At 46.3% G+C, this 132,384-nt stretch overlaps 2 protein-coding genes across 8 annotated transcripts in view; both read right to left on the bottom strand.

Annotated features, from left to right (window-relative positions):
* LOC144692189 (endophilin-B1-like) overlaps window positions 1–657 on the bottom strand; it is a 34,694-nt gene extending 34,037 nt beyond the window's left edge. For 4 of the 5 annotated variants that reach the window (XM_078560735.1, XM_078560736.1, XM_078560737.1 and 1 more), the window contains exon 1: window positions 516–657. In XM_078560735.1, coding sequence (XP_078416861.1) covers window positions 516–578 — 63 coding nt within the window. In that variant the 5' untranslated portion in view covers window positions 579–657. The remainder of the gene's footprint in view (window positions 1–515) is intronic. The other variant, XM_078560739.1, reaches the window with a different exon arrangement.
* An 84,625-nt stretch (window positions 658–85,282) lies between these two features.
* On the bottom strand, window positions 85,283–129,625 carry LOC144692184 (calcium-activated chloride channel regulator 1-like). 3 transcript variants are annotated; one of them, XM_078560728.1, is made up of 15 exons: window positions 129,393–129,625; window positions 129,045–129,188; window positions 121,806–121,956; window positions 118,045–118,150; window positions 113,939–114,104; window positions 109,652–109,873; window positions 108,409–108,633; window positions 102,469–102,646; window positions 101,772–101,878; window positions 101,464–101,685; window positions 98,551–98,812; window positions 92,108–92,275; window positions 86,761–86,988; window positions 85,421–85,800; window positions 85,283–85,390 (listed from the first exon to the last, which is right to left on the bottom strand). In XM_078560728.1, exons 1-15 carry the CDS (start codon window positions 129,552–129,554, stop codon window positions 85,370–85,372), a joined length of 2,742 nt encoding a protein of 913 aa, XP_078416854.1. In that variant the 5' UTR covers window positions 129,555–129,625; the 3' UTR covers window positions 85,283–85,369. The 3 variants fall into 3 exon arrangements, with proteins under 3 accessions (XP_078416854.1, XP_078416856.1, XP_078416855.1); XM_078560730.1 differs by lacking the exon at window positions 108,409–108,633; XM_078560729.1 differs by lacking the exon at window positions 85,283–85,390 and having other exon boundaries at window positions 85,409–85,800.
* Window positions 129,626–132,384: the final 2,759 nt, after the last annotated feature.

Here is a 132,384-nt window from a genome sequence, read left to right as displayed (position 1 = left end):
GACAACACAGCAGTTTCTGTTTGGTATTTGAAATGTCTCCCGTGTCTGTGCGTGTGTATAGGGTTTTTTTTTCTTCTTTTTGTGTGTGTTTTAAATACAGTTGCCCCGTCTCCTCAGTGAAAGGAACCCTGTGCAGCAGCGATTTAACACATTGAAATCTCCCCAGTAACTGGACTTGGGGCGGGGGAGATTGATCAGGGCCCCACCCCAAGGCAGTTCGGGCTCTGGAGGCCGCCTGGCACCGAGAGGCTGAATGGGGCTTTTTGAACGTTATTATTCCCCCTTTGACAACCTGGGGATAGGGAGGTGGGGGGTATGTTTGGTTTTGGCTCCGGCCCCCCGAGGGCCTGTCAAGCCTCTCACTCCCTCACCCCCTCTCCGGGCCTTGCCTGCTGAGGGAGCCACTGGGCTGTCACCCGAGGCCGCGGTGGTAAAGTCGCGCACACCCCACCTCCTCCTTCCCCGGGCTCTCCGCCCTCGTTCAGTCCGCCTGCAGGACGGGCCGCGCTCTTTACCTGAACGGCGCGGCTGAGGAAAGTGCCCGCTCCGGCCGCCAGTTTCTTCACGTTGAAGTCCATGGCGTCTCGCCCGATATCGGAGGCGGCGGAGCAGCGGCTCGAGCCCTGCTCGGACCCGCCCCTTTTCTTCCTCCCCACCCACTGCACACAACCAATCAGCTCCCCGGGTCCCGCGCCGGAGGAACCAATCATCGCCGGGAACCTTGCACAGGCGCAACCAATCGGCGCCAGGAGACCCGCGCCGGTTCCACCAATCAGAGGCAAAGCGCGTCGATGAGTCCAATCACCGCCCCGGAGTCCCCGCGCCGGTTTCACCAATCAGCGGCAAAGCCCGTCGATGCGTTCAATCACCGCCCGGGTTCGCAGGCGGCCCCGTCCAATCACCGCCCCGGAGTCCCGCGCCGGCGCAACCAATCGGCGTCCGGAGTCCCGCACGCTCCGGGTAAATTGGTTAAAGGTAAAATAATGCGGATGCTGGAAATCTGAGACCAAAGCAAAAAAATGCTGGAAAAACTCAGCAGGTCCGACAGCTTCTGTGGAGAGAGAAACAGAGTTAACGTTTCGAGCCCGTATGGCTCGTCTTCAGATAAATTGGTTCTTGTGAGAGCATTGACTTTCTGTCCCACTTGCTGTAGTCATAATTTCTCATCATGCTTTTATGATAATATCTAACAGGGTAAAAATCGCAGTTTTGTGAGGGAAAGAGCAGGAGTTTAGGACTAATTGGATAGCTCAAAGAGGTGGCATAGGCCAAATTACCTCCTCTTGTGCTGAGATTCCCATGTAAACACTAGCAATGGAAATCCTGCATGTAAACAGCTGCATGTAACAATGTAGTTGGAGGTCCTAGCCAGTAGGTGGCGCTGGGAGCAGGTTCCTGCAGTCCGCCTGACTCAATCGTCATATATTAGATTAAAGATTATATTCATCAGCCAGCTTTATAGATAATATCAGAGAGAATTTAGATCCTGCAATTATCAGACAATGAGATTACTGCTTAGGGACATTAACACTGGAATTCAATTCTCCAGTGGAATCTTCTGCGGTGACCTTCAGGAGTTTCATTCTCTGGTTTGAGATACGGAGGAGAACCTTCAATCTTCACCCAAAAATGCGCAAAGTCTGCCGTATGGCCAGGCCACACTGCCCGCCGAAGCTGGCAGCAGAAGATCTGAACCATATTTGGCTCGGGCCTCTTTCAATTTCCAACAGCAAGTTCCGGGTGCCGACTGGACACCCAGCTGCTATCCTCATTTGTGGGGTGGGAAATCGTCCGGCACACACATTGATCCAGCTGCCAGGTTAGGCGATGAATCCTGGGAGGGCCTCACATATACCTGCAACAGGTTGGAGGTTTTTTTATGGGCCCTCTTGACTTCACAGGAATAAAGGTTGAAATCTGTCCTCAGCTGGTTATAAGCAGCCCTTTAAGGATGCCTGAGGCAGCACAAAATCTGCCCACGTACATGAAAATTTCAATCAGTGGTAGGATCCTGTTTTAAGGAGCCTCCACAGGAAATAGGAGGGATGGCTGCTGTAAGCTCATGGTCCCACCTGAAAATTGCTTCAGGTGAGGTGATGGAGTAGTGGTATTGTTGCTGGACAAGAGATCCAGGAGAATGCTATGGGGACCTAGCTTTGAATCCTACCATGGCAGATGGTGGCATTTGAATTCAATTTCAAAAGTCTAATGATGACCATTGTTGATTGTTGTAAAAACCTATCTAATGCCTTTTAAGGAAGGAAATCTGCTGGTCTGGCTTACATGTGACTCCAGACTCACAGCAATGTGATTGACTCTTAAGTGCCCTCTGAAATGTCCTAGCAAGCCACTCAGTTGTATCAAACTGCTACAAAGTCTCAAAACAGAAATCAAACCAAATGGACCACCCAGCATTGACTCTAGGCACTGGAAACGACAACGGCAAACTCAGCTCTGTCGACCCTGCAAGTCCTTCTTACTAACATCTAGGGACTATTGCTAAAATTAGGAGAACTGTCTCATAGACTAGTTAAGCAACAGCCTGACATAGTCATCCTCACGGAATCATATCTTACAGATAATGCCCCAGTCACCACCATCACCATCCCTGGGAATGTCTTGTCCCACTGGCAGGACAGACACAGCAGAGGTGGCGGCTCAGTGGAATACAGTTGGGAGGGAGTTGCCCTGGGAGTCCTCAATGTCGATCCCATGAAGTCTCATGGCATCAGGTCAAACATGGGCAAGCAAACCTCCTGTTGGTTACCACATACCGCCCTCCCTCAGCTGATGAATCAGTGCTCCTTCATGTTGAACATCACTTGGAGGAAGGACTGAGGGTGGCAAGGGTGCAGAATGTACTCTGGGTGGGGGACATCAATGTCCATCACCAATAATGGCTCGGTAGCACCACTACTGACTGAGCTGGCAGAGTCCTAAAGGGCATAGCTGCTAGACTGGGTCTGTGGCAGGTGGTGAGGGAACCATCAAGAGGGAAAAACATACTTGACCTCATCCTCACTAACCTGCCTGCTGCAGATGCATCTACCCATGACTGTATTGGTAGGAGTGACCACTGCACAGCTGTTGTGGAGATGAAGTCCAGACTTCACATTGAGGATACCCTCCATTGTGTTGTGTGGTGCTAAATGAGATAGATTTTGAACAGATCTAGCAACTCCAGACTGGGTCTGGAGGCTATGTGGGCCATCGCAGCAGCAGAATTGTACTCAACCACAATCTGTAACCTCATGGCCCGGCATATCCCCCACTCTACCATTCCCATCAAGCCAGGGGATGAACCCTGGTTCGATGAAGAGTGTAGGAGGGTGTAGTAATTATTGTTTTGTTAAATGTTGGATTGTATCTTTAAGAATAGTCCTATGATGTATGATCACATCACCTGTGTAAACCAATGTGTTAGCAACATGGGCTACCTCCACAGTCAGTGTAGAGATAGAGATAGAGTTCAATACACACGTGTAGTTGCTGCTGACTGTATTGTAAATAAACCTAATGTTTCCACTTAGAAAGTTGTCTGCAGATCAACTCTGTTACGAATTGGAAACAAGGCCACACTATAACAAATGGGCAATGAGGATAAATCAGGATGAATCAATATAAATCGGAATCAGTGCTGTACCTCACCCAACAATTGTGAATATCAACATCCGTTTAAAATAACAGAAGATATATTCACCCAAAATATCACAATTTGGTAGAATTGATCTCTCTGAGCCAGCCATAGATGATTAGTCTCAGTATATAGAATGCCTCGCGTTTTTCTTTCAAGCGAATGGAATTGTTGGGGAAGAGAAGAGGCGAGCGGTTCTCTTGAGTACCTGTGGGAGAAAACCCTACAGTTTGATTTGAAGTTTGATGGCACCCAGTGCCCCAGATTCGAAGAATTTCGCAGAATTACTGGACCTCGTGAAGGGACATTTTTATCCCAAGCCCTCAGTCACGATGCAAAGATCCCGGTTCAATTCGCGAAATAGAGCCCTGGGTGAGACGATTGCTAGCCACATGGTGAATTTGAAGCAACTAGCGGAACGTTGCGAGTTCAGTGAGACTCTGAACGACATGCTCAGAAATCGTTTAGAGTGTGATGCGAAAGAATACATTAATCAGGGAAGATTGAAGTGAATCTGGATTATAAGAAGGTGTTAGAAACACCACTGGCCATGGAAAGTGCTGTAAGAGATTCAGAAGCAGTACAAGGGATGCAGATTTGCTGCTGTACTACAAATCGGGCAGGAACGGTCAGCCAAAAGTGTCGCGAAAAACCAGATTCCACCACAAAGCGGGAAACAGGCCCCGATAACTGAAAAATAAGAAGAAATAATTTAGCAGCTAAATTGAAGAACAACTTTAATTGATGTGGAAACAATCAGCCATTTAGCAATTGGCAGTTTAAAACAATAGAGTGTTACTTTTGTTTATGAGGTGAAGTCACCAACGTCAGGCAGGCAATAAAGAAAGTACACCAGAGCTTCACCATCCACGGACTGCCAGGGGTAGTCATATCCGATAATGGCCCTACAGTCACGTGTGCTGATTTCCAACAATTTATCAGCTTCAATGGTATCACCCATGTGAAGACCGCGCCATACCATCCGTCATCAAACGGACTGGCAGAAAGGGCAGTTCAAACTTTTAAGGTGGGCATGAAGAATTTAACAGGGGATTCATCGGAGACCAAGCTTGCACGCTTTCTTTTTCACTACAGAACGACCCCTCCAACATGTCAACAGGAGCAACACCTGCAGAACTGTTGATGAGACACCGTCTGAGGACAAGACTGAGCCAAATATTTCCAAATCTGGAGGAGAAAGTGGAGAAGAGTCAAGGAAACCAAAAAACTGCGAATGACTTGCATAGTCGTGAGAGACAATTTACTGTTGGAGAAGCAGTATTTGTAAATCATTTCAGTGGAGGACTGAAGTGTACCTGGTAAAGTAAGTTCAGTGACCAGACCATTATCATACCATGTGGAAGTGGAAGGCCGGATCACCTGTGAGCATGTGACCATTTAAGAAAAAGAGAGATAGCACAACAAGATTTGTACCACCTGTAAACATTACTGAATCAATGTTTCCTGTTGAAGTTGCTCAGCCAAGGACTGACATGTCTGATGTCTCTATCAGAGCGGAAGACACGGAACAGCAAGTGCCCACTGAGGTACCTGATGTTCATGCAGTTCCAGGGAATGTGGTTCCTGAAAAAGAATCTGAAGTCGTGGAGCTGAGACGTTCCACACGGAATCAGGAAACCACCTGAAATAATGAACTTGTAAATTTCATGACCTGTGTAAATCTTGTAATGTCATGAGATAAATATACTTGTAAATACAATATGTACAGCAAAGTTAAAGGGGGAGGAATATAGTAATTATGGTTTCGTTAAATGTTGGACTGTACCTTTAAGAATAGTCCTGTGATGTAAGATCACATGATCTGTGTAAACCAATATGTTAGCAGCGCGGGCTACCTCCACAGCCAGTGTAGAGATAGAGATGGAGTTGAATACACACGTGTAGTTGCTGCTGGCTGTATTGTAAATAAACCGAGGGCGGGATTTTTTGCTGAGTGGGCGGGCGCGTGCCCGACCTGCTCGAGTGTAAAATGACGTGCGATGACGTCGGGTAAGCGTCCTGATGTCACACGCACTTGCACGATATTTCGGTCAGCAGGGGTGTGGTGAGTTGGCAGCATGCCCGATGACAATTAACTGGCCTGTTAAGGCCATTAAAGTCACAACCAAATGCAATTTTTTTGCTGCCCTTCCAACTCTGCGGTCGGCGGGCAGGCGTATCAGCCAGGAGGTCTTTGGATTTTTTGTGAAACCTCATCCATGGGGTGGGTTGAGGCATCCAACAGGAATTAAATATAAAATAAAAATGTTGAAATATCATTTACGACATGTTTTTAACATTTGTAAAATGTTTATTTGCGTTTTTAAAAATCATCAGCTTCCTGAGGAAGGTAGTGCAGGAGTCACCTGTGGTCATCCCCCTCTCTAACAGATATACCACTTTGGATACTATTGGGGGGATGGCCTGTCAGGGGAAAGCAGCAACAGCCAAGTTCACGGCACCGTGGGTGGCTCTGCTGTTCAGTCTGCAGGAGGAAAACAAGTGGCAGGGCTATAGTGATAGGGGATTCAATAGCTAGGGGCACAGACAGACGCTTCTGTGGCCACAAACGTGAATCAAGGATGGTATGTTGCTTCCCTGGTGCCAGGGTCCGGGATGTCACGGAGCGGCTGCAGGACATTCTGGGGAGGGAAGGTAAACAGCCACTGGTCATGGTACACATTGGTACCAACGACATAGGAAAACTAAGGGATGAGGACCTTCAAGCTCAGTACAGGAAGCTAGGAGATAAATTAAAATGCAGGACCTCAAATGTAGTAATCTCAGGATTACTCCCAGTTCCACGTGCTAGCGAGAGCAGGAATAAAAGGAGAGACCAAATGAATACGTGGCTGGAGAAATGGTGTAGCCAGGAGGGATTCAGATTTTTGAGGCACTGGGACTGGTTCTGGGGAAGGTGGGACCCATACAAACCGGACAGGCTGCACCCAGGCAGAGCTGTCCTTGCGGGGGCTTTTGCTAGTTCTGTTGTATTTAAACTAGTCTGGCAGGGGGATGGGATCCCAGGAGTACTATCGGATAGGTCAGATTCAGATCAGAAAAATGGAGGTAGAACATTAGCTAGGGATGTTGTGATAGACATGGAGTTACAGGAGAAGCAAAGTTTACAAAGTGTCCAGCAAGGGAAATTGACGGGGTTAAACTGTTTATACCTCAATGCAAGGAGTATTACAAACAAGGTAGATGAGTTAAGGGCACAGGTAGACACATGGCAGCAGGATGTCATTGCTATAATGGAGACCTGGCTAAAGGAGGGACAAAATTGGCAGCTTAATATCCCTGGTTATAGTCTTCAGACACGATAGAGTAGGAGATAAAAAAGGAGGAGGGGTAGCACTAATGGTTAAAGAATCAATTCCAGTTGTGAGAAGGGATGGTATACTAAATGGGTCAACAAACGAGGCTTTATGAATTGAGCTTAGAAATAAAAAAAGGGCAGTCACACGACTGGGAGTATACTACATACCCCCAAATAGTGAAAGGGAGAAAGAAGAACAAATATGTAGGCAAATCTCTGCTTGTAAGAACAAGAGGGCAATAATAGTAGGAGACTTCAATTATCCTAATATTAACTGGGATTCAAATAATATAAGGGGCACTGAGGGAGAAAAATTCATGCAGTGAGTCCAGGAAAGTTTTTTCAACCAATTAGTGACAAACCCAACAAGAGGAGATGCAGTTCTAGTCCTAGCCTTGGGGAACGAAGAAGGGCAAGTGGGTGAAGTGACAGTTGGTGACCATATCGGGGACAGTGACCAGAATTCAGTTAGATTTAGCATTATCATGGAAAAGGACGGAGATAAGGCAGGAGTAAAAGTCTTGAACTGGGGGAAGGCAAATTTTGCAGAAATGAGAAGGGACTTGGCTGAGGTAGACTGGACAGCACTGCTGGAGGATAAAACAGTGGAAAACCAGTGGGAAGCACTAAAAAGCAAGATCCTAATTGTACAAAGTAGATATGTCCCCTACAAAAATAAGAGTGGTACTGCCAAATCTAGACCCCCCTGGTTGTCTAGAGGGATACAGGGGAAGATCAAACAGAAAAAGAAAGCATACAATAGGCACAAAGAACTAAGCACTGCAGGTAGCCTAGACGAATATAGGAAGTGCAGGGACGAAGTAAAAAAGGAAATAAGGAAATCAAAGAGAGGGCATGAAAAAAGATTAGCAAGTAAAGTTAAAGATAACCCAAAGATGTTTTACCAATACATTAATGCTAAAATGTTAGTTAAGGAAAAAGTGGGACCTATCAGAGATGAAGATGGAAACTTGTGTGTAGATGCAGAGGCTGTGGGAAGGATTTTGAATGAATAGTTTGTCTCCGTGTTTACAAAGGAAAGGGAGGATGTAGATACAGTAGTCCAGGAGGAACACTGTGAGATATTGGATGGGATAGTCATAAAGAGAGAGGAAGTACTTGAAGGGCTGAAATCCTTGAAAGTTGATAAGTAACCAGGGCCAGATGAATTGTTTCCGAGGCTGCTGAAGGAAGTCAGGGAGGAGATAGCAGACGCTCTGAGGATGATTTTCCAATCTTCACTAGATACAGGGGAGGGACTGGAGGACTGGAGAAATGCAAACGTAGTTCCATTGTTTAAAAAGGGATCAAAGGAAATGCCAAACAATTATAGGCCAGTTAGTCTTACATCGGTGGTGAGCAAATTAGTAGAATCAATCCTGAGAGATAGGATTAACTGTCATGTGGAAAGGCATGGACTAGTAGGGATGATCAGCATGGATTTGTTAAAGGAAGGTCTTGCCTCACAAATTTGATTGAATTCTTTGAGGAAGTGACAAGAAGGGCTGATGAAGGTAGTGCAGTGGATGTTGTGTACATGGACTTTAGCAAGGCATTTGACAAGGTCCCACATGGCAGATTGGTCAGGAAAGTAAAAGCCCATGGGATTCAGGGTAATGTGGCAAACTGGATAAAAAGTTGGCTTTGTAACAGGAAACAAAGGGTAATGGTCGATAGATGCTCTTGCGAATGGAAAGTTGTCTCAAGTGGTGTTCCACAGGGCTCGGTGTTGGGACCCTTGCTGTTTGTGTTGTATATGAATGATTTGGACATGAACGTGGGGGGCACGATTGGGAAATTTGCAGATGACACAAAGATTGGCCTAGTAGTGAATAGTGTAGAGGATAGCCATAATCTCCAAAACGATATAGATGGGTTGGTGGAGTGGGTGGTAAAGTGGCAGATGGATTTTAACATAGAGAAGTGTGAGGTCATACATTTAGGGAGGTCAAACAGTTACAGGGATTACACAATAAATGGGAATATACTAAGAGGGGTAGATGAAGTGAGATCTTGGTGTACAAGTACACAGGGCCCTGAAGGCAGCAGTTCAACTAGACAAGGTTGTAAAGAAGGCATATGGAATGCTCTCCTTCATTGGCAGAGGTATAGAATATAAAAGTAAGGATATAATGTTGGAACTGTACAAAACACTGGTGAGGCCACAACTGGAGTATTGTGTGCAGTTCTGGTCACCACATTACAGGAAGGACGTAATAGCTCTGCAGAGAGTGCAGAGGAGGTTTACAAGAATGTTGCCAGGGCTAGAAAAGTGTAGCTACGAGGAGAGATTGGATAGGTTGGGGTTATTTTCCTTAGAACAAAGAAGGCTGAGAGGTGTCTTGATAGAGGTGTACAAAATTATGAGGGGAATAGATAGAGTGGACAGGATAAAATTGTTTCCCTTGGTGGAGAATTCTAGAACCAGGGGACATAGATTCAAGATAAGTGGCAGAAGGTGTAGGGGGGACATGAGGAAGAACTTATTTACGCAGAGGGTAGTGGGTGTCTGGAATTTACAGCCGAAGTTGGTGGTAGAGGCAGAAACTTTAAACTCTTTTAAAAAGTACCTGGATCTACACCTTAAGTGCTGTAAGCTGCAGGGCTATGGGCCGGGTGCAGGAAGGTGGGATTAGAAAGGGCACCTGGGTGTCCTCGGGCTGGCATGGACAAGATGGGCCGAATGGCCTCCTTCTGTGCTGTACCTTTTCTATGGTTCTAAATAGGTGACAAGGCCACACTATAACAGAGAGCAAGCCAGGAGCAGAACCTCCTCTCTAATAGCTCCATTGACCAATTTAATGTCTGGTCTACTTCTGGACATCTCCTAGATTTTTACCAGTAACTTAACTAATCCTATAATGGTGCACACTGTCTGCTGGCGGGTTGTATGGTTCCACTCAAGCTGTACAACCTTCACTGTAATCCAGGCACCTTGGCAGTGAGTATCCACCAGAGCCACCCAGGTAATAAATGTAGACCCCATTCCCCTTTACCCCCAGGCTCCCCCTCCTACAGATTGTGACAACCGGTACCGCATGATATTGCTTTGCAGTCTGAAGTCCCAGGTTCGATGCTGATTGTTAGCCAAATGAAGCACGGTGTCTCTTAATCTGCCTGCCACAGATGCACCTGTCCATGACATTATCGGTAGGAGTGACCACCACACAGCCCTTGTGGAGGCGAAGTCCCGCCTTCACATTGAGGATACCCCCCATCACTACCACCGTGCTAAATTGGATAGACTTCGAACAGATCTAGCAACTCAGGACTAGGCATCCATGAGGCGCTGTGGGCCATCAGCAGCAGCAGAATTGTACTCGAACACTATCCATAACCGCATGGCCCAGCATATCCCCCAACTCTACCATTACCATCAAGCCAGGGGATCAACACAGGACTACTTGCGTGCCAAAAAGCATAGACAGCAAGTGATAGACAGAGCTAAGTGATCCCACAACCAACGGAACAGATCTAAGCTCTGCCATCCTGTCACATCCAGTCGTGATTGGTGGTGGACAAGTAAACAACTCACTGGAGGAGGAGGCTCCCCAAATATCACCACCCTCAATGATGGGAGGCCCAGCACATCAGTGCTAAAGATAAGGCTGAAACATTTGCAACAATCTCCAGCCAGAAGTGCCGAGTGGATGACTCATCTTGGCCTCCTCAGGAGGTCCCCAGCATTACAGATGTTAGTCTTGAGCCAAATTAATTCACTCCACGTGATATCAAGAAACGGCTGCAGGCACTGAATACTGCAAAGATTATTGGCCCTGACAATATTTTGGCAATAGTACTGAAGACTTGTGCACCAGAACTGACCGCGCCCCTAGCCAACCTGTTCCAATACAGCTACAACACTGCCATCTAACTGGCTATGTGGAAAATTGCCCAGGTATGTCCTGGACACAAAAAGCAGGACCCAACCCCGCCAATTACTGCCCCATCAGTCTGCTCTCCATCATCAGTAAAGTAATGGAAGGGGCCATCAACAGTGCTATCAAGCGCCACTTACACAGCAATAACCTGTTCATTGACACCCAGTTTTGGTTCCACTGGGGCCACTCAGCTCCTGATCTCATTACAGCTTTGGTTGAAACATGGACCAAAGAGCTGAACTCTTGAGTTGAGGTGAGAGTGACTGCTCTTGACATCAAGGCCTCATTTGACCGAGTGTGGCATCAAGGAGCCCTAGCAAAACTGGAGTTAATGGGAATTGGGTGGGGGGTGGGGGAGTGGGGGGGGTGGGGGGGGGGGGCGGGGGAGGGGGGTGGTGGCAGGGGAACTCTGCACTGGTTGGAATCATACCTAGCACAAAGGAAGATGGTTGTGGTTGTTGGAGCTCAGTCATCTCAGCTCCTGGACATCACTGCAGGAGTCCCTCAGGGTAGTGTCCTCGGCCCAACCATCTTCAGCTGTTTCATCAATGATCTTCCTTCCATCCTTCCACAAGGTCAGAAGTTAGGATGGTCACTGACTGCACAATGTTCAGCACCATTTGTGAGTCCTCAGTCGAAGCAGTCCATGTCCAAACGCAGCAAGATCTGGATGATATCCAGGCTTGGGCTGACAAGTGGCAAGTAACATTTGTGCTGCCCAAGTGCCAGGCATTGACCATCTCCAACAAGAGGGAATCTAACCATCGCCCCTTGATGTTCAATGGCATTACCATCACTGAATCCCCCACTATCAACATTCTGGGGGTTACCATTGACCAGAAACTGAACTGGACTAGCTATATAAATACTGTGACTACAAGAGCAGGTCAGAGGCTAGGAATCCTGTGACTAGTAACTCACCTCCTGACTCCGCAAAGCCGGTCCACCATCTACAAGGCACAAGTCAGGAGTGTGATGGAATACGGCCCACTTGCCTGGAGCGGTGCATCTCCACAACACTCAAGAAGCTCGACACCCTCGAGGACAAAGCAGCCTATTTGATTGGCACCACATCCACAAATATTCACCCCCTCCACCACCTACACACAGCAGCAGCAGTGTACCATCTACAAGATGCATTGCAGGAATTCACCAAGGCTCCTTAGACAGCACCTTCTAAACCCATGACCACTACCATCTAGAAGGACAAGGGCAGCAGATAGATGGGAACACCACCACCTGGAAGTTCCCCTCCAAGTCACTTACCATCCTGACTTGGAAATATATCACCGTTCCTTCACTGTCACTGGGTCAAAATCCTGGAACTCCCTCCCTAACAGCACTGTGGGTGTACCTACACCACATGGACTGCAGCAGTTCAAGATGGCAGCTCACCACCACCTTCTCAAGAACAACTAGGGATGGGTAATAAATGCTGGCCCAGCCAAGGAATCCCACTTCCCATGAATGAATAAAACAAAAACTAGGCAATAATTGGACTGTTATCGTTGCTTCTTATTGTCAACTGCTCATTGTTTAAGTGAGAAACAGGTGGCTAATGTTTGAAAACCATTCCTGCCTTCTTCTCTGACAGGCATTGTGGGGGTGTGGGTGGGGGTGGTGGTTAGCGTTGGGCTTACTGGTCCTCTCATCTTTAAGGCCCTTTTCCAGTCTTTTGATTTCTCCCCGGCAGCCACCTTTATTAAATTGCTCAATTTCTGAAATCAGGCAGTGATTGTTTCGGGGAGGGTGGGGAGTAAATCTTTACAGTTAACGCAGACTGGCAATGCATGGGTGTGTAGACATGAGGTACTACATCTGCCCCAGTTATAGGCAACTTCTGAATGAGGAAAGCAGGAAAGCAAAGAAGGACACAAGGTAAAGAAAACTCTGACTTGCAAATCTCTCTTCCGGCTGTGGTAAACCACAGCTGTGCAACTAACTGGTGCTGACGAAAGGAAAATCAAACTGCAGTACTCTGCAGGAAAAATGCTGTGTTCACATAGCAAGGGAGGCTCAAATGGTTCCTGTTTGGGTAAACTTTAAAGGAACAGCGGTCCTGCTGTTTTATCCAGTTGCATAACATATCTCAGCCATAGTGTACGAAGTTGGAACAAAGGTTAAAAACAAAGGCCTCTACAGAAAAAGGCCAAAAGATAGTTTGAAAGAAAGGAAGTTCTAAAAACCAGTTTGCTACTGAAGAAAATGAGGGTTGAATAGAGAAGAAACCAGTGAATGTAAATGCGCATGGCGGACTGGTTGCACAAAAACATTGAGCCTTAATCCAATTTGTTGTACGATAGGGCAGTGTTTTTCAAAATACAGCAAGTTTTTTTTGTTGAGAAAACACAATAAAGGCCACATCCAAGGTTAACAAGTAGTAAAACACAAGAGAAGTTCGAATAGAAAGTAGCAACTTGGTCATTTTAAGCTAGGGTTTTAAAAGCTTGAATATTTTAAGAGGGGGAGAAAAGCTAAGTGGAGTTAAGGAATCCCAATTGTAGCAAAGATGGTAAGAACAGGAAGCCTTGTTTTTGACACAGAAGGGTACAGGAGGGAACAGCGTGTAGTACAGTGTATTCAGAATTTAAAAGATAAAGTCGATGAATGTTTGATGGAGTAATGAGCATGGTTGTATGGAAAAGCTGGTCATTCTAAACTACCCTACAGACGTTCTGTAAAACATAGAATGAATCCTTGCTTGCTGCAAAAACTGAAACTCAGACAAAGGATCTCTACATCCTGGTGTTACTAGAAGGTCAATGGAGATGGCCCCTGCTCAGAGTGGTCTAAGCAAAACGCTCAAGGTTACAGGTTGGGTAATTGAGCAAAGCATGAGTCTTTAGGCAAAAAGAGTAATGAGCAAGGACAGTCTTGGAACACTGAGGCCAGCATGCCAGTGCCCTTGTCACAAACTGCGCTCCCGTGAAAAGAATAGGAATTCCTGGCTCTTATCAAATTAATCGGCAAATGGCGATCACAGTTTCTGATGTTTCCAGTCCAAATGAGCATTTGAAAAGAGTTCATATGTAAGAGGTAATCATCAGGTTGGTGACTAGTGTTTTGGTCCTCTAAGTGGGATTGACTTAATCAAAAATAAGGTATAAATACCTATTCCTATCGGAGATGGTGGCGTAGTGGTAATATCGCTAGACTAGTAATCAAGGGGCTTACGTTAATGCTCTGCGGACATTGGTTTGAATTCCATGACGGCAGCTGGCGGAATTTAAATTCAATTAATAAATCTGGAATATAAAGCTAGTCTCAGTGATGGTGATGATGAAACTATCGTCGATTGGTGTGAAAACCCATTTGATTCACTAATGTCCTTTAGGGAAGGAAATCTGCCGTCCTTATCCGGTCTGACCTACATGTGACTCCAGACCCACAGTCATATGGTTCCCTAGAAAGTTACTCGTTTCAGGGACAATTAGGGGTGGGAAACCAAATGCTGGCCTTTCCAATGACACCCACATCCCATGAAAGAATAAAGTAAAAAAAACTAAGAGAGAAGAGAAGAGAGTGAGGTGACCAAAGTTACCCAGAAATGTTTTTATCAGAAAGGACAGAAAGTTAAAAAAGTTGTAAGGGGCCACAGATGCCTAAATAGGCAATCGACTAGTCATAAGTAATTTTAAGATGGTTTATTAAGAAACAACAGTTTAGATATGATGCATTAACTAATTAGACAGTAAAGAAAAGTATACGACTCATGACAGCTTGTGATAACAGCATTCCGCTCTCTAGTCGAAGAGTTAGGTAACTGCTCCTTCAATCTCTCGATTTTTCTCCTCCTCTTCTGATCCATCTTCCATCTGTAGAAGGCAGCTGCCCAACGAGCACTGCCACCTCACCAGCACCTCAGCACTCTACCACTAGTATGATACCAATATATATATACCCTTTTTTGAGGGGGCTGGTAGCTTAGCCAGTGTCAATCATCTATCTAACTATTCTGACCAATGGATACAGGACAGCTACTCAAAACACCAGGGTGGTCACCATCCCCCCTTGTGCGCCACTCAAGGTCAGCTTTTCAGCTTACATCATACTGAGGGCAATATCCTGGCCCCCCTCTAAGCACTTGCATAATAAGGGGGTTCAGAAGACACCATCCTATCAGCTTAGGAATGTCAACATCCTCTTTCCAGAGAGAGAATCAATGCTGTTAAACTAATCCCATAAAATCTAGAAAATACCCGCTTATTAAAGACCCCAATTTCGTACAAAGTCATAAAGACATTTTGAAGCAGTTCTGAAAAAAGCAGAGTGATTATTAAAAATAAAAAACAGAAGACTAAGAAAATGTTAAACGCTTAAACGAAAAGAAGTAAGCCTTGTAAAGCATATCAGTGTTGTTAATTTATAGCTCATGTTTCTGAGCCCAAACAGTGATTTTTTAAAATTCATTCATGAGATGTGGGCTTGATTGGCTGGGCCAGCATTTATTGCACATCCCTAGTTGCCCTTGAGAAGCTGATGGTGAGCTGCCTTCTTGGACAGCTGCAGTCCATGTGGTTTAGGTACACCCACAGTGCTGTTAGGGAGGGAGTTCCAGGATTTTGACCCAGCGACAGAGAAGGAACAGACGATATATTTACAAGTCAGGAAGGTGAGTGACTTGGAGGGGAACTTCCAGATGGCGGTGTCCCCATCTATCTGCTGCCCTTGTCCTTCTAGATGGTAGTGGTCGTGGGTTTGGAAGTTGCTATCTAAGGAGCCTTGGTGAATTCCTGCAGTGCATCTTGTAGATGGTACACACACTGCTGCTACTGTGCGTTGGTGGTGGAGGGAGTGAATGTTTGTGGATGGGATGCCAATCAAGTGGGCTGCTTTGTCCTCGATGGTGTCGAGCTTCTTGAGTGTTGTGGAGCTGGACCGCTCCAGGCAAGTGGGGAGTATTCCATCACACTCCTCACTTGTAGATGGTGGACAGGCTTTGGGGAGTCAGGAGGTGAGTTACTCATCACAGGATTCCTAGCCTCTGACCTGCTCTTGCAGCCACAGTATTTAGATGGCTAGTCGAGTTCAGTTTCTGGTCAGTGATAACCCCCAGGATGTTGATAGTGGGGGATTCAGTGATGGTAATGCCATTGAACATCAAGGGGTGATGGTTAGATTCCCTCTTATTGGATATGGTCAATGCCTGACACTTGTGTGGCACGAATGTTACTTACCACTTGTCAGCCCAAGCCTGGGTATTGTCCAGGTCTTGCTGCATTTGGACTGCTTCAGTACCTGAGGAATCGCAAATGGTGCTGAACATTGTGCAATCATCAGTGACCATCCCACTTCTGACCTTACGCTGGAGGGAAGGCCATTGATAAAGCAGCTGAAGGTGGCTGGGCTGAGGGCGCTACCCTGAGGAACTCCTGCAGTGATATCCTGGAGCTGAGATGCCTGAGCTCGAACAACCACAATGATTTTCCTTTGAGTTAGGTAAGACTCCAACCAATAGAGAGTTTCCCCTGATTCCCATTGATTCCAGTTTTGCTAGGGCCCCTTGATGCCACATTTGATCAAATGCTGCCTTGATGTCATAGGCAGTCACTCTCACCTCACCTCGGGAGTTCAGCTCTTTTGTCCATGTTTGAACCAAGGCTGTAATGAGGTCAGGAGCTGAATGGCCCTGGTGGAACCCAAACTGAGCGTCAGTGAGCAGGTTATTGCTAAGCAAGTGGCGCTTGATAGCACTGTTGATGACCCCTTCCATTACTTTACTGATGATGGAGAGTAGACTAATGGGGCGATAATTGGCTGGGTTGGATTTGTCCTGCTTTGTGCGTACAAGACATACCTGGGCAATTTTCCACATAGCTGGGTAGATGGCAGCGTTGTAGCTATACTGGAACAGCTTGGCTAGTGGCGTGGCAGGTTCTGGAGCACAAGTCTTCAGTACTATTGCCGGAATATTGTCAGGGCCCATAGCCTTTGCAGTATCCAGTGCCTTCAGCTGTTTCTTGATATCAGATGGAGTGAATTGAATTGGCTGAAGACTGGCATCTGTGATGCTGGGGACCTCCTGAGGAGGCTGAGATGGATCATCCACTCAGCACTTCTGGCTGAAGATTGTTGCAAATGTTTCAGCCTTAACTTTTGCACTGATGTGCTGGGCTCCACCATCATTGAGGATGGTGATATTTGTGGAGCCTCCTCCTCCAGTGAGTTGTTTAATTGTCCACCACCACTCATGACAGGATGTGGCAGGACTGCAGAGCTTAGATCTGACCCGTTGGTTGTGGGATCACTTAACTCTGTCTATTACTTGCTGTTTGGCATGCAAGGAGTCCTGTGTTATAGCTTCACCAGGTTGAAACCTCATTTTTGGCTATGCCTGGTGCTGCTCCTGGCATGCCCACCTCCACTTTTCATTGAACTGAGGTTGGTCCTGTGGCTTGATCGTAATGGTAAAGTTGGGGAATATGCCAGGCCATGAGGTTACAGATTGTGTTTGAGTACAATTCTGCTGCTGCTGATAGCCCACAGCATCTAATGGATGCCCAGTCTGGAGTTGCTAGATATGTTTGAAATCTATCCCATTTAACATGGTGGTAGTGCCACACAACATGTGGAGGGTATCCTCAATGTGAAGGCGGGACTTTGTCTCCACAACGACTGTGTGGTGGTCACTCCTACTGATACTGTCACGGACAGATGCATCTGCGGCAGGCAAGTTGGTGAGGATGAGGTCAAGTATGTTCTTCCCCCTTGTTGGCTCCCTCACCACCTGCCACAGTCCCAGACTAGCAGCTATGTCCTTTAGGACTCGGCCAGCTCAGTCAGTAGTGGTGCTACCAAGTCACTCTTGGTGATGGACATTGAAGTTCCCCACCCAGAGAATATTCTGCACCCTTGCCACCCTCAGTGCTTCCTCCAAGTGGTGTTCAACATGGAGGAGTACTGATTCATCAGCTGAGGGAGGGCGGTACATGGCAATCAATAGGAGGTTTCCTTGCCCATGTTTGATGCCATGGGGCCCGAAGTTGATGTTGAGGACTCCCAGGGCAATTCCCTCCCAACTGTGAACCACTGTGCTGCCACCTCTGCTGGGTCTGTCCTGCTGGTGGGACAGAACATACCCAGGGGTGTTGATGGTGGTGTCTGGGACATTACCTGTAAGATATGATTCCGTGAGGATGACTATGTCAGGTTGTTGCTTGACTAGTCTGTGAGACAGGTCTCCCAATTTTGGCACTCGCTCCGGTGTCGACAGGGCTGAGTTTGCCGTTGTCGTTTCCGGTAGCCAGGTGGTCCATCCAGTTTCATTTCTTTTTTGAGACTTTGTAGTGGTTTGATGCAACTGAATAGCTTGCTGGGCCATTTCAGAGGGCACTTAAGAGTCAACCACGTTGCTGTAGGTCTGGAGTCACATGTATGCCCGACCAGGTAAGGACGGCAGATTTCCTTCCCTAAATCGACAACAATCGACAATGGTTTCATGCTTATCGTTAGACTTTTGGATTGAATTGAATTCAAATTCTACTATCTGTCGTGGTGGGATTGGAACCCGGGTCCCCAGAGTAACTCTATTTCTCTCTCCGCAGATGCTGCCAGACCTGCTGAGTTTTTCCAGCGCTTTCTGTTGGACATTGAATGTACTTCTGTAAGGTCACCATTAAACAAACCCAGCAAAGGTTGAGAGATTGTGAAACTCTTAAATTACCGTTATGCCTAAGTTGACCTAGGCCAGATCAATTAATTATATGAAACTAAATGCTCACTGTAATTCTCATTGTTTAACCTTGTGTACGTTTGAGCTGTTTTACAATAAATGGTGTTTGATAAAATCAATTTAATTAATGCATTTTTGTGCCTGGCTTCATCTGTGATGATTGGCAAGTAGGTATAATCTACTCAGTGTTACACTACATTCTGGTTGTCAACGGTTTGGGTATCTGTAACTGTTAATATATTTTGCCCTGGGTTACTTTTGACAGTGCGAGAGCAAGTGAAGTTTTACATCTTACAAAACCTTAGACGTTGCCAACCTAATCCTCCATTGTGAGAATGAAAGTCTGGGTAAAATATTTATCTGCAACACTTTGATTAATATTGATGACGTCTATTTACAGAGTGACTGTTCTTCAACCTTACAATAATATCGATGAAATAAAGGAGTACAAGGAAGTTTGCAGTCAGGAGAGAAAGAAGGGAAACTTGCAGTAAGCGAGAGATCACTTATTTAACCATAAGCATCTCAAACTTTCACACCTACACCTGTGACCATACCCTTGAACTCAGCTTCATGTTAGTTATTCGTCAGGGACATCAACTCATCATATCACATTCACGCAATACGTATTTGTTAACTATAAATATGAACCTATGGTGCAGAACTTTCCGCTCGTTGGGCGGGCGCGTGCCTGACCCGAACAGACGTGAACTGACGTGTGATGTCATCGGGCGAGTGTCCCAATGTCATCGCGCACTTGTGCGATATTTCGCTCGGCAGGCACACGTGGGAGTCGGAGCTGTGCCTGCCATTAATTAAGGGGTCAGTTAAGGCCCTTGACAACCCAGTTGAGGGCGATTTAACATTGCCTGTGCGATTTTTCACTCATCGCACGAGCAGGTGGGCGGGCCACAATTTGCAAAACTTCATCCACAGGCAGGATAAAAAGGGTCAGCAGCATTGCCAGTGTGAGTAGTGAGGAGATTTGGAGATAGTTTGCTGCTGGTTGCTTATTGGTACTTGGCAACTTCATCTCTAATCGGGGCTTCATTCTTAGCATTTCCAGGCTTCATTTCAGGACTCATTGTTGCCTCCAAGGCCCCCAGAGGATTCAGACCGTGTGGATCCTTCCAGGTATCAGACAGCCTTCCCTTACCCTGGGAATAGGGATTGTGGTATCTGCTGGAGGCAGCTCCTCTGAGGAGGAAGAGAGGGGCAGAAGGGAGAGGAGGCCAGGTGTCCCAATGCAGCTTCCAGGGGAGGGACCTGTGGGAGGAGAGGTGCAAGGACAAGGGACGCAGCGCAGGCAGGTAGCCCAAGGCGGAAGAAGCCGCAGAAGACACCACTATCCTGCTGCCAGGGTTTACAGGCGGTGATGCAGGTACCTCAACATGTCCGACGTGCAATGCTGAAGGAGACACTGCCTCTCAAGGGAGACAGTGACCTCCATTTGTCAGATGATTGGATGATTGGGCCTGAGATCAGCTTGAACTGTGTGGATGGATAATGCATGCCAGTGGCTCTGAAGGTCACAGTGGCCCTCAACTTCTATGCCTCCGGCTCTTTCCAGGGCTCAGTGGGGGATCTGTGTGGAGTCTCCCAATCAGCTGTCCAGAGTTGCGTCAATCTGGAGACAGAAGCACTGTTCAGGCGGGTATTGACTTTTCTTCATTTCTGTATGGAGGTTGCGTGAGCCAGAGGCTGTGCAGCGATTGCTGGGTTCCCCCGTGTCCAGGGTGACATCGACAGCACACACATGTGGCCATCAAGGTGGCAGCGGGACAGCCGGGTGCCTTTGTTAATAGGAAGGGATTCCACTCCATGAACGCCCAGATAGTGTGTGACCACAGGATGCAGATTCTGCAAGTCTGTGCAACGTACCCTAGCAGCTCCCATGATGTGTACATCCTCAGACACTCCCAAGTGCCAAGGCTCTTCAGTGCTCCAGCCCGGCTGGATAGATGGCTGCTGGGTGACAAGGGCTATCCCCTCAGAAGGTGGCTCATGACGCCTCTCTGCCATCCAAGAACAGAGGCTGAGCAGCGGTACAATAGGAGCCACAGCTCCACAAGGGCAGTGGTAGAGAGAACCATAGGTCTTCTCAAGATGCGCTTCCGATGTCTGGACCGTTCAGAGGGTGCACTGCAATACCCCCTAGAGGGGTTGTCACTGATAGTGGTTACATGCTGCGCTCTCCACAACCTGGCACTGGCAAGGGGGTACCCACTGGAGGAAGACGATCTTGACGCATCTCCACAGGCCACAGAGGATGAATCCAGTAGTGAGTCAGAAGAGGAGCATGGTGAGGAGAACACTGAGGGTATTAAGGCAGACCTCAGTAACCTCCAGGGAGACAGGGACACCAGGCGTGCCTTGGTTCAATGCTTCTATAGATAGGTTGCCAAATTAGCGCTACCGCCTCATGCCAGAGCTGCCTCCACCATCCTGGATCACAGAAATGACCCTTTCCTTTGCCCCCAAAATACACTCAGTGCCTGTGCAATAAAGTTTCGAGCCACCCATTTCCAGTATTACATACTGGCGTACCCAGCACCTACAAAACAAATGAAGCATACTCAGACCAATAACACAAAAGCAAATGTAATGTAATGTTGGCACTGACAGATTGTGAACAGAACAATATCAGGTATTGATGGTCATGCCATGTCTAGGTGCTCCCCCCTCACTGGCACCGGTGTTGGAGACAGCCTGCTGACTCTGCTGTCTTGTTGGCCTTGATAACCTTGGCGGTTGTCCTTTGGTCAGTGGAGCCTGTGATGGCCCCGCCTGGGAGGGAATGGTCAGTGCCACAGCTGGCATCTCCCCAGTCGTCGCATCCTCATCAGATGCCACGGTCACTGGCAGAGGGGCGGAGGAGCTGCTGCCATCTTCCAGAGCGTCCTGAGAGGGGCCAGCAGAATCGACAAGCAGTTCGTGCGGCAACGTGAGGTTCCTCCCTGCTCGCCAATGATGGACGGGCACCTAGCTGGGATACTGGGTGCCTTATCCATCTCCTATGCTGACGCTGACCACCTGAGGCCAGTACCTGTGTGAGGGCTTGCAGGTTTGAGCCCATTGATTAGCCCCCTCTCAACTGCAGGACTATTGCAGCCTGGCCATCCCGACCTGAGGAACACCTGGCAGGGCACGTTCGGGTCGTGGCCCTCGAGCTGCAAGGCACTCAATCCAAGCAGCCAGGGCTCACCCCCTTGGCCAGCTCTGGCGTCATTGCCAGCTGGCACTCAGACTCTAACACTCCCTGAGCTCTAAGGAGAGGGGGAATGGCCAGCACCAAGCACTTTAACACATTGATCCATACCAACGCGGTACTCACCCTTCCTGAGCGCAGCAGGTCATTAAACCTCTTCCGGCACTGCACCCAGGTGCGTTGCACCACGTTGTAGCTGCTCGCCCGGGCTGCCACCTCCCCCCCTCCATGCCCTCTTTGTGAGGTGCGGTGGCCTCCTCCTCCCATCTCTGGCAGCCACCTTCTCCAGGAGGGCGGTGATGCACTCGTTGGGAAAACAGGGGACCGAGTGCCCAGGCAACTTCATCTCCCGCCTGATCTCTGCCTCCTTGTTTGCAGCCATGTCGCTGCTGCGACTCTGAGGTGGGCAGCCTCCCTGGGGCCCCCTGCGCCGGTTTTGAACCGGCCGCCGGGTCGCCATTGGACCCAGCGGACAACAGGCCCCCGCCCCCGCCTGGCCCTTCTCGAACATTCTGCAGCTGGTGTTCATGCTGGACGGGCCTTAATTGTCCTGCCAGCGTGAAATCGCCGCTGTGGCCTGATTGCGGGCAGCAGTCGGCTTCCCCAGCGCTCCCGCTCGCCCCCATCGAGCCCGCCCGACGAGGGCAAAGATTCTGCCCATGAAGTGTGAACCTGAAATGGACACTTTCCTCTAACATAAAATGGAGTTGAGTGATGAGGTGACCTTTATCTTGTCAGCACATGGAACTGTAAGAGCACTGAGCTAATTTTCATGTCTGGACAAGTCTTGGCAAGTCACTAAAATGCAAAATGGCCCTTCCTGTGATAATGGCTGCATTTCTCTAACTCATTAAAAAGATTGAATTCACGTCACTGCTGCAGCCTCTGCAGCTTAAACTTGAAACCCAAGAAAAATGAGTGTCGTTATGACCAGGTTAGGAGGAGTGAACTGAGTCCTCTCTTTATCCCATTCCTGTGTTGGTTGTAACAGAGTTCGAACTTAAAAAAGTGATATTTCCAATTCAATATATCTTCTTATCTGTGTGTAACTTATTATAAGAAATAAGCCAGCCAAGTACCTTAAGTTAATAAGTAAAGAGTTAGTTTTATTGTTAAAACTCACTCAGGTAAAGTTGCAGAAATTATTAACATAAGGTTTAAAATGTACAAACACGCCCAGCTTACACACTAATGCAAAAACAACACACACAACCCCTCTAATCATACAAAAAAAGAAATGAAATACTGCAGAGTATCAGATCTTAAAACTTGGCCAAGTAAAAATTATAGCCAGAAAATAATTATTCGCAGGTTGTCTGTATGCTTGTTTACAGCTGAAGGGTCACTTTCCACAGTAGCTGCTGGTACTTGAGTTTCTCACTGGAGCTGTCACTCTGCAGTCATGGTTGGTTGATTCTCTTTTCTGATGCAGGCTGTGCTGTTGATTCAGAATCCTCCTTTAAGAACTCTCAGTTTGCAGCAATGAGGTCTCCTGGTTGGTTTTCAAATCACAAACAGCTCCAGTTTTGATGAGAGAGGTTTCAGAGGAAGAGAGAGGGGGTAAGGCTGATGCCCTTTCTATCCCTGTGACAGTCTCTATCTGGGCTGTTAGTTCAAAGCCAGTATATTTTACACCCAGCAGCTGGGTCACGTGACCTCGCTCTGCTTTCAGTCTGGGTTTATCTTAGCCACTGTCTCTGAGAGCTCCATATACTTTGTGCCTTCAAAAAGCAGCTTGTGTGCTTTGCAAATACAACATGGTCGCAGCTGTAGGCCAGTGACCTTTGCTTAGCAAAATTGACCTTTTTAAAACATTCACTATATGTATATATATGTCCAACTGATGACATTATAAAATATGTCCAGCTGATGTAATTATAAAGTAAATTACCATATAACACATCTTCATCACAGAGTGAGAAGCTCTATTTTATCAAGATGGCATGTGGATGAGTGATATTTAGACTCCATTATCTGACAATGGCCTAACCATCATAAATTATTGATGAGGACAATGAGAAGGGATGCTCTGGTCAGGGTTTCTGATAAGGTTTTTAGTAAGGCATATTCTGGTCAGACAGGCAGAACCATCTATGCCAAGGAGGGAAAAGACACTGCCTGAGAACACATCTTAAGCCACATGTAGTCAGAGACTTGAGTTGACCTTGAATTCTCTACCAGAGGAATAGTACCAGGGCTCTGTTATTGCACCTTGACCAGAGTGTAATAAGAGAAATCTGCTACTGTGAACATAAAACAACAGTGAATCCGTCCTAAACCACCAGAGCTTTCCTTCTGTGGACAAGAAGGATTACAGACCTGCATCAAATCTTCACCCTGGAGTATAACAAGTGTAATAAAGAACTCTTCAAGTCATAAAACATAAACCCTTTTATAATCGCAATCCTTTCCAGTGTGTGTGTGTGTGTGAGTGTGTATGAGTGTGTGTGTGTGTGTGTGTGTGAGAGAGCTGGGGCGTGGTTGCTTATACTCAGGTATTGAACAATAATCATTTATCTTTCTTTTAAAACTTACAAAAACCCGCCCCTTGCCGGTTCCTGACAAGTAAAGCACTCAGCAATGAAAACACCTTTTTTTTGTGAACACGCTGTCTTTGGCCAGTGGATGGGTGAAAAGAGAAGTGGAGCCATGCCGATCATTTCTCCCCAACCCGTAACAATTACTATACCATTTAAATGAATCTCACCCACAATTCTTAATGAAAAGTGGCAAATTCTGTTAATGCAATTCAATTCAGTTTGACCCATATTTGATCGAAAGTGACATGTCCCAACTTGGGTAATTTCAGAAAAGGTAATACGAATATGAAACATACGAAATAGGAGCAGAAGTAGGTCATTTGGCCCCTCGAGCCTGCTCCCCTATTCAAAAAGATCATGGCTGATCTGTTTGTGTTTAGAGCTCTACGTTCCCATCTACCCCCGATAACCTTTGATTCCGATGCCTATTATGAATATATCTAGTTCTGCCTTAAACATATTCAATGACCCAGCCTCTACCGCCTTCTGAGGCAAAGAGTTCCAAAGTCGCACAGCCCTCTGAGAGAAAAAATTCTCCTCATATCTGTCCTCATAAGGGGGACCCCTAATTTTAAAACAATGCCCCCTAGTTCTGTACTCAACCACAAGAGGAAATATCCTTTCCACGTCCACCTTGTCAAGGCCGTTCAGGATCTTATATACTTCAATCAAGTCACCCCTCACTCTTCTAAACTCCAGTGGAAACAAGCCCAGTCTGTCCAACCTATCCTCATAAGACAACCCACTCATTCTAGATATTAATCTGATGAACCTCCTCTGAACCGCCTCCAACACATTTACATCCTTCCTTAAATAAGGAGACCAAAACTGTATTCGAGATGCAATCTCACCAACGCTCTGTATAACTGAAGCATGACATCCTTACTTATAGGTTCAATTCCTCTCGTAACAAAGGGTAGCATCTAGTAATGCATATGGATAGTAATGTATCTCTACAACTCTTTCACTCTAGTTCCTACTCAATGTTGTATGCAAAAATCAAGAAAGGAACAATGTATAAAGCGTACACATTAAAAAAAAATCAGAAATATTACAACACATCATGAGACCATCATTCTTTGGAAAAGGCAACTTCCTTTAGTTATGAAATCAAGCTCTGGCATCCACGCATTGCTTCCTGTAACCCTTTGAGGCATGGTTCAGCTGCCATGGAATATATTGGGCAATTGTATTTCCATTGTAAAATGTCGAAATTGTTATTGACAGACACTTGGTTATGCAAAACTTGAAGAATGATCTTAGGTGGCAATGCACTGAAGGCACTTGGAGGAAGAGCTTAGTGTCTCAAAGGAGGACAAGGCTGCCTAATGGTGCTGCACCCAACCTACTTAAAGAGAAATTTGGATATATGCAAGAATGCCAAATTTCAAACGATCACAACAATTTATATAATAGGAGAAAAGCATTCTGATTGGGTGTCAAGACATCTCTGATTGGCCAATACATTGAAAAGAGAAAGCAATGGGTAACTATAGGCTCCTCAAGCCCCCAGGTAATTCAAGAAAAGGTGCAAAGCTTGAACATATTCCTTTTGTTTGCAGAGAACGGGTCCCTGTGTGTGAATGTGCATCACTCCTAGCAAGCGTAAATGAGCCATGTTGATTATTTGATTATCTTAAATTGGTTGTGTACTTACTGTGAACATGTAGCTGCTAGAACACTCAAGGTTGTTCAGCAAGTGCTGTCCAATCATGGAATAACATCTAACTGTAGACGTTTTGTTTTGAGTTTTGCAAGTGCAGGCTGGTTGAATACAGCCTGTACTCTGCCTGTTATGAACAACCGGAGGAAAATGCAGTTTGATTCAATCGGCCAATTGCTACCACCTATGTACCGAGCATCACACCAGCTCTGAAATTCATGCATGATGTTGCTCCATTGTGTGATAGGTTGGATGTCTTTTTAGACTGATTGGAGCATCCTGTTAGTGGAAAATACCACACACATAGGCACTCTATAGTGGCAGCATGAAACAGCTTGCTTAACCTGTTGTTCAAATTTTTGAGATACTTTGCCTTTCCCAACTAACTTGAGGTAGAGCGGGCACTTTTCAGGTCTGAAACTGGCAGTCTCTGGCCCATTTGTGAGTTTAGGTGATGCACTGCGAACAATAACCTGGTCAGGATAGCCATTGTTCAGCAGGATAGTGTTCTATTTCTGCATCAAGCTTTCAATGTGTGCAAATGGCCAGGGCCTTATCTATACGACTGCTGATAAGGCCAGTTTTATAGCATGTGGAGTCATACAAACCCCAATGTTTATATTGACTGGTGAAGTGGAGAACACGTTAGCGGAGTTCTCAGCTATCATGTTGAGGAAAGGGAATGTGTTAGACTGGTCCATCTCAAGAGTGAATGTGACCATGGGATGGAGCATTTTAAGGTGTGTAGGGAAATCCTTACATGTGGCCGCAGGTTCAAAGATTATAAACGTATCACCTATGTAATGGAAATATGCAAGGGGTAGGAGGTTAGGGCTTATTCCATCAAAATGTGTTTCTCATGGAAGCCGATGATAGCTCAGTGTCAAATTTTGTTTTATAATGTAAACCCTAAGTCTCTTTTGACCTCCACGGTTTCTAATTTTTCGCCATTTAGTAAGTACTCCAATTTGTGCTTTTGGTCCAAAGTGGATGCCTCGCATTTGCCTACATTGAAATCCATTCGTCACTGTTTTGACAACAGTTTCACTTTGTCAATTTATCTGTGATGATGACCATCACCTAAGTAGGCCAATAATTTGCCTTCACAAAAAATTAGTATACAGGTACAACAGGTGATTAGGAAGACAAATGGAATGTGGGTGTTTATTGCAAGGGGAATAGACAGTTGCGCAGTGAGATCATATCTGGAGTAATGAGAACAGTTTTGGTCTCCTTATTTGAAAAAATATATAATTGCATTAGAAGCAGTTCAGTGAAGGTTCACTCCACTCATTCCTGGGATGAGAGTCTTAGCTTAAAGGTTGAGCAGGTTGGACCCATATCCATTGGAGTTTAGAAGAATGAGAGGTGACCTTATTGAAACGTATAAGATCCTGAGGGGGGCTTGATAGGGAAGAAACCAGGAGCATGTTTCCACTTGTGGGGGAACCTAGATGTAGGCGACGCAGTTTAAGAATAAGAGATCTCCCTTTTAAGGTGGAGAATTGTTTTCTTCCAGGGTGTTGCTAGTATGTGCAATTCTTTACCCAGAAATCAGTGGAAGCTGAGTCATCGAACTTATTCCTGGCTGAGTTAGACAGATTTTTGATAGATAAGAGAGTCAAGGGTTATGAGGGGAGTTGAGACCACAACCAGCTCAGCCATGGTCTTATTGAATGGCTGGGGGAGTCAAATAAGGGCTGAATGGCCTACTCCTGCTCCTAAGTTTAGCTAAGAGTGCCTTTTGAAGGATTTTATTCAATGCCTTTTCTAAGTTCATATAAATAACATCCATAGACATTCTCCTGTCACACATGAACATATGAATTAAGAGCAGGAGTAGGCTATTCAGATCCTCAAGCCTGCTCTGCTATTTGATAAGATCTGATTGTGGCTTCTACTTTCCTGTCTACCCCCTATACCCTTTGACTCCCTTGTCAGTCAAGAATCTATTTAGCTTAGCTTTAAAAATATTCAATTATCCTGCCTCCACTCTTCTCTGGGGCAGAGAATTCCACAGACTAACAACCGCCTGAGAAAAAAAATATTCTCCTCATCTCTGTCTCAAATAGGAGACCCCTTATTTTTAACTTGCGTCCTCTAGTTCTAGGTTTTCCCGCAAGGGTAAACATCATCTCAGCATCCACCTTGTCAAGTTCCCTCAGGATCCTTTATATATTTCAATAAGATCACCTCTCATTCTTCTAAACTCCAATGGACACAGACCCAGCCTGTCCAACCTTTCCTCACAAGACAACCCCTTCATCTCGGGAATCAGTTGAGTGAACCTCCTCTGCACTGCTTCCAATGCAACTATGTCCTTTCTCAAATAAGGAGACCAAAACTGTACACAGTACTCCAGACGTGGTCTCACCAACACCGTGTACAACCGTAGCAAAACTTCCCTACTTTTTTATTCCATTTCCCTTGCAACAAACAACATTCCATTTGCCATCCTTATCACTTGCTGTACCTGCAAATTAACTTTTCCTGATTCAAGTACCAGGACAACCAGATCCCTCTGTATCACAGTGGAAATGCATGGCAGATGCAGTATAATATGGATAAATGTGAAGTTATCCACTTTGGTAGCAAAAACAGGAAGGCAGATTATTATCTGAATAGCTATAAATTGAGAGAGGGGAATGTGCAATGAGACCTGGTTGTCCTCGTACACCAGTCGCTGAAAGTAAGCATGCAGGTGCAGCAGGCGGTGAAGAAGGCAAATGGTATGTTGGCCTTTATAGCGAGAGGATTCAAGTGCAGGAGTATGGATGTCTTGCTGCAATTATGCAGGGCCTTGGTAAGACCACACCTGGAATATTGTATGCAGTTTTGGTCCCCTTACCTGAGGAAGGATGTTCTTGCTATAGAGGGAGTGCAGCGAAGGTTTACCCACTGATTCCTGGGATGGTGGGACTGACATATGAGGAGAGATTGAGTCGGTTAGGATTATATTTGCTGGAGTTCAGAAGAATGAGGGGGGATCTCATAGAAACATATAAAATTCTAACAGGACTAGACAGGGTAGATGCAGGAAGGAAGTTCCCTATGGTGGGGGGGTCCAGAACCAGGGGTCACAGTCTGAGGTTAAGGGGTAGACCATTTAGGACTGAGATGAGGAGAAATTTCTTCACCCAGAGAGTGGTGAGCCTGTGGAATTCGCTACCACAGAAAGTAGTTGAGGCCAAAACATTGCATATTTTCAAGAAGGAGTTAGATATAGCTCTTGGGGTGAAAGGGATCAAAGGATATGGGGAGAAAGCGGGAGCAGACTATTGAATTGGATGATCAGCCATGATCATATTGAATGGTGGAGCAGGCTCGAAGGGCCGAATGGCCTACTCCTGCTCCTATTTTCTATGTTTCTGTATGTTTCAATGTTCTGCAATCGCTCTCCATTTAAATAAGATGCTGCTTTTCTGTTCTTCCTGTCAAAGTGGACAAATTCACATTTTCCCAAATTATACTCCATCTGTCAAATATTTGCCCAATCACTTAGCTTATCTATATTCCTTTGCAGACTCCTGGTGGCCTCTTCACAACTTACTTTTCTACCTATCTTTGTGTCATCAGCAAATTTAGAACCATACATTCAGCCCCTTCATCCAAATCATGGATGTAAATTGTAAATAGCTAAGAGCCCTGCACTAAACCCTATGGCACTCCACTTGTCACATCTTACCAACCCAAAAATGACACATTTATCCCTACTCTCTGCTTCCTGTTAGCTAATCAATCCTCTGTCCATGCTAATATGTTACCTCTTACACAATAGCTCTTATCTTGTGTAGTAGCCTTTGGTGTGGCAGTTTGTCAAATGCCTTCTGGAAATCTAAGTGTAGCACATCCACAGGTTCCCCTTTATCCACATTGTTTGTTACTTCTTCAAAGAGCTCCAATATTATTAGTCAAACACAATTTCTCTTTCACAAAACCATGTTGACTCAGCCTGATTGCGTTAAGATTTTCTAAGTGCCTAGCTATAACCTCCACAATAATAGATTCCAGCATTTTCCCCTATGACAGATGTTAAGCTAATTGGCCTGTAGTTTCCTACTTTCTGTCTCTCCCCTTTCTTGAATAGAGGAGTTACATTTGGTATTTTCCAATCTGGTGGGACCTTTCCAGAGTCTAGGGAATTCTGGAAAATCAAAACCAATGCATCTACTCAGCAGCCATTTCTTTCAAGACTCTAAGATGAAGTCAATCTGGACCTGGGACCCTGTCAGACTTTAGCTCTAATAATTTTATTAGTACCCTTTCCCTGGTGATTATAATTGTTTTAAGCTCCTCCCTCCCTTTCACCTCCTGATTTACAATTATTTCTGGGATGTTATTTGTATCCTCTACTGTGAAGACAGATGCAAAATACCTGTTCAATTCATCCGCCATTTCCTTGCTTCACATGATTAATTCCCCATTCTCTCTCTCTAGAGACAAATGCTCACTTTGGTTACTCTTTTCCTTTTACAATACCTGCAGAAACTCTTACTATCTGTTTTTAAATTACTAGCTAGCTTTCTCTTATATTCTAATTTCTCCCCCCTTCTTATTTTTTCAGACATTCTTTGCTGGTTTTTATATTCTGTCCAATCTCCTGGCCTGCCACTGATCACAGAATCATAGAGTTGTTGCAGTGCAGAAGGAGGCCATTCAGCCCATCGTGTCTGCGCTGGGTCTCCAAATGAGCAACTCGCCTAGTACCGTTCCCCCACCTTCTCCTCGTAACCTTGCACATTCTTCCTTTTCAGATAAGTCTAATTCCCTTTTGAATTCTTCGATTGAACCTGCCTACACCACACTCTCAGGCATTGCATTCCAGACTTGAACCACTTGCTGCATGGAAATGTTTTTCTCATCACTTATGCTTCTTTTGCCAATTATTTTAAATCTGTTCCCTCTCGTTCTTGATGCTTTTGTGAGTGGGAACTTTTTCTCTCCATAGCTGCAGACCCCTCATGATTTTGAATACCTTAGTCAAAACTCCTCTCAGCCTTCCTTTCTCCAAGGAAAATAATCCTAATTTCTCCAATCTATTGTGAAGTAACTGAAGTTCTTCATCCTTGTGAATCTTTTCTGCACTCTCTCTAATGCCTTCAGATCCTTCTGAAAGTGCGGCACCCAGAACTGGACATAATACATATAAAAGTTCAACATAACCTCCTTGCTCTTGTACTCTATGCCCCTGTTAATAAAGCCCAGGATACTGTATGCTTTATTAGCTGCTCTCTCAGCATGTCCTGGCCACCTTCAATGACTTATGCATATATATGTATATATATACACCCTGGTCCCTCTGCTCCTGCACCTCCTTTAGAGTTGTACCCTTTATTTTATATTGTCTCGCCATGTTCTTCCTATCAAAATGAACCACTTCACATTTCTCTGCATTGAATGTCATCTGCTTGTCCTTTTGAAGTTTTACACTATTCTCCTCACAGTTCACAATGCCTCCAAGTTTTGTATCACCCACAAACTTTGAAATTGTGCCCTGTCTGCCAAGGTCCAGATCATTAATATATATCTGGGAAAAGAAGGGTCCCAATACTTTGCAGAGTTTCTTTGTGGAATTGTAAGCTTTTTATTTCAATTTGATATTATCCTTAACGTTATGGACTTGATTTTCCAGACAGGTTTCTCATTAGAAGCATTGAACTTTATTTACAGGCTGCAGCAGCAGTTACACGCTTCCATCAAGCTCTGCAACTGGAAGAAGGACTCCGACTCTAAGGTTCCACGTGCTTGAGCAGATTTGTTCACACTGTTATGTGATACTATTCAACCCAATAAATCTTAAAGCTACAGTCACTACATTCCTTAAAGCTACAATTAATACACTTAACTTCCTTAGTTTGCCACGATTGATGTAGTCTTTCTTTCTCACTGGAATGTTTAGTACTATTCACAGGCCATAGGGTGCCCCAAATTACTTTATAGCCATTGAAGTACTTTTGTAGTGCAGTTGCTGTTGGAAATGTTGGAAATGTGGTAGCCTATTCGTGTGCAGCCCACAAATAGCAATATGATAATGATCAGATAATCTATTTTTGCGATATTGATTGATTGTTGGTTTCATTTCAATGCCTACAGTAGCTTTTGCAAGAATTTATGCAATTTACAGGACCCCAATTAACATCAGGTAAACCTGCCAACGACATCCCTAAGCAACTCAGTAAATTAAACGTAACTAAAAGTCAATCTAAGATATAATATGCAACAGTTTCCCTGTATCTTCTATTGTGATGCTCATTCTATTTTTCCTTTCCCATTATTCCTCTGCTCCTTTCATTATCACTCCCTGCCTCCGTCTATTAGTTCCCAATGTTGGCATGGCTATATTTTTCTCCCCTAGCCCTGTTTTTTTCTGTGCTCTTATGTCTTGACATTCTCTGCAACACCTGCAGTGCCCCAGGGTGACCAGCAAGTGGCAACATCACCTCACCTTTTACTGCTTTTGCTGCTCAGCCAGTCTTTGTGCGCTGTCTTCCACCTCTGCACCACTGCGGCTCCCGTATCTTGTGTGAACAACAGGATGACACTTCAAACTGGGATGCTGCAAAGTGAACCGCCACCCCAGGAGTGGCTCAGTCTTCACGGATGATAGCATTCCAGCTTGCGAGCAATGAAACGGGCCGTGTACAGCTTGGAAGGATGGTGCTGTCTGTTGGTTTAAAGTAATTGAGAATAATGACTGACGGTTAATAAGACAGTCGCTTGGCAAAGAAAAAAGCACCACAGTCGCCACCTTTCGAACTTCTGAGGCTGCTTTGATTTTTGACAGTAAATAGGGAAGGTACATTTGGATGTTAAGCAGGTAAAACCTCAGGGCAGTTAAGCAGCAAAAGTATGACAAATTTCTCTGACCCCCCCACCCCGCCTTAGGTGATTATAACTAGAGCAGGGGAACCTGCCTGGCCGGAGTAAAGGTTATACAGTACTTACCACACAATAGACCTGTTGGCAAAACTGAAGCCAGCGGGATTAAAGGGACAGTGGCTGAGTGGGCACAGGACCGGCTCAGGGACAGAAAGCAGCGTGTTGGTGACTGGCTCTTCTGTTGATATTAGGGACGTAGCTGGTGGTGTTCCCCAGGGGTCAGTGTTGGGACTGTTTCTGATGTATCTACATTGATGGCTTGGGCTTGGGCTGTACTGGGCATCGTTTCAACGTTTGCAGATGGTGTGGAGCTTGGGAACGTGATGGAGGACGACAAGGACAGTAACAGACTTCAGGAGGACACAGTCAGACCAGTGAAATGGGGAAGGCACCACGGCATGGCTGTGACACAGAGGGAGGCCTTGCTGCCCATCACTGTCCGTGCTAACCACCTGCAAGAGCCAACCCGCCTTCAGGAGCGGCGGAAGCAGAGGCGATCAACGATTTCAAAAGGGAATGGGGTTGGCGCTGGAGGGAAGTCAACTTGTGCACCCACGGGATGGAGCGGGGGGAATGGAGACTGCTTGGATTGCTCTGCAGGGACCCAGCACAGTCTCAATGTGCTAAACGACCTCTTTCTGTGCTACAATGACTCCAGGGGCGGATTTGGCCCAGATTTGCACCAAGTGCGGTAGCGGGCGGGTAAAGCGATGTTTTACCCGTCGGCCGCAATGGCGGCTTCTCACACCGTAGCGTCCCAAACCCGCTGCGTTAATTATGCATTCCTGGGAAACACGCCATTTCCATGGCGGACGGGCTCTCATTCGCCCGCCATCCCATCACCTCGCCACTTCATCACGCCGGGCGTCACATTTAAAATGTAGCTGTGTGCACACCTCTCAGTGCTTCCAGCCCAGGACTGCTGCACAGGAGACAGAATGGCCTTAAAAGGCAATCAGGCTTCAGCCCCATGATTTAGTGACACGCCCCTCGAGAGCCTTTCTGGATGCTGCGGAGGCTCACCATGATGTCTTCTACCCCCACGCTGGCTGGAGGAGGGGCAGTGACATCACCAATCCAGCATGGGAGGAGGTGGTCAGCGCCAATGCCCTGCAAAAGAGGACAGCCACCCAGTGCCACAACAGGACGAATGGTCTCATCCATTCTGCCAGGGTAACTCACTCTTCTCATCACTCTCAACTCACACACTCACAAACCCATCACACTTGCACAGGGATCTCACACCTCAAGGGACAACACCACTAACTCTCTCATACACAGCCTCACATCTCCATCAGGCTCATATCCTCTGGCGCTCACGTCCTCATCCTGTCCTTGGCTCCACTCACCACACAAACATTCCACACAGTGCCATGTATCCTGCTCACACTCTCTCCATCTGTTTCCATGCAGGAGAAGCTGGCACACAACAGCAGGGAGAGGTCCCAGACCGGGTGAGGGGGTGGAGTGGCCCACATTAGGCCCCTCGCTCACTTTGAGGAGTGTGCCATCGCGCCGATGGGTGAGGACGTGGACCGTGCCTGCGGTGACGGTGAGGCCAGCAGCAAACACTCTTGTGAGGATCCCACACCACATCATCCCTCCCTCAATGCTGTCAGTGCTCTCTCTCCTGCTTTTGACTCTGCTGACATGCTTGTTGTACCACAGCGGATGGTCAATGCCGAACTGCTCAAATCCCAGAGGGAAACTTGGAATAGCTACACAACTATTTAGCAATTTGTACTTTATTTCGAGATGTGTGCCTTGAATTCAGTGGTAATACATCCACTGATGCTTAGAGGTTTTTGACAAAACTAAATTAAACATTTATTAATAGAAGAAGAGATTTTGAGCACATACATAGGTCTACAAAACACTACTATAATAACTTCTAAATCTCCTAATTAAAATAACTCCCAGTTACACCTCTGTTAAGGCTACAGTAAAACAAAATAGATTTCAACAGACCCAGGCAAAGCGCACAATACCCTGGACAGTGATATTCACAGTGAATTTTCTTAGCTTCGGTTCCTGTAGACAGCAACTTGATGCATAGAGGCTGGAGGCTTTTCACACTTGTATTAGATCTTAGAATTCCTCTTCCCTCATAACCTCATCTCCTTTATATATGTTTCTCCCTTTTTAATGTAAATTCCATTGTCCCAATATGTCTTTGCAACTTTACTTTTTCCATAATATAAATCAGTAATCTTTGGGAAAAGTAAACAAACTGTTTGGCTTAGCCTCCGTTGTCTAGATGTAACATCTACCATCTCTTTGAAATTCATGACTCTGGTTTATCGAAAAATGCAAATGTTCCTCACACCTCACATTCTAAAACTTCAGCCATGTGTTTAGCATTTCAAAACTTGCTTCCCTTTTGAACACTCAAAAGCTCCAGACCAGCTGTCTCTAATTCAATTAAATCCCACCCCCCCACCACACACATATCCACACACAGAAACTAATCCAACCCCCACTATTAACCACAATAAATCACAATAATATTATGAAAATTATTATATTTTCATGACACATGGACTAATTATCTCTACTTTGGTCCACAGGGAGCACTGCCAAGCAACTGACACCCTCAGCCAGCCAGTCCCTCAGCTCCATTCATGTCCTCACCTCCAGCCAAGAGGACAACTCCTCCATTGAAGAGCTGGAAATAAACAGCCTGGAAGACCCATCACAGTGTTTACCCACACCCTGCACCAACGCAGAGCCACACACCTCGGTGGAACTTAGACCTAGAGCAGGCTTGGGTTCACAATCTGGTGGTCACCACACAGATACATGTCCACAGCAGGAGGAGGCAGGATCACTCAGGACTGCTGGGGAAGAGGCATCTGTGAGGTCTGAGTCAGGTGATGAGCCTCTGGATTCAGCCTTCCAGCTCATCGTGGAGAGTCAGCAGAAGGTGGGGTAATATCACACAGAGCTGTTGGAAGCCCTCAACAGGTTGGCACACGAGTCAGAGGAGTGCGTCCGCCTGCTCTCTGATGAAGTGGTTCCCACATGTGTGCGTATGGAGGTCTCCATGGGTCCATGGAGATCCTGGTCCAGCAGAACGCGGAGATGCGTGCAGACCTGCTCTCCATCACGGGAGCCATGGGCGAGTTCCCGCAATGGCCACACGAGAGGGAAACGGGGGCACCTCGATGCCCCTCCAGTGCTCCTTCCCCTCAAGGAGTCAGGCCAGGAGGAGGAGTGGGAGCTGGACACCCCTGGGTCATCCACTCAGGAATCTCAGAGGTTGTCCCCCCACTTTGAGTCCCCTTTGCCTGTGACCACCTCAATCTCACCCTCTGTCACCGCAGAGGGAGCCAATGAGTGATTCTGGAGGGAAAAGTGTATGTGGGCCAGGGCCTTTCGGAGCCTCTTGCAAGCACTCGCCCACGCACACGGGTCCTTCCGGTATCACACTCCCCTCAGTGTCCTGAGCATTTTGAATGTTACCTGCTGGGGTTCACTTCCAGTTGTCCATCTGAACTGAGCTGCATCTCTGCCCACCCACTGATCACACTCCCACGCAGGACCTGATCTTGCCCACCACGACTCTCGTTTCACTTTTGATTTAGACAGCATGATCGTGATTCAGTTTCTCGTGAGCTCCCCCATCCTTTCCCCTCCCCCAGTCGCCCATTTCCTTTCCTCCATCACTGTTGACCCCTTCCCCCAGCATCACCTTCCACATCCCCTCTGTCAAAGAATAAATCAACAACTGCAGGTTACTTCAGGAAAAAGTACAATTTATTTAGCGCTGAACAGTACAATGGCCATTGGGAGCAGGTCACAATAAACCTGCTCAATGATAAAGCGTTCAACAAGCAATATTTATACAGTGGCTCCAGCATATTCACACAGTGATCCTATTAACTTGAGTGATCTTATTAACTTGAGTGATCTTATTAACTTGCCCTTCCTTATTCTCTTATAATTATATCTATGTTAGCTAATTGATTTTGTTTACCCATACAGTTTCTTGATTGTCCCTTATCTCTTCTAACAATGTACTATTCATTCCACGAGACAACATCTGATCCTTTTTATCTGAGTCATAATCATGTAACATCAAATGTTATCAGTGCATGCAGTTATATCTCACAATAGGTCAGGTAATCGGTAGGTTGACGAAGTAATTACATCAGATGCAAGACAGAAAGTTTACAACGACAGACAGTTTATAAAACATTAAGATAAAAGCAAAAAACTGCGGATGCTGGAAATCCAAAATAAAAACAAAAATACCTGGAAAAACTCAGCAGGTCTGGCAGCATCTGCGGAGAGGAACACAGTTAACGTTTCGAATCTGCATGACTCTTCAACAGAACTAAGGAAAAATAGAAAAGGGGTGAAATATAAGCTGGTTAAAGGGGTGGGGGGGGGTGGGGGCGGTTGGGGGGGGAAGGTGGGACAAGAAGAGCTGGATAGAGGGCCAGTGATAGGTGGAGATAACCAAAAGATGTCACAGACAAAAGGACAAAGAGGTGTTGAAGGTGGTGATACTATCTAAAGGAATGTGCTAATTAAGGGTAGAAAGCAGGACGAGCAAGGTACAGATAGCCCTAGTGGGGGTGGGGTGGGGGGAAGGGATCGAAAAAGGCTAAAAGGTAGAGATAAAACAATGGATGGAAATACATTTAAAAATAATGGAAATAGGTGGGAAAAGAAAAATCTATATAAATTATTGGAAAAAACAAAAGGGAGGGGGAAGAAACGGAAAGGGGGTGGGGATGGAGGAGGGAGCTCAAGGTCTAAAGTTGTTGAATTCAATATTCAGCCCGGAAGGCTGTAAAGTGCCTAGTCGGAAGATGAGGTGCTGTTCCTCCAGATTGCGTTGAGCTTCACTGGAACAATGCAGGAAGCCAAGGACAGACATGTGGGCAAGAGAGCAGGGTGGAGTGTTAAAATGGCAAGCGACAGGGAGGTTTGGGTCTTTCTTGCGGACAGACCGCAGGTGTTCTGCAAAGCAGTCGCCCAGTATGCATTTGGTCTCTCCAATGTAGAGGAGACCGCATTGGGAGCAACGAATGCAGTAGACTAAGTTGGGGGAAATGCAAGTGAAATGCTGCTTCACTTGAAAGGAGTGTTTAGGCCCTTGGAAGGTGAGGAGAGAGGAAGTAAAGGGGCAGGTGTTGCATCTTTTGCGTATGTATGGGGAGGTGCCGTAGGTGGGGGTTGAGGAGTAGGGGGTGATGGAGGAGTGGACCCGGGTGTCCCGGAGGGAATGATCCCTACGGAATGCCGCCGGGGGGGGTGAAGGGAAGATGTGTTTGGTGGTGGCATCATGCTAGAGTTGGCGGAAATGGCAGAGGATGATCCTTTGAATGCGGAGGCTGGTGGGGTGATAAGTGAGGACAAGGACAACTATCATGTTTCTGGGAGGGAGGAGAAGGCGTGAGGGCGGATGCGCGGGAGATGGGCCGGACACGGTTGAGGTCCCTGTTAACCACCGTGGGTGGAAAACCTCGGTTAAGGAAGAAGGAGGACATGTCAGAGGGACTGTTTTTGAAGGTAGCGTCATCAGAACAGATGCGACAGAGGCGAAGGAACTGGGAGAATGGGATGGAGTCCTTACAGGAAGCGGGGTGTGAGGAGCTGTAGTCGAGGTAGCTGTGGGAGTTGGTAGGCTTGTAATGGATATTGGTGGACAATCTATCACCAGAAATTGAGACAGAGAGGTCAAGGAAGGGAAGGGAAGTGTCAGAGATGGACCATGTGAAAATGATGGAGGGGTGGAGATTGGAAGCAAAATTAATAAATTTTTCCAGGTCCCGACGAGAGCATGAAGCAGCACCAAAGTATTCATCGATGTACCGGAGAAAGAGTTGTGGGAGGGGGCCGGAGTAGGACTGGAACAAGGAATGTTCTACATACCCCATAAAGAGACAGGCATAGCTGGGGCCCATGCGGGTACCCATAGCCACACCTTTTATTTGGAGGAAGTGAGAGGAGTTAAAGGAGAAATTGTTCAGTGTGAGAACAAGTTCAGCCAGACGGAGGAGAGTAGTGGTGGATAGGGATTGTTCGGGCCTCTGTTCGAGGAAGAAGTTAAGGGCCCTCAGACCATCCTGGTGAGGGATGGAGGTGTAGAGGGATTGGACATCCATGATGAAGAGGAGGCGGTTGGGGCCAGGGAACTGGAAATTGTTGATGTGACGTAAGGTGTCAGAGGAATCACGGATGTAGGTGGGAAGGGACTGGACAAGGGGAGAGAGAAGGGAGTCAAGATAACGAGAAATGAGTTCCGTGGGGCAGGAACAGGCTGACACGATCGGTCTGCCAGGACAGTTCTGTTTGTGGATTTTGGGTAGGAGGTAGAAGCGGGCTGTCCGAGGTTGGGCGACTATCAGGCTGGAGGCTGTGGGAGGAAGATCTCCAGAGGAGATGAGGTCAGTGACAGTCCTGGAAACAATGGCTTGATGTTCAGTGGTGGGGTCATGGTCCAGGGAGAGGTAGGAGGAAGTGTCTGCGAGTTGACGCTCAGCCTCTGCGAGGTAGAGGTCAGTACGCCAGACAACAACAGCACCACCCTTGTCAGCGGGTTTGATGACAATGTTAGGGTTGGACCTGAGAGAACGGAGTGCAGTAAGTTCAGAGAGAGACAGATCAGAATGGGTGAGAGGAGCAGAGAAATTGAGATGACTAATGTCACGCCGACAGTTCTCAATGAAAAGATCAAGAGAAGGTAAGAATCCAGAGGGAGGGGTCCAGGTGGAGGGAGAATATTGGAGGTGGGTAAAAGGATCCGTTGAACGGGGAGAGGACTCCTGCCCAAAGAAGTGAGCACGGAGACGAAGGTGGCGGAAGAAGAGTTCAGCATTGTGCTAAGCCCGAAATTCATTGAGATGAGGGCGTAAGGGTATGAAACTAAGTCCTTTGCTGAGCACTGAACGTTCAGTGTCGGAGAGGGGAAGGTCAGGGGGTATAGTGAATACACGGCTGGGGCTGGGATTGGAAGATGGGGTGGGGACAGAGAGACAGGCAGGGGTGGAGGGTCTTAGATGGGTGTTGGTGTCGATGAGTTGTTGGAGCTTGCGTTCCTTAGCACTTGAGAGAAAGAGAAAAAGTTTCTTGTTAAGGCGTCGGATAAGACGAAGAATAAAATGAAACTGGGGGCACGCGCAGCTTTGAAAAAGGCTGCGGCAGTGCTGCTGGAGGGAGAGGTCGAGTGTGTTCATATGGCGGCGCATGGCACTGAGTGTGGATCTCAGAATGCGACGGGAACAGCAGTTCGAGGAGTGTTGTATGTCCTGGAGATACCTGTAATCCTGGGTGGATTCGAAACATGAGGGATAGAACTTCAGTTGAAATCCACGTGGGATAAGTCGGAGACGGAGACAGACACCGAGAAAGGAAATATGGCTGTGAAAGCGGGTTTTAGTAAACACCTTGTCAAACACCAGGAGAGAAATGGACAGCAATGAAGATGAACAAGGCAGAAGAGAGATACGGAAATCCTGTCGGAGAGAGGAGCAGTACTTCTTCAAGGTAGGCATTTCTTGAAGAGAAGTGGCAGTCAATTAAACACAGAGATAAAAACAAAAAACTGCGGATGCTGGAAATCCAAAACAAAAACAGAATTATCTGGAAAAACTCAGCAGGTCTGGCAGCATCGGCGGAGAAGAATAAAGTTGACATTTCGAGTCCTCATGATCCTTCAACAGAACTGAGTAAAATTAGGAGAGGGGTGAAATATAAGCTGGTTTAAGGTGGGGGGGTGGGGGGAGAGAAGTGGGGGGGGCGGTGGTGGTTGCATGGATAAGCAAGCAGTGATAGGAGCAGATAATCAAAAGATGTCACAGACAAAAGAACAAAGAGGTGTTGAAAGTGGTGATATTATCTAAACGAATGTGCTAATTAAGAATGGATAGGAGGACACACAAGGTACAGCTCTAGTGGGGGTGGGGTGAAATAAGACTAACAGGGCATAAAAGGTATAAATTTAAAAATAATGGAAATAGTTTACAAAACATGTTGCATCAAATTAGAATACAATCAACAGGGAAGTTTTTAAAAAAAACTAGCTGGCCACCATACTTATGTAATTAATCGTACACAAAGTTAATTTTATTCTGGCTATGCTCCAAGAATACTTTCCTGGTTTTCACACAAAGCTTACAATTTCATTTTAACATCTATCTGCACGCACATAAAGTACAAGTTAAACATATTCAAGTTTGTTAACATTTCATATCTTCCTCCTCCTTGTCCGTGGTGGGTTTCGATAGGCTCCGGGACAACTGGCTATTTTCTTAGCTTACTTCCTTTTACCTCTCTATTTCCTATCCTGTAATATTTTCTTTCTCAGTCTGTGCTTTGTAGCACAATCCCTTTGGTCCCTTCCCAGCAGTGCCATTTCCCTTCTAGACTTGTCCTTCTCCCACATGTCGATCCTCCTTCTAAGCTGGCAGGCTAAAATAATCAGGATTACAATTACCAAGGCCTGAATAATAACCAGGAGATGGGAGAGAATTCTCAGCCATGGATGTACGTTTACGTTCATACCCCAATTCCAAATCTGTGACATAACAGAGTTTAACAGAGTTCTCCTTTAATAGCTCATTAGCCGTGTCTTGATCGGTCCGAATCTTCTGTTCGATGGTTTTCCATTTGTGAATTATGTTGCGTGTTTCTTTTATCAGTTGCTCCCAATCAGCTCCGATCGGAGGGAGTGTAGGCAAAACAGGAGGTGCAAACTCATGTATTGTGGTATTATTGTCCGTGCGCTGTATTGTTGCATCATCTTGTACATTAGTGTCCTTTGGTATAGGCTCCAGGGTGTCAGTTCCGAAGACTACCTGCTCTTTAGGGTTTTTAATTATTACATTATAATCTGGCAAGGTGCAAGGTCCCATATAGCGTAAGTTAGGTTAGTGGTTACAACATAATAGTGGGTTGCGTTGTGTGTTTTTCCGAAATATGAGCCATTAGGGTTGACATATATCAAACAATTATTCCAATGGCTTAAACCGCATGTCCCTTCATTTATGGTGTCGTAGTCTGGACACAACCAGATATCGTCCGCCTGATGACATTGTTCCCGTTGCAATCCTTTCATTGAGTTATTCGTTATCACTGCCCACTTTGGGGCTTCTGGGACTGTCAACCACACCCTTTCCTTTACCCAGCCCACGTTTTTGACCCGATATAGTCGGGATCTTAACGTATCATCTTTGCTTTTAGGTGTGTGTAGAACCATACCCAAGATTATTGTTTCCTTCTTTTTATCACTACTCTTAAGGTAGGGGATGCGGGTGGCTAGGGAGACGTCTTGGACACCAACATTCGCTAGGGGTGACCCTAGCGCCCATTTTCGTAAAGTCTCTTTCCCTATCCAATCAGGCACCTGGCGATTTTTAAGTTGCAACAAGTTTTTATCCACTTGAGCCAGAACCCAAGACCCGTATAAGGTGCATACAGCATCCCTTGTTTCATTCTTTTCCTCACCCTCTTCTCTGTCAATCAAGGCATTTATTGTGTTTGTAACTGGCTTCAGGCGTTTCAAATCTTCCTGGATAAGGACAGTCAGCTGTTCACTAGTCTGGGCTGCTTCTCCCTGGTCATCATATTGTTCCTGAATTATCTGTTTCACGTGAGCCTTTAGTTTGTCAATTTGTAACGTGCCTATGTCTAAAGTATTGACTGTGGCTGTTCCTGCCGCACAACCTATTCCTGTAACTTCCAAGATCCCTCTCCTTTCTTGTCTTTTTTTTCCCATGTCCTCCTTTTGCGTTGTTTCTGAGTAGGGTTTACAGTGGTAGCGCTCACCAATTGCCCCTTTTCAACTTCTAGTTTCAACCCTGTTTGGCTAACTCCCTCTCTTAACAGTTTGGTATGCAGATTTCTCAGCCCATTAGGGCACCATTCTGGCATATTCAGTCTCATCAGATTTACTGTTACTTTCACATGGGTGTATCCTGGTGCAATAATCACTCCTTCCTTCTCTGGGATTATTACTAGCCTTGTGTTTAGTGGTATTACTCCTGACCCATTCTTGAGGCATTCTGGGGCTGCCATAGTAGTTGTTTCTATTGGGGTAGGTGAAGCAGTTAAAGATGCAGCTGGGGCCAAAGTTGTTGACTGGGGCACATAGGGAGGATCAGGGCAACTTTCTCCATTGATTATTTTGATTTTACCATCTGGGCAGCACTCAATCTTTGTTAGATCAGTCTTTCCCCCGACTGCAGGTTGGAGAGTGCAATTCCAACAACTACCATTGTGATTGCTGGTGCATGTAAAATTGCCAAAAGAGTGATGACTCGATGGTACTCTGCACGGTTGATTCTTACATGTACACTCGTTTTTTTATCACCCCCACATTATTCGGCTAGGTTGACCCCTTGTCCCTGCCCATTCTTTACTAACCCCACCACAAACAGACACAAGAGTAGCATGATTACTCACAGTTTCTTACGATTTACTTAACAGCGTTCAAACTCAATTAGCTTTCCTCTGGAGCTGGGACTCGCTTGCAGTGAGAGGCGTGTATCCAAGTAGCTTTTCCTTCACACTTTACCGCTGTTCTGGTTGTCAGTAGCACTTGATAGGGTCCTTCCCATCGGGGTTCAAGGGAATCTTTCCTTTTGTGTATTTTCACAAGGACCCACTCTCCTGGTTCTAGCGTATAGCACTGGAAATCTCCTGGTGCCTTTTGTGATTCTTTTACCTATGCATGAATAGATCTCAATTGTTTGGTTAACGCTTGACAATACCGTATCCATTTATCATCTGCCTCATGTAGATCAAAGGGTTTGGTTAGCCAGGTGGGATTGAATCCTACTCTCATAAGACTTCCCATTATTATTTCATGTGGGCTCAATATCTTCTCTGAGTGTGGTGTAGAACGCATACTCATTAGAGCTATGGGCAAAACTTCTGGCCATTTTAAGCCAGTTTCCTCACAAAGTTTGGCCAATTTATTCTTTAGTGTGCCGTTGTTTCTTTCCACTATTCCAGATGCTTGTGGGTGGTGCGGGCAATGCAGATTTTGTTTAATACCCAAAGCCTTATATATCTCTTGCATAATCTTTCCTTTAAAGTGTGCTCCTCTGTCACTATCTATACTTTCTGGTTGGCCAAATCTGCAGATTATTTCCTTAAGCAGTATTGCCGCTACTGTCATAGCGTCCGCCTTACATGCAGGGAAAGCTTCAATCCATTTAGAGAAGGTATCTTTTATAACTAGCACATACTCATATCCTAATGCCATAGGTAACTGTATAAAATCAATTTGTATATTTATGAAAGGTCCGTCCGGACTTTGTTTAACCACTTGTTGGGTAGGCTCTCCTTTCCCAGGGTTAAATTGTTGATAAATGACACATCTTTTGCAACAGCCAGTTGCTGTTGACGCAAATCCTGGGGCGTACCAGGTTTTCCTGATGGTGTCGATCATCCCCCCCTTTGCACACGTGTGTCACACCGTGAGCAATTATTGTTAAGTAGGGTAGCATTTGCCTGGGCGCTACAGGCCTGCCATCTGTAAAACGCCAGAGGGCATCAGGGCCCTTACTGCAGCCCTGATGGACCCAGGACTAATGTTCTTTAGCTGTTGCAGAATCCTGCAAGGCAATTAGATCTGGTAATTAATCAGGGATGTTGTAGTCTGTCCTATTTCTCCACAGTTAAAGCAGGCACCTCTTCCTGGAGTTGCCTGCATCCCCCCTGTCCTTTCCCTCTATCTCTACCTCTGCCTCTGCCCCTTCCTCTTCCCCCAAAATTGTTTCCCTGCAATTGGCCAAGATGCAGAGCAATCATTCTTTCCTCCAATTGTTCTTTCCTTTATTCTAGGCAGCTTTGGCCGTGTGAGGCAACAGCTACCAGCTCTGAGAGGGGTTTGGTTTGCCACCCCATACAGATGCTCTTGAGCTGATTTTGGATTTTGGGCAAAAGCCCTCCCACAATGGCGGCTGCAACCACCTCTGGGGCCATATCTCCGGGCTTGGTGATCCCAGAGTGAGATTCAAAGATTCTAATCCTTCGCTTTAAAAAATCTGCAGGAGATTCATTCTTTTCCTGCTTACAATTTTGGATTTTGGACCAATCAGCCCCTTTGGGGCAAACTACACTTATTGCATCAATCAGTCATCCCTTAAAGTTGTCCAGGGCTTCAGTGCAACCTGGATCATCTTCGGGCCACTGGGCTGCTTGGAGCAGCCTTTTCTGTACCTCGTTGGGTACTATCACTCTCAACAATTGCAGCATATCCGATCAATTGGGATTATAACACTGCGTAACTGTTAGAAGTTCTTCAGTAAGTTTCTCTGGCTGTTCTCTAATAGGGGGAAAATCCTTAGCTAAATTTCTCAAATCCCCCAGGGTCCATGGGGCATGGACCGTTACCAGTTTCCCACTTGCACCAGGCATCTCCCTAAGAGGAGTTTGCATGTGCATTACTGGTTCCGACTTTGCTCGCTGACCTCTAGTTTTTGCTGGGGAAAAAGTTTCATCGCCCAGGTGAGGGGTTTCAAATGTGTCTTTGGGCTTTTGTTTGGTAGGCCCCCCTTCTGCTCCTTCCTCCTGCGGATAGGGAGGTGACATTGAGGACAACCAGATCTCGTAGGTCAGATCTGATTTGTTAGAGGAACTATCTTCCTCAGTTTTTCCTGATGGGAGTAGAGGATGCAAGGGTGCTGTTGGCATTCTGGCACTAATAGTCTTGTCAGCTTCCTTTACAGTTTTTACTTCTCTCAGGAGCTTATTATGCGAGTCTCGGAGTCCTCTAACTCTGGGGTCTGCCTGTCTTTTACTGGCTTCTTGGTACCAATCATAATAAGCATCCCACTGGTCTAGGAAAACAAAAAGGCATACACAGACCATCTAGGTGGTTTCTATGGATATAAAAAAGGGGTTTCCTTTGAGGAAGAAGTGAATTAAATATTACAAGAAACCTGTCTGCCCAACAACACTGTTAATTGGATTTAGGACAATTTGGAGATATCAAAAGCACAGGAATTGCAAGACCCTTGAGTGAAGAACCACAAGCTGGATACAGACGAAGGGAGAGCTGGAGGATCTTTTTAAGACCATGCATGATGTAATTTTAATGATATTGAGTGAGGTGATCTGCAGGTCGGGAGTATCATACCAAAAGGGGTATCAATCTAAGCTGATATTATTCAGAGATCACATTCAAGTTACAATAGATAAGCTGTTTCACCCCACAGAGATCAGTGATACTAGGGATGGATTTTGGCACTGATAATCAGTTCCATCCCTGGATCTGTATTGCTCCTCTTTTTTAGTTGTTGTGCAATTCATTATTGTATTCTATTTACTGCGTGATTTGAGAAGACATAGATGTAAGAAAGCCAGATGTCTGTATGATTATATGCAATTGCAAAGATAGAGAAGGGGTGTTGTAAAATGGGTAACCGCTTAGATAAATATGTACGTCACTTAGTTAGTTAAGGCAGAGGAGACACTTACAGTCACCCATGGCTGGCGAAAGACATGTGAATGAGCAGCAATATCTCATTTTGGGTAAGATATCCCACCATTACCCGAACATTTAACAAAACTGGTCAAAGAGGCGGAGCTTTCACAAAAACAGTATTATACTCTCCAACAGGAGAATAGTAAAATGAGAGACGAGATCAGGGAGTTAATTTGGTCTCAATATTGAAGCCCCCCTTGGATTTGAATTGTATCACATGCATTAGTAATTGTACAGTCAGTTATGGTGTTATATCTACTTATAATAAATATCATGTAAATTAAAACAAAGGCAAAACAGGTGAAATTGGAAGGGTTATTTAAAGGGGGATTTGGGTTGATGGACTTAAATGTATAGATTCTGTAAAAAATATAAGGTTTGGCTGGGACATGCAATACCTCATCATGGCAGGATCTTCATCAGCAGTAATATCTCATTTAAGGTATAAAAGAGATACAAAATGGGGGAGATGTAGGATCGGAATCCCCTCCGACTGGGAAATTTATGGAACATAATTTCAAACCAATGGGCATGTTTTGACCTCATGATTGGAACTATAAATTCCAAAAAAGATAAGCTGCAGTCAGCAGTACAGGGCTGGGCAGCAAGGGGTTAATTCAGACATTCAGTGAAAACACAGTGGATCATCAAAAGGGTTTTGACATTGACTAACATGATCAAGAAGTCTGATTACCCAATATAATGGCACAAAGGACGTATCATCAATACAATACACTCAAGGAATTATGCAACCACCACAGGCAATAGAACTGGAATAGGGGCATTCAAATTCTCATTATCTTTGGAGTCAGTGTGCTGTTACTGTGCTGTTATTGTGCCGTTACTGTGCCGTTACTGTGCCGTTACTGTGCCGTTACTGTGCCGTTACTGTGCCGTTACTGTGATGTTACTGTGCCACCTCAAACAGCAGGAGAATTGCTCAAACAATGAAAACTGATAATATTCGTCTGGATACAACTTCCATGGAAAACCCTGTATTGTTTCAATCAGCAGGAGCTGAAGACATAAAAACATAAAAAGACATAAAAACAAAAAACTACTGCGGATGCTGGAAATCCAAAACAAAAACAGAGGGTCTCCCCTCTCCTAACTTTACTCAGTTCTGCTGAAGGGTCATGAGGACTCGAAACGTCAACTCTTTTCTTCTCCGCCGACGCTGCCAGACCTGCTGAGTTTTTCCAGGTAATTCTGTTTTTGTTTAGGAGCTGGAGACATCTGTCTGGATTTTGTGTGGAATCAGCTAAGTGGGCATTGGAACAATAGGAAATATGATTTAACATGTCTGAGTTAAATTATTATAAAAAAAGAGCAGATCTGAGCTTTTGTGCTGCAGTCGGAAGAAGGGTCAAGTTTGGTCACCTTGACTCAGGCCGACAGTCAACACCGGACAGACCAGTCGTGTTGGGGATTGTAAAGTTCAGCCAAATTGTAGCGATATTGCTCTGAGGGTTTGTGAAGGTGTGGGGCGAAAACTTGGTGTTTTTTGCCAGTGCCTTGTAACTTGTTTCAGCCATACCTTGGTGATATTAGTCTGAGGGTTTTATTTTCTTAAGGTTTCAGGACAGGGCGTGGTGTTTTGCCTGTGTGTTTGTAAGTTTTAGCCGAGTTGTGGTGACATTGTGTTGGGCACTGGGAATAGATTGTTTTAAATTTTAAGGACATATCATCAATGCCATACACGCAATGAATTACTCAACCACCACAGACAATAGAACTGGAATAGGGGCATTCAAATCCTCATTGAGTACCGGGAATAGGTTATTTAAAATTTTGGGGTTTGTACTGTGGGGTTGTGGGAGAAGCAATAAAGTGATTGTGAATTATCAGAAGAAACTTGTCTCGCTGGTCACTCTGTTCAAGCCATCCACTTGTGAATCTGATGTTATGAGCCTGAGTGTGTGGAGGGCGTCTGAGGGAAAAGGGCAACCCCTACAGGACTTGGAGGCAGACACGGACCCTGGGGGTGGGGAGGAGGTCGGGGAGTTGAATGTGGATGGGGGTGGGGTTTTCGGGAAGGAACGGAACGTACATGTTCACCTGGACATCCCCGAAGGAAAAGGGTTGTGGCTGGTAGATCACGTAGGAGAAGTGGGAGGGGACGGCGGTGGGTCAGCTGTGATGGGGGAAAGGAAGTGGGTAACTAGGGGAGGGGAAAAGATGGGGGAGCAGACAAAAAACCGAATCCAGACCATGCTGTCCAAATCGAAAGTGAAACGACAGTGGTGGTGGGCTGTGATCATTGGGTCAGGGGAGATGCAGATCAACTCAGATGGAGAACTGAAAGTGAACCCCAACAGGCAGCATTGAAAATGCTCAGGATATTGAAATGTGTGTGATATGTGAAGGATCTGTGTGCTTGGGAGAGTGCTTGCACGAGGCTCTGATAGGCCCTGCCACACATACACACTTCTCCCTCCAGAATCACTCTTTGGCCAACTGCTCCCTCTGTGGTGACAGAGGATGAGGTTGAGGGGCTCAAAGGGGACTCAGAGGGAGAGGGCAGCCTCTGAGATTCTTGAGTGGATGACCCAGGGGTGTCCAGCTGCCGGTCCTCCTCCCTTTGGATTCCTGGGGGCCCTGGCCTGACTCCCTGAGGAGAATGAGCACTTGGAGGGACATCGAGGTGCCCCGTTTCCCTCTAGTGCTGCCAATACAGGAACTCACCCATGACTCCTGCGATGGAGTGCGTTACTGCACACATCTCCGCATTCTGCTGGACCAGGGTCTCCATGGTGTCCTCGATCCTTCCCTTAGAGACCTCCACATGCACACATGTGGGCACCACTTCTTCAGAGAGCAGGTGGATGCACTCCTCCAACTCACATGCCACCCTGCTGAGGGCTTCCAACAGCTCTGTGTGATGTTCCTCCGCCTTCTGCTGACTCTCCACGATGAGCTGGAAGGCCACATCCAGAGGCTCATCATCCGACTCGGACCTCACAGATGCCTGACCGCCACCAATCCGTTGTATGCCTGGGAGCTCGGCTGAACCTGCCTCCTCCTGCTGTGGACGTGTGTCCGTGTTGTGATCAACAGATTGTGAAACCGAGCCTGCTCTCGATCTAGGTCCCACCGAGGAGTGTGTCTCTGCGCTGGTGCAGGGTGTGGGTAAGCGCTGTGATGGGTCTTATTTCCAATTCTTTAATGGAAGAGGTGTCCTCTTGGCTGGAGTTGAGGACATGAATGGAGCTGAGGGAGTGGCTGGCTGAGGGTGTCAGACGCTTGGCAGAGCTCCCTGTGAACCAAAGTAGAGGTGATAAGTGCATAGCAACAGAGTCAAAAACAGGAGAGAGAGCCCTCACATTTGCGTTGAGAGAGGGATGATGTGGTGCAGGATCCTCAGGAGGGTGTTCGCCAGCAACCTCACCGTCACCACAGGCACAGTCCACGTCTTCACCAGTTAGCATGATGGCACCCTCCTCAAAGTGAGTGAGGGGCCCAATGTGGGCCACTCCACCCCTGATCTGGGACCTCTCCCTGCTGATGTGAGCAGGCTTCTCCTGCACGGAAACAGATGGAGAGAGTGTGAGCAGGACACATGGCACTGCGTGGATTGTTTGTTTGGTGAGCGGAGCCATGGACAGGATGAGGGTGTGAGCCCAAGAGGATATGAGCCTGATGGAGATGTGAGGGTGTGTGTGTGAGAGTTAGTGGTGTTGACCCTTGAGGTGTGAGATCCCTGTGGATGTGTGATGGTTATGTGAGTGTGTGAGTTGAGAGTGATGAGAAGAATGAGTTCCCCTGGCAGAATGGATGAGACCATTCATCCTGTTGTGGCACTGGATGCCTCTCCTCTTTTGCAGAGCATTGGCGCTGACCACTGCTGCCACTGCCTCCCAAGCCGGGTTAGTGAGGGTTCTGCTGCTCCTGCGGCCAGAGCGGGGGTAGAGGACATCACGGCGAGCCTCCACTGCGTCCGAAAGGTGCTGAAGGGATGCATCATAGAACCTGGGAGCTGCAGCCTTTTTGCCTTTCACAGCCGTGTCTGCTGTGCAGCAGTCGCGGGCTGGAAGCACCGAGAGGTGTGTGTGCAGCTGGACTTTAAATATAGCGCCCGTCGTGCTGAAGCGGCGAGGTGATGGGATGGAGGGTGAATGAGAGCCCGCCCGCCATGGAAACGGCATGTTTCCCTGGAATGCATAATCAATGCGGCCAGTTTGGGACGCTACGGCGTGAGAAGCCGCCATTGCAGCTGACGGGTAATACGTTGTTTTACCCACCCGCTACCGCACTTAGTGCAAATCTGGGGTGATTCCGCACTTTGAAGCTGCAATAAATACGATTGATTTACAAGTGCCGGAGTGTAAAATAGAGAAAGTTAACCTTGGCCGGCTATTATAGAATGATCTTTTAAATAGTAATTACTCTATGTAAAATAGTTTAATGCCAAGTAGAAAATTGTCACATAAAAGGAGAAAAAGCCTGTAATTTACATGTCTTTAATTTACATGTCTTTATTGAATGGATAAACACAGGATTTAGTGTGCATTTGAGTCATTTAAAAAAAATAACAAAATCTTTTACAATGCTTCAAAGCAGAATACTTCTGTATTGTTTAAAAATATGTCTATTCAAACCTTTCACAATTAAATACTTCCTGAAGAATTGTCAAACATTGTTTTGGCTAAAATAATGTAATAGTTTTATACACTAACTCACAGAATATAATATTAGATAGAACTACAAAGGATATATGACACAGGAACAGTCCATGCAACTCAATCAGTCCATGTTGGCATTTATGTTCCACTCGAGCTTTGTCCTGACTTTCCTCATCTAAATCTATTATCGGAAACATCTGTTTGCTTCTTCCTCAAATGCTTGCCTGGCACCCCCTTAAATACATCCATTCTATCCACTTCAACCGCTGTGGTAGTGGCTTCCACATTCTCACCACGCTTTGGTTAAAGAAGTTTCTCCTGAAGTCCCTATTGGATTTCTTGGTGACTATTTTATATTGATGGTGTCTGGTTAGGGATAAATGGAAAGGCTTAGAGGGTTATATGCAGCTTAAAGGGAATGATTTGGCAGCCATTACTGAAACACAGCTGTCAGCTGATCAGGATTGGGAGTTACAAAGGTTATGAAGCTCTCTAAAAAAAGATAGGTAACTGGAAAAGGATGGGGAGAGATAATTTGTTGATAAACAATACTGATTACTAACCCTTTCCTTCTTTTCCGATAACAGTCTAATTCCCTTTGACTGGCTCGATTGACCCTTCCTCCACCACAGTCTCCGACAGTGCATTCCAGACCTTAACCACTCGCTGCATGAGAAACTTTCTCCTCATGTCATTTTTGCTTCTTTTGCCAATTACTTTAAATCTGTGCCCTCTCGTTCTCAATCCTTTCATGATCCTTTCAGGAACTTTGCTCTTATACTCTATGCCCCTATTAAAAAAGCCTAGGATAGTGAATGCTTTATTAACTGCGCTCTCAACCTGTCCTGCCACTTTCAATGACAGATGAATATAGGTCTACTATATAGATATAGTAGACCTATATAGAATATAGATCAACTAGGTCTCTCTGCTCCTACACCCCCTTCAGAATTGTTCCCTTTGTTTTATATTGGGGAGAATTTTCAGCATGTTGGGCGGGTGGTGTGGGAGTAGGCGCGGTCATCAAGACCAACAGGACAGCAGAGTGAGCAGGCTGTCTCCAATGCCAGTGCCAGCGAGGGGGAAGCACCTAGACGTAACTCCTGAAAATGTAAGCATAAGGCACCTTAGGCACACCACAAGCTTATCACTGGTGGTTTTCTGTCGCCCCTGTATTAGTTGTTTATTAGTCGGTGTGCAGTTCAACACCTCTGAATGAACTTCCATTTGTGTTTTGTTGCATGCAATCATTAAATGTTTTAGTTCTGAACAAGCCTCTGGGCGCTTCATCAGTTCTGCAGGTGTAGGGGAACCCATGATGTTCTGAGTGACTTGTTTGTCATTGAGCTTTATTGACAAGCCACATCTGGCAGAGCTGGGGGCGGGGCCCGCTTGCCAAGACGAAAATGACGCGGGATGACATTGGGAGGAACCCCTCACATCATGCCACCCTATTTAAATATTCAGGAAGGCGGGGGCACAGCGTGATCAGCTGTTCACCCGCCGACCTGTCAATGGCCAATTGAGGCCATTGACAGGGTAGATAATCAATTAATGGCCCTGCTCGTCCAACCTTAAGGCTGGCGGACAGGCCAGGAGCCCCAGCGGGCTTCTGATAATACATGAAACCTCATCCACTGGCGGGATGAGATTTCACAGAATCAGAATCACAGAACCACAGTGCAGGAGAGGCCCTTCGGCCCATCGAGTCTGCACCAACACATGAGAAACACCTGACCTACCTACCTAATCCCATTTACCAGCACTTGGCCCATAGCCCTGAATGTTATGACGTGCCAAGTGCTCATCCAGGTACTTTTTAAAGGATGTGAGGCAACCCGCCTCCACCACCCTCCCAGGCAGTGCATTCCAGACCGTCACCACCCTCTGGGTAAAAAAGTTTTTCCTCACATCCCCCCCAAACCTCCTGCCCCTCACCTTGAACTTATGCCCCCTTGTGACTTACCCTTCAACTAAGGGGAACAGCTGCTCCCTATCCACCCTGTCCATGCCCCTCATAATCTTGTATACCTCGATCAGGTTGCCCCTCAGCCTTCTTTGCTCCAAGGAAAACAACCCAAGTCTATCCAACCTCTCTTCATGACTTAAATGTTTCATCCCAGGCAACATCCTGGTGAATCTCCTCTGCACCCCCTCCAGTGCAATCAGATCCTTCCTATAATGTGGCGACCAGAACTGCACACAGTACTCCAGCTGTGGCCTCACCAAGGTTCTATACAACTCCAACATGACTTCCCTACTTTTGTAATCTATGCCTCGATTGATAAAGGCAAGTGTCCCATATGCCTTTTTCACCACCCCACTAACATGCCCCTCTGCCTTCAGAGACCTATGGACACACACGCCAAAGTCTCTTTGTTCCTCAGAACTTCCTAGTGTCATGCCGTTCATTGAATACTTCCTTGTCAAATTACTCCTTCCAAAGTGTATCATCTCACACTTTTTAGGGTTAAATTCCATCTGCCACTTATCTGCCCATTTGACCATCCCGTCTATATCTTCCTGTAGCCCAAGACACTCAACCACCCGGCCAATCTTTGTGTCATCCGCAAACTTACTAATCTTACCCCCTACATAGTCATCTATGTCGTTTATATAAATGACAAATAATAGGGGACCGAGCACAGATCCCTGTGGTACGCCACTGGACACTGGCTTCCAGTCACTAAAGCAGCCTTCCATCATCACCCTCTGCCTCCTACAAGTAAGCCAATTTTGAATCCACCTGATCAAATTACCCTGTATCCCATGTGCATTTGTCTTGTTTATAAGTCTCCCATGTGGGACCTTGTCAAAGGCTTTGCTGAAATCCATATAAACTACATCAACTGCACTACCCCCATCTACACACCTGGTCACCTCCTCAAAAAATTTAATCAAATTTGTTAGGCATGACCTCCTTCTGACAAAGCCATGCTGACTATCCCTGATCAAACCTTGCCTCTCCAAGTGGAGATAGATTCTCTCCTTCAGAACTTTCTCCAATAGTTTCCCTACCATTGACGTGAGACTCACTGGTCTGTAGTTCCCTGGCTTATCTCTACAACCCTTCTTAAATAGCAGAACCACATTAGCTCCAGTCCTCTGGCACCTCCCCTGTGGCCAGAGAGGAATTAAAAATTTGGGTCAGAGCCCCTGCGATCTCCTCCCTTGCCTCCCTCAGCAGTCTGGGACACAAGTAATCTGGACCTGGAGATTTGTCCACTTTTAAACCTGCCAACACCTCCAATACCTTGTCACTCCCTATATCAATTTGCTTAAGAACCTCGCAGTCTCTCTCCCCGAGTTCCATACCTTCATCCTCATTCTTTTGGGTGAAGACGGATGTGAAGTATTCATTCAACACTCTAGCAATGTCCTCTGGCTCCACCCATAGATTGCCCCCTTGGTCCCTTTTGGGCCCTACTCTTTCCCTGGTTATCCTCTTCCCATTGATATATTTGCTGATTTGCTTCCCCTGTGCCTGCTAAAAGCCTCTCTTTTCCTTCTCATCGTAACCTGGTCATCCATGGTTCTATGGGTATGTTGCTCTTTCCTATCACCCTAGAGGGAACATGTTGAGCCTGTACCCTCCCCATTTCCTTTTTGAACACCCCCTACTGCTCCTCTGTAGATTCCCCCACAAGTAACTGTTCCCAGTCTACCTTGGCCAGATCCTGCCTTATTTCACTAAAATGCACTTTCCCCCAATCCAAAACATTGTTTTTCAACTTGTCGATTTCTTTGTCCATAACAAACTTAAGCTGTACCATGTTGTGGTCACTATCGCTAAAATGCTCCCCCACCACCACCTCAGCCACCTGTCCAGCTTCATTCCCCAGAATTAGGTCCAGCAATCTGCCATCCCTTGTTGGACTCTCTGTATATTGACCTAAAAAGTTCTCCTGTGCACATTTCAAGAAATCCACTCCATCCAAGCCCTTAACACTATGTCTACCCCAATTAATGTTGGGAAAGTTGAAATCACCTAATATAATTACCCTATTGTTATTGCTTTTACGTACCTCCACAAATTGTGCACATATTTGCTCCTCAATTTCCCGCTGACTATCTGGGGGTCTATAATAAACACCTAATAGTGTGGCTGCCCCTTTTTTATTCCTAAACTCTACCCACAAAGCTTCACTCGATGCCCTCTCCAAGATATCATCTCTCCTTACTGCAGTAACTGATTCCTTAACTAGTAATGCAATGCTTCCTCCTCTTTTACCCCCTCCCCTGTCTCGCCTGAAGATTCTATGTCCTGGAATGTTGAGCTGCCAATCCTTCCCTTCCCTCAACCACGTTTCAGTGATGGCTACTATATCACAATTCCACGTGTCAGTCCTCACCCTTAACTCATCCGTTTTACCTGTAATACTCCTGGCATTAAAGTAGAGGCCATCCAGCCTTGCCTTACTCCCTTGAAGCTTAATGCAGCTGTACTCCCTCTGACTTGATTGTTTTACTGTATTATGATGTGTCCCTATTCTGCTAACATTCTGTGTCCCCTCCCCCTGCTGAATTAGTTTAAACTCCTCCCAACAGCACTAGAAAACCCGCCCGCAAGGATGTTAGTCGCGCTCTGGTTCAGATGTAGACTGTCCCGCTTGAAAAGGTCCTACCTTCCCCAGAGATGGTCCCAGCGATCCAGGAATCCAAAACCCTCCCTCCTGCACCAACTCTTAAGCCATATATTCATCTGTGCTATTCTCCTATTTCTGAGCTCGCTAGCACGTGGCACTGGGAATAATCCAGAGATTACAACCTGAGAGGTCTTGCTTTTCAGTCTTCTGCCTAACTCCCTGAATTCTTGATGCAAGACCTCATCCCTCTTTCTACCTGTGTCATTGGTACCAACATGTACCATGACCTCTGCCTTATCACCTTCCCCCTTCAGGATGTCCTGCAGCCGTTCAGTGACATCCCGGACCCTGGCACCAGGGAGGCAACATACCATCCTGGAGACACGTTGACTGCCACAGTCACGCCTATCTGTTCCCCTGACTATAGAATCCCCTATTACTATTGCTCTTCCTCCCTTCCTCCCCTCCTGTACAGACAGACTGCTTGTGGTACCAGAAGCTTGGCTCTGTCCGCACTCTCTGGAGGAACCAGCGCCCTCATCAGCCTCCAAAACGGAATAACGATTTGCGAGCGGGACCCCAGTGGACTCCTGAACTATCTGCCTGTTTCTCTTGGACTGCCTGGTGGTCACCCATTCCCTTCCTTCCTCAAGTCCCTTCATCTTCGCTGTGACCACCTCTCTAAACGTGCTATCCACGGTGCTCTCAGACTCGCGGATGCTCCACCGTGTCCCCAGCTGCCGTTCCAGCTCTGAAACCCGAGCTTCCAGGAGCTGCAGCTGGGCCAAATTCCTGCACACATGCTGGTCCCAGACACTGGAAATATCCCCGGCTTCCCACATGGAGCACGAGGAGCACACCACGGCTTTGAGCGCTCCTGCCATGACTTATCCCTTTAAATTAAACCTTTTAAGTCAATTACTCTAGAGCCCTTCTTTCCTGATCCTCGTTACTGTAGAATATACAAACTATAAACCACAAAAAGGCCTTAAACTATAAGCGATTAAAGTAGTAAATACCTTACCCACTACTTACCAGTGATTCCTTTCCCTTGTGGCCTCTACTGCTGCAACACACTCTGAAGATTTAAGAAGTTGGATAGCAAGGAAAAATTGCAAAGAGCACCTCGTCCCCTATGCACCTAATTCCTGCCTTTGCACCAAATTCTGAATACCCACTCTGGCTGTGCCCCACCCAGGATGAGTTCTCTCTCCTGTTCGTGTGCAAGCACGCTGTGTAGTATGCTTCTAGATAGTCCCTTTCTTAAGTAGAGCTGAGTTGACTCACCACTAGTCAAGCTTCAAATAGTAATTTACCCCTATTCAGGCCCTAACCAGGCTTCAGGTGATTGACAGTTAACTGTCGCACAGTCAGCCGAGTCAGCTCCCTTACCAACCTTTGAACTAGACTACTGAACTTACAAAAATTAAAGAGAAAGACTTACCTGTTCAATTCCCGCTTTGCACCAAACTCCGAATACCCACTCTGGCTGTGCCCCACTCAGGATGCGCTCACTCTCCTGTTCCTGTGCAAGCACATTGTAGGTGTCGGTTTTAAAAAACTTCAATAAAGTTTCTGTGATATTTATTAACGTGCCCCATCTCGTGTGACGTTGTCACATGAGGGGGACATGTTAATAATTTTTTTATTTTTCTATTTTTAAACTTTCAAAAACTTTCAGCGCTCCCCCTGAGACAGCGCTTAGCCTCAGGGAGATGTGCGCATGCGTGAAAGAGTGCACTCTGACAGTTAGTGAATCCCTCCCGCCCCCCCGCCCGCACAGGAAGTGCATAGCGCCTCCCGTTGGGTGACACACTGGGTGGCCTTAATTGGCCCGCCCACTTAAAATGGCGGCGGGGCCCGTTTCGACAGCAGAGATTGGCTGCCTGCCTGCCCATCAAGGGCAAAATTCTGCCCATAGTTAACGTTCCTAACCAGGTAGATGTTGCTCTCAGGTATCGAGTATGGAGCCTGCAGCACTGGCATGTGTTGGAGGTCCATCTGTGCTGGCTGAAGGATCATTGGATCAAAGCCTCCTGGGTGTCCCTGCCTTCCTGGAGGTTGCCCGTGTCAGTGTCTATCCCCTCAGCGTTCTCCTGAGCGTGCTCGTCCTCGGACTGACTACTGGACTCATTGTGTGCAGCCAGAGCAGCTGCGTCAATGTCTTCTTCCTCCACTGCGTCCCCCCATTCCAGCGCCAGATTGTGGAGAGTGCAGCATGCAACCACTATCACCGACACACGAACTGCGGGGTATTGGAGTGTGCCCCCTGAACAGTCCAGGCATTGGAAGCGTATCTTGAGAAGATCGATGGTTCTCTCTACCACAGCCCTTGTGGAGGCGTGGCTCCTATTGTACCACTGCTCAGCTTCTGTTCTTGGATGGCGGAGAGGTGTCATGAGACACCTTCTGAGGGGATAGCCCTTGTCACCCAGCAGGCATCCATCCAGCAGGGCTGGAGCACTGAAAAGCCCTGGCACCTGGGAGTGTCTGAGGATGTAGGCGCAGTGGGAGCTGCCTGGGTACCTTGCACAGACTTGCAGAATCTGCATCCTGTGGTCACACACTATCTGCACGTTCATGGAGTGGAATCCCTTCCTGTTGATGAAGGCACCGGGCTCACCTGCTGGCACCTTAATGGCCACATGTGTACAGCTGATTGCACCCTGGACACAGGGGAACCCAGCAATCGCTGTGAAGCCTCTGGCCTGCTCCGCCTGGCTGGCATCGACTGAGCAATAGTGAATAAAAGTCAATGCACATTTGAACAGAGCGTCTGTCACCAGCTTGACACAACTGTGGACAGCTGATTGGGACACTCCGCAAAGATCACCCACTAACCCCTGGAAAGAGCCGGAGGCATAGGAGTTGAGGGCAGCCATGACCTTCAACGCCACTGGCATGGGATGCCCAACCACACAGTTGGAGCTGATCTCAGGGCCTATCATCTGACGGATGGAGGTCACTGTCTCCCTTGAGAGATGGAGCGTCCTATGGCACTGCACCTCTGACATATTGAGGTAGCTGCTTCGCCGCCTGTAAACTCTGGCAGCAGGATAGTGGCATCTTCTGCGGCCCCTAACACCTTGCACTTCCTGTTGCCCCTATGCCCCTTGTGCCTGTGCCTGTCCTCCCAAAGGTAGCTCCCCTGGAGGCTGAATATGGACTTCTGGCCTCCTCCCCCTTCTAGCCCCCTCATCCCCCTCAGAGGAGGTGCTTCCAGTGGAGAGAACAACTCCCATTCCCAGGCTAAGGGAAGGCTGCCTGAAACCTGCAAGGCCCCAAGAATTATGTTTACTCCTGAGTCCTGACCTGAAGCCTGATATTTCTGTACAAGCAGCTCTGAAGAGATTTGAAGTTCTCCAAGTTCTCCCCGTTCACACAAGCAAGTAGCAGTAAGTTTAAGAAGTGAATGACTAACAAATAACATTCACTAGCCCACTCACCCCTTTATCCTGCCCGTAGATGAGGTATTTGAAAATGTGGCCTACCTGCCTGCCCATTGCGCCCATATGATGTCCTGAAAATCGCACAGGCTCTGAAAAATCACAGTGTATTAATGGGTCAAGAGTATTAAGTGGCATCGGAGCTCATAGTGTGCCCGCCCACCGAAATATCGCGATGGCGCGTGGTGACGTCGGGACGCACACCTGAAGTCATCGCATGTCATTTTATGTGTTGGCGTGTTGGGCCGGCCCTCACACACCAATGTAAAAATTCTGCCCATTGTCTCTCCATGTCCCCCCTACCTGTCTGCCCATTTCACCAACTGGTCTCTGTCCTCTTGAAGTTCTGCACTATCCTCCTCACGGATCACAATGCTTCAAAGTTTCATATCATCCGCAAATTTTGAAATCGTTTCCTGTATACCAAGGTCTAAGTCATTAATATATATCAGGAAAAGCAAGGGTCCCAACACTGACCCCTGGGGAACTCCATTCCAAACCTTCCTCCAGCCTGAAAATCATCCATTAACCACTACTCACTGTTTCCTGTCACTTCACTTTGCTACTATCCCTTTTATTCCATAAGCTTTAATTTTGCTCACAAGTCTGTTGTGTGGCACTGTATCAAATGCCTTTTGGAAGTCCATGTGCACCACATCAACAGCATTGCCCTCATCAACCCTCTCTGTTACCTCTTCAAAAAACTACACCAAGTTAGTTAAACACGACATCCATGCTGGCTGTCCTTAATTAACCCACATTTGTCCATGTGACTATTAATTTTGTTTCCGATTATTGATTCTAGAATTTTCCCACCACTGAAGTTAAACGGACTAGCCTACAATTACTGGGCTTCCCTTTACACCTTTTTTTGAACGTGTTTGTAAAATTTACAATTCCCCAATCCTCCCTGGCACCATACCTGAGTCTAATAAAGACTGGAAAATTATTGCCAGGGCCGCCATAATTTTCATTCTCACTTCCCTCGGTGTCCTTAGATGGATCTCATCCGGCCCTGGTGTCTTATCCACTTTAAGTACAGACAGCCAATCCAATATTCCACCTTTATCAATTTTAATCCCTTCTACTGTCTGAATTACACCTTCTTGCACCATGGCCTCGGTGGTACCTTCTTCCTTGTTAAAGACAGATACAAAGTATGCATTTGATACCTCAACCATGCCCCCTGCTCCCACGTAGGCCAAGTGGCCTACTCCTGCTCCTAATTCGTATGTTCATATGTATGTGTAAATCCCCTTTTTGGTCCCTAATTGGCCCTATTCCTATTACCGCCTTTTTACTATTTGTAAGTCTAGAGACGACTTTGGGATTCCCTTTTATGTTGAACGCCAATTTCTTTTCATAAGCCCCCTCTTTACTTGTCTTATTTATTTTCTCACCTCCCATCTGGACCTTCTATATTCAACCTGGTTCTCAATTGTATTTTTTACTTGACACCTATCATAAGCACACTTCTTCTTCTTCATCCCAATCTTTATCTCTTTTGTCGTCCATGCAGATCTGGACTTGTTTGCCCTACCTTTCCCTTTCGAGGGAGTATACCTTAACTGTGCCTGAACCATCTCTTCTTTGAAGGTAGCCCATTGTTCAGTGACCATTTCTCCTGCCAACCTTTGACTCCAATTTATTTGGCCCAGATCCTTTCATACCCCTCATTGAAATTGGCTTTCCCTCAGTTAATTGTTTTTACTTTGGATTATTCTTTGTCCTTTTCCAGAGTCAGCCTAAGCCTTATGATACAATGATCACTGTCCCCCAAATGTTCTCCTACTGACACATGACCTACTTGGCCCACCTTATTCCCAAGAACCAGGTCTAGCAGTGCCTCCTTTCCCATTGGGCTGGAAAGATACTGCTGTAGAAAATTTTCCTGAACACACTCGAAGAACTTGCTGTTCTCTTTCCTTTACACTAACACTATCCAAGTCTATTTTTGGATAATTAAAGTCCCCTATTATAATTACTGTATAATTTTTGCATCTCTCTGTAATTTCCTTGCAAATTTCTTCCTCTACATCCCCACTACTTGGTGGCCTATAGACTACACCGAGCAATGTAATTGCACCTTTTATGTTTCTTAGCTCTAGCCAGATAGATCTGTCCTTGACCCCTCTGGGATGTCCCCTCTCTCCAGCGCGGCAATGCTCTCCTTAGTCAATACCACCACTCCACCCCCTTTTTCCCCTTTCCTATCTTTCCTGAAGATCTTGTATCCGTAATATTTCACACCCAGTCCTGCCCTTCTTTGAACCAGGTCTCTATTATAGCCACAACATCATATTCCCACATGGCAATCTGTGCCTGCAACTCACCAATCTTGTTAACCACACTCCGTGCATTCACTTACATGTGCATCAACACTGGCTTAGCTTTTTTCTTTAAAAACTGACCCGTCATTGGGCTATTAAATGGTTTAATTGGCCTCTGGTTGGCGGGCGGCTGCACCATGCTGTTCCCGTTGTTCCGAGTGCTTCAGGGTGACAGTAAGACATTGGGCTCTCCCTCCAATGCCTCTCGCTGCCATTTTATGAGGCCTCCTGCCTCCCAGTCCATCTCCAGAGGGATGGTAAAATCCAGCCCCGAGATCTCGGTCCAGCTCACTTTGATAAGATGTGACAGAGCCTGATGAAAGCAAATTGCCTATAGTTGCCTTGGTCCAAAGGTGCGAAACACCCTCCCTACATTCAGCTGCCTCTCTTTCCTCCTTTAAGATGCTTCTTAAAACCAAACCCTTTGACCAAGCCCTCGGTCATCTAACATAACATCTTCTGCAGTTCACAGTCAAATTTTGTTTTATGATGTTGTAATGAAGTACCTTTGGGCATTAAAAGTGCTATCTATGTCCATTATATTTCTTTCTTCCAGTGTACACAAATTGGCTGCTACATTTCCTACATTACACCAGAGACTATGCTTCAAAAGTACTTGTTAATACCACAGTCATTTCCAAGTCCTTATCATTAGAAACCTTGTTACAACAACTTGTGATCCCAGCCGAACAGAAATACGTGAGTTTAAAGTTCATAAAGATAGTTCCGGTTGCGTTATATGAGGCTGGACAAAGTGGAGAAGCGAAAAACATTGAGCAGCTAAATAAGAGACTAACACAGTTCCGCACAATTAAGTCCCCGTTGAAGATGAGCAGGAGATTTATTCCCAATTTCTTGGCCCGTATTTGTATCAACTAACATCACCGAAACAAATTACCCTGGTCATTATCACATTGCTGTTTGTGGGACTGAAATGGTACAATGCTTTTCAGGCCTTCAGGACATTCAAAGTGCTTTACAGCTACTTTTGAAGTTTGGTCACTATTGTCATGTAGGAAGCATGGCAGCCAAGTTACAAACTCCCACCAACAGTGATGAACTAAAGACCAGATCATCTGTCTCTTAGTGATGTTTCTTTAAAGGGATAAATATTGACCAAGGTATCAAGCAGAACTCCCCTGCTGTTTTTTGAATTAAAGCCATACAGGCTTAATGGTGCATAAGGGTAGTAGCCTCTTGTTTATCTGTCCATTATATTTCTTTCTTCCAGTGTACACAAATTGGCTGCTACATTTCCTACATTACACCAGAGACTATGCTTCAAAAGTACTTAATGAGTTGTAAGGCGCTTTGGGAAGTGCTGAGGATATGAAAGGCACAATGGAAATGAAAGATTTTTCCTTTCTTTTAACCCTGATTGATCCAAAATAATGATGGATGATAGATAAGAGAGATAATATAGTGAAGCCAAAGAGAATCTTCACTGAAGCATCAGCCAATTAGTTTGGAAAGAAGAGCACATCAATAAGCTGTTAGACGTGGAATATTATGGACGAACGCATGAAGTGCTCTAAAAATCAATAGTCCTTTTATTTTCCTCGCCTAGTATATGATTTGACAACACTGAAGTCAAGAACTGAGATGCAATTGGAATGGAATGCTAAGGGCAGAAAGGAAGCTAGGAGCCAATCAGGCTTGGGAATGGTAAAAACAAAATGGGGTGTTCAAGGAGAATTCAATTTTTTTTAATACCTTGACAGTAGCATTTAACTTTACTATGATGCTCAGTTAATGGGAGGTAGGGTACAAGATCAAGAGAAAGAAATATATTAATTAAGGAGGAAAAGCTTTGCAGCAGCTGGTTCTAGAAAGCAGATAAAACAGCCAATTGAAGAAAGGAGGCGGATTTGGGTTTTTAAAAATATTTTTTGCTTGTATGAGAGCACGACAGATTGATGTTACTTAAAGCAAAGCAACTGGACATTTCCATGAAGATGAAGCTGACCCTTGTTCTGCTATTCACACATTCCGCTTCCTTACCTTGATCCCACTATCAGCACCTTCTTTAGCCCTCGCCACCACCATTAACACTCCCTTTATCTTGTGTCCATGACATCTTTGTCAACCTCTCCTACCTTTCGCTGACCTTCTATCCTGTTTTACCTGTTCCACCATTTCCCCCCCACAAACAGTATAAAATCCATCACATTTCTACTTCTCTATAGCTTTAAAGAGTCACACGGACTCTAAAACATTAACTCTGTTTCCGTCCCCACAGATGCTGTCAGACCTGCTGAGCTTTTCCAGCATTTTCTGTTTTTATTGGACATTTCCCCCTTTACTAAATTTAAATGAAACATACTGCTCCCTTTTGTTTATTTACTTTTTTTCGCTTTGTCTTGTTCACACCACGTTTGGTGACAGCTTACAGACATGTAAGGAGAAATGCAAAGGCAGGCAGCCCAAAGAATTTGCTGTGGAAACCGCTCTGCCCGATTGATGGAGCTCCCGATATCCTCAGACTTGCTAAACTTACTCTATAGTCTAATGACGTAACTGGAGTTGAAACCCATCATTGCACCGTTATCATGTGACATTATCAGGTGACGTTGTTATTGCAAAGGTGGTGCAGAATTCTTCTTCACTAAACAAAGTTTTGTAAACTATTGTACTCCTTAATGAGGGTGAGGTTCATGAGGTGAGATGTTGTCTAGTTTATTCGCTCCGGTAGTTAGCAAACGGCCACCTGCATAAAAGAAATGCTTGCATTTGTATGGCACCTGATGACATTGTTGAAACACCCCAGTCGAGCACTTACCTGGGAAGCTGCGGCCTGGAGCACCAGAGGACCACATGACCCCAGGTATGACGTATGCCAAAAAACAACCAGCGGAGTGATGGAATACACCGGGGTAGGTGGGGGTGGGGTTGGGCAGTGCTGGAAGACATGGGAGAATGTTTGAAGGTACAGGGAAGATATGGGAAGACATGGAGGTGTGGTTGGAACAGACGTCAGGGGTCGAAACACGAGGGGTAAGATCGGAACACACATCGTGGGTGGGGGGGTTTGGAAAACACAGCGTGGGCAGGGACGGGTGGAGCCAGGAATGCTTGAAGCGGGGGAGAGCCAGGAAGCCTTGAAGAGGGGGGTGCGGGGGTATGTTCAGAGGGCTGGGCCAGTAGTATCAATGCTGGAATCTTAGGGGACGAACTCGGAATAAAGGTGGTGGGAGATCACTGTGACTGCGAGGGGGGCACTGGGATGCGGCAGGGTGGGAGGGTGAAGGTCCAGGTGTGGCGGGAGTAGGTTTCGTCTGGGGAGTTGTCGAAGGGGATAAGAACACGGCTTCTGGGAGTGGGCAGGATCAGGATGAGCATGGAGACTGTGATAGTTGTGGGCTCATCTGGGAGGGAAGGCATGTGAAAGGTTCTAGGGTGATTGGTGGGTGGAGGTTCAAGGGTGACCGATGGGAGAGTGAAAGTAACATCGGGGTTTGGTTGATGGCAATGAGGGTGTGGGGATGGGTTACAGGAGGTGGGTAGAAGGTGTTGGAGACAGTTTGGAAGGTGACGTGCAACATCCTGAGGCAAAGGCATATCAGGGTGTTGACACCCTCAATGTCCAACAGAAAAAATGCTAGGTAGGCGGAGGGCTCTTGGGTGGGTGGAACTGAAGGTCAGCTCAACTGGACAACTGAAGGAGAATCCTGATCATCTACCCTGACAAGGCAAAGGCCTCTCTATAGGGTCCAAAGCGCAGTGGAGCAAAGAGACCAGTGTGAGTGGGAAGCTTCTTGCACATGCCTGTAGGAGCCTTGGCAAAGAGCGATACCTCTATATGCAGGCATCAATCAGGGGGACATAGACCCAGCCTTGATCTCCTCCTGGAAGGGAGGGAGTGCACACTGCCAATAACACAGCAGCAAGAAAAACCCAGGAGACCTCCATGAAGTGCAATGATTCATAAATTTACAAAGGTGCAGTAACTATATACAATGATTGTACACCCATGCCACCAGTGTCAATTTAATGTTTCTTAATTTCTCTTACCCTACCACTACATCTAGGTTCTTCTCCGACATCCGCTGCAGGGGTGCAGGCAGTCTCCTGACTGCTATGCCCTGTTGTCTTTCATGACTTTGTCAGGAGTCCTTTGGAGGCTTGAGGCCTGGAGGGCCCTGACCTTCTTTGGGTCTCCTGCTCCGAGGCAGCTAACTCCTCAGCGGCCTCAGAGGCTGGCGCTGATGGGGTAACAGGCAGAGGGGACTCGGAACGCATGGACACCCTTAGGGAGTCCTGGGTGCAAGCCCCAGTGATATCTGCCTGACGCTCCTCCCCACTTTGGATAGCTCCCTGGCTCTTGAGAAGACAGAGCACCTGGAGGGAGGTCAAGGTGCCCTGTCCCCCTCTCGCATTCCCACTGTGTAAGCTCACCCATGGCTATAGTGATGGAGTGCAGGTCTGTGCACATCTCTGGTAGAAATTGGATGTTCTGCTGGACCAGGTTCTCCATGGTGTCCGCTATTCTCCTCATGGAGCCCTCCACGTGCTCGCATTTCGGTGCTACGGCATCAGAGAGGATGCAGACGGACTCCTCTGCCTCACGTGCCACTCTGCTGAGCGTCTCTGACAACTCTACCTGATGTTCCCTTGCACCCTGATGATACTCCAGCATCTTGTCCATGATAGCTATCAGAGGCACATCATCTGACTCAGACTTAGCAGAGGCCTCTTCTCCAGTAGATCTCTGAGTGCTGGGGAGCTTGGTTGTCACTGCCTCCTCCAGCCGTGGACACATGTCTGTGCAGTGACCACCAGAGTGTGAGCCCGAGGCTAAACTAGATCTATGAGCCATCGAGGTGAGTGCCTCTGGGCTGGTGGAGGGTGCAGGTGAATGTTGTGAGGGCTGTAGAGGTGAGAAGCCATCCCCGTCCTCTTTCGAGATCTCCTGCAGGCTCCGGCTGAGTTCAGGTACAGGGGCTGATCTCACCCTTTTCCTCCTGGCACCTGGAATGGAGAGAAGAGAGAATGAGTGACTGCCTAGGCTGCCTCCTACATTGCACCCACAGGTCCTGATTTGCAGAGGTGAAACATGCTTCCTCATTGGATGCTTGGGGGAGGCCTACCTCAGTGTGAAGGGTAACTTCGCCTCAACAAGGACTGTGCAGTGGATACTCATACTAATACTGTCATGGACTGATGCACCTGTAACAGGTCGATTGGTGAGGACGAAACTGTTCCAACCAGTTATGGGAAGGGGACTCAGCACCAGAAGGTGGCCTTATCCTTTCTTTTAATGTTACTCCTAGGGCCAGGGGAAGCAGGGCTCCTAAAGACTAGGATCTCTTTATTCAAGTCAATGCAAACGACTACCCTTGCAGAGAAATTCTAGCCCCTGCCAAGCTTGGGAATGGAGACAGAGAATACCCAAAAATACCGGCACTGGCTGGCGTGCCTGTTTCCCAAGCATGCTCCTTGTGCCGGTCATTTTAATGGAGGCTGATTTGGGTGCCCATTCCCATGAGGTGGGAGGTGTCAGCTGTGGCTCAGTTCATAGCACCCTCGCCTTTGAATCAGAGGGTTGTGTGTTCATGTCCCACTCCCGGAACCCAAGAACTGTGATTGTACTCGAATGAGTTGCAATCTGTGACTGTTGATAACTCGAAAGAGTTTCCCATGAGGTGGGCAGCCAATTAAGCTCATTTATAGCCTGATTAAGAGCATTAACAGAAGGCCATTGGGATGAGGAGCAGTTCAAATGCCTGGAGAAGGGTCCCTAGAGGTCCAATAATCCAGGTAGGACTACAGACCCACCTTGCCTACCTGGGTATGTGTGCAGCCAAAAGACACCCTGCAGAAGGATTCCTTCCCCTCACCCCCAAGTGGCCTGGCTGCTTTTTATTTAAATTTTTGAAATGCCCTCTCGCTTACTTACCCTTTATCACAGCCTGCTGCTCTCTCAAGCTGGAAGACTCCTGATTGGCCCTCCAACTTCTAGAGTCTGCCTGCCACCCTTAATTAAATGGGGAACTTGTCTCCATGTCAATTGAATCAGTGGCACCCTCCCCTTTTGGTAATGATTTGGGGACTTGTGTACTGTCCTGGCTCCTGTTTTCCACTCCCAAAGTGTAAATTCTGCCCCATGATTTAATTAAATACTTTCAGACAAATCCAGCACATTCTGCACAGGATCTGGAATCTAATCCAAAGGTATGTACATTAATAATGACATTAGCAATTTTAAATTATTTCGCAATAAAGACAATTATATATGTCCAATGTCAGCAGTTAATAGTGTTTATTGAGTTGGAACATCTTTTATAGTAAAATGGTTTTTGTTGCCAGAAAATAGATTTTTATTTGGTGACTTGTCTTGTCTTGTCTTTTATCCATTCTTGTTCCCAAGGTTGGCCACATTATGAACAATACTTCTCCACTCGCCCTTACTTGGTCTGACCTACATGTGACCGCAGACCCACAGCAATGTGCTTGACTCTTACATGCCCTCTCAACAGAGCAATTAGGGATGGGCAATAAGTGCTGGCCTAGCCAGCGACGCTCACATCCCATGAATGAATAAAATAAACTGATTTCTATTCTCCGCCGCCCTTACAGCCTGCCCCATAAAGAGGCCAGTCTACCTTCTGATATTATCCATCCATGTCTTCCTTGTGTAGGTTTATCAGGTGTCTTGCCTTGCATTGCCGCTTTTTGCAAACAGTCCCCTCCTGTTCACGTCATGTGTCCAAAATACGTGTTTCCTTGGTATCACTGCGTCAAACAAGTTTCTCTTAACAACAGCTTTGTCAAGCACTCACTCGTTTGTCCGCTTGACTGTCCATGACACACGTAACATCTGTCTGAGTGCTTTCATTTCGAATGCTCTTACTCGAGCCTCGTCACTCTTCTTGATGGTCCAGCTTTCACAGCCATACATCGTCATTGGCTACACAAGGGCTTTCAGAAGATGAATTTTCATTTACATACGCACATATGAACTAGGAGCAGGAGTAGGCCACTCAGCCTTTCAAGTCAGCTCCGCCATTCAATAAGATCATGACTGACCTGATTGTAACCTCCCGCCTATCCCCGATCACCATTCATCCCCTTGTTAATCAAGAATCTATCCAGATCTGCCTTAAAAATATTCAAAGACCCGGTTCCACTGCTGTTTGAGGAAGAGAGTTCCAAACAATCACGACTCTCTGAGAGAAAAAAAATTTTCTCATCTCTGTCTTAAATGAGCAGCCCCTTATTTTTAAACAGTGACCCCGAGTCCTAGATTCTCCCAGAAGGGGAAACATCCTCTCCATATCCACCCTGTCAAGACCCCTCAGGATCTTAAAGGTTTCGATCAAGTCACCTCTTACTCTTCTAAACTCCAGTGGAAACAAGCCTCACCTGTCCAATCTTCCATCATAAGAAAATCTACCCATTCCTGGTGTTAGTCTAGTAAACCTTCACTGAACTGCTTCAAATGTCTTTACATTTTTCCTTAAATAAGGAGACCAATGCTTACACAGTACTCCAGATGTGGTCTCACCAGTGGCCTCTACAACTGAAGCATAACCTCCCTACTTTTATATTCAATTCCCCTCACAATAAACGATAACATTCTATTAGCTTTCCTAATGACTTGCTGTACCTGCATACTAGCCTAAGATGTTGTCTCAAAAGATTTTGCTGCTTTCTTTCTTACAATAGTTATTTCAGAGTTTATTTTTGACTCTGAGCAAAAATGGAGTATCCTAATCCATTGCTGAATGATAACAGCTTTCAGCTTCTCTCTGTCGGCCAAGAGTCTATTAAAGGAACCATAATAGTTGAAATGTCAGTTGAGTTTGCATAGAACTCCTGTAAATCCTCCTGTAAAACGCAAATGTTCTTTCAATCCTTTGAGACTCCTTTGAAATGCAACAGCTACAAATCAATTTCAAACATATCCCCAGATGCTAATTTCAGATCTACCCTGTTTCCTTGTAAGTTATGAACCACCATAAGGCCTCATTGCGAAATGCAAGAAGATAACACCTTTAGGCTTTCATCCCTCAGGTTATACAGTAAATCTGACTCCAACAACCCCACCTTTGATTAATCCTGGACACACATAAACATGGCTTAGCCTTGCCTACACAGAGTATATACATAAGCTCAGAAGTATAAAAATATTCATGTGTCATCACAGTCACACGATATGTGTCCTCTTTCGTGATGGATCTTTGCCTCAATAAAGTGTTCTGTTCTGCCCAACTGATCAGAATTGGGAAAGCAACAAGATTATTGTTTGAACGGATGATATTGTGAAACCTGAAGGACTTGTTACAACTCAAATGAATAAATTCAAAGACTTTGTCAATGACTAATCTAATTACACTTAATAGTCCAAAATCCTGGACTTCTCCCAATGATGTCCTTTTCTATCTTTTAATTAGCTATACCTATGATACTATCAGCTTCAAAGTGACTCAGTGCCTTTCCGCTGGGGTCATGCAGAGACTTTGCAGTGCAGAACTGTGTTGTCAAAACCAAACCAAGATTTGGAAGATATTTCAGTGAATGCATCAATTTTTAAACAATTTATTCTTTCACAGGATATGGGTGTTGCAGGATAGGCCAGGATTTATTGCCCACGAGAAGGTGATGGCGAGCCACCTTTGTCCTGGATGGTGTCAAGCTTCTTGAGTGTTGTAGGAGCTGCACTCATCCAGGCAAGTGGGGAGTATTCCATCACACTCCTGACCTATGCCTTGTAGATGGTGGACAGGCTTTGAGGAGTGAGGAGTTGAGTTACCCACTGCAGAATTTCCAGCCTCTGACCTGCTCTACTAGCCACAGTATTTATATGGCTAGTCCAGTTCAGTTTCTGGTCAATGGTAACCCCCAGAATGCTGATAGTGGAGCACTGAGAAATGGTAGTGCCATTGAAGTTTAGATTCTCTCCTGTTGGAAATGTTATTACCTGGCAGTTGTACGGTGCGGATGTTGCTTGCCCCGCTTATCAGCCCAAGGCTGAATATCGTCCAGGTTTTGCTGCATTTGAACACAGGCTGCCTCAATATCAGAGGAGCCGCGAATGGTGCTGAACATTGTGCAATCGTCAGCGAACATCCCCACATCTGACCTTATGATGGAAGGAAGGTCATTGGTGAAGCAGCTGAAGATGGTTGGGTCTAGAACACTTCCCTGAGGAACTCCTGTCTCAACATCCTGGGATTGGGATGATTGACCTCCAACAGCCATCTTCCTTTGTGCTAGGTATGACTCCAACCAGCGGAGAGTTTTCCCGCTGATTCCCGCTGACTCCAGTTTTGCTCGGACCCCTTGATGCCACATTTGGTTAAATGCTCTCTTGATGTCTAGGGCAGTCACTCTCACCTCACCTTGGGAGTTCAGCTCTTTTATCCATGTTTGGACCAAGGCTGTAATGAATTCAGGAGCTGAGTGGCCCTGGCGGAACCCAAACTGGGTGTCAGTGAGCAGGTTATTGCTGATTGAATGCTGCTTGATAGCACTGTCGATGACTCCTTCCATCATTTTGCTGGTGTTCGAGACTAGACTGATGAGGCATTAATTGGCCGGGTTGGATGTGTCCTGCTCTTTGTAGACAGGGCATACCTGGGCAATTTTCCACATTGTTGGTTAGATACCAGTGTTGTGGTTGTACTGGGCCAACATGTCTAGGGGCTTGGCTAGTTCCAGAACACAAGTCTTCAGTACAATTGTCAAAATGTTGTCAGGGCCCATAGCCTTTGCAATATCCAGTGCCTTCAGCCATTTACTGATACCACATAGAATGAATTGAATTGGCTGAAGACTGGCATCTGTGATGCTGGGGACCTTGTAGGAGGCCCAGAGGGATCATCCCCTTGGCACTTCTGGTTGAAGATTGTTGTGAACGCTTCAGCCTTTTGCACGAATGTGTTGGGCAACCCCATCATTGAGGATGGGGATATTTGCAGAGCCTCCTCCTCCAATGAGTTGTTTAATTGTCCACCAACTTTCACGACTGGATGTGGCAGGACTGCAGAGGTTAGATCTGATCTGTTGGTTGTGGGATTACTTAGCTCTGTCTATCACTTGCTGCTTTCACTGTTTGGAACACAAGTAGTCCTGTGTTGCAGCTTCAGCAGGTATGCCTGGTGCTGCCCCTGACATGCCTTCCTGCACTCTTCATTGAACCAGCGTTGATCCCTGGGCTTGAATGAGGGATAAGTTGGGTCATGAGGCTACGGATTGTCGTTGAGTACAATGTTGCTGCTCTGAAGGCCCATATCGTCTCATGGATGGCGGGTTTTGAATTGCTACATCTGTTTGAAATCTATCCCATTGAGCATGGTGACTGTGCCACACAACACGATAGAGGGCATCCTCAGTGTGAAGGCTAACTTCACCTCAACAAGGACTGTGCAGTGGATACTCATACTAATACTGTCATGGACTGATGCACCTGTAACAGGTCGATTGGTGAGGACGAAACTGTTCCAACCAATTTATGGGAAGGGGACTCAGCACCAGAAGGTGGTCTTATCCTTTTTTTTAATGTTACTCCTAGGGCCAGGGGAAGCAGGGCTCCTAAAGACTAGGATCTCTTTATTCAAGTCAATGCAAACGACTACCCTTGCAGAGAAATTCCAGCCCCTGCCAAGCTTGGGACTGGAGACAGAATACCCAAAAATACCAGCACTGGCTGGCATGCCTGTCTGCCAAGCATGCTCCTTGTGCCGGTCATTTTAATGGAGGCTGATTTGGGTGCCTATTCCCATGAGGTGGGGAGGTGTCAGCTGTGGCTCAGTTCATAGCACCCTCACCTTTGAATCAGAGGGTTGTGGGTTCACGTCCCACTCCTGAAAACCAAGAACTGTGATTGTACTTGAAAGAGTTGCAATCTGTGACTGTTGATAACTCGAAAGAGTTTCCCATGAGGTGGGCAGCCAATTAAGCTCATTTATAGCCTGATTAAGAGCATTAACAGAAGGCCATTGGGATGAGGAGCAGTTCAAATGCCTGGAGAAGGGTCCCTAGAGGTCCAATAATCCAGGTAGGACTACAGGCCCACCTTGCCTACCTGGGTATGGGTGCAGCCAAAAGACACCCTGCAGAAGGATTCCTTCCCCTCACCCCCAAGTGGCCTGGCTGCTTTTTATTTAAATTTTTGAAATGCCCTCTCGCTTACTTACCCTTTATCACAGCCTGCTGCTCTCTCAAGCTGGAAGACTCCTGATTGGCCCTCCAACTTCTAGAGCCTGCCTGAAACCCTTAATTAAATGGGGAACTTGTCTCCATGTCAATTGAATCAGTGGCAGTCTCCCCCTTTGGTAATGATTTGGGGACTTGGATACTGTCCTGGCTCCTGTTTTCCACTCCACAGTGTAAATTCTGCCCCATGATTTAATTAAATACTTTCAGACAAATCGAGCACATTCTGCACAGGATCTGGAATCTAATCTAAAGGTGTGTACATTAGTAATGACATTAGCAATTTTAAATTATTTCACAATAAAGACAATTATATATATCCAATGTCAGCAGTTAATAGTGTTTATTGAGTTGGAACATCTTTTATAGTAAAATGGTTTTTGTTGCCAGAAAATAGATTTTTATTTGGTGACTTGTCTTGTCTTGTCTTTTATCCATTCTTGTCCCCATGGTTGGCCACATTATGAACAATATTTCTCCACTCGCCCTTACTTGGTCTGACCTACATGTGACCGCAGATCCACAGCAATGTGGTTGACTCTTACATGCCCTCTCAACAGGGCAATTAGGGGTGGGCAATAAGTGCTGGCCTAGCCAGCGACGCCCACATCCCATGAATGAATAAAATAAACTGATTTCTATTCTCCGCCACCCTTACAGCCTGCCCCATAAAGAGGCCAGTCTACTTTCTGATATTATCCATCCATGTCTTCCTTGTGTATGTTCATCAGGTGTCTTGCCTTGCATTGCCTCTTTTTGCAAACAGTCCCCACCTGTTTACATCATGTGTCCAAAATACGTGTTTCCTTGGTATCACTGCCTCAAACAAGTTTCTCTTAACAACAGCTTTGTCGAGCACTCACTCGTTTGTCTGCTTGACTGTCCATGACACATGTAATATCTCTCTGAGCGCTTTCATTTCGAATGGTCTTACTCGAGCCTCGTCACTCTTCTTGATGGTCCAACTTTCACAGCCATACATCATCATTGGCCACTCAAGGGCTTTCAGAAGATGAATTTTCATTTACCTACACACATATGAACTAGGAGCAGGAGTAGGCCACTCAGCCTTTCAAGCCAGCTCCGCCATTCAATAAGATCATGACTGACCTGATTGTAACCTCCCGCCTATCCCCGATCACCATTCATCCCTTTGTTAATTAAGAATCTATCCAGATCTGCCTTAAAAATATTCAAAGTGCTGGTTTCCACTGCTGTTTGAGGAAGAGAGTTCCAAACAATCACGACTCTCTGAGAGAAAAAAATTCTCCTCATCTCTGTCTTAAATGAGCAGCCCCTTATTTTTAAACAGTGACCCCTAGTCCTAGATTCTCCCACAAGGGGAAACTTCCTCTCCATATCCACCCTGTCAAGACCCCTCAGGATCTTAAAGGTTTCAATCAAGTCACCTCTTACTCTTCTAAACTCCAGTGGAAACAAGCCTCACCTGTCCAATCTTCCATCATAAGAAAATCTACCCATTCCTGGTGTTAGTCTAGTAAACCTTCACTGAACTGCTTCAAATGTCTTTACATTTTTCCTTAAATAAGGAGACCAATGCTTACACGATACTCCAGATGTGGTCTCACCAGTGCCCTGTACAACTGAAGCATAACCTCCCTACTTTTATATTCAATTCCCCTCACAATAAATGATAACATTCTACTAGCTTTCCTAATGACTTGCTGCACCTGCCTACTAGCCTAAGATGTTGTCTCAAAAGATTTTGCTGCTTTCTTTCTTACAATAGTTATTTCAGAGTTTACGTTTTACTCTGAGCAAAAATGGAGTATCCTAATCCATTGCTGAATGATAACAGCTTTCAGCTTCTCTCTGTCGGCCAAGAGTCTATTAAAGGAACCATAATAGTTGAAATGTCAGTTGAGTTTGCACAGAAGAAATTCTCCACCGTGGTTCCAGCCAGGAATGGGCAACTTTGCAACAGAACATTAGGCTACATTTAGGCGGTGAGGCCTGCCAAATTTCCATTGGGTACTGCCGCTATTTGCCGCTTGCTCGTCTGCTCCATACAAATGGCAGATGGGCAGGTCCTAGGTCCCCAGAGAATTTTTCTCCTGTCTGCCCCATTTACCACCACGTCCCAGTTCCCATGGAGCAGCTGGAGCTAGGCCCTAGGAAGCCGTGGTAAAGGCTGTGAAATACCCCAATGTAGCAGCCTCCCCTCCCTTCAGTCAGGCTCAAACACTTACCTGCTGAGGCCCCTGGTTTTGGCCAAGGCCTTGAGTGGACCAGTTGATCCGAGCTTTGAGGGTTCTTTAAGGTCCCCCACCCCCCACCCCCCCACCTCTTCTGGTGATCTAGTAGCAGCCCCACTGCAGCCCCACTCCACAGGAACATCTGTTCTGAAGTGAAGAATTATGACATGTTAATCTTTTTTTTTTGGAAGAGCCAGCGATTCACGGTACTTGAACACACCAAACTCTTTATTTCAATGAAATTCTGAGATTTTTAGAGTTGAGTTCCACCTGCCCACCCATTTCCTCACCAAATCAAAAATCCATGGGTTGTGTTTTGTTAGGTTTGTGTCAGTACGTGCTCAAGTTTGATAGCAATGTTTCCTATTCTTGGCAAGGTGTTGGAGCTGGATGGAGGGAAAGCAGGGCTGAGGTGAGCTTTGCGCTGGCTATAAGTACCATTAAGGTAGCTTGATACATTGAGAAGCTAATCTGCATGTGGAGCTCCTCACTTAGTCTTGGCCTTAGCAGATTGACAGGGGCGGTGAGTATTGGGCTAAGAGGCTGAAGTGAAGTGCACAGCACTGGCCTGTGGCCATATTTCACCTCCAGGTGCTTAACCATGTCTTACTTGTTTGGATTGCAGGATGTTTGTTAACATGTTTATAATAGAGAAATGGCCATGCTATAACTGGGATGTCCAGGCATGTGAATGTTGTAGGTTCTGGATGTATGGTAGATGAACCACAATTCCTTAAGTTTCCTGAATCTCTGTTACTGGGGTCATTTAATTTATTCAAGGCAGAGTTAGACAGATTTTAGATAGACTAGGGAGTCAAGGGTTATGGGGACACACAGCAAAGTGAAGTTGAGACCACAACCAGATCAACCATGACCTTACTGAATGGCGGAGGAGGCTTGAAGGACTAAATGGTCTACTCCTGCTCATAAGTCCTACGTTCCAATGTACCAAAAGGGCTGTAAATGCAGCTAGATGGATTCAAATTTCCACGGGCATGTTGGCAGAGTCCCACTATAACACTAGTGGGAATCTACCATTACGATTTGGAAAGAAGCTCAGTCTTGACCTAAGCTGGGATATCCCAATTCACCTAGAAAGGGTAAGGACCCCTGCCTTTCCCTTACAAGATCACTGACATAAAGTGGGTGGGATCTCCCTATACTGCAAGTACTTGTTTTTGTAGCCTACAAAAGTTCTGGAATACTTTTGGCATCTACTTTGCCCCCAGGTGAGCCATACCAGCCTCTAGAAAGGGACAAATGGGCCTACTTGGGAAAGAAGAAGAGGGACCAGGCAGGGCCAGGGAAAGAAATCATAGGCCCTAGTACTTCTCCCATTTCTGAGCCCCTTATTCCCTCCACCCATCGTCATCTCTAACCCTCCCCCCTCAATCATGCATGACGTTTTTTACCCCTGTCAAGATTCATCGATCAATTCACCAAACAATCGCAGAAAAGTCCTAGTAAAATGATAACACCCATTGTTGGCATCTGGTTACAAATATCATCCGATATATATGCAGCATGGGTCATTAATATTAAGGGCAGCAACAATAAAATGCAGTGTTAGTTTGTGCACACCCTATATGTGAACCCACCATGACTATTAGACAAACCAGTAAGTACAAATTTTACTTTAACAGCATCATGCAATATTATTAATTTGACCGGACAATATCCCATTAGTTATTTATAAACACTCTGCAGATGTTAACACCTATTTCGGAGACTGCCTCAGCCCTCATTAACATTCTCTGCACAGTGCATCATATGAACACAGTGACAGTAAATTCATATTTGAGGAAAGATTCAATACTTGCAACCCAGATAAACTGTAAAAGATCTTTCCCATTCTGTAAAAGTAGAAAAAGACCTTCTTCTACCTGGCTGCTGATGTTATTCAATATGATTATTTCATACAAGGGGTATAATTGGATTCTATTTTATTAGTAATCTCACAGGGTAGAAAGATCAAATGACTCCTGAGCAACAAAGTGGAATGTACAACATAGGTTTACATTGTCAGTGAGAAGTGTTAGAGCCCTCAGGTGTCTCTGTGTGACACAACTTTTAAGAGGCCAGAGGACAAAGACTGAATGGTTCACAATTGTATCAGTGTCTTCTTGATCAGCAAGTCTGAAGACTCTGCTAATTGCCGCTTCTCACTACAATATATTTTCAATATTTTTTATGTAACACAACTTTATTGTGACATTTCAATACCTCAAAAAGCTCATAAAAAACACCAAGATATCCCACCAAGATAGAGTGGGATAATAGGGAAGTAGACAAAAGAACAAGATTGAAGTCAATGGAAAAGACTCTTGAGAATCATGTGCATTGTAAAGCAGGTGACTGATTCACTATGAGCCCATTACACACTCCTATCCTGGCAATCTCACCCCACAAAGCCTGCTCACAGTAAACTTCCATTAGCAACAAAATAAGCAGAACTCCAGCCATGATTCTATCCTTTGTTCAGAAGCTAATTATGGATGACAAACGCCATCCAGCCCAGTTCATCTCATCCATCCCAGAATGACATACGAACATGTTTATTAGGAGCAGGAGTAAGCCATTCGGCCCCTTGAGCCTGCTCTGCCAATTGATAACATTGCCTATGTTACACCACTGACTATAACTCAAAAATACTTAATTGGCTGTAAAGCAAATTGAGGCATCATGAAAAGTGCTGTAAAGATGTAGGTTTTGCCTTTCTATCACTATACCTGCATGCAGTAGGCAGCCCAATGCTGATTCTCTAAGGATAATTAATCACAGAGCAATTAACTGATGTTAGGAAAGTGGCTACAAAGAAATCACTACATTTGCAAAACAATTCATAAACTATAAATGGCACCTCCCCCTTTTACACTGATGACACTATCCCCAGGATTTGTCAATCAGAAACAAAAATAGCTGGAAAAACTCAGCAGGTCTGACAGCATCTGCGGAGAAGAAGACAGAGTTAACGTTTCGAGTCCGTATGATTCTTCATCAGAACATCTACCAGCAGCTCAAGAACAATGTAGATTGAATTGTTGTTTTGAATTCCTCAGAGAAGCATGAGACATGGCACAAAAATTCAGTGCGGCCTTAACTCAAGAACTGGATTGTGCCCCCCACCCCCGCCATCCCCCAGAAGCTGTTATACAAATTGTGTTGCACACTGTGAATTTGCAGCCTATCTAGGGTGAATAGGTGTAAAGTTATGTAAAACCTTTCTATAAGCGATCTACTAGTGACAAATAGGGACTTCATTCTCAGACTTTGCAAGAGTAATAAAATGGCCGATAATGAGTCAATACCCTGTTTTGCATCAACCCCAGTTTCTTATGTTTGTTTTGATGAGGCCCAAGATTCTCAAGCCACAGGTACGTCAACACAGAATGTCGTCAGAATTGCATTTTATTTAGGACATTATGACAATTTTGACTGCTATTTATTTGCTAGTTTAAATTCAAAAGTGAATTTTGAGAAGTGTGCAGTATTTAATGTTGTGATGCAAAGCCTTAAAAGTGATCACCCTAGCCCCGCCACCCCACCCTAACCCCTCCACCCCACGCAGCACCCCTGCCAATCCACTCAGCCTCCATCCCCGCCATATCCCAAACCCTTTCACCTCACCTCTCACCCCAGATCCCCGCACCCCCATCCCCTCACCCCCTTACCCCCTCACTCCAAACACCCACACACCAAACGTCAACATTCCAGCAACGCCCCCCCACATCCCAAACGCCCCCAGCCCAGCACTCCAGCCCCTTCCCTCCCACCCAACAGCATTCAATTAGCTCTACAATCGTGACAGAGTTCTACCATTTTTCAAGCAGATACCCAACCGAGTGCACTCTCTTGACAATTGCTGCGCTGCTGCTGCTGCTGCTAATCTTCGGGCAGCTCTGTAGTTTTCTGGCGGGCTCTAAAAAAAAAAAAAAAATTGGAACCACGAAGTTGCCTGAAGGTCAAAAGCAGCATCGGCTCCTATTCGCAGCTACTGCCTGTGAAGCTGACTTGAAAGACCGGCTTATAGGAAATCAGAACTGTTAGTTCCGGTATTTCTTTTAAGATGGTCTTTCAGCTCTGAAGCTCAGTCTCTTAGCCTGGACGCCATTCACAACCCTGAGCCCAGGCCACCCCCTTGTTTGGCACTGTTGCCAAACCCCTTCTCCCGGGCGCTGGGTCCAGGCCAAGGAAGTGGTTCGACCCCTGAAGAAAAGGAGAAACAAAAACTTTGTATCGACGCTCGTGGTCAGAGAGCTGATGGAGTTATTACCTTACGGCTGGCGAGATCTTCTAAAAATTCTTTTTTTTTGTTGGTACGTAATTAGAATTGGAGAAAAATGCATTCAGAAGCTAAAATTGTGCGTTTATTTAAAACTGTAGCACAGTAATAGCTCTCAGCATTAACATCAAGGTTTAATTATATTAAATTACATGGGCACGAGTGTAAAATAGCGCGTGATGACATCGGGCGAGCATCCCGGCATCATCGCGCACTAGCGTGACATTTCGGCTGGTGGCCGTGCGCTATAATCGTAAGTGCACCCGCCGACAATTCAGAGGGTTATTGAGCCCAATAATGGCGCAATTAACTGGGATTTTTTGCTGCCCGTCCAATGTTAAGGTTGGCGGGCGGGCGAATTGGCCATTGGCCGGCCTTTGCGTTTTTCAGGAAACCTCATCCAAGGACGGGATGAGGTTTCCATTGTTAAATTTAAGCACAGAATTTTTATAATGACTATGCTCGGGTGACTGCTTGTGTTGCGTGAACATTTTTCTCCAGGTTTAAAGATCTTTATTTGATACTTTTCAAGCCTTCAGCTCCCTAAGGCAGCTCTCAGCCTTCAGGGAGCTTCCTGTGGACGCACTGTCCTCAGCGCTCGCCCTCCTCCCTCCCCCAATCCAGGCAGCGCCGATCGTACTGTTAATTGGCCAGCCAATATGAAATTGCGTTGGGGAATGATTGCAGGCAGTGGTCCGTTCCCTCGCTGCAGCCAGGCTCACTGATCGCTCCGAACCAAAAACCCAGCCCATGGCGTTCACAGTGAACATTGGCCAAGCAGCCCATGCTGATGTAATGCTTCACACCAGCTTCTTTCCACTCTATTTTACTTCATTTCACCCTGTCAACTTATCCTTTTGTTCCTTTCCCGCTCATGTACTTATCTAGCTTCCTCTTAAATGCATCGACGCTATCAGCCTCAACTGTTCCATGTGGTAGCAAGTTCCACACTCTAATCACTCACTGGCTTTAGAGCTTTTTCCTGAATTCCTTTTAGGATTTATACTTGGGTTTGGGCTATCCTATATTTATGGACCTTGTGGTTTTGGACTCCCTCACAAATGAAAGCATATTTTCTACATCTCCCTTGCTGAGCGTTTTCATGATTTTAAATGTTCATTTCAGGCCATCCCATAATCTTCTCTTTTTACAGTTTTAAACAAAAACGAAGGGCAACTGAATGATGAAAAGACAAGAAAAATTAAAGAGTTAGTCATCTTAACTGAAGGGATGATGACTAATGTTTCAATGTGACTTTCCTCAATGCTCAGATCTCAAAATGCAGGTTGGATTGTCAGCACTAAGCCTTTCTAATTGCGACTTACCAGAAATAGCCTCTATTATCTGGGTGTAGCCTTTTTTTATTATGAAAGCATATTTTTTGCTGATACTGGAAGCAAGACGGAGTTAAACAGCAGGTGAATAAACATCTGTCAGTAACTTTAGAGTTCATGAGTCTGGAAGATGCTGTTGAAGGAGCGTTGGTGGGTTCCTGCAGTGCATCTTGCAGGTGGCACACACTTCAGCCTTGATAGGTTGAATAGCCTCCTTCTGTGCTGTATGATTCTATGTCTAGGAGGGACAGGATTAATCAAGAAATCAGCAGGGATACTGCAGTGTGACTGCCCGGCTCTCTGAGAAGCCCTGTTAGTGTAATTTTGCTGTACTGTTTTATTTAAATAAAATTGTATCCGTGGGAAATGTTAACTCTACATATAATGATATAGTTTTAACCCACCATATTTTGAAATACTTAATCAACATGTGGGATATTTCTGGATAGGAAGTAACCTATGAGAGCAAATCAGATAGTGGTATAAATGCCCTGGTGAGAAATGCTTAAGTTGGAGCTGTGGTTAGTGGGAGGTGATGGCATAGTGGTATCATCATGGGGCTAGTGACCCAGGGTAATGCCCTGGTAGACCAAGGTTCAAATCCCACCATGGTAGTTGGAATTGAAATTCAATCAAAAAACTGCAATTAAAAGTCTAATGATGACCATAAAATGATTGCTGTGAAACCCATCTGGCTTACTGATGCCCTATAGCTCACATGGCCCACAGCAATGTGGGTGACTCTGAAATGGCCTAGCATTCTCAGACTTTGCAAGAGTTTAGTTGACTAACTCATTAATTTTTCTTGTCTTTTCATCATTCAATTGCCCTTCATCTTTGTTTAAAAGTGTAAAAAGAGAAGATTGTGGGATGGCCTGAAATGAACATCTAAAATCATGAAAACGCTCAACAAGGGAGATGTAGAAAATATACTTTCATTTGTGAGGGAGTCCAAAACCACAAGGTCCATAAATATAGGATAGCCCAAACCCAAGTATAAATCCTAAAAGGAATTCAGGAAAAAGCTCTAAAGCCAGTGAGTGATTAGAGTGTGGAACTTGCTACCACATGGAACAGTTGAGGCTGATAGCGTCGATGCATTTAAGAGGAAGCTAGATAAGTACATGAGCGGGAAAGGAACAAAAGGATAAGGTGACAGGGTGAAATGAAGTAAATAGAGTGGAAAGAAGCTGGTGTGAAGCATTACAGCAGCCACTCAGTTGTATAAACTGCTGTGCAGCCTACAGGGAATGAAACTGGATGGCGTGAATGTTACTTGCCACTTGTCAACCCAAGCCTGGATATTATGTAGATCTTGCTGCATTTGGACATGGACTGCTTCAGTATCTGAGGGGTCGCGAATGGTGCTGAACATTGTGCAATCATCAGCGAACATCTCCACTTCTGACCTTACGATGGAAGGAAGATCATTGATAAAGTAGCTGAAGATGGTTGGGCCAAGGACACTACCCTGAGGAACTCCTGCAGTGATGTCCTGGAGCTGAGATGGCTGACTTCCAACAGCCACAACCATCTTCCTTTTTGCTAGATATGACTCCAACCAGCGGAGAGTTTTCCCCCTGATTCCCATTGACTCCAGTTTTGTTAGGGCTCCTTGATGCCACACTCAGTCAAATGCTGCCTTGATGTCAAGGGCAGTCACTCTCACCCCACCTCGGGAGATCAGCTCTTTTGTCGATGTTTCAACCAAGGCTGTAATGAGGTCAGGAGCTGAGTGGCCCTGGCAGAACCCATCTGGGTGTCAGTAAGCAGGTTATTGCTAAGCTAGTGCTGCTTGATAGCACTGTTGATGACCCCTTCCATTACTTTACTGATGTTCGAGAGTAGACTGATGGGGAGATAATTGGCTGGGTTGGATTTGTCCTGCTTTTTGTGTACAGGACATCCCTGGGCAATTTTCCACATAGCCGGGTAGAGGCCAGTGTTGTAGCTGTACTGGAACAGCTTGGCTGGGGGTGCGGCAAGTTCTGGAGCACAAATCTTCAGTACTATTGGCGGAATATTGTCAGGGCTCGGAGTCTTTGCAGCATCCAGTGGCTTCAACCATTTCTTGATATCACGTGGAGTGAATCAAATTGGCTGAAGACTGGCATCTGTGATGCTGGGGGCCTCCAGAGGAGGCCGAGATGGATCATCCACTCAGCACTTCTGGCTGAAGATCGTACCTTCAGCCTTATCTTTTGCATTGATGTGCTGGGGTCCTCCATCATTGAGGATGGGGATATTCGTGGAGCCTCCTCCTCCAGTGAGTTGTTTAATTGTCCACCACCATTCACGACTGGATGTGGCAGGACTGCAGAGCTTAGATCTGATCCGTTGGTTGAGGAATCGCTTAGCCCTCTCTATAACTTGCTGCTCATGATGTTTGGCACACAAGTAGCCCTGTGTTATAGCATCACCAGGTTGACACCTCATTTTTAGGTATGCCTGGTGCTGCTCCTGGCATGCCCTCCTGCACTCTTCATTGAACCAGTGTTGATCCCCTGGCTTGGTGGTCATGGTAGAGTTGGGGGATATGCTGGGCCATGAGGTTATAGATAGTTTTCGAGTACGATTCTGCTGCTGCTGATAGCCCACAGCGCCTCATGGATGCCTAGTCCTGAGTTGCTAGATCTGTTCGAAGTCTATCCCATTTAGCACGGTGGTAGTGACACACAACATGATGGGGGGTATCCTCAGTGTGAAGGCGGGACTTCGCCTCCACAAGGGCTGTGTGGTGGTCACTCCTACCGATAATGTCATGGACAGGTGCATCTGTGGCAGGCAGATTAAGAGACACCGTGCTTCATTTGGCTAACAATCAGCATCGAACATGGGACTTCAGACTGCAAAGCAATATCATGGGGTACCGGTTGTCACAATCCGTAGGAGGGGGAGCCTGGGGGTAAAGGGGAATGGGGTCTACATTTGTTACCTGGGTGGCTCTGGTTGATACTCACTGCCAAGGTGCCTGGATTACAGTGAAGGTTGTACAGCTTGAGCGGAACCATACAACCCGCCAGCAGACAGTGTGCACCATTATAGGATTAATTAAGTTACTGGTAAAAATCTAGGAGCTGTCTAGAAGTAGACCAGGAATTAAATTGGTTAAAGGAGCTATTAGAGTGGAGGTCGGCAAGAAGCTGAATCCAAAAATAAATGAGAAGATTCAGGTGCATATAGGTGCGGTATACTGCAGATTTGTACTCAGCAAGAAGAACAAACATTGTAAAGATAACTGCAAAAATACTAAAGCTGTAAAACTAGGAAAGGAAGAATTTGGAATGTGTTGCTGGCTGGCAAGGTGGGTGCTGTCTCTTCACATTTAAAGAGGGATCTGGACTAATTTTTGACTGAGGCAGCGATCACACCATGTAAAGGTGAATGGCTTTATAGAGGAAAAACTGACCAAAATCACGAATGATGTTCTCTGAATATAACAGTGGTGTGCTTTCTCTCTTTATCAGCCTTGACCTCTCTATGATATGAGAGTAGGAAGAGCACTATTTATAATCCCAGGAGGTCTCAAAGTGCTTTACAGCCAATGAAGTACTTTTTGAAGCATAGTCACTGTGGCAATGAAGGATGACACAATCCCCTTCCATCATACCTGCTCCATTTTCCATCTTTGTGTGAGAATCCAGTCTGTTCTACCTGAATACAGTGAATATATCTCCAGCAATGTCTTCTCTCCTTAGTTCAAACTGCACTTTCTGGAATTAACTAAAGTTCTAACTTTCTACCCTCTCTGCTTCTGCTGCCCTTTAGTGAATCAGCTGATAACACCCAACATTACCCCTCTGGCACCACCCACCCCAAACTGTCAGACTGTCTAACCAACACCTAGTAATAGATGAATCACAACTTTCCTCATTAACATCAGGAAGGACAAATCTATCATTTTTGGCCATAGCCATTAATGGAACTCCGTTGCTATGGTTTCCATCCCCATATCTGGCCACTGGCTCAGGCTGAACCAGACCATGGAAAACCTCAGCATCATGTTCAACCCTGAGCTGAGCTTCACATTCTGAATCCTGACTATCTCTAAGATTACCTCGTTCCAACTGGGCAACAATGTCCACCTCTTCCCCTACCTGTGGCCCTCCACACTGACACTCATATTCATGTTATCTCTAACCATAACTATTGCAATGGCCTCCTATTATCCACAAACTCCAACTCATCCACAATGGCTCCACCTTTACCCTGCACTAAGTCTTGTTTACGCATCACCCTCATTCGCACTGCTCTCCGCTGGCTCCTCATGTCCTCTCCCAACCCACACCAACACCAATGAATCCCACCACTGCTCCACATCTATCCCCCTTCCTTTCTTTGCAATACATACCAGCCTCATATCTTCCATTGTAGCTTTGGTCTCAGACCCTGACATTGTGTTTGTGCCCTGTCACTTCATTCAACTGGTGCTGGCAGAGTCACCAGTGGCCTTGGCTCTGCCTTTTAGATCGGCCACTCTACTTCTCTGTTCCTCCTTTAAAAGTCTCCTCAAAAACATATCTTTCTGTTCAGACTTTCAGTCATCCAATCCCTCCATCCACGGTTCAGCCTCCCTTTCCATTTATGACCCTCGATGTATTTTGTTACATTAAAGATGGAATTTAAATGTAAGTTATTGTTGTTGAAGGCGGCAAGTATGAAACTTGAATCGTATAAATTTTTAGTTTTCTGGGTGTGGGATCTATTCCAAATAATGACGATGTCATTGGGAACCTCCGCGTGAACTTCTGATAGATGGTGGCAGCCACTCAAAGAAAACAATATACACCCATTACAAGAAATATTGTTTATTAATGGAGAGCAACAGAGATAACATCAAAAATAGTCAATTATACAAAATCCTTCCTTGTAAGAACGCACAAAATGACCCAAATCCAGAGAAATTAAACGCATAGATCTGTGAGAAGCATAGCTGGAGTGTGTCCGGGGTACCACTGGGGTTTCAACCCATGCAGCTTTCCTAACTCTCCCAAGCCAATGGAAACCACGGAAAATGGTGTAAATATTTGAGAAAACCTATGGATTTTCACCCCACCACCCCCCACCCCCCACCCCGCCCCCACTAACACCCCTCAGCACCAAGCCTTTACTTCTATGAAGTGAAATCTGGTTAAGTGTTTGAATTATTAATCTCATTAACTGCATGCCGCCGATTCCTTCCCACTGCAGGGACATTACTTTGGCACATAAATTCTAGTCTTTTTTCTCTGTACCAGGTAATAAATAATTCCAATGATCAAACACACAAGAATTGTGACAACTATTACACTCCAAACAACCTCTGATACACTATTATTGCCCTTTGCGTGCTTAATCAATGGCACATAGACAGAAGCCTTGGCTACGTTAGACATTTCAGAGGACTGATTGATTTTGTCATATGCACAGAGAGCGAAGTAGATAGTTGTCCCATTTTGCAGTTTTGTATTTTCAGGAACAAATGCAATTGCTTCCCTTGAGCCATATGGTTGTGGATTCAAGCTGGTTAAGTTAACCAGAGCTGCTGTTGAGAAATTGTCCCGTAGCTGTAGAAGGTTGTCACTCATTCTCATCTCATAGCGAGACGCTAAGTAACGAAGAAATAAAATAAATGAAGGAAATTAATGCATTCACAAAAGATCATAAAAAAAGGCAATCTTTGACTTTATAAATAGGTGTTTACTCCACCTCTAATTGCTCCTTTAATAAAGTTTAAAATACGATAGGGACGTAGGAGCAGGATTCAACCCATCGAGCCTGCTCCGCCATTCAAACAGATCATGGCTGATCATCTACCTCTATGCTAATTTTCCCCACTATCACCATATCTATTGATGTCATTAGCCAAAAACCTATTGATTTCTCTCTTGAACATGCTCAACGATTGAGCTTCCACATTCCTCTAGGGTAGAGAATCCCAAAAATTCACCATCCTCTGAGTGAAGAAATGTCTCCTCACCTCAGTCTAGGGACATAGGGCAGAATGTTGTGGGTGTGATGGTGGTGTTGCTGGAGAGCTGCATCTTATTCTACTCAGGGCGGGTCTTCCCTTGGGATCAAGGACCCCGTGTCTTGAGGCTAACACTTTGGTCCATTACTTAGCCTGCATTATAAGAGTCTTTTAAATTAGACAATGCACTCGGTTCCTGCTTCTTCAGTGGATAACAATTTACATTGGTGCTATTTGATGAAGAGCAATGATGTTCCCTCAGTATCCTGACAAACATTTATCCCTCAGCACCACCAAGACTGGTCATTTATTTCACTGCTGTTTTCAGGCTTTGCCACATGCACTGTTACGCCACAACTCATAAATCATAACTTATTCCTCAAAGCAGCACACAAGCAGCCGATGCCATTGGCTTCTTTGCCATATATAAATTCACCATATCGCCAAGGTTTACTTGGTTTCTATTTTCCTGTGGGTAGGTGCTTTTCTTCCGTGTGTGATATCTCCACTCGTCATCAGCATTCATCAATGACCTGTTCAAAACACTCCTACAAACAAAGATTTTTTTATAAGGAAGCCAAATTTAGCAACAATTACCTGCTCCCTGATCGTAATCGTCTCCTGGTGCTGTCCATTCCAGCTCAACTTTATTTTTGACTATTGTTGCTTGGAGGTCCGTGATTTTGCATGGTGGAAAGTCAACAATGGGTGTTCCTGCTGGAACTGAAATTACTCCTCCTGATTTGACCCTGCTGAAGTCCCCTAACTCAGCCTGCAGATCTTCCATGTTGCCTGGAGGCCTTGGTAGATTTGTCTGAATCATGCCTACATGAAAAGGAAGACATGTCACTCTTAGACCCCAACTACACAGACTTAACCAGCAAATATCTTGATCTACAGGACTTGCCTGCAATTTCCCTCATGACAAGTTTCTGGCTTTCGCCAAACAGTGTGCGACCAAGAAGGTGCATTCTTAATGCAGCCAAACAGGTTGAGGATCAGTCTGCAAATCCTTCCATCATATGCCAAAGGCTTGCAGTAAGAGCGGGACCGACTCCTGGTCATACAAACATATGAATTAGGAGCAGGAGTAGACCACTTGGCCCCTTGAGCCTGCTCCATCATTCAATAAGATCATGGCTGATCTGATTGTAACCACAACCCCACATTCTTGCCTATTCCCGATAACCTTTCACCCCTTTGCTTATTAAGAATCTATCTACCCTCTGCCTTAAAAATATTCAAAGACCCTGCTTCCACCACCTTTTGAGGAAGAGAGTTCCAAAGACACACCACCCTTTGAGAGAAAAAAATTCTCCTCATCTCTGTCTTAAATGGGTGACCCCTTATTTTTAAACTAGTTTTAGATTCTCCCACAAGAGGAAACATCTTCTCCACATCCACCCTGTCAAGACCCCTCAGGATCTTATATGTTTCAATCAAGTCGCCTCTTACTCTTCTAAACTCCAGCAGATACAAGCCTAGCTGTCCAGCCTTTCCTCATAAGACAACCCGCCCATTCCGGGTATGAATTTAGTAAACCTTCCCTGAACAGCTTCCAATGCATTTACATCCTTCCTTAAATAAGGTGACCAATATTGTACACAGTACTCCAGATGTGGTCTCAAAAATGCCCTGTATAACCTCCCTACTTTTGTATTCAATTCCCCTCGCAATAGATGATAACATTCTAATAGCTTTCCTAATTATCTGCTGCACCTGTATTTTAACCATGTGATGGAAAGAAAGCTGGAGCCTTTACCATCACTATCCATAGCTCCAGGCTACAACATGCATGTAAAAGTGCATGTTGCCACAACCACTTGGACTCCTTGGAGGCAGTGGGCTGGGTGGCCGTTGCGGTTCAGATTAGTGCCAACAGCACTGGGCTCGACCCCCACTCTGGCTGGGGTGAATTGAGGACCTGCCTCCTTGCCGTCCCCATGGTGGAGAACACGGCGCTGTCGATCAGACCAACCTTCGGGCAGCGAACTGAAGAAGAAGGAGTAACGTGGGGGAGCCAGTGAGAAAAAGCTCATCACCTCCTCACAGATGGAGGAAGGGGCAATCAGACAATGACTCGCCCCAGGATCTACTTGTAGTTGGGGGAACAGCGGACAGAAGGCCTTTGGCCTAAAGATCGGTTTTATTCTGACTTATTCTTTCTGTTGTGTGTCTGACTTTCTTTTTGCTCTGAAACATGAAGCTAAGTATTGCAGACGCTGGAAGCCTTATATAAAAACAAAAAATGTTGGAAACAGTCAGCAGGCCAACATAAGAAATAGGAGCAGGTGTAGATTATTTGTCACTTTGAACACGTTCCACTATTCAACAAGGTCATGGTTGATTTTCTACCTCAACTCAATGTTCCCACTCTATCCCCATCCCCATATCTTTGTTATTCAAAAATCTACTGATCTCAGTCTTGAATCTACTGAATGGCTGAGTATCTACAGCTCTCTGGGATAGATAATTTCCAAAGATTCTTAACCTTCTGAGTGAAGAAATTTCTCCTCAACTCAGTCCAAAATTGCTAATACCTTATCCTGAGTCGATGACCTGTACTTTTAGACTGCTCAGCCAGGGGAGACATCTCCCCAGCACCGAACCTATCAAGTAGTATGTTTTCATGAATAGTTATCGACCTGAAGAATCATCCCTAACATTTCTCTTTCCACAGATGCTGCCTGTCCTGCAGAATGTTTCCAGTATTTTCTGGGCTTATTTTTTCCTTCTTGTTTCATCCTGAATTTCTTCTCTTTGGTTACGTCTCTTCTTAATCTGACTCTGTCTCTTGTTTAATTCTGAGTCTTTTATCTCATCGTTCTATTCAAACTCTCTTCTCTCTCTGGTTTTATCTTGAAGTTTAATAACAATGAATATTTTGCTGTTTTGGCTCTATACTTTCTTAGTGACAAGAAGGGTTGATGAAGGTAGTGCAGTGGATGTTGTGTACATGGATTTTAGCAAGGCATTTGACAAGGTCCCACATGGCAGATTGGTCGGGAAAGTAAAAGCCCATGGGGATTCAGGGTAATGTGGCAAACTGGATAAAAGGTTGGCTTTGTAACAGGAAACAAAGGGTAATGGTTGATGGATGCCCTTGTGAATGGAAAGTTGTCTCAAGTGGTGTTCCACAGGGCTTGGTGTTGGGACCCTTGCTGTTTGTGTTGTATATTAACGATTTGGACGTGAATGTGGGGGGCACGATTGGGAAAGTTGCAGATGACACAAAGATTGGCCAAGTAGTGGATAGTGTAGAGGATAGCCATAATCTCCAAAAGGATATAGATGGGTTGGTGGAGTGGGCGGTAAAGTGGCAGATGGATTTTAACATAGAGAAGTGTGAGGTCATACATTTAGGGAGATCAAACAGTTACAGGGATTACATAATAAATGGGAATATACTAAGAGGGGTAGATGAAGTGAGAGATCTTGGCGTACAAGTATGCAGGTCCCTGAAGGCAGCAGTTCAAGTAGACAAGGTAGTAAAGAAGGCATATGGAATGCTCTCCTTCATTGGCAAAGGTATAGAATATAAAAGTAAGGATTTAATGTTGGAATTGTATAAAACACTGGTGAGGCCACAACTGGAGTATTGTGTGCAGTTCTGGTCACCACATTACAGGAAGGACGTAATAGCTCTGAAGATATGGCAGAGGAGGTTTACAAGAAAAGTGTAGCTACGAGGAGAGATTGGATAGGCTGGGGTTATTTCCCTTAGAAGAAAGAAGACTGAGAGGTGACTTGATTGAGGTGTACAAAATTATGAGGGGAATAGATAGAGTGGACAGGATAAAATTGTTTCCCTTGATGGAGAATTCTAGAACCAGGGGACATAGATTCAAGATAAGTGGCAGAAGGTGTCGGGGGGACATGAGGAAGAACCTTTTTACACAGAGGGTAGTGGGTGTCTGGAATTCGCTGCCCACGTTGGTGAGAGAGGCAGAAACTTTAAACTCTTTTAAAAAGTACCTGGATCTGCACCTTAAGTGCTGTAAGCTGCAGGGCTATGGGCCGGGTGCAGGAAGGTGGGATTAGAAAGGGCACCTGGGTGTCCTCGGGCTGGCATGGACAAGATGGGCCGAATGGCCTCCTTCTGTTCTGTAACTTTTCTATAGTTCTATGGTTCTATAAAAGGAGCAGAACACATGAATCTCCCAGAAAGTTGCAGGTGGCAAATGCAGTATGCTTTTATGGGCAAATTATTTCTATAATACAGTAAATGCTTAGATGGGATTGTGTTATTCATATTGAAGAACCTAACAACAAATATGGCTCCTAAGATACACTTGTCCACTATGGTTGTTCAAAATGTGCTGAAGTACATCAAGATCTTACAATGATGTCTCTGTCCAAGGATCAACACATATTGGTTTTAAAATAGAATAAGCTAGATGGTATTATATAGAATTATTTAATATTGGGTTAGAATCTTGGGGAGATGACAGGGGTCTTGGCCTCTGGCTGGAGAGCTGGTGAGACCACTGCGTCATAACCCACCCCACCCCCCGCCCGGATCCAGGACCCCTGGGTCATAAAGTCCCACCCGCTGTTAGCTGCTGGCCAATCAGAGGCCGATTGCTATTCTGCATTCAGTAGCACCACTGGGCAGACGGTGGCTGCTGCCTCTATGCCACCCAGCCGAGGCCTAGATAGAGGAGGGGCACGTGCACAGGTGAGTGATGGCGGGAAAGGGGTTGCAGGCTGGGGATCTCAGGGAAGGGGGTGACAGGAGGGGGGTGGGGTGCGGGGGCAGCTGCAAGGGCAGGGGGGGTTGGTTCTAAGCAGGCTATCCCCTTTCCTGATGCCGGGTCCCTCAATCAGACACTGAGTGCTTTTGAAGGAGCGACCCCACCCTGTCTCTTGTTTTATTCTGAATCTTGCATCTCACCATTCTATTCAAACTCTCTTCTCTCTCTGGTTTTATCCGGAAGTTTAATAACAATGAGTATTTTGCTGTTTTGGCTCTATACTTCCTTATAAAAGGAGCAGAAAACATGAATCTCCCAGAAAGTTGCAGGTGGCAAATGCAGTATAGGCAAATTATTTCTATAATACAGTAAATGTTTAGATGGGATTGTGTTGATTATTCATATTAAGGAACCTAACAACAAATATGGCTCCTAAGATACAGCTGTCCACTATGGTTCAAAATTCGAAACCCCCACTCGCCTACCCCCAAGGAACCCGCAGCAAACACGCCAGGATTTGCTGGTTGTGCTCCCCGTATGGTGAGCTGCCCGCCTGCTGCTGGATTAATGCCAAACGGCAGCAGGACGAGACCCATAAGTGGGCATGAATTGCAGACAAGTGGCGGAGGCCCCATCTCCAAGTACATTGACCATGGGGATGGCACAAGATTCCACCTGTTAAATTAAGACATACTTCAGGAAGACATACGGCTGCAGAAGGCAGTCTTTTATCACAGCAAGCAGGAGTATTGATGAGGAATTTACTGCAGTGCAGGTAGGACAAAGGTTTCTTTTGCAATAAAGATTGGAAAAGACAAGTTATCACTGACTTATGCAGCAAAGAGTAACAGCTAGCATCTGTATAAACCCCATTGCAGAAAGTCTTAACAAGCGCACCTTTGTATGAACAGTATATGCTCAGGAAGCGTGCAATGTTCGTTGGCTTTAGAGATATCAGATGGCTACAGATTCTCATCAGTAAGAAAAGAACACACATCAGAGTGATCCTTCCTGTCCAGCACTGCCCAACGCCATTATTTAGCTTAGGACTTAATATGGGCTGTAAGGACTGGTATAAGTTCCTGCAATTAATTATGAGAAAGTTTATGCATTATGTAAAATATTGTCCCAGTGGCAGCTCAAAGCATACAGAGAACTCGCAACTCAATAGATCATCACAGTACAAAATCATACACCACTGCGATGGCATCTCTGCACATTCTTCATTGGCATTGCCAAGTGTTTCTTACCATTTTCCGTGTATCCTGGTATGTAAAAGGCATGAGCCCCTGTTCGGATTGCTATCTTTGTAGTCCCTTCTTTTCCCTCTACACGTACTTTAAAGTTGTATCTTCCATATCCAGAATACTTAGAGAAATACCTCGTGTAGATACCATCATTCTTGACAATATCAGCAGCTAAAGGCAAGAAAGGGCAAATAGCTGTACACTGAGAGGAGCACGGAATAATAATACTGTACTTGGGTTATCACACACTCATCATATGAGTGTTCACTGATGACAAAGTGAAATGTTCAGGGAAGAGCTAATTTCAAATCCCAAAATGCATTTTATCTGTGAATTGCTATAAATGTAACATATTGATCTGGTATACATTTTTGCATCATTTATCAATGTAAATAAAAATTTTAGGACTAAAAATTGGGTTGTGCCATTTTTGGGCACAGTGATCACCGTTCGTGACCTGCTTGTGCCAGGTCCAGTGGAGGTAAACAACACATGAATTTTGTGCTGTCACCTCCTCTATACACAGACCAAGTGCCGACTGCACTGCTGGCTGCCTCTACACTCAGTAGGACACCGAGCAGTGCTGCAGCCACTCTTCTGTTCTTAAAGGAAGCCTATCCCTGTAAATGAAATTGCACTGAACTATGGGAAGCTGCTGTTGGATACTATTTGGTAATTCTAAGCAAAGGAAGTGGAAAACCGAGGCAGAAATTAAGCTCCAGGGTCACTGATACAACACTGGTGGTCTTAGGGGTGGAGTTGGGCAGGTGGAGAAGTGCCATTATTCTATTGGGGGGGAAAGCAAGAGGCCCTAATGAACCACCCCCAGGAAGGATCATGGGCAGGTGGTCAGGAAGGTCAACTCCTGGATCTGAGGATCTGAGCAGTACCACAAGAAATCTAATGACCTCACCTGGCTGGTCAAAGTTCATCATCTCTCCATGATATTTCTTACTCACCACACCAACAACCTCTCACACAATGCACCACTTCCCCATCACTCACTCAGTAATTCTCCCTTGTATTCCAGACTCACGCCTAACATCCAAATTCTCCGCCTCCCTCTCACACCCCAACCAATACTGCCAACCTCACACCTCAAGCTATTCAGCTGTGGCAGGCACATCACCCAGACACAGTACAATGCAATCACTGACATTGTTCCCTCTCACTTTAAGGACAAGGTGACACACAACAGAAGGGAGACAAGGGTGCCTGCATCTCCTTAGCCATAATGAGGAGTTGGCTCTCTAATTCATGGCTGCAACAGAGCTTATGGCATCCAATGTGGCTGAGAACATTCAGGATGATGGTATGTTCCTGCCTTATGTCCCTTCTCAATTCCCAGCTCACCTTCATCCTGCAGATCGTGTGACCATGGACCTCTTTCTTTTCCACCCAACCACCCCGCCCCGCACCTACCCCACCGCACCCCCCCCCCACCCCCCCCACCCCTCCATTTCCCTCATTCCACAAGTCCCCTTCTGTTTTTCTGCTTCCAGATAGCCAAGAACTGGCACCCACCTAGACACACTAGCCAAAGGGGTAGGAGAGAGAGCAACATTTCAGTACTGATGAAGAGTCCCTGTTATTTGATCTGAAACTTGCAGCTATTCTTTCACGGGATGTGGGCATCACTTGTCTTGCTAGGCCATTTCAAAGGCAGTTAAGAGTCAACCACATTCCTGTGGGTCTGACCAGGTAAGAATGGTGGATTTCCTTCCCTAAAGGACATTAGTGAACCAGATGGGTTTTTTTTGACAATGGTCACTATTAACTGAGACTAGTTTTATATTCCAGATTCATTAATTGCATTTAAATTCCATCAGCCACCATGGTGGGATTTAAACCCATGTGCCCAGATATTGGGCCTTTGGATGACATTACCACGATTCCACCATCTGCCTTAGAGGGCGGTATAGAGTTGGGATTAGCATGTGGTGAGTCACTGAGCTCAAGTGGGTTGCAGTCATGTCATTGGGAAAGGATAGCTCGTGAGCCAGCTCCCCAGCGGGTGAGTTTGCAGTTGTGTTCTGCTGCAGAGGATTCAGGTGAGGGCCTCGATGGGGCGTAGATGGAGAACGTAGATGGAATTGTGCACTGAGATGTTGGGTGCACTGATTGGCCTGCCAGACAGCCTCCTGTCACTGTCAATGAGTATGGAGGAGTCTGGCTTCAAGTTGGCAGATGGCATTGTGCAGAGTTTGCCCCCTCTGCAGCCTCTGCTCCATCTCCACATCACTCTGCCGACCTAGAGGAACCGCAACTACAGCCCTCATACCCGTTGCAGACTTTGTGTGGACAGGTCATCAAATTCTCTGCCCCCAACCCCCCTTTGGGGAGGCAGCAACACTATCTGGCAAATCCACCAAATCACCACAACATCTCGAAAAACGGTCCAGAGTACTTCCAGAGACTTATTAGCAAGCTACTCAAGGCAAGGGCAATTAGGGGCGGGCAATAAATGCTGGCTTTGCCTGCGACGCCCACATCCCATGAAAGAATGAGGAAACGAATATATCAGCTGGTTGAGCTGTCTGAGATCATGATATCATCACTTAGCTGCTTAGATGCATACAGGGGGCACCTGGGCAAGTGCCCTTCTCAAGATGGTACACTGCCTGGGTCACCGTGGAAATGACTGATGGCACAGAGTCCACCTTCAGTAGTGCTGCCAGAATTTTTACCCTTCCTTTAGTTGAGTCATACCATCACACCTAGTGCAGCTGCCAATCTGAATGAGTCGACAGTGCAAAGAGATCACGATCAAATCATCATTCACTGTAAATGAAACTAAAGGTAATCGAGCACCATTTCTATTCACTGGATTGACTGAAAAGTTCCTCAGCAGCAGTGAACAAACACCATAACATCAATCAAATTAGAAACCAATCAAATCTCTTCATACTGCTTTTGGCCAACACTGACACAAGTCAGTAAAATTATATCAGTTAAAATTATCAATACAGAAAACAAAAGTATTGAAAAAAAGGTTTGATCAACCCCCAAACCCCATCTTCAATCCAGTCCTGGACCTTCAGCTGGACCCCATGCCGACCACTTGCCTGGGAAGCGTGTCTGGGGAGAGCAGATGTAACTCCTCTGTTTCTGCATCACATCCTGACTCTGAGCTGAGGCCCAGGAACATCTCATGGAAGGGAATCTCCATCCCTTGGCCCTACGTTATTCCTTTCGTTGATGCTTTGTTACAGGCTCCATCTCCACAAGTCGGTCTGAGAAAATGTTTGCCTCATGGATGCATTGGTGATTATATTCCGCGATTCTATAGACTCTGGAACAGTTCCTACAGATTGGAGGGTAGCTAATGTAACCCCACTATTTAAAGAGGGAGGCAGAGAGAAAACAGGGAATTATAGACCAGTCAGCCTGATGTAGGTAGTGGCGAAAATTCTAGAGTCCATTCTAAAAGATTTAATAGCTGAGCACTTGGAAAACAGTGGCAGAATCGGACAGAGTCAGCATGGATTTACAAAAGGGAAATCATGCTTGACAAATCTACTGGAATTTTTTGAGAATGTAACTAGTAGAGTTGATGAGGGGGAGCCAGTGGATGTGGTTTATTTGGACTTTCAGAAGGCTTTCGACAAAGTCCCACATAAGAGATTAGCATGTAAAATTAAAGCACATGGGATTGGGGGTAGTATATTGGATGGATAGAAAACTGGTTGGCAGACAGGAAACAAAGAGTAGGAATAAATGGGTCTTTTTCCGAATGGCAGGCAGTGACTAGTGGGGTACCGCAGGGATCGGTGCTGGGACCCCAGCTATTCACAATATATATTAATGATTTAGATGAGGGAGCTAAATGTAATATCTCCAAATTTGCAGATGACACAAAGCTGGGTGGGAGGGTGAGCTGTGAGGAGGGTGCAGAGATGCTTCAGGGTGATTTGGACAAGCTGAGTGAGTGGCCAAATGCATGGCAGATGCAATATAATGTGGATAAATGTGAGGTTATCCACTTTGGAAGCAAAAACAGGAAGGCAGATTATTACCTGAATGGCTATAAATTGAGAGAGGGGAATGTGCAACCAGACCTGGGTGTCCTCGTACACCAGTCGCTGAAGGTAAGCATGCAGGTGCAGCAGGCGGTAAAGAAGGCAAATGGTATGTTGGCCTTCATAGCCAGAGGATTCGAGTACAGGAACAGGGATGCCTTGCTGCAATTATACAGTGCCTTGGTGAGACCACACCTGGAATATTGTGTGCAGTTTTGAGCTCCTTATCTGAGGAAGGATGTTCTTGCTATAGAGGGAGTGCAGCGAAGGTTCATCAGACTGATTCTTGGGATGGCGGGACTGACATATGAGGAGAGATTGAGTCGGTTAGGATTATATTCACTTGAGTTCAGAAGAAAGAGGGGGGATCTCATTGAAACCTATAAAATTCTAACAGGACTAGACAGGGTAGATGCAGGAAGGATGTTCCCGATGGCTGGGGGAGTTCCAGAACCAGGGGTCACAGTCTGAGGATACGGGGTAGACCATTTAGGACTGAGATGAGGAGAAATTTCTACACCCAGACAGTGGTGAGCCTGTGGAATTCGCTACCACAGAAAGTAGTTGAGGCCAAAACATTGTATGTTTTCAAGAAGGAGTTAGATATAGCTCTTGGGGTGAAAGGGATCAAAGGATACGGGGAGAAAGCGGGAGCAGGCTATTGAGTTGGATGATCAGCCATGATCATAATGAATGGTGGAGCAGGTTAAAAGGGCCGAATGGCCTACTCCTGCTCCTATTTTCTATGTTTCTATGGCTGAACCCGGCCTAAATTACATCTGGAATCTGCTTGCAACCCTGGCTGCTGGACATAATATACCTGTCCTTATAGAACAATGAATCCTTTGGTAAACTGCCAGCAGTCCCAGGGAAAATCCATTTGTAATATATTAAATATTCTGCACTTCAATTGTCACATTTTGAAAGTGTCCACACAGCAATAAGATATGGTTTTGGATTCACTCAGATTGCCTTTAAAGTAAATTAAAAAATATATACTTCATTATCCACCTACTTCAGTGTGTGTCACTTTCAAAATTACATCATATCCTCCATCTTAGTATAAGCAGCTTCACAGTAGTTCCATCCCTATTGTCTCAGTTTCAATGATCTGGAAAATCTAATCCATGTCATAAAACCTTACCATGCTATTAGACTTCACCTTGTTGATATATCTGTGCAATTAATAAGGCTTAAGTTGTCAAATTGTACAGTACATAAGCTTAATGATGGAAAACCTTAATGTGTATGCATTATTGGAATGTTGTTAAGAAGTCTTTAAGTGCCAAAATACTGTAATGTTGCTATAAGAAAGAACATATGGAGTGAGAGCTGGGGCACATTTGTACATTTGGGCTCCAATGAGTCTAGCATTAGCAGTAAACAGAAGCCAAAACTAGGATGCTGATTGGCTAGAAGGATGGCCTGAGGGCTAGAATAATACATAAGAGGCACACATTAAGGTTAGTTTTTTGTAGAGAAGCCAGAAACACTCTTCCTGTTGGTCAAGAATTGCAAATATTTGGCTAGAAGTTGGTTGTGTTGACACAGATGCACAGACTTGGGCTGAATGTTGCAAAAGCTAACTGCAAAAAGGGTGTAAAAATAGGACATTTGCCAGGGGTCTTTGCGCTTGCCAGGGGACAGCATTTATCAGAGGACACTTACTAAGAGGGCTTTTGCCAGGAAAGAAAGTTAACAGTTAGTATTGGGCAATTACTTAGAAGTTAGCACTTGCATAGGACATTGTCAGTCAACAGGTAATTGTCATAGGTTGTCGTAAGAATCCAGAAGTGACAAACGTAAATGTCACAGGTTTGGAGTTTGCCATAAGAATTTCGGATCAGTATTAGAATGCATTATTAGGGCTAAAGTAATTGCCTTAAGAAAAAGTGACCCATTTTTGTCAAGACAGAGAGAGAGGGAAAAGCTCTAAGCAAGTAGGTGTGAAATGTGCAGCTCCATGAGTTAAAGTAGACTGGGAAATTAGATCTGAAGTCTTAAAGCAGCAAAGGGGTTTTGCATGCATGTTAGAGTTAGGTTGACAAGATTAAAACCTTGAGGAACATCGTGAGTCAAGGGACCAGGTTTAAGGAACCAAGAAGAAAAGACCCCTGCAGTCCTGGGATCCACTGGAAATACAGTGCATCCTGCTCTGCCTTGACTAGTGGAATGTTAAGTATTAATCTTTCTAATAAACCTTGTTAGATTGCATTATAAATTAATGACTGTCTTTTATTTGCCAATAAGGTTATTACCTGGCAAGAATTTTCATAATCTGGTGTTTAGTATAGAGTCCAAATCCCAACAACACATTCTTTGGAATACATTTTATGCAATGATAGCTAAAATTGGATATATTCACATTTCAGATACTTAGAATATAAGTAAATGCTCTATTTCACAGGGTCACATTATGTATTGTACCTGTGCCATTATCGTAAAGGTCCTGTTCAACTGGAGGACCAGTGGGACGTTCAATAATGGCTGTCACTTTTGCAAACATGACCGGTGAAAATCCCTGACTGACTTCTGCATAGATTATCCTTGCACCGAGTGAATTCTTTTCGCTAATGTGCACATTGACTGTTATTGGTGGAACATTCACATCTGCTGCTCGGGATGTCACTGTGATAGTTATAACCTGTTCAGTTCCAGGATTCAGGATACTGTACATCCACGGTCCTGTCTGGGAAACAAATATTCATTGATAATTGTAGGAGAGATAGCAGTTCCCTCAATTCATCTTTGGAATATCCGGTAAAATTTATTGTCCGTCTCTAGATGTCCTTAAGGTGATAGTGAGCTACCTTCTTGAACCGCTGCAGTTCATGTAGTGAAGGTACACCCATAGTGCTGCTAGCTGGAGAGTTCCAGGATTATGACCCAATGGAGGAATGATGATACATTGCCAAGCCAGAATGGTGTGCGGCTTGGAAGGGAATTTGCAGCTGAAGGTATTCCTGCTGCCCTAGTCATTCTAAGCAGTGGAGCTCTTGGGTTAGGGAGGAGGTGTTCCTGTGGCCTGGGTGAGTTGTTCTAAGTGTATCCTGAAGTTGTTCAATCCAGTACAGGAAAGTCCCAAATTCAATTTCTGGATTGTACCAAAAGAGTCAATATGAGCCAAGGCAGTGGTAGAGACTTTACATATGGCCTCAGTGTCACTTTTTGGGAAAGCAAAAAATGGCCAGGGCACCTGCTTGTGATCAACACTAAGTTAGGTGGCACAGTGAATAGTGCAGATGGGAGTGGAAAGTAGCAAAGGGTCATTGATAGATAAAGTGAGTGGAACAAAACTGTGACAGATGGAGTTCAACGTGGGGAAGTGTGTGGTCATCCGCATTGTACCCAAGGAAGTTAGATCAGAGTATTTGTGAGAAGCTGGGAACTGCAGGTCCATCCAGAGAAATCACAACAAACTAGTGGATAGCTACAAGTAATAATTTAATGAAATGGTAGCCTTCATCTCAAGGGGGCTGTACAATGGAGTGGATGCTATGCTAGAGTTGTATAAAGCTCTGGGTAGACCACATCTAGAGCACTTTGTTCAGTTCTGGGCATCGCGCATTATCGAGGATATAATGGTGTTACAGCACAGATTCTCTGTAATGTTTCTGTAGCTAGGGATTTAATTATGAAGAAAGGTTATATGGATTAAGGCAGTATTCTCTTGAGTATAGAAGATTAGGGGTGATCTAATTGGGTCATTTAAGACAATTAAAGGATTTGATAGGGTGGATAAACCATTTCCTCCACTGGGGGTGTCCAGAACAAGGTGGCATAACCTTAAAACGAGAGGTCAGTCATAAAGGGGGAAAGCCAGGAAGCACATTCTCACACAAGGCATAACTGAAATCTGGAATTCTCTGAGACTAGGAGTCAAAGAAAAATGTCAAAACTCAGATTGATCAATTATAGAAAGGCAAGGATTTTAAGGGGTATGGAAGCAAACTGAGTAAATGGAATTAAGATAAAGATCAACTTCTAATTAAATGGCAGAACAAGTTTAAGGGGCTGACTGTCCTGGTCTTTCTAATATGCTATCCAGGCACCATTGCTCGAAAAATAAAAGCAAAATACTGCAGTTGCTGGAAATCTGAAACAAAAACAGAAAATGCTGGAAAAACTCAGCAGGTCTAGCAGCATCTGGGGAGAGAGAAACAAGATAATTTTTCAAGTCTCCGCTTCTCTTCAGCTCTGAAGAAGGGTCATACGGACTCAAAACAATAATTCTGTATCTCCCTCCACAGATGCTACTAGGCCTGCTGAGTTTTTCCAACATTTTCTACCCATTGCTAGAAATGTGTGTGTGTGTATGTGTATGTGTGTGAAAGTCAGGTGGACTCAGGATTGGACTCAACTGTGATGCCTCCATGGGTTAAGTCCCAAGGCTGTCATACAGATCGAGTGAACATTTCCCAATGCCCAGCTTCCTCACCAGTTCATGGAAGCTGTACCATAAAGAAGTCATACATTTCACACTGTGGGAATAGCCAGGGAAACAATCCATTGGCTTCATTCCGTTTACACGGTGTACACAACCAGCCAATGACAGACAGCACATGAAAGACCGTTACATACAATGGCAGCTTGTCTGAATAGCAGCAAGCAAGCTGCACTTAGACTAGCGGTGGGCTGCATGCGGCCTGTCAGGGTTCTGAGTGCGGCCCGCGAGACATTTTGTTGACGGTTGCCCGTGCGCAGAGGTGCCAGATTCCGCTGGTTTCCGTCTGTGTAGTTTTTTTCCTACCGGTTTTTACTAAAGTGATGCACACGCAAAGCAAGGGCACCGTGAAGTAAGGTGCGTGTTGATTGCACACAACAGTGACTGTGAGAGCCGTGCACTCACTCTGCGTCCAATCAAAGCGAGCGGACTTTTTCTGCTATGGGACACATCAAGTGCAAGAAGTGCAACAGATTAACGGATGGAAACCTCAGCGCCGAATTGTGAAGCATCTGCACATCCCCAAGTCCTAATCTAAGAAAGCTTGTGGAGGACAGATCCAATCAGAAGCCGCACTGAGTATGATGTAAGTAGGTTAGCCTAAATATTTCCTTTGTTTTTATCATTTGAAGTTGATGACAGTTCTATTCATATATGAATGAATAAGCATTTTCTATGACTCGTTAGGAAATATTTGGCGTGTATTAAATGTATTTAATCTTATTCATGGGGTCATGGTTAGTGCACATGAGATGAAGGAGAGCCATTCAGGTGGCCCACTCACTAGTCGGAGTTGCTCATCACTGACTTAGATAATGCTACCAGGAGAAAAGATTAGTTTGAGAGGGAATACACTGCAGAACATAAAGAATTAAAGGATGCATTTTGATCCATACCTGTGCGGTGCCAGGAATGTTGAGACGGGCTGTATGTACAGTTTTATCTATCCCAAAGTCACCACTGTCGTACACCTTTCCATTGGGGTCATGTACAAACACGTCTGGTGTCTGCGTCTCCCATGTAACCACGAAAAATGTGTTGTTCCCAACAGTCTTATCGATAAAAATTGTGTTATTCAACCAACTGTCATCATCAATCCTTGTTCCAGAACTTTCAAGCTAGGGTCAAACAAATAGATTATTATATTTTACTGTTAAGTTAGCACAGGAATGATTGGAAAGTTATTATCTGAGGGGAATCCAACCTGAATTGATTGTTGACTAATGTCACCATTTCCTGATACTAATCCAGTGAAGGCATCGATCAATCCACTTGCATCCACATTATCAGTGGCTGCAAACTGTGAACCCCCTGAAGAATGGAGAGGGAAAAATATATCATAAACACCGATAAAGAAAGAAAGAGTCATAAGGGATTTCTGCAATGTCTGCCCAATGAAACACAGTTGACAATAAAACTATTAAAAAAGGTTAGACCAGATTTTAACCCAGCCTGTTCAGCATGAGCAAAATGTATGGGGGTGAGTGGGCAGTGGTTAAAATGGCAGTGCTACCCACTGTGTTCACATTGCCTGCAATAATATCAGGAAGCTTGGAGACTCAAGTGTGACAGATCAGAAATATGGACACGTATACTGCTTTCATTGTAATATTATTCAATCTTGTGCGATGTTGCTGCGATTTCTTTCTTGCTAGCTGTGTTTATGGCTAAAACTGGGCAGCACCAGGACCAAAAGCAGGAAAACAGCCCCACTAACCTCCCATCGACATCTACCCAGTAATTGAAATGCAATCACTTTGTCCGCTATTTGTAGTTGAGCTGCTGGGCAATTTATTTTAAACCTCTTAATGCTTCCACCACAATGAAAGGAGGAAGAACTTGCAACAAAGACATGGGTTGTTGTCATGTTGGTCACCCGAGGCATAATGAGTGCTTGTTACCTGTCATCTTTGAAAGCTGTTCCAGTTCTACAGCTGCACTTGGTCCTAACGCTATAGTGTGGATAACTGAACCACTTTGTCCCACCTCTGCGAAGCAACTGCTTATTCCACCGTCCTCCCCGTCAGTCAGTAAAATGATTTCATCACCGTCTGTAGCACCATCATCACCACGAAGCACCTACAAAGCAATAAATTATTGTCAATGTGGAAAAAACATAATAACTAAAAATAATGGGGAGAATTAAAATAATTAAAAATAATGGGAGCGGGTGCGGGTGGATGCGGACCTGATCACTGCCTGCGATCGGGTCTGCGCCGCCATTTTACGTGTGTGGGCCAATTAGGCCCGCCCAACGTACTTTGTGCATAGCGGGAGTGGGCGGGCGGCTGTGAGTGCACTCAGCCTGCTAGGTCCAATGGCGACCCGGCGGCCTGTATAAAGGAAGGCCTCGCAGCCTTGGAAAGGCTGCTTGCAATGGCTGGCTGAAGGGCTCTGCAGAGGGGCAATGTTGGTGACGCAAGTGGTAGGCCATCGGGGCAGTCCAGGCCGGAGGGTAGGCCATCGGGGCAAGCCAGACGGAAGGTTAGGCCATCGGGGCAGGTCAGGCCGGAGGGTAGGCCATCGGGGCAGGCCAGGCCAGAGGGTAGGCCATCGGGGCAGGCCAGGCCGGAGGGTAGGCCATCGGGGCAGGCCAGACGGAAGGTTAGGCCATCAGGGCAGGTCAGGCTGGAGGGTAGGCCATTGGGGCAGGCCAAGCAGGAGGGTAGGCCATTGGGGCAGGCCAGACAGAAGGGTAGGACATCGGGACAGGCCAGACGGAAGGGTAGGCCATCGGGGCAGGCCAGACAGAAGGGTAGGCCATCAGGGCAGGCCAGGCAGGAAGGTAGGCCATCGGGGCAGGCCAGGCAGGAGGGCAGGCCATCGGGGCAGGCCAGACAGAAGGGTAGGCCATCGGGGCAGGCCAGACAGAAGGGTAGGCCATTGGGGCAGGCCAGACAGAAGGGTAGGCCATTGGGGCAGTCCAGGCCAGAGGGTAGGCCATTGGGGCAGGCCAGACAGGAGGGTAGGACATCGGGGCAGGTCAGGCTGGAGTGTAGGCCAGTGGGGCAGCATGCCCCTCGTTTTTCAGACGGGTGCCTAGCTGCCCTCCTGGAGGCGGTGGCAGCGCGGTGGGAGTTCCTTCTTCCGAGGGATGGGAGACGGAGGCCCCGCCCACCTGACCAAATGTGCGTGGGAGGAGGTGGCCGAGAGTGTTAGCTCCTATGATGTGGTGCGGTGCACATAGCTCTAGCGTTGCCAAAGGTTCAATGGTCTCCTGTGCTCGGGAAGGGTGAGTACCATGTTGCCTCAAGTCACTTCATGCAGCCGTCACCCCTTCCCCCAAACACCACCTCCCCCCCACACCCCCGCCAACTCTGAGCACAGTAACAGCATTGAATCACTCACGGCATGGATCCCTCGCTGGGTGTGACAGCAGAGATTGCCCATGCCCAGTTCACCCTGAGAGGGTTGAGCTAGGATGTGTTCTGCATCTGCAGCATGTGTGACACTGACACCCAGCGGATAGAATGGGGGTGAAAGTCAAGGGTCTGCACCTGGGCAGAGTGCTGGAACTGGGAAGCCTGTCGAAGTTAGGGTGCTAACATGCTGGGAGTGGAGCTTCCAGTTGGTGGGGCATCAATCCATCTTCTGGTGTTTGCGCTCCATGTGCTTGTGCCTCCTTGCTTAGCAAAGTGGCCCCTTGTGGTGCCACATGTGTAGGAGGCAGCATTTGGGCAATGGGGTTGGGGGGTCAGCCTTGGCTTGTTTGGGTGAGTGTGTGGTAGCTGCGGGGTGATGAAGAACTGGAGTCCTGCAATGCCCCACTCTGGCTGGGTTGGCAGGGATATGATGGGAATTCAGGTGCAGGCTGGACTAAACAATGCTCCTCTCTCCTTTTGAGGAAAAGACTGCGCACAATGCCTCTGAACGAATGTAGACTGGCAGAGGGCAGGCCCAGTTGGCCATCCTTACAGCTTTCGAGCAGCAGGCCATGGACCTTGAGAGGCGCAATGCCCCCGTTCCACCGGTGGCGGTGAGGCTGGGGTGCCACGGGGAGGTATGTTTGGCGAGCACTCAAGTCACCATGTGTGTCACAGAAGCCATGGCACTGCTGAATGCTCTGTGATTGACGTTAGCAACATGGGTTTACCCTTGATTATGGAAGGATGAGCGCATAATGATCTGGGGGAGCGGCATGCAAGTGGACATTGTCTGTACTGTAACGAATCAAATGTCATTTTTCTTCCTTTCAGCATCACCGGAGCAGGGCCGGGAGGAGGAGGCAGAGGGCCCATCTCTCACCCCTGAAGCCCCTGAGCAAATGCACTCACCAGCATCACACCATCTCAGCCAGGCAGGCACCAGCGCCGATACTAGCACCTCGGTGGGAATTAGATCTTCGTCTAGCATCCCGGGGCACAGCGGTGAGGGCACTTCACACTCACTTGAGGTGCAGACAGAGACAGAAAGTGCCCAGGGTGCCGGCAGTCGGAGGACTGCTGGGGACCAGGTACATGCTCGGTCGGTGGCTGATGATGTGTCTCTGGAGTTGTCCGTGAGGCAGCAGATGCTTGAAGTGCAGCAGGGTATGCGGGACGATCTGGCAGAGATATATGAGGCTATGCGTGGCATGGTGCCCATGCTGGAGGAGCCCACGCGGAGCATCACTGATGCAATGAGCCTCATGGCTGAGCACCATGCTTCCTCCATGGAGAGTGTGGCGACTCTCATAGAGAGGCACCTGCAGGAGAACAATTAGGTCCTCCTGGTTTGCGCTCGGACCAGCAAGCCCTCATAGTGGCATTGGCCACAGCTGGTCAGTGCTAGTGTGGGAGGTGGTCTGGGCACCAAGCTCGGTGCCCGTCCATCTGCGGTGAGCAGGGAGGTCCGAAGCAACCTCATGTCAGTGCAGCGACTGCCTGTCGTCTCCACGGGGGTTCTCTCAGGGTGCTCCGGATGAGGGCAGCAGCTTCTCCGCCCCCCTGTCAGTGACCGTGGAATCTGATGAGGCTGTGGCGACTGGGGAGATGCCAGGTGTGAAGCTGGCCACTCCCTCCCAGGCGGGGCCATCAAATGCTCCGTGGGCCAGAGGACGGCCGCTAAGGTCATCGAGGCCAACAGGACAGCAGAGTGAGCAGGCTGTCTCAGATGTCAGTGCCAGCGAGGGGACATCTCCGAGACGTAGCACTCATAAGCGTAAACTTAAGGCACCTTAGGCACATCATGGGTTTCTCACTGGTGCTTTAACTTTGGCCCATGGTACTTAGTCGGTTCAGGCAGAATATTGCCCTTGATGGGCGGGCGGACCCCACCGGCTCGGCAGCAGGCAGCCCATCGCCGCTGTCGAAACAGGCCCCACCGCCATTTTGAGTGGGCGGGCCAATTAAGGCCCCACCCAGCGGCCTGGCCGACGGGAAGCGCTTTGTGCTTTCTGTGCAGGGGTGGGGGAGGGATTGTCAGAGTGCGCTCTTTCACGCATGCGCACATCTCCCTGAGGCTAAGTGCTGTCTCAGGGAAAGCGCTGAAAAGTTTATAAATTTCAAAAATAGAAAAATAAAAAAATTATTAGCGTGTCACACGAGATGGGACATGTTAGTAAATATCACAGAAACTTTATGAAAAATTTTTAAAACAGATGTGAAACCTCATCCCGCCAGTGGATGAGGTTTCATGTTTTTTCAGAAGCCCGCTGGGGCTCCTGGCCTGCCCGCCAGCCTAAATGTTGGACGGGCCGGGCCTTTAATTGGTTTAACTATCCTGTCAATGGCCTCAATTGGCCACTGACAGGTCGGTGGGCAGACAGCTGATCGCTGCCTTCCCGAATATTTAAATGGGGCGGGATGATGTCGGGGGTTCTGCCCAACATCATCCCGCGTCATTATCGCGTCGGCGAGCAGGCCCCGCCCCCTCTCACCGATGGGGAAATTCTGCCCGAAGACTTGGTGTGACGTCCAACACCGTTTCTGTTTTGCTTTGTGAATTTACTTTTGTTTACTCAATAAATTCTGACATGTTGCCATGCCTCAGGGTGATTCCTTACTTCTGCATGTGTACAGGAAGCCATGAGTGAGTTGTTTGACATTGAGCTTTATTGACAAGGGCCTTAGTTAACGTTATTATCCAGTCCGATTTAGCACTCAAGTATCGAATGTGGAGCCTGCAGCCCTGGCGTGTGTTGAAGGTCCATCTGTGGCGGGCTAGCTGAAGATTTCTTAGATTAAAGCCTCCCAGGTGTCCCTGCCTCCCTGGACTATGCCCGTGTTAATGTCTACCTCCTCAGCGTTCTCCTGTGCGTGCTCATCCTCGGACTCACTGCTGGACTCATTGTGTGCATCCGGAGTACATCTTCCTCGTCCAGTGCATCGCCCCTTTCCAGCGCCAGGTTGTGGAGAGCGCAGCATGCAACCACTATCAGTGACACACCATCTAGGGGGTATTGGAGTGCGCCCCGTGAGCGGTCCAGGCATCGGAAGCGCCTCTTGAGAAGACCAATGGTTCTCTCCACCACAGCCCTTGTGGAGACATGACTCCTATTGTACCGCTGCTCAGCTTCTGTTCTTGGATGGCGGAGAGGTGTCATGAGCCACCTTCTGAGGGGATAGCCCTTGTCACCCAGCAGCCATCCAACCAGTCAGGCTGGAGCACTGAAGTGCCTCGGCACCTGGGAGTGTCTGAGTGTGTAAGCGTGGTGGGAGCTGCCTGGGAACGTTGCACAGACTTGCAGAATCTGCATCCTGTGATCACACACTATCTGCACGTTCATGGAGTGGAAGCCCTTCCTGTTGACGAAGGCACCGGGCTCACCTGCTGGCGCCTTAATGGCCACATGTGTACAGCCTATTGCACCCTGGATGCAGGGGAAGCCAGCAATGGCCGCGAAGCCTCTGGCTCACTGTGTCTGACTGGCATTATCCCAGCGGTAGTGGATGAAAGCCAATGCACGCCTGAATAGAGCGTCTGTCACCTGCTTGATACAAGTGTGGACAGCTGATTGGGAGACTCCGCAGAGATCACCCACTGACCCCTGGAAAGAGTCGGAGGAATAGAAGTAGAGGGCAGCTGTGACCTTTAGAGCCACTGGCAGGGGGTGCCCACCCACACGGTTTGCGGAGATCTCAGGGCCTATCATCTGACTCCCTTGAGAGATGGAGACTCCTTCGGCACTGGGCCTCATACATATTGAGGTAGCTGCTTTGCCACCTGTAAACCCTGGCAGCAGGAAAATGGCATCTTCTGTGGCTCTTTCCGCCTTGCACTTCCTGTTGGCCCTTCACCCCTTGTTCCTGCGCCTCTCCTCCCAAAGGGAGCTCTCCTGGAGGCTGAATGTGTACTCCTGGCCTCCTACCCCTTCTGGCCCTTCCTTCCCCCTCAGAGGAGGTGCCTCCAGTGGAGAGCACGACTCCCATTCCCAGGCTAAGGGAAGGCTTTCTGAAAGCTGCAGGCCCCGGAAATGATTTCTACTGTAGAGTCCTGACCAAGGTTTTTATTCCTGTCCAAGCAGTTAGTATGAGTTTCAAAGTCTTCCTGCTCACTCAGGCAAGTAAAGTCACTTTCACACTTAAATGCCTCAAACATCACATTCACGACCCCACTCACCCCTCTTATCCCGCCTGAGGATGAAGTTTATACAAATGTCTCCTACCCGCCTGCCCGTTGCGCCCGTGCGACATCCTGAAGATCGCACGGGCTGCGAAAAATCGAGATCAATTGCTGCCTCAAGGGCCTTAACTGGCCCGTTAATTGTTGGCGGACGCACATCCGAACTCAAAGCGTGCCTGCCTTCCCGAATATCGCGATGGCACGCGGTGACGTTGGGACGCACGCCCGACATCACCGCGCGTCGTTTTACATGCGGGTCAACGTGTTCTTAAAAGTTCCTTCATCTTTTCAGATCTTACCCGAAACCCAGACTGAACGCCAGCACAGATATTTGTTCCTCCATTAGCTGATGTAGGTAGCAGTCGGACAAGCTGTTTCCTCACATCCTCATCATCAATCACTTTCAAACCTGTCTGAATACTTGCAGCACTGTTAAAAGTGACAACTCCAACTTGTGATTGTACTTCAATGATCTGCAGTAAGAATATCCCGGCTGCTTGTCGGAGCCTGTTAATACGATTCTCCTATTCGACAAAAAGAAAACAATGCAGTATGCAGCACATAGTCATTTATTTTATTTATTTACACATTGTATTAAACAAATAAGATTTATAAAAACTAATTAAAGTTAGGGTTGACTGGAAACTGGCCAACTGGGAGCATCTCAACTGGCCGACTTGGAGCAGCTCAACTGGCCAACTGGGAGCAACTCAACTGGCCAATTGGGAGCATCTCAACTGGCCAACTGGGAGCATCTCAACTGGCCAACTGGGAGCATCTCAACTGGCCAACTGGGAGCATCTCAACTGGCCGACTTGGAGCAGCTCAACTGGCCAACTGGGAGCAGCTCAACTGGTCGACTTGGAGCAGCTCAACTGGCCAACTGGGAGCAGCTCAACTGGCCAACTGGGAGCGTCTCAACTGGCCAACTGGGAGTGTCTCAACTGGCCAACTGGGAGCGTCTCAACTGGCCAACTGGGAGCATCTCAACTGGCCAATTAGGAGTGTCTCAACTGGCCAACTGGGAGCAGCTCAACTGGCCGACTGGGAGCATCTCAACTGGCCAACTGGGAGCGTCTCAACTGGCCAACTGGGAGCGTCTCAACTGGCCAACTGGGAGCATCTCAACTGGCCAACTGGGAGCATCTCAACTGGCCAACTGGGAGTGTCTCAACTGGTCAACTGGGAGCAGCTCAACTGGTCAACTGGGAGCAGCTCAACTGGCCAACTGGGAGCAGCTCAACTGGCCAACTGGCAGCAGCTAAACTGGACCAGTTCCAATTTCCATTGATGAATGTTGATAATTGATTTTTATTCCTGCAAGCAGACTGCTTTGCCCTGGATGGTTTTGAGAGCGTTCCATCACACTCCCGATTTATGTCTTGTCGGGGGTGGAGACGATTTGGGAGTCAGGAGGTGAGCCAGTGTTCACCATACACCAGCTCCTGACCTCCTCTAGCTTGCTGTCTGAAACCACACCACAGCTCGGACTTGTGTCCAAATCAACATTTTCTGTGAAATAAACTTAACGAAAGGCCTTACCGAGCTCATGCTTCCCGATGTATCAAGGACTAAGCAGAGCACACGGTCTTTGGCCTGTAGCAGTGTAAATGTCGGTATCACTGGACCAGTGTGGGGTGGGTGATTGTTTCTGAAATCCTCTGACTTTTTGATCACGTCCCAGGTGCTCCTCTGATTGCACATTTTGTTCTGCATGTTTGGTGCTTCACGATTGTGAGTTTTCTCATCACAGAATTCAACCACCTGGATATTTTAAAAAAGATGCCATGGGTTAAAGGGGCTTTGGGGAAAACAGCTCCAACAAAAACACTAAGCAAACTCTTCAGAAACATAAAAAATCTACGATACATTAACAACTATAGTGGGGCTTGAATTTATGATCTTCTGACTTAGAATCATGAGTGTCGCCATTGAACCAAGCTGACATATAGGGGACGAGTCATTTTCACCTTCACCACCCAGTCAGTAAAGTGTCACAGTCATCACCCGCCCATTGTAAATTCCCCTGGATTGGCATCCCATTGAATCCGATGGATATCAAGTTGGTTCTCTAACAGGACGGAAGCCACAATCCAGGTGTACACCTGGGGGCACTGTTCAAAACATACCCCATAACGTGTTGGCAACATCATAATGGGCCAAATCTTCTGCTCTCCGGATTGTAGGGGACCAGACGTACGACCGATTTGCATCAGGACCTTGTGTAAATCCCGACACCTGGATCTCCATGGTAATTGCCCGGGAAGTTTCAACCTTTGATGGGCAATTCCCCTGCTCCCTGGGACCCTCTGTGAATGTCTCAGACTCTGAATTAGGCTCGGAGACTTGGGACAGTTCCGACTTACTTACATGGATATTTACCCAGGAAACGTTAGACAGAAAAATCTAGTTTAACACCTGGGTAACTGCAGAACTCACGTCCCAATCACTCACGCTGACCCCCTGACTACCCCCCTGGGCCCCTGACTACCTCCCCTGACTCCCCCCGGCTAATCCTCTCAACCACACTACCGAACCCCTGGCCACCCTCCCTGAACACCTGACTACCCCTCAACCACCCTAACCCTGGCCTGACATGACTACCCCACCCGACACTCCTCATAAGCCTCCTGACCACCCGACTAACCATCTGGCCTGACCCGACTACCCTCCCGACCTGACGCCCCACTCACCCTTCTACCCCCCTACCTGCACTTACTCACCTCATGCACCAACCCACCGACCACACGCTTACCCACCTAACCCACTGACCCACCTTAACCACTTACCCACCTCACCCACCTGCTCCCTCACCCACTCACCCATTCACTCACCCATTCACAAACATTCATTCACTAACATGCAGAGTGGACATTTAAACGCACCATACGGCAGCTAGTGAGGGGCTTGTCCCATCTTCCCCCGATTCCACTATGATCCAGTGGAGTTCTCCGAGGGATGCTGCACTCTGCATTTCTGGGACAACCGGGTTCAGAAGACCCCGGTAGAAATGCGGAACAGAATTGGGCTGGGCAATTTTCTGGCGAGGACTGCCGCTCTTCAGAAGATCCAGGCCATTATGCGTTTGCAAACAGGCAAAAGACAAAACTACCAAATGCTCCAATGTGAAGCTCTTCTTTAAAGTGAATAACTTGCTCGCAACAACCGGTTTGTACAGTCCTACCCCAAACAAGGGCATCCAATAATGTAAAGGGGGCAGATGGTGGCTTGGTGGTAATGTCACTGGGCTAGTAATCCAGAGGCTCAGACTAATGCTCTGGGGAAATGGGTTTAAGTCCCACCACGGCAGCTGGTGGAATTTAAATTCAATTCATAAAATATGGAATTGAAAACTAGTCTCAGGAACGGTGATCATGAAGCTATGGTTGATTGTTGTAAAAACTCATCTGGTTCACTAATGTCATTTAGGGAAGGAAATCTGCCTTTCTTATCTGGCCTGGCCTGCATGTGGCTCCAGACTGCCCTCTGAAACGGTCTAGCAAGTCAATCAGTTCAAGGGCAATTAGGGATGGGCAACAAATGCTGGCCTCGCCAGTGATGCCCACATCCCATGAAGTAATAATAAAAAAGGTGGCAAACTCTGCACTTTCCACAGTCTCCATGGCCCGATTCTCCGATTCCACGTATCTGGAAAGAGGAAGCTTGAGGTGTGGAAAATGGCAAGGTTTTTCTATTGTCCCTGCAATGGATACCAGTCACTCCCAATCTGCAGTTTAAAGGGGAGAGCGGTGACCATACGTTGTCACTGAAGTGAAACCCTCCCAGAGCACTGACACCTCTTTAAAGAAAATATATATATTGATCTGGGTTTTACAGGACGTCGTGGTCTCCACTCCCCCTGCGCCCCCCACCATCGCCACGCCCCCACCCCAGCTCAAAAGTCAGTGGGAAGCCATATTCATTCTTAGGGTTTGGCACCACAGGCAAGGCCAGCATTTATTGTCCATCTGTAATTTTCGGTGAGAAGGTGGTGGTGCATCACCTCCTTGAACCTCTGCAGTGTACGTGGTGTAGGTACACCCACGGTGCTGTGAGGAAGGGAGCTCAAGGTCTTTCGCCCAGTGATGATGAAGGAACAGTGATATACTTCAAAGTCAAGATTGGTGTGGGACTTGGAGGAGAACCTGGAGGTGGTGGTTTTCCCATGCACGTGCGGCCCTTGTTCCAGGAAGGTGCTGCTGAAGAAGACATGGCAAGTTGATGCAGTGCATCTTGTAAATGGTACGCACTGCAGCAACTGTGTGCAATGGCGGAGGAGGTGAATATTTAAAGCAGTGGATGGGATTTTGATCAAGTGAACTTCTTTGTGCTGGATAGTGTTGAGCTACTTTGTTGTTACAAGGGTGAATTTTATGGGCCCCTGTAAGAGTATTTGAAGGCGGAGAGGGGACTGTAAAATAAAAATGGGTGGCCTGCTCACCACCTTCCCACCCCCCTTGACCTGTTTCCTACATTACCTGCAGGTAAAGCATTAAGTAGCCTGCCCACCCTTGGGCCTATTAAGACCCTTAAGTGGTCAACTGATGGCCACTTAAGGGCCTCATTCCACCTCTGCTGCTGTAATACAAGTGGCAGGGGAAGGCAGGAGTTTGCACTGCATGGGCAGCTGGTTGGCAGGGAGAGGGGGTACCTCCTTTGCGGGATCCCCTGTGCCCGTCGGACGCACCCCCTCCCCCCAAAGATCATACCCCTTCCCCCCACTTTAATTCTCACCCATTGCTCTCTTCAACACGGCTCCCCACCCCCTGTCCTGTCCCTTGCTGCCAGGCATGCCCGTCCAAAATCCCTGGACTTACCTGAAGTCCATCATCCATGGCACTTCCTCTTCAGGTTCTGCCTGTAATCGCAGCAGTGACCATGACTCGATTCTGGCGTTGCTGAGGCTACAGAGCTGCCGGCCAATCAGACTGGCTGGTAGCTTTCTAGGGCGGGACTTCCTCCCAGATGGGGGCGGAAGTCCCACTCTAAATCAATTAAGGCTGGCCCCATCTTAACATCGCAGCGGGGCAGCTGGGTTTTTGGTTGGCGCGGTGCAGATGGACCTTTGAGTCGGGGGGGTGGGTAATTTGTTTTCCCCCCAACAGTAGAATCCACCCCACAGCTGCACCCATCCAGGCAAATGGAAAGTATTACATGACACTTCTGACATTTGCCTTGTAGGTGATGGAGAAGCTTTGGGGAGCCAAAACATGAGACTGCCCAGCAAAAGCAAAACACCGCAGATGCTGGAAACCTGAATAAAAACAGAAAATGCTGGCAATGTGGAGTGAGAAATGGAGTTAACGTTTCAGGCCAATGACTCTTCATCAGATCTGTTCTGAGACTACCCACCCTCTGACCTGCTCTTCCAGCTGCAGCTTTTATATGGCTGGTCCAGTTAAGTTTCTGGTCAATGGCAACCTTCACAAGAATTCAGCAAGGGTAATGCTATTGAATGCCAAGGGGAACTGGTTAAATTCTGTCTTGTTGGGGGTGATAATTGCCTGGCTTTTGTACAGCACAAATGTTACTTGCTACACCTCAGCCCAACCCTGGACATTGTCCGGGTCTTGCTGCATGAGGCACAGACTGCTTCATTACCTGAGCAATAATGAAGCAAGTTGAACACTGTGCAGTCGTCAGCAAACATCCTTACTTTTGCCCTTTTGGTTGAATAAAGGTCATTGATGAGTAGCTGAAGATAGTTGGGCCTAGGACACAGGAATTTCCGCAGCAATGACTTGGGACTAATATGATAAGCTGAGTAAGAGTTGCTGGAACAAAATGTTAATGATATTTGAGAAAGTACCTCTTAGTGGCTCTACTTACATTTGACAGTGCCTGCATGTACATTATTGAAGAAGATGAAGTCTGGCTTTTCGCTGGATAAAACTTACAATTGCCTTTTGGCAAGCCTGAGTTGGGATCAATGTCACATGATGTACAGGGGCTGCTCGTGCAATCAGAAATCTTTCCTACTATCTCTTTTGAACACCTGAAAGTCAAAATAATCAAAGAAAATTCTTTGATTCCGAGTAACATTTCTAGAACAAGAAATCATTTAATAAATAGAAACATAGGCTGCAATCAAGACCAGAAATTCCCGCCCTAAGTCAATGGACCTTCGGCTGGTCTGTCAAGGTTTCCATCCTCCCTGAGACGATTCCCAACCCGGGCAGGACCGGAAAATGCCAGCCACAGAAAATAGAAAATTTACTGCACAGCAGGAGGCCATTTGGCCCAACATGTCCTTGCCTGGTTAAAAAAAGAGTTAACCAGCCTAATCCCAGCATCTGTTCTATAGCCCTGCCAATTATAAGTGCATAGTCAAGTATTTTTTTTTCAATGTGATGAGGGTTTCTGCCTCCACTATCATTTCAGGCAATGAGTTCCAGACCCCCACCATATTAAATTTAAATGTATCCCCCCTGGTTATTGACCTCTTTGCTAAGGAAAATAGTACATCTCAATTAAATGTCCCCTTAGCCTCCTCTGCTCTCAGGAAGACAACCCAGCCTATTCAATCTTTCCTCATAGTTTTCTCTAGTGGACTCATATCCTTCCTGTAATCTGGTGACCAGAACTGTTTGTAGTATATTAGCTGCTGCCTAACTAGTGTGTTAAATGGATCTAACATAACCTTCCTGCTCTTACACTCTATGCCTGGGCTAATAAAGGAGTGTGTCTCATTTGCCTTCTTAACCACCTTACCTAGTTGACCTGCTACTTTCAGGGATCTATAGACATGCACTCCAAGGTCCCTCTGATCCTCTACACTTGTCAATATTCTACCATTTATTGGATATTCCCTTGCCTTGTTTGCCCTCCCCAAATGCATTACCTCATGCTTCTCTGGTTTGAATTCCATTTGCCATCATTTCTGCGCACCTGTGCAATCCATTTATATTTCCTGCAGTCTGCAGTTTTCTTCCTCACTATCAACCACAGGGCCATTTTTTGGTAACGTCTGCAAATTTCTTAATAGTGACCCAACATTTAAGTCTAAATTGTTGATTATCATGAAAAGCCAGGGACTTGGTACATCCCACTGGAGCCAGCCTTCCAGTTACAAAAACACCCATTGGTCATTGTCCTTGCTTTCTACAACAAAGGGGGGATGGTGTTGTAGTGATAATGCCACTGGACTAGTGGTCCAGGCTAATGCTCTGGGGAAATGGGTTCAAAGCCCACAATGGCAGCGGGTGGAATTTAAATTCAATTAAGAAATCTGGAATATAAACCTAGTCACAGTAATGGTGACCATGACAGCTATCATTGATTGTTGTAAAAACCCATCTGATTCACCAATGTCCTTTAGGCAAAGAAATTTGCCATTCTTTCCTGGTCTGGCCTACATGTGACTGCAGACACACAGCAATGTGGTTGACTCTTAACAGCTCTCTGAAATGGCCTAGCAAGCCGTTCAGGTCAAGGGCAATTAGAGATGTTCAGAAATGCTGGCTTTACCAGTAGCACACACATCCCAGGAAAGAATTTTTAAAAAGCAGCCAATTTTTAACCCAACTTTCCACTTGCCCTTAGATCCCATCAGCTTTTACATTTCTGATCAGCCTGCCATGCGGGACCTTGTCAAAAACCTCGCTAAAATCCATGTAGAACACGTCAAATGCGCTACCCACCTTGACCCTCCATGTTACCTCTCCAAAAATTCAATCAATTTCAATTAGTCAAGCACAACCTTCCCTTAACAAATCCATGCTGACCATCCTTGATTAATTCATGCCTTTTTAAATGACAATTTATGCCGTTCCCCAATAATGTTTCAATAACTTGCCCACCAGCAAGATTAGACCTATTATTTAGAAAAGATACGAGTGGAAGTTCCTTTAGACGGGGCTGTTGCTCTGCCCATTTGTCTCTCTAAGTTACATTACGTATGTGTTACTGAGGTTTATAAGATTATTATGCCTTAGAAATGTATCTTTTGGTTTATGAGGTCATGACAGTTTGGGACTATAGCTTGAAATGTAGGGGAAATGAAAGAGATCATATGACCTGTGCTGGAATCTGCCTGACTGTAAACCTGGGTGGTTTAGTTGTTAGATATCAGAGGGACTCAGGTTGTTTTGTTGAGAGGGTTGTGCAAAGTATTTCTGTTTAGAGACAATGATAGCAGTTTCTAAATCTACAATGAGTAGGCTCTGAGTCCCAAAGTCCCAGAAACGCGTTACCAATATCAAGTTGCAAACTGTTGTGCCGTGAACTATCCCTACACTTCTAAGATGAAAGGGAGTTGGGATCAAAGGTGACTGATTAGCATTTCTACTTAAATACACAGGTAGTGGGCTGTAACTTCCAATGGGAGTGGCAACTGAATTGGATTGCCACTCTACTTGAAAGTTCTTTCCTGAAAATCTAGCTGATCTTACCTTGCCCGACCTTCCGACTCAGGCTGGGCGAGATCTGACCAGTGCAGCGCATCCTCGGGACCTAGCACTGAGGGCTGTGCAGTCGAAGATAAGTAAGCCAAGACCTTTTTATATGGGTACTAGCCTGTTGGGTCAGGTGTGGCCTTGGGCAGGGTGGCAAGGGCAGACCGGTTTGGTCAGGCTGGGCCTTTTCGGGGGTGGGGGAATGAGGATGTCAGATCGGGTTGGGCCTATGGGGCGTGGTGGGGGTGGGGGTTGATGGTAGATCAGGTAAGGCCTTGGGGCGGGGGGAAGTCGGGTCAGGTTTGGTTGGGCCTTGAGGGAGGGGTCGGGTGGGGTCTTGGGGGTGGGTCAGGTCGGACAGGACATTGGGGGGCTGGAGGGATGCTGCTGGTTGGGTCAGCCTTGGCTTTGAGGGGGTGGGTCAGGTTGGATCAGACCTGGTGGTGTAGTCGGGAGTTTGGAAAGCCCCATGGAGGGGAAATGGGAGAGTCCCATGGGGGGGAAGGGAGCCTTTGGAAGAGGATGGTTGGGGGAGTGCCCTGGGGGTTTGGAGTTGTGAGGGGAGTCCCGTGGGGGGGGGGAGGCGTTGTCAATGTGGGTCTGTACAAGAGTTACCCAGAAGCAAGAATTGATTTTAATTCTCCCAACGTTTTCTGGTTAACTATTATTATACATAGTTGGAAACATTTGAAGTTTGTGATTTAGATCACAATTTTCAGATAGTTCCTAGTGCAGGGAAATTGCCTGTGAGAAGTTGGCACTTCCCAGGCAATCTCTGTGTAATTCTTACCTGGGAATATCCAGTGGGGTTCCCCAGCGCATCTTTGGGGTAACCCCCAGATACAATGCCCTGGAGCTTGGAAGTTACGTCCAACTGTGTTTCTTGTTGCCAGGGGGAAGAAGGTAGAGGAAGCCTTTTTGAGATCAGGTTACAGGCTTCCATGAATTCATGAATATCAGAGACAGAAAGGGGAGTTGCAGTTTTGCCTTGTGTGGTTTGCAGCCAACTGAGAGGTACAGAGCAAGAGGTAGAAACAACCAAGCCTGCACCTGAAGCAGAGAAAATGCTGACTATTATTTATGATGCGGATTGTGGGTGGAGCCTGCGCTCAGACTGATGACTGAGGTCATGAGAAGTTAAAAGAGGCTGGAAGGTTTGTCTAGCTACAGGAAAAAATCTACAGTGTAACTCTCACAGTGACAGATGGGTCTTTTTGAGCTGCCCAGTAGAAGGACCCGTGGAAAATGGTCCTGGGCTGTCCACACTCCACAGCTGGATAGCCTAAATTGCACAATTTATAATGTTAGGAGTCCTCATAGCTAAGAAGGATTTTGCCACCTCTGATGACAGTTGTTGGCAGAAACACAAGCCCTTCCCCATTCATGAGATAATGACATAGGCAAGCTGCCAGGACAATTTGCTGTCCTAGTTATGTCAACACATTTACTGCAGCAGATTACAAGAACAGAAAGGGATTTCTTGGGTAGAAATCCCAAGGGACATTTTTCATGACCAAAATCATACAATTAGAGTTTTCCCACCTTGTTGCTTCGTAGGTTCCATTAAATAAATAGAAGGGCACCAGATTGTTATATTCATCAAAAACTCCCCACTGAAGATGAGCCCATTCGTGAACGAAAACTCTACCTGTAGAAACAGGAGCAATTTTTGGTTAAAGTAACGAGACCAATGCTTTCACTTTATGTGAGGTATAAATGGAATTGATGCTTCAGAAAGTTTAAATATTACCATTTTCCTCTCATGTATGTAAAACACACTCAGTGGCATGAAGTTACTTTGTGGCCTCACAAAGCAATCAATATTCTGTCCCCCTGTGTTAGTGGTGGTACTGTTTTCTGCTACGGTGTTCCTGAGTATGGGATAGAATTGGTGTGTTAAAGGATTTAGTTGAACACTTTAGTGCTCGACTGACCTGACGGGAAAGGAGCTTATAAAAAGTATATTGTTCTGTTCGTAACATTGCTCACAATTCTTTCACCAAGGCCTCACACCACCAATTTTGCCTTCATCGTACCTCCCTTTCCCGTTGTCATAGAAATCCCTGTGCTCATCTTGATCATGTTCCAGGTCATCAACTGGGATCATGTTCTTTTTTCTTACTTAATCATTCACAGGGTGTGGGTGACGTTGGCTGGGCCAGTATTTATTGCCCATCCCCAATTGCCCTTGAGAAGATGCTGGTGAGCCACTTTCTTGAACAGCTGCAGTCCATGTGGTGTATGTACACCCACAGTGCTGTTAGGAAGGGAGTTCCTGGATTTTGACCCAGCGACAGAGAAGGAACGGTGATATATTTCCAAGTCAGGATGGTGAGTGACTTGGAGGGGAGCTTCCAGGTGGTGGTGTTCCCATCTATCTGCTGCTCTTGTCCTTCTAGGTGGTGGAGGTCACTGTCGAAAGAGCATCTTGTAAATGGTACACACTTCTGCCACTGTGCATCCGTGGTGGAGGGAGTGGATGGTGAAGGTGGTGGATGGGATGCCAATCAAACAAGTTGCTTTGTCCTGGTTGGTGTCAAGCTTCTTGAGTGTTGTTGGAGCTGCACTCATTCAGGCAGGCAAGTGGAGAGTATTCCATCACACTCCCGACTTGTGCCTTGTAGATGGTGGACAGGCTTTGGGGAATCAGAAGGTGAGTTACTCACCATAGAATTCCCAGCCTCTGACCTGCTCTTGTGGCCACAGTATTCATATAGCTGGTCCAGTTCAGTCCTTGAGCAATGGTAACACTCCAAGAAGTTGATAATGGGGCTTCAGCGATTATAATGCTATTGAATGTCAAGGGCTGATGGTGAGATTCTCTCTTATTAGAAATGATCATTGCCTAACGCTCATGAGGCATTTATTAGTCCAGGCCTGAATGTTGTCCAGAATTTGCTGCATATGGACAAAGACTGCTTCAACATCTGGAGGAGTCATGAAAGTGCTGAATATTGCGCGATCATTAGCAAACGTCCCCAGTTCTGACCTTAGAAATGATGGGAAGGCCATTGATAAAACAGCTGAAGATGGTTGGACCCAAAATACTACCCTGAAGAACTCTTGCAGCGATGTCTTGGGACTGAGTTGGTTGACCTCCAACAACCATAACCATCTTCTTTTGTACTAGGTCTGGCTCCAACCAGCGGAGTGTTTCCCCCCCTGATACCCATTGACTCCATTTTTGCTAGGGCTCCTTGATGCCACACTCGGTCAAATGCTGCGTTGATGTCAAGGGCAGTCACTCTCACCTCACTTCTTGAGTTCAGCTCTTTTGTCCATGTTTGGACCAATGCTGTAATAAGGTCAGGAGCTGAGTGGCCCTGGCAGAACCCAAACTGTGCATCAATGAGCAGTTGTTTCTGAGTAAGTGCCACTTGATTGCACTGTTGACAACCCATTCCATCACTTTGCTGATAATCGAGAGTACACTGATGAGGCCGTAATTGGCCAAATTGGGTTAGTCCTGCGTTTTATGGACAGGGCATACCTGGGCAATTTTCGCCATAGCTGGGTAGGTGCCAGTGTTGTAGCTGTACTAGAACAGCATGGTTAGCCCTGGAGCACAGGTCTTCAGTACTATTGTCGAAGAAATGTTGTCAGGGCCCATAGCCTTTGCAGTATCTGGTTTCTTCATCCGTTTCTTGATATCACGTGGAGTGAATCAAGTTGGCTGAAGATTGGCATCTATGATGCTGTAGGCCTCAGAGGATGGACCATCCACTCTGCACTTTTGGCTGAAGATGGTTGCAAATGCTTCAGCTTTATCTTTTGCACTAATGTGCTGGGCTCCCTCATCACTGAGGATGGGGATATTTGTGGAGCTTCCGTGTCTAGCTTTATCGCATGCTGCTTCCGCTGTTTGGCATGTAAATATTCCTGTGTTGCAGCTTCACACCTCATTTTTAGATATGCCTGGCATGACCTCCTGCACTTTTCATTGAACCAGGGTTGATCCCCCAGTTTGATAGTAATGATAAAGCGAGGGATTTCCTGGGCCATGAGATTACAGATTGTGGTTGAGTACAATTCTGCCGCTGCTGATGGCGCACAGTGTCTTATGGATGCCCAATCTTGGTTGCTAGATCTCTTCGAAATCTATTTAGCACAGCGGTAGTGCCACACAATACAACGAAGGGTATCCTCAATGTGAAGGCAGGACTTCTTCTCCATAAGGACTGTATGGTGGTCACTCCTACCAATATTGTCATGGACACATGACAGGTAGATTGCTGAGAATGAGGATGAGCAGCATTTTCCCTCCTGTTGGTTCCCTTACCATCTGCTGAACCCAGCTATGTCCTTTAGGACTCACCCAGTAGTGGTGCTACCGAGCCACTCGTGGTGATGGACATTGAAGACCCCCCACCCAGAGTACATTCTGTGCCCTACCCTTAGTGTTTCAATTTGGAGGGCTACTGATTCATCTGCTGAGAGACAGGTGGGTGATGGGGAGGTTGTGGGGTAGTAGATCGATCAACAGGAAGTTTCCTTGACCATTTTCGACTTGGTGCCATGAGAATTCTTGGGGTCCGGAGTCAATGTTGAGGACTCCCCAGGACATCTCCCTCCCGTATGTATACAACTGTGCCGCCACTTCTGGTGAGTCTGTCCTGCTGGTGGGACAGGACATACCCAGGGATGGTGATGTCTAGGACAGACATTATCTGTAAGGTATGATTCTGTGTTGCTTGACTAGACTGTGGGACAGCACAATTTAGGCACAAACCCCCAGATGTTAGTTAGGAGGACTTTGCAGGATCAACAGGCCTGGGTTTGCTGTTGTCATTTCTGGTACTTAGGTCGATGCTGGGTTACCCATCTGGTTACATTCCTTTTGGGCTTCGTGGCAGTTTAATACAATTGAGTTGCTTGCTAGGCCATTTATGAGTCAACCACATTGTTGTGGGTCTGGAGTCACTTAAGGACAGCATAGTTTCTTCTCTAAAGGGTATTAGTGAACCATATGGGGGTTTAACAACAATCGATTCATCATTAGCTTTTAATTTCAGATTTATTAATTGAATTTAAATTCCACCAGCTGCTTTGATAGGATTTGAACCAGTATCCACAGGGCTTTAGCCTGCGCCTCTAGATCACGAGCACAGCCACATTACCACTATACCCCCACCACCTCCTCCTTTCCTTTCCTTCCCTTCTCCCCAACTCCCTCTCTCCTTCCCTTCCCTCCTACACTCTCCCCCACTCCCTCTCTCCCTTTCTCTCTCTCACTAACTGATTAGGCATAATTCAGTGCTCAAAGTATAAGCAACAATGGTGTTAACTTACATAAGGTAATTTACCTTTTGAACCATAATTTTGAGTCAGGCTGCTGTTTAGTATAAAGTTTGGGGTGAAGTGAATATACCGGCCCTTCTCACCACATCCACCATACTGCAGAGTGTACGGGTCATCTCCATGTTTAAGGTGTGGTTCAGCAATGATCACGTCAGCCTAGGAAAAGACAATGAGATGTTTTCATGAGAGATATTCACTGCAACAACACACAGACACACACACGCACACACGCGCACACACGCACACATGCACACATGCACACTCAGACACACACACACGCGCATGCATGCACGCACGCACACACACACACTCACACTCAGACACGCACATACACACACACACACACACACACTCAGACACGCACACTGAGACACGGACACACACACGCACACACGCATGCACACACACACGCACACTCAGACACGCACATACACACACACACACACACACACACACATGCACACACACACACACACACACACACACACGCACACTCAGACACGCACACTCAGACACGGACACACACACGCACACACGCACGCACGCACACACACCACACACACACACACACACGCACACACCACACACACACACACATGCACACACACATGCACACTCAGACACGCACACTCAGACATGGACACACACACACACACACATGCACACACACACACACACTCAGACACACACATACACACACACACACACACACACACATGCACACACACACACACACACACACACACGCACACTCAGACACGCACACTCAGACACGGACACACACACGCACACACACACGCACGCACACACGCACGCACACACACACACCACACACACATGCACACACACACACACACGCACACTCAGACACGCACACTCAGACATGGACACACACACACACACACACATGCACACACACACACACGCACACTCAGACACGCACACTCAGACACAGACACACACACACATGCACACACACACACACTCAGACACGCACACACACACACACACACACGTACTCACACACACGTACACTCAGACACGTACACACACACACACACACACACACACACACACGCATGCTATGAGGGCCCCCCATTTTGTTGCCACAACTTTGGGCTGTGTTCTCCAAGTGTAAATATTCAGAGTAATTATGGTTGTGTTGGGAATAGAATGAGCACACAGTCAGTAGCTACAGTATCGTGTAACCATAGTTCGTTGGCTGGACATGACTCATAATCTGAGAGCTTTGTACAAGATTGCCTGGTGATCTGGAAGAGTCCAGGAGCATCCTCACTCTCTTTAGTCCCTCCTCTATCTCAATAATCCCTTTAAGCTGCCCTGGCCATGCAGCATCCCAAAAGCCTCCATGCTGGCTGGACACAGTCTGCCCCTTTAAATTACCAAGCCTGCACTGTCACCCAAAAAAATTTAAAAAGGGCCATTTTCTTAATCAAATCTCCTGCACACATTGAAAAAGTTAAAATAATAGAATCATAGAATTGTTACAACAAAGGAGGAGGCCATTCAGCCCGTCATATCCCTGCTGATTCTCTCGTGCAACTCATCAAGTCTCAACACCCAACGCTGCCTTTTCCCCGTAACTCTGCAAATATTTTTTCTTTGGATAATTATCCAATCCTCTTTTGAAAGCCATGCTTGAATCTACCTTCACCAGACTCTCAAGCAGCGCATTACAGTTCCTAACCATTCACTGCACAATAGTTTTTCCTGGTGGTGCTGTTGCTTCTTTTGCCAATCGCTTTAAATTGTGTCCCTCGATGGGAACAGTTTCTCCCTATCTCCTCTGTCCAGGCCCTCATGATTTTGAATACCTCTGTCAAATCTCCTATTAATCTTCACTTTTCCAAGGCCAACAGCCTTAGCTGCTGCACTCTATCATTGTAACTGAAGTTCCTCATCCCATTCTCATGAATCTTTTCTGCACCCTCTCCAATGCCTTCATATCCTCTTCAAAGTGTGCTGCCCAGAGCTGGACGTGACATTCCAATTGAGGCCTAACCTCTATGCTCCGAGTTATAAAGCCCAGGATCCCATATGCTTTATTAACCACACTCTCAACTTGCCCTGCCACCTTCAGTGATTTATGCACGTATACCCCTTCTGCTGCTGCACCCCCTTTACAATTGTACCCTTTGTTTCAAATTGCCTCTCCTCACTCTTGCTGCCAAAATGAATCAATTTACAGCTCTCTGTATTAAATGTCAACTGCCACTTGTGGTGCAGTGGTAGTGTCCCTACCTCTTGGTTCAAGTCCGCCTTCAGGACTTAATGACTATGGGAGGTGTGCCCATAATGTGACCAAATAGGTTGATTAGCAGCCTGTAAATCCCTCCAATACGCCTGATGGCAGGTGGTAGGAATGGGAAAATTTCCTGGTCAGCCATACTGCAGAAGGCAACGGTGAACCATTGCAGCACTTTGCCAAGCATAATTATGGACCAATCCAATAGAAGTCCATGGTTTCCAACACCTTCTTAGGGCATGGTACCTGAAGGAGGAGGAGAAGTTTTTCAATCCCTTGCTCAAATGGAAACAGTTCTTTGATTTAACTGCATAGTGGGCTCGTTGTAAAAGAGCAAGGAGATCTCAGATCCAATGCTTCACCCTGACCCAGTGCCGCTAAAATCAGAATAATTGGTCATTTGTCTCCTCAGATACCAAATGGATGACCTAATTTCCTGTGTGTCTGAGGGGATAATGATGTGTTCTATAAATGGAACTGTTTAATTTTCCTTCTGGAACACAAGCAAGTGACACCCTGCATTTAGGAATAGGAGAAGGTCATTCGCTCTTTAGGGATTTTAGCTAATCTGTACTTTGCCTCTGATGACACACTTTGATTGTGTAACCTGTAATAACCACGCTGAACAAAAGTATAAAAATCAATTTTGGGATTTTCAATTAGCCCACAGCCTGGGAGAGTCCAGCCATCATTCTGTATTACACAACTTTCAAAAGTAAACACTTCAGCTTTCATCCTTTCCAAGTGCCTCACCCGTTTAAAAAAAAAGGCACTGGTCCCAATCAGCGCAGTGAAGGTCTCACCCCCCCCTCCACAGACTGCCCCTTTAACAGCTCACCCCATCTGCCCATCACCTTCGCCATATCTCAAACTCTCTCAAGTCTTCTCTGCATTCCATAAAATTCTGTCACTCCGTCTTTGACACCCTTCGGGCCCCATTCGTCTGGGTGGGCGCTGTTTGTTAGGGTCCGGAATGCGCATTGGAGGGATCTCCACCTGCCCATTGCCTGCAGAGCGAGGGCCGACTTCAGGCACATGCAGGGGTGCAGGGAAGGGTGGCTTTCCCTCATCAGAAGGCTCATGTTCAAGCCAATTAAAGAATTAGGGAGCAAAGGGGAGACAACTGTAGAACTTTTAGCTCTGAAGAAGAGTCATACGGATTCGAAACATCAACCCTGTTTCTCTCTCCACAGGTGCTGCCAGACCTGTTGAGTTTTTCCAGTATTTTCTGTTGTTATTTCAGATTTCCAGCGTCTACAGTATTTTCCTTTTATCTGCAGGATACTCCATCTTGAATGGAACTGAGTTTCTTGCAAAAGGTAAGTGACTGAGCTATCTGGGCAACAACAATGTCTTCAGATTTTTTGTTTTTACTTATTTTTTTGAATGTCAGCTTGGATCGATCGATGTCCTTCCAGCCTCTGGGATCACGGGGTTGATTACCACATGGGATCTGAGCTTGTAACCTGGGTTGATAATCCATGGCTGTACTGAGAGAACACCGTGGTCTCAGATGTAAGTTAAGATCCTAGTCCATGTATGTAGTACTTATGGTTTTATTTAGTGTGTAATGTACCTTTAAGGATAAATACTTGTTGGGGAAGATTACATGATCTGTAGTAACTAATAGGAGAGTAGCGCAGGCTACCTCAGTAGATAGTGCAGAGATGGAGTTGGAGTTGAAAGAGTGGTTAACCAAGGAAATTAAGGACAGTATCAAATTGAAAGAAAAATCATACAATAAGGCAAAGATTAGCGGTAAGCAGAGGATTGGGAAAGTTTTAAAAACCAACAAAAGATGACCAAAAAAAAATAAAGAGGGAGAAAATAAACTTTGAGGGTAAATTAGCAAGTAATATAAAAATGGACAGTAAGAGCTTCTTTAAATATATAAAAGGGAAGAGAGAGGCCAAAATGAACATAGGCCCCTTAGAGAATGAGGTGGGGGAAATAATAATGGAAAACCAGGAAATGGCAGAGGAGATGAATAAATACTTTGCTTCAGTCTTCACGGCAAGGATAATAAATAATCAAGGGGCAAAAAGCAGGGAGGAAATAAATACAATAACTATCACTAGAGAAAAATTACTAGGGAAACAAATGGGGCTAAAGGCCGATAGGCCCCCTGGACCTGATAGGTTGCATCCTAGGATATTAAAGGAAGTAGCTACAGAGATAGTGGATGCACTGGTAGTAATCTTCCAAGATTCCTTAGGTTCTGGAAAAGTCCCAGAGGATGATTGAGGTGTACAAGGAGCATGGACAAGGTGGATAGGGAGCAGCTGTTCCCCTTAGATAAAGGGTCAGTCACGAGGGCACACAAGTTCAAGGTGAGGGGCAGGAAGTTTAGGGAGGGTGTGAGGAAAAACTTTTTTACCCAGAGGGTGGTGACAGTCTGGAATGCGCTACCTGGGAGGGTGGTGGATGTGGGTTGCCTCACATCCTTTAAAAAGTACCTGGATGAGCACTTGGCACGTCATAACATTCAAGGCTATGGACCAAGTGCTGGTAAATAGGATGAGGTAAGTAGGTCAGGTGTTTGTCACATGTTGGTGCAGACTCAATGGGCTGAAGGGCCTCTTCTGCACTGTGTGATTCTGTGATTCTGTGAGTGGAGAACGGCCAATGTAACACCCTTATTCACAAATGGAGGGAGACAAAAAACAGGTAACTATAGGCCAGTTCGCTTAACATCTGTCATTGGGAAAATGTTGGAGTCTATTATGAAGGATGTAATAGCAGAGCATTTAGAAATACATATCTAATCAAGCAGAGTCAGCATAACTTCATAAAGGGAAATCATGCCTAACAAATTTATTAGAATTCTTTGAGGAGGTAACAAGCAGGATAGATAAAGGGGAATCAGTAGATGTAATATATTTGGATTTCGAAAAGGCATTCGATAAGGTCCCACACCTAAGGCTACTTAATAAGATAAGAGCTTTCGGTATTGGGGATAGTATATTAGTATGGATAGAGGATTGGGTAACTAATAGAAGGCAGAGAGTTGGGATAAGGGAGGCATTTTTGGGATGGCAACCTGCAACTAGTGGAGTGCCACAGGGATCAGTGCTGGGGTCTCAATTATTTACAATATATATGAATGACTTAGATGAGGGAAGTGAATGTACTATCACCAAGTTTGCAGATGACACAAAAATAGGCAGGAAGGCAAGTAGTGAGGATGACACAAGGAGTCTACAGAGGGATATAGACAGGTTAAATGAGTGGGCAAAAACTTGGCAGATGGAATATAATGTGGGAAAATGTGAGGTTATGCACTTTGGCAGGAAGAATAGAGGAGCTGAATATTATTGAAATGGAGAAAGGCTGCAGGAGGCTGCAGCACAGAGGGATTTGGGAGTCCTCGTGCATGAATTCCAAAAAAGCTAACATACAAGTTCAACAGGTAACAGGGAAGGCAAATGGAATGTTGGCCTTTATTTCAAAGGGAATGGTGTATAAAAACAGCTCAACCTTGCTAAAATTATACAAGGCACTGGTTATACCACACCTAGAATACTGTGAACAATTTTGGTCCCCTTATCTAAGGAAAGGTATAGTGGCATTGGAGGCAGTCCAGAGAAGGTTCACTAGGTTGACCCTGGGTATGGAGGGATTTTCTTAAGAGGAGAGGTTGAGTAGGTTGGGCCTGTACTCATTGGAGTTTAGAAGAATGAGAGGCGATCTTATTGAAACATATACATTCTTTGGGGACTTGACAGGGTAGATGCTGAGAGATTGTTTCCCCTTGTGGGAGAGTCTAGGACCAGAGGACATAATCTGAATAGGGGGTTGCCTATTTAAAACAGAGATGAGGAGGAATTTCTTCTTTCAGAAGATAGTCAATCTGTGGAATTCTTGATTGGAGAGGGCAGTAGAGGCTGGGTCGTTAAGTATATTCGAGGCTGAGATAGATTTTTAATCAGTAAGGAAATCAAAGGTTATGGGGACAAGGCAGGAAAGTGGAGTTGAGGATTATCAAATCAACCATGATCTAATTGAATGGCAGAGCAGATTTGATGAGCCTAATAGCCTACTTCTGCTCCTATGTCTTGTGGTCCATGGTCTTATAGTTGCTGCGGAGTATATTGTAAATAAACTTAACGTTTCCACTCAAGTAGTGTCTGCAGTTCAACTCTATCACAAATAGGCAACTCGGCCACCCTACAACAATGTACATCACATTAAAAACAGGGAATGTTGCTATGCCTGACTCCACTGTAGCTGCTACCACTGTTCTCAGTGCAGTCAGATGCAATTCCTCCTGGCACCCACCCTTCACTCATGGAGCCATTCTCCTCTGCCACCCTCTGTTGCCAAGTCCTGTACGCCCTCCACCCACTATTCACCAGACCCCAGAACCTGACTGTCCAACATTACTGAATCCCAACGGCCCCAGAAATGTCCCAGGACCCTGTGGTCAGCGCTGCTGAACCTGTGCACTTTAGACAGAAACAGAAAATGCTGGAAAAACTCAGCAGGTCCGGCAGCATCGGCGGAGAAGAAAAGAGTTGACGTTTCGAGTCCTCACGACCCTTCAACAGAACTGCCAGACCTGCTGAGTTTTTCCAGGTATCTCTGTTTCTGTTTGTGTTTTGGATTTCCAGCATCCGCAGTTTTTTGTTTATCTCTGATACAATTTCTAGAATTCAATGCAATAAAAAAAGGGAACTTTTTGACACCACTGACAGGCAATTTAACTGTTCATTTCCAAGTATTCTGTTGTTAAACGAGCGCTGACTTATTGTGGGAGAGTTGTTCAGTAATTGCTAAGCTTCAGTTAAGAGTTTACATTCAATAGGAAGTGCCAGGTTCCGCTGAGAATTCCCCCCGAAGCTGCGCCTTCTCCGCCGCCGAAACTTGGGCAGAAGTTCGGCGTCAAAAAAAATAAAACCCCCCTCCTCCCCCAAGTTCCCCCGGGCTGAACGGGGAGCAGGCTGGAGGAGATCGTCTACCTTCGCCTCTCGGTTCTTACCTTCTCGTAGGATTCGCTCGTCGGTCTGTGAACCGAGCTAGAACTAACTGGCCACGACTGAGGCAGCAGGATTTTCACGTCGGCAAAATAAACTTGCTGTTTGGTAGCTCGGTGAAGGTAGAAGGAGGCTTCACTCACTATTTCCTGTGAAGCGAACACAAGTTTACAATGGAAATCCCCCACTTCGTCAATCAAAATGATGAGAGAGAAGAGGGAAAAAACATATTGACTCTCCCCACCTCTCTCACTAAATCCTGAATGCTAAACAATACAATACAACATGAAGGACACACAATGAAACAAAGCAAAGACTATTGGTTTTCTTCAGACAGCACATCAATGCCTCACCTGGATATTTTCAATAAGCTCCTCGTTATGTTGGATTCCAGGGTTAATAGCAATAACTATGTCTCTATATCCATTATTCTCCAACTTTGCTCCTGAAGAATTTTTAATACAATCACACAGAATGCAGCTGAGCACTAAACCAAATGTTTTTTGGAACTTCATTATTGCACCCAGGCTGTTTGGATCATTATCCGCCTACACTGTGCCTTCTCAGATTCATATGGTCTCTGATGTCATGATATGTAAATAAAGGCTCTTTGCCAGTCTCATACCACATTGAGCATGGTGTCAGCCGGGATTTGGAGGATTTTGGTGGCTGTAAGAGAGCCAGCAAATGTTACAAAAAGAGTCATCGAAAATGTGGTCTGCAACTTTGACCTGGGCGTTGACTGCTGGACCAGTCATTTTGTTTTCGAATGTTCCAGCGGCTGCTTTTGCGGATGTGAGGGAGATTTGATGTGGGATTGGCAATTCTTCCATTCTCAATGGCAGAGTTATGAGATTGCCACAGAGTTGAACGAGAATCCCAAACAAAGAGTAGCAACACGATTATCAGTGAGGGTGAAGGAGTGCTAAAAGCTGTTTCTCACTCTCGACCTCACTGAGGAGCAAAAAAAGTAGATTTTTGTGAAATTTGGAGGCCTTGAAGACCCACATTTAACTCTCTACTAATGTCATTTATGAATATTATGGCTGGAATCTTGTGCGCTCACTGATTGCGAGCTTAAAGGTGGGATGCACATTTAATTTTTTTTATTCATTCAAGGCATCCGGGCATCGCTGGCTAGTCCAGTATTGCCCATCCCTTGAGAACCTGGTGGTGAGCCGCCTTCTTGAGCTGCTGCAGTCCAAGTGGTGTAGGTACACCCAGGGAAATCCAGGATTTTGACCCAGCAACAGTGAAGGAACGGCAATATAGTTCCAAGTCAGGATGGTGAGTGGCTTGGAGGGTGGTGGTGTTCCCATATGTCTGCTGCCCTTGACCTTCTAGATGGTAGTGGTCATGGGTTTGTACTAGATATAACTCCAGCCAGTGGGATGTTTCCCCCCATTGATTCCAATTGAGTCCAGTTTTGCTAGGGCTCCTTGATGACACACTCAATCAAATGCTGCCTTGATGTCAAGCGCAGTCACTCTCACCTCACCTCTGGAGTTCAGCTCTTTTGCCCATGTTTGAACCAAGGCTGTAATGAGGTCAGGCCCTCATGGAACCCAAACTGAGCGTCAGTGAGCAGGTTATTGCTAAGCAAGTGCTGCTTGATAGCACTGTTGATGACCCCTTCCATCACTTTACTGATGATTGTGAGTAGACTGATGAAATGGTGATTGGCCGGGTTGGATTTGTCCTGCTTTTTGTGTACAGGGCATACCTGGACAATTCTCCACATTGCCGGGCAGATGCCAGTGTTGTCGCTATCCTGGAACGGCTTGGCTAGTTGCGCAGCAAGTTCTGGAGAACATGTCTTCAGTATTGTTGTCGGAATATTGTCAAGACCCTTAGCCTTTACAGTATCCAATGCTTTCAGCCATTTCTTGATGATGGGGACCTCTGGAGGAGGCTGAGATGGATCATCCACTCGGCACTTACGGCTGAAGATTGTAGCAAATGCTTTATCCCTATCTTTTGCACTGATGTGCTGGGCTCCTCCATCATTGAAGATGAGGATATTGTGGAGCCTCCTCCTTCAGTGAGTTGCTTAATTGTCCGCCACTATTCACGACTGGATGTGGCAGGTCTGCAGAGCTTAGAACTGATCTGCTGGTTGTGGCTTGGTGGTAATGGTAGAGTGGGGGATATGCCAGGCCATGAGGTTACAGATTGTGGTTGAGTACAATTCTGCTGTTGCTGACGGCATGGTTGTCCAGTCTTGAGTTGCTAGGTCTGTTCAAAATCTATCCCATTCAGCATGGTGGTAGTGCCACACAACACGATGGAGGGTATCCTCAGTGCGAAAGTGGGGTTCGTCTCCACAAGGACTGTGCTGTGGTCACTCCTGCCGATACTGTCATGGACAGATGCATCTGCGGCAGGCAGGTTGGTGAGGATGAGGTCAAATATGTTTTTCCCTCTTGGTTCCCTCACCGCCTGCCACAGAACCAGTCTAGCAGCTATGTCCTTTAGGACTCGGTTAGCTTGGTCAGTAGTGGTGCTACCGAGCCACACTTGGTGATGGGCGTCGAAGGCCTCACCCAGAGTACATTCTGCGCCCTTGCCACCGTCAGTGCTTCAGCCACGAGGAGGAGTATTGATTGATCAGCTGGGGGAGGACGGTATGTGGTAATCAGAAGGTTTCCTTCCACATGTTCCCTCCAACAGAGGGCGGTAGTGAGAAGTGACTGAAACATTCTGGGAGAAGTCACTGCAAACATCGTGACTCAGAAGGCGATCGAAGGGAAGGACTCTTGCACTCAACAGGAGGAAGAGCATCCAACAGAGGGCAGTAGTGAGAAGTGACTGAAGCATTCGGGAAAAGTTGAACGTGGACTATAAGATTCTGTCCAAGGTCATCACCAATTGGATCAAATCCGCTCTGGAATTGGTGATTCACCCTGACCAGACCTGCACTGTGCCAGGCAGGAAGATCTCTGACAGCCTCGCGCTGCTCAGGGATACAATTGCCTATGTGCAGGACAGGGGTGTGGATACCTGCCTCATCAGCTTGGATCAGGAGAAGGCCTTTGACAGAATATTGCACACCTACATGGTAGATGTGCTCTCCAAAATGGGGTTTGGGGAGGGAATTCGAAATTGGATCCAACTGCTCTACACTAACATCAGTAGCGCAGTCTCAATCAATGGGTGGGAAACAGATAGCTTTCCGGTTAAATCTGGAGTCAGGCAGGGCTGTCCTCTCTCGCCGGTTCTTTTCGTGTGTTGCATAGAACTCTATGCAATCGAAATCCATACCGTGGGTTACCTATCACCGTCCGAGTCACGGTGAACGACAGCGAAGGAGGATCACCTATGGATCGGGACTTCTTCGCCAGGAGG

The sequence above is a fragment of the Cetorhinus maximus genome, chromosome 17 (assembly GCF_964194155.1).
Source record: "Cetorhinus maximus chromosome 17, sCetMax3.hap1.1, whole genome shotgun sequence".
NCBI lineage: Eukaryota > Metazoa > Chordata > Chondrichthyes > Lamniformes > Cetorhinidae > Cetorhinus > Cetorhinus maximus.
The sequence above is the reverse complement of the archived record's forward strand: the minus strand, read 5'-3'. Positions and strand labels throughout refer to the sequence as shown.

Coding starts and splice junctions, on each gene's coding strand:
- LOC144692184 (XM_078560728.1), bottom strand. CDS start 129,554: ATGAAGTTCCAAAAAACATTTGGTTTAGTGCTCAGCTGCATTCTGTGT. Junction 108,634..109,651: donor CATCGGGAAGCATGAGCTCG/GTAAGGCCTTTC, acceptor TTTGTCGAATAG/GAGAATCGTATTAACAGGCT. Junction 85,801..86,760: donor CGATTACGATCAGGGAGCAG/GTAATTGTTGCT, acceptor TTCGTTACTTAG/CGTCTCGCTATGAGATGAGA.